Source organism: Haliotis rufescens, unplaced genomic scaffold, assembly GCF_023055435.1.
Source record: "Haliotis rufescens isolate VD_foot unplaced genomic scaffold, xgHalRufe1.0.p SCAF_5, whole genome shotgun sequence".
Classification (NCBI taxonomy): Eukaryota; Metazoa; Mollusca; class Gastropoda; order Lepetellida; family Haliotidae; genus Haliotis; species Haliotis rufescens.
Window position 1 is genome coordinate 36,240,318 of NW_025964223.1, and position 137,384 is coordinate 36,377,701.

At 40.6% G+C, this 137,384-nt stretch overlaps 5 protein-coding genes and 1 pseudogene across 7 annotated transcripts; 2 read left to right on the plus strand and 4 right to left on the minus strand.

Annotated features, from left to right (window-relative positions):
• Nucleotides 1-7,716: 7,716 nt before the first annotated feature.
• LOC124122721 lies at nucleotides 7,717-11,977 on the plus strand. Its single transcript, XM_046485834.2, has 8 exons — nucleotides 7,717-7,858; nucleotides 8,160-8,279; nucleotides 8,573-8,653; nucleotides 8,986-9,266; nucleotides 9,416-9,811; nucleotides 10,048-10,161; nucleotides 10,475-10,576; nucleotides 10,984-11,977. The coding sequence occupies exons 1-8, from the start codon at nucleotides 7,774-7,776 to the stop codon at nucleotides 11,320-11,322; spliced, it is 1,518 nt and encodes a 505-aa protein (XP_046341790.1). The 5' UTR covers nucleotides 7,717-7,773; the 3' UTR covers nucleotides 11,323-11,977.
• A 4,905-nt stretch (nucleotides 11,978-16,882) lies between these two features.
• On the plus strand, nucleotides 16,883-72,220 carry LOC124122719 (acetyl-CoA acetyltransferase, cytosolic-like). 2 transcript variants are annotated; one of them, XM_046485832.2, is made up of 10 exons: nucleotides 16,883-17,035; nucleotides 40,245-40,379; nucleotides 46,834-47,015; nucleotides 56,109-56,226; nucleotides 57,007-57,150; nucleotides 58,003-58,125; nucleotides 61,359-61,513; nucleotides 62,356-62,466; nucleotides 71,595-71,665; nucleotides 71,964-72,100. In XM_046485832.2, exons 1-9 carry the CDS (start codon nucleotides 16,996-16,998, stop codon nucleotides 71,652-71,654), a joined length of 1,068 nt encoding a protein of 355 aa, XP_046341788.1. In that variant the 5' UTR covers nucleotides 16,883-16,995; the 3' UTR covers nucleotides 71,655-71,665; nucleotides 71,964-72,100. The 2 variants fall into 2 exon arrangements, with proteins under 2 accessions (XP_046341788.1, XP_046341787.1); XM_046485831.1 differs by lacking the exon at nucleotides 71,595-71,665 and having other exon boundaries at nucleotides 16,884-17,035; nucleotides 71,964-72,220.
• Nucleotides 72,221-72,373: 153 nt separating this feature from the next.
• Nucleotides 72,374-100,846, minus strand: LOC124122711 (annotated as a pseudogene).
• A 4,078-nt stretch (nucleotides 100,847-104,924) lies between these two features.
• LOC124122723 (jerky protein homolog-like) lies at nucleotides 104,925-105,773 on the minus strand. Its single transcript, XM_046485835.2, has one exon. The coding sequence runs from the start codon at nucleotides 105,771-105,773 to the stop codon at nucleotides 104,925-104,927; it is 849 nt and encodes a 282-aa protein (XP_046341791.2).
• Nucleotides 105,774-105,820: 47 nt separating this feature from the next.
• LOC124122712 (tigger transposable element derived 5-like) lies at nucleotides 105,821-106,528 on the minus strand. The gene has a single exon (XM_046485822.1). The coding sequence runs from the start codon at nucleotides 106,526-106,528 to the stop codon at nucleotides 105,821-105,823; it is 708 nt and encodes a 235-aa protein (XP_046341778.1).
• A 2,233-nt stretch (nucleotides 106,529-108,761) lies between these two features.
• LOC124122718 lies at nucleotides 108,762-113,197 on the minus strand. Of its 2 annotated transcripts, XM_048384622.1 has the most exons (3): nucleotides 113,017-113,197; nucleotides 112,578-112,636; nucleotides 108,762-112,273 (listed from the first exon to the last, which is right to left on the minus strand). In XM_048384622.1, exon 3 carries the CDS (start codon nucleotides 110,699-110,701, stop codon nucleotides 109,298-109,300), a length of 1,404 nt encoding a protein of 467 aa, XP_048240579.1. In that variant the 5' UTR covers nucleotides 110,702-112,273; nucleotides 112,578-112,636; nucleotides 113,017-113,197; the 3' UTR covers nucleotides 108,762-109,297. The 2 variants fall into 2 exon arrangements, with proteins under 2 accessions (XP_048240579.1, XP_048240578.1); XM_048384621.1 differs by having other exon boundaries at nucleotides 112,578-113,197.
• Between the last annotated feature and the right edge of the window lie 24,187 nt (nucleotides 113,198-137,384).

The following is a 137,384-nucleotide window of genomic DNA, read 5'->3' on the forward strand; positions in this document are numbered from 1 at the left end:
ACCAGTGTTCGTCTCCTGTTTAAATGATATTGGAAAACACATAGCGATGTTTCTTCTATGTAATAATGTGTAGACGGTCCAGTAGGAGTCATACATAGTAAAAATATTAAATATATTACAACAGCTGTTGAGGTAGTGACCACTATTTACCAACACGCTATATCCAAGCAATATAAAAAGTCTGTAGTTGTCCCTTTCCGCGACCAGTGTTCGTCCCCTATTTAATTGATATTGGAAAACACACAGGGGTGTTTCTTTGATATAATAATGTGTAGACGGTCCAGTAGGAGTCATACATAGTAAAAACAATAAATATATTACAACAGCTGTGGAGGTAGTGACCACTATTTACCCACATGCTATATACAAGTAATATGAAAAGTCTGTAGTTGTCCCTTTCCGCGACCAGTGTTCGCCTCCTGTTTAATTGATAAGTGAAAACACTCAGGGATGTTTCTTTTCTATAATAATGTGTAGACTGACCAATAGCAGTCATAAATAGTAAAAATAATCATTATATTTCAACAGTTGTGGAGGTAGCGACGATTATTTACCCACGCTCTACGTACAAGCAATATGCATGAAAAGTCTGTAGTTGGCCCTTTCCGCGACCAGTGTTCGTCTCCCATTTAATTGATATTGGAAAACACACAGGGATGTTTCTTTTACATAATAATGTGTAGACGGTCCAGTAGGAGTCATACATAGTAAAAATAATAAATGCCTGACGACAGCTGTTGGGGTAGCGACGATTATTTACCCACATGCTATATCCAAGTAATATGAAAAGTCTGTATTTGTCCCTTTCCGCGACCAGCGTTCGTCTCCTGTTTAATTGATATTGGAAAAAACACAGGGATGTTTCTGTTATATAATAATGTGTAGAGTGACCAGTAAGACTCATACATAGTGAAAATAATAAATGTCTGAAGACAGCTGTGGGGGTAGCGACGATTATTTACCCACATGCTATATACAAGTAATATGAAAAGTCTGTAGTTGTCCCTTTCCGCGACCAGTGTTCGTCTCCTGTTTAATTGATATTAGAAAACACACAGGGATGTTTCTTCTATGTAATAATGTGAAGACGGTCCAGTAGGAGTCATACATAGTAAAAATAATAAATATATTACAACAGCTGTGGAGGTAGTGACCGCTATTTACCCACACACGCTATATCCAAGCAATATGAAAAGTCTGTAGTTGTCCCTTTCCGCGACCAGTGTTCGTCTCCTGTTTAAATGATATTGGAAAACACATAGCGATGTTTCTTCTATGTAATAATGTGTAGACGGTCCAGTAGGAGTCATACATAGTAAACATATTAAATATATTACAACAGCTGTTGAGGTAGTGACCACTATTTACCAACACGCTATATCCAAGCAATATAAAAAGTCTGTAGTTGTCCCTTTCCGCGACCAGTGTTCGTCCCCTATTTAATTGATATTGGAAAACACACAGGGGTGTTTCTTTGATATAATAATGTGTAGACGGTCCAGTAGGAGTCATACATAGTAAAAATATTAAATATCTTACGACAGATGTTGGGGTAGTGACCATTTTTTACCCACATACTATATCCAAGCAATATGAAAAGTCTGTAGATGTCCCTTTCCGCGACCAGTGTTCGTCTCCTGTTTAATTGATAAGTGAAAACACTCACGGATGTTTCTTTTATACAATAATGTGTAGACTGACCAGTAGGAGTCATAAATAGTAAAAATAATCATTATATTCCAAAGGTTCTTGAGGTAGCAACGATTATTCACCCACACGCTACATACAAGGAATATGAAAAGTCTGTAGTTGTCCCTTTCTGTGACCAGTGTTCGTCTCCCATTTAATTGATATTGGAAAACACACAGGGGTGTTTCTTTTATATAATAATGTGTAGAGTGACCAGTAGGAGTCATACATAGTAAAAATAATAGATATATTACGACAGATGTTGGGGTAGTGACGATTATTTACCCACATGCCATATACAAGCAATATGAAAAGTCTGTAGTTGTCCCTTTCCGCGACCAGTGTTCGTCTCCTGTTTAATTGATAAGTGAAAACACTCAGGGATGTTTATTTTATATAATAATGTGTAGACGGTCCAGTAAGAGTCATACATAGTAAAAATAATAAATGTCTGACGACACCTATGGGGGTACCGACGATTATTTACCCACATGCTATATACAAGTAATATGAAAAGTCTGTAGTTGTCCCTTTCCGCGACCAGTGTTCGACCCCCGTTTAATTGATATTGGAAAACACACAGGGATGTTTCTTTTACATAAAAATGTGTAGACGGTCCAGTAGGAGTCATACATAGTAAAAATAATAAATGCCTGACGACAGCTGTTGGGGTAGCGACGATTATTTACCCACATTCTATATCCAAGTAATATGAAAAGTCTGTAGTTGTCCCTTTCCGCGACCAGCGTTCGTCTCCTGTTTAATTGATATTGGAAAAAACACAGGGATGTTTCTGTTATATAATAATGTGTAGAGTGACCAGTAAGAGTCATACATAGTAAAAATAATACATGTCTGAAGACAGGTGTGGGGGTAGCGACGATTATTTACCCACATGCCATATACAAGTAATATGAAAAGTCTGTAGTTGTCCCTTTCCGCGACCAGTGTTCGTCTCCTGTTTAATTTATATTGGAAAACACACAGGGATGTTTCTTTCATATAGTAATGTGTAGACGGTCCAGTAAGAGTCATACATAGTAAAAATAATAAATGTCTGACGACAGCTGTGTGGGTAGCCACGATTATTTACCCACATGCTATATACAAGTAATATGAAAAATCTGTAGTTGTCCCTTTCCGCGACCAGTGTTCGTCTCCTGTTTAACTGATATTGGAAAACACACAGGGATGTTTTTTTTATATATAATAATGTGTAGACGCTCCAGTAGGAGTGATACATAGTAAAAATAATCGTTATTTTTCAACAGTTGTGGAGGTAGCGACGATTATTTACCCACGCGCTACATACAAGCAATATGAAAAGTCTGTAGATGTCCCTTTCCGCGACCAGTGTTCGTCTCTCTTTTAATTGATAAGTGAAATCACACAGGGATGTTTTTTTTATATAATAATGTGTAGACGGTCCAGTAGGAGTCATAAATGGTAAAAATAATAAATATATTACAACAGCTGTGGAGGTAGTGACCACTATTTACCCACATGCTATATCCAAGCAATATGAAAAATCTGTAGTTGTCCCTTTCCGCGACCAGTGTTCGTCTCCTGTTTAATTGATAAGTGAAAACACACAGGGATGTTTCTGTTATATAATAATGTGTAGAGTGACCAGTAAGAGTCATACATAGTAAAAATAATAAATGTCTGAAGACAGCTGTGGGGGTAGCGACGATTATTTACCCACATGCTATATACAAGTAATATGAAAAGTCTGTAGTTGTCCTTTTCCGCGACCAGTGTTCGTCTCCTGTTTAATTTATATTGGAAAACACACAGGGATGTTTCTTTGATATAATAATGTGTAGACGGTCCAGTAAGAGTCATTCATAGTAAAAATAATAAATGTCTGACGACAGCTGTGGGGGTAGCCACGATTATTTACCCACATGCTATATACAAGTAACATGAAAAATCTGTAGTTGTCCCTTTCCGCGACCAGTGTTCGTCTCCCGTTTAATTGATAAGTGAAAACACTCATGGATGTTTCTTTTCTATAATAATGTGTAGACTGACCAGTAGGAGTCATAAATAGTAAAAATAATCATTATATTCCAAGGTTCTTGAGGTAGCAACGATTATTTACCCACACGCTACACACTGTAAAAAATCTGTGTTTAGAGAGTTAATATTTTATACATTTCGTGTTTACATTTTAAACACTACACTGCATAATAACTATACGACATGCGTATAGTTAGATCGCACATAGCCGTTAATACCTGAGCGTTTAAGTTTTAAACACTGCTAACTTGCAGTGTAAGAAACTACTGAAACATATATAATGTAGAGTCTGCCACGTAACATGTGTTTGGACTCAATATTTTAACTTTTTGATGACACACCATGTTATAAAACTGATTTGTGTCGTAGTTTTGCTGTTCAGTGTAAAACTTACATGTCAAAAAGTTGTTCGCGGAGTTTTACTATCACCTGTAAGATGTCTAAAGACTTATTCCTTCATGCCTGGTATGATTTAAAGTTAAATTAAAACATGAAACTGGCCAATGTTAAACACAGGTGTTTAGATCTACCATTCGCAGTCTAAACATACTGTGTTGAAAATACAACCCGCATTCGGGTCAATACACACCGTGTCGGAATTTCCCGATATCATGTGAATGCATATGACAACACTTCGAGCATTTACCACAATGATCTCTGGGTAGGAACGTGACATATGACGTCATTATTTATGTCGTCATATTTGTACACCATTTTGCATCGGAGACACGTCTGGCAACGGTGTTTAGTAAATCTCTATTTTTGATGTAGAACAACACCACAAGTAAGACTAACAACTTCATTTTGATAGGCACAATGTTGTTCATGATATGGTCTGGTCATTTTAGACTTTTTAATCACCTAATCTAGGCCTAGTGAGAGTCTATGGGGAAGGTCACTAATTTAGGTCTCCAAACGGCTGGGCCTCCTGCTATCAGCCTGAGATTGTTTTATTTCATGTTCCCAGTTATTCTTCTCGGGTATAGTAATATCACATCATGCTCAAAGTGTCTTAATCCCGTCAACCTTTGTCTCGACATGGACTGCTCTATGTGTTATTTTCATAGTAACAACCACAGGCAATATTTGAACCACATCATACGAAACCACAAGAATGACCCACACTTTTTAGAGCCATGTACATGGAATGGTTGTTATTACACGACAAAGAGTATTACAGCATTCCGCAAACATGTTTTCAGAAAGCATTCACAGAATGAAATGCAGGATCTTGATGGCAACAACACTGGATTAGAGACCATGTTACCTGAGCCAGACACACTTTCTTCACTTCCAACTCTATCACACAAAAGTTACACAGAACTCAATTTTGTAATGTCCTTACAGGGAAAACATAGTTTGTCAAACAGAGCAGTTGATGCCATCATTGGCGAGACATGCCACCTGTTGGAAGAGAATTACAAGCTCATTATGGAGAAGGCTAAAGAATGTTTAGTTCAGCATGGCCTCAATGACAAACTCTTAGATAATATTGAAAATGACATGCATTTTGAGGCATTAGCAAATCAGCACAGAAGGGAAAAAACCTATAAAGAACATTGCAGATTGATAGACCCTGTAAAGGTCTGTTTAGGTACTACTACAGCAGTGAAACGATGCAGGGTGTTACGAGAACCAAGATATGGCTACATCATTCCTTTTGAAAAGCAACTACAATCACTGCTTGAATTACCAGAAATTTGGAAATGGCAACAACAATCACATATGTCTACTTCAGACGTGATGTTTGACATATGTGATGGCATATTCTTCAAAGAACACCCATTGCTTAGTCAAAAATTGAATGCATTGCAGATTATGTTGTACACTGATGACATTGAAATTACAAATCCTATTGGAACGCATGTGAAAAAACACAAAATTACAGTTTTCTACTTTTCACTGGGAAATATTCCACCACAATTCCGTTCAAAACTGCATACCATTTGGTTAGTTGGCATGGGGAAAACAGTGCATCTGCAAAAAATTTGGACCAGGAAAACTCCTCAGAGATTTTCTTGAGTGTGTCACCAAACTTGAAAATGGGGGTATTGAAATGAGAATAAATGGATCTGTTCACAACATTGAAGGATCATTAGTGATTATTCAAGCAGATACTCCTGCAGCAAACTGGCTAGGCGGGTTTAAAGAGGGTGTGTCTTTTGTTGAAAAGCCCTGTCGTTCATGCGAGACCACCACTAAAAATATGTCAAAATCCTTCTTGCATTCAGCTTTTGAGCCAAGAAATTTACAAAGATATTTAGAAAGGTGCCGGGATTTAGAAACTTTGCCATCTAAAGAAACAAAACGATATTGGAGCAAACATTGGGGTATCAATCAGAGAAGCTGTCTTTGTACTATTCCTAATCATCCTTTGGTACAAACCCTCGTCCATGATCCTATGCACTTGTTGTTGGAAGGTGTGGTGAAGTACGAATTGCAGCTGTTTTTGCATCATGCAATAGCTGTGAAAAAGTATTTCTCTTTGAAATGGCTAAATATGAAAATCCAATCATTTCCATACACCTATCTCGACACAGAGAAGCCAGAAACATTGTTTCACAAAGATGTGTTTATTGAAACAAAACTTAAGCAAACTGCATCAGCGGTGCTTACGTTGTGCTCAATATTACCGTTTGTCATTGGCCCACAGGTACCCACCCAAGATATGAAATGGCATTGTCTCTTGAGCCTTTTTACAATAACACACATCGTAACAAGTCCGTACACAAGCTTGAATGCAATTGCCAGATTAGAACAGCTCATATTTGAACATCATTCTATGTTCATTCAACAATTTCCCAAAGCATCTTTCCTCCCCAAATTCCACTTCTTGGTACACCTACCTTATCAGATGAAAATGTTCGGACAAGGGAGAAGTCAATGGTGTATGCGTTTTGAAGCTAAGAATGCTTTCTTTAAGAACCTAAAGCTGAGATGTTTTAAGAATGTCTTACTGACTCTTATGAAAAAACACCAGGTAATGATGTCATACATGCAACTTGGGTTTCTAGGTCACCCTACTAACAATTTCCTGTATGTGGGAGATAATGTTGGCAAAGGCGATCGGGTGCTCCTAAAGAAACAATGGCCACAGTTGGAGATGGCATGCCAACGTACGAAGGCACTCAGAGATATATTCTATGGCGAAGAGATGGTATACAAGTGTCAACAGGCTGATATACATTGTATGACTTTTCGTAGAGGATGTGTCATAGTTCATGACTACGACAACGACACCCCGGACTTTGGAACTATAGAGTACATTTTTGTGTCTCAAAATGAAAAATACTTTCTCTTGCAAAGACTCGAAATTCTGTACTACAATTCGCATGTCCTATCTTGCTGTGTTCGTTCTACAGGAAATCAAATGGTTGTTGCTTTCAAGGCACTGCAATTCCCGTGGCCCCAGTCTGTCCGCTTTATTGGTGAAAGCATGTTTATCGCAAATAAGTGTACCCACTTCTATGAAATCTCCTCTCTTTTATAGGGCTATTTGGTTTTGCTATTTTGACGTCATTAAGTTGCTGTAATGACGTCACAAGCACCGCTGCAGTTTAATGTTGCTGTCAGATTTGTATAAAATAGTTGGCTGTTAGCCAGTTTGTGTTAAATATACTCATTCATCATGCATACAATCAAGAGCTTGTTGGATTTCGATGCAAGTTTTGTCTTGTCGGGTTACCTTGTTCTTAACATGTTTCTTTGGTTCTTTTGCTACCTTCTGATGTGTGAAAGAACAGGTCTACATACATACATTCATACACAACAAACTGTCCAGTACATGCAGTAGTTTGTAAAAGATACAATTATATTGACATTTACATTAATGGGAAGCAAGTTGGGAATCACAATTGATTAGATAAGACAAAACATGTTCAGTAAACAATATGTGGATTTTGTTCATGTCTAAGGTAGATATATTCACAATTAGAGTAGTTTTGTGTAATGTACATTTTTACAAGACAGTAGACAGACCTTCCTTTTGATAAATTCAGTCTCATTGTACACAAAATATTACTTCAACTGGAATAGATATCTATAGGGCAGACACATTCCAGAATGCCAGCATATACCATATGCAACTCTTCTCGGGATATCAGCAAACTTGTGGTTGGAGGATCTCTTGAAGAGATAAAAATGGCCGGTAAGTTGCACATATTATCATCACAATTGTAATTCTACAAATATAACTGTACCCTCTCATACTGTCAGCTGCCATTAAGTAAGTGTGTAATATGTAACTCAGATATTAGTAACATGAGGATATCACACATAAATAAAGTACACTGACACATATGCCTCCGATTCTATTTCATTGATATACATGTTTTGAGGCATGCTTGTGCCAAAGTATATTCATACAGTAAAGTAGGTATATATAATTTCAATTTGTCCACTGAATCAAAATGGAATAAAGTTTATTCATCAATTTCTATTTGTATCAGGCGACAAATTAGGATGCAAAGCAAAAAAGTTGGTTCTTGAAGAAAATGGAGCTGAGATCGAGGATGAAGAGGTTCTTGCAGTGCTTTCTCTGAAGGACAAGATAATGATTCTGGGTGAAGGTAAACAAAAGGTTAATGGGGAAGTACATTCCTCAAAATCATAGGGATCCTGTTCCTTGTGTACAGGGCTTATTCCAACAGTTTAATTGTCGAATGATTCGCATAGAACCTTCCTAATGTACATTCATTTAAAAATGCAGGCTGTTATGAGTCAATAATTTGACACTTATAGCAGTAACTGGTCATTGTATAGACTACAAGTGCAGATAATGTCAGTTACAAAATATATATTTTTAGAAAATATTACATGCGTGACAATGAAACTATCTGTAACTCTGTTACTCATTATGCAGCAGAAGAGTGGCGTAAGGAAGATGTCGTGCCTTCCTGTGCAGGTTCAACAGACGATTGCGCTGAAAATCCCACACTGAAAGGTAAAGTATGTAAGGAGATATTGCAAATTTCGATTTACATTGACCAGCACAAGAATGGTGAGTTTTCAACTACAAACGTGTCTTATCACTCTTTGAAAAAATATATAATGTGTTGAAATTGGAATCATGCAATGATTACCTGACAATAGTATCATTGTCTCCCTGATTTTGGCAACTTTTAAATTTTCAAAGTTTATTCTATTCAGTCTTATCTGCGTTTGAACCCAGATGTTTACTTCGTGTTAAGGAACTGTATCCATGACAGCTGTTCTATTCACAAGTTTGAAGAAGTTATCAATATTCATGTTGTATGTAACACTTTCTAATCCTAGATTTAGATGTTCCAGTGCTTCAAGTACCGACATTGTCACCATCTTCCAATACCCGTATCACACCAAGGACACCTTTACCCAAGTTTAGCGACTACGTCCAGATGAAGCTTATCAACAAGGAGTCGCATCTTGTTTGGAGCCAGTGTATTCGTGAAGCAGCTTATTACTATTTGGTACAATATCCAAATATCGGAAAGAGTAACCAATCAGAATATCAAACTATTGGTGGAAGTATGTATGGACAATACCCTTCGATTCGCCGTGATGGACCGCGTCCATGGGTAAGTATGTTCATATACTTAAATACCCCACCCCCCAAAAAAAAGAAAAAGAGAATGATAATTTTATTTACTTTCTAAACAGACTTTTTGTTACAGGGACAACCAACACTGACAAGTGGTTTTATGCATTATACACTTTATGTTTTCAGTCAGCATTTGCAAAGGACCTTTCAAGTAGAATACGCCATGTCAGATGGTCTGAAAATAGGAAATCCCTTTTGCCAAACTCTGAAACCATTGGGGATTTTAACCCATCACCAGCAAAGTCGTTGTGTCTGGCACAGGATACTAGGTCTCTGAGCAGTAAGCTTCGAAAAATACCAGAAGAGGAACTGGAACAGCATTTACTAAAGCTTTGGAAACTCAGTGAAGACATCGAACAGAAACACCTCAAAGATGAGAGGCTTCTCAGGGTGGCAAAGGATATTAACATTCTATTAAAGGAAACTTACGTCAACAGACGAGAGTGGATAGAAGCCCAGCGGGAGAGTGGAAGTGTCAAACAAATAACTGACCGTTATCCATGTTTCACCAATCCCATCTTTGTAAGTTCGTCTATTTCAATGTTAAAAGAAATAGGCTTCATGTTTTAAAGTGAAAAAAACCCTTTGAAAGTAACACAAGAAAAGACTCTATACAGTGTGTGAAATGGCTGTACCGTTACCATCCTAAAATTTGTAAGTCTTTGATTAGTAGGTATGATTGAAAATAATACAGAAATATGTTAAGACTGTTTAGTTCACGGTATTGTTAACGGTAAAGGCAATAAAGTCTTTTTCAGGTCTTTGCTGAACTGAAGCTCATTAAAGGCAAGGATCTCTGGACCAGTGCCCAGAAGAACATTGACTGTTTGTTTGACATCACCAGGTCGCTACAGAAGGGAGATGGAAAGGAGGTATGTCAAAAGAGTGAAGTGTAATATTCAAAAAGTTAATGACCTACCATCTTCAGGGAGGAAACTGGACTTTTAAAGTCAGTTAACTCTCTTGCCTCGGGAAGATGATGACCTACATGTACCAATAAAATTCAAATCTCAGCATCTCCAAAAACAAAAACTCTATGATGTTTTCGAATCGCCACATTCTAGTTATACTTTCTTTCTGATAGTTAATGGAACAACTTAGCAGTGATTATTATCATGTGATGACGCTTGTGGTGTTGTTGTTGAAATATCTAAATGACAACACTCATATGTTCTCCTTTCACAGGGACTTGAGGCAGATATTTCATCCTTCCTGTGCATGGAAAAGAAAAGTGCCTATGACAGAGGAAAGGGTAGAAAAACCGCTTTAATATTAACAGTCCACCGCGTAAGTCACGAAGTAAGAAACTTCATCTATTGTCCAGTATGTGACCCTTCAAATCATATTTAAGTGAGTGATTTGGGTTTAATGCCACTTCGAACAGTATTCCAGTTATATAGCGGCGTGTCAGCTAAATTTGGGAGGAGGAAACCCACGAGACCCACGATGCTGATAAACGTAGAAACATAATCGGGGCGGACTGGGATTCAAACTCACAATCACAGGTTTCTGGTGTGCCAAGGGACGCACCTCTGCACGACGAATTTGAGACGACTGGGCCACCCGTGTCCGTCATATTTAACGTCATATTAATGAGAAGCATTGCTCTAGTAGTATTTTATACATTTAAAAAAAATTAATGCTATACAATTCGGTCTCACTGGGGTCTTACATTGTTTTTTTGATTATTTCAGGATTTTTCACCTGACGAAGTAGACAAGGCTGTACAGAAAGTGTCTAACGAACATTCACCAAGTCTGATGGTGTTTGTGAATGATGATGCAATTACTCATGCCATTGTCAAAGCTGATAATGTAAACCTCTCTTCTTGTCCAACATTCAGAAAGTCAGTGCTCTACCTGTTGGCAGTGTACTATATTGCTTGGATATCCTATCCAAGACAGTATTCTCAGATTCTTGGCCTCTTACAGCAATTGGTTTTGGGTGAAGTGTTCACTGAACAGAAATCCAAAAAGTATCTGCAGTTTGCTCACATTTTGACTAATTTGTGGCCTGTAGAACAGGGGTTCTAAAGCCCATTGCATTCAGTGTCATGGGACATCAGACTTAGATTTACTGACAGCGTTCAGTGTTATATTGTTTGTTTAACATAGTTTTGCTATTCAGAGTTAAAGTATAATTATGCAAAACACAATTCCTACTGTCACAATAATGGTACTATTCCAACGAATAGCATTTAGGTTCTTGGCCTCTTACAGTAATTGATTTTGGGTGAAGCGTTCACCGAACAGAAATCCAAAACGTGTGTGCAGTTTGCTTACATTTTGACTAATTTGTGGCCTGCAGAACAGAAGTTCTAAAGCCCATTGCATTCAGTGTCATGGGACATCAGACTTAGATTTACTGACAGCGTTCAGTGTTATATTGATTGTTCAACATTGTGTGTTTTAATAGTTCGGCTATTCAGAGTTAAAGTATAACCATGCAAAACACAATTTCTGTTGTCACAATAATGATACAATTATCTTTCGTTGTGAATAGAGGAGCTTGTGTCATCCAGGTATGTCATATTACAAAAGATGATATAAACATGCTGTCAAGAATAAATCTCATTACTTACTAAACATCTTCTTTGTGTTGTGAGTCTTTAGTCTGATTATATTATACAGATAGATAATGCCCACAATGTATTTAAATGTCCAAGGATCTCTCTCTCTCTCTCTCTCTCTCTCTGTGTGTGCAGTACATGGACATCAAATGTTCACACATTTACATGTTCTTGGACAGTACTTGTTTACTTGTGTTTAATCGCCAGATGTTTAATTTCTAAACACAAGTAGCAATGTAAACACGTTTTTGCGTTTAAAAGGGTGAGACATTGGTTAAACAGCGTTAGGTGATTATATTGTAAACACCAGTACCGTTTAGAAACTAAACTATTGTTTACTTCGTAAACACTTGTTTATAACTGTCAGTGTTTAGATAATAAACACAAAACAGTGTTTAAAAAGATGAGACAAATAAGCGTTTAATTTTGTGTTTAATATATAAACACTCATTTTTAGAGTGCATGCAAGCAATATGAAAAGTCTGTACTTGTCCTTTTCCGAGACCAGTGTTCGTCTCCTGTTTAATTGATAAGTGAAAACACTCAGGGATGTTTATTTTATATAATAATGTGTAGACGGTCCAGTAGGAGTCATACATAGTAAAAATATTAAATATCTTACGACAGATGTTGGGGTAGTGACCATTATTTACCCACATGCTATATACAAGTAATATGAAAAGTCTGTAGTTGTCCCTTTCCGCGAGAAGTGTTCGTCTCCTGTTTAATTTATATTGGAAAACACACAGGGATGTTTCTTTGATATAATAATGTGTAGACGGTCCAGTAAGAGTCATACATAGTAAAAATAATAAATGTCTGACGACAGCTGTGGGGGTAGCCACGATTATTTACCCACATGCTATATACAAGTAATATGAAAAGTCTGTAGTTGTCCCTTTCCGCGACCAGTGTTCGTCTCCCGTTTAATTTATATTGGAAAACACACAGGGATGTTTCTTTGATATAATAATGTGTAGACGGTCAAGTAAGAGTCATACATAGTAAAAATAATAAATGTCTGACGACAGCTGTGGGGGTAGCCACGATTATTTACCCACATGCTATATACAAGTAATATGAAAAGTCTGTAGTTGTCCCTTTCCGCGACCAGTGTTCGTCTCCCGTTTAATTTATATTGGAAAACACACAGGGATGTTTATTTTATATAATAATGTGTAGACGGTCAAGTAAGAGTCATACATAGTAAAAATAATAAATGTCTGACGACAGCTGTGGGGGTAGCCACGATTATTTACCCACATGCTATATACAAGTAATATGAAAAGTCTGTAGTTGTCCCTTTCCGCGACCAGTGTTCGTCTCCCGTTTAATTTATATTGGAAAACAAACAGGGATGTTTATTTTATATAATAATGTGTAGACGGTCCAGTAGGAGTCATACATAGTAAAAATATTAAATATCTTACGACAGATGTGGAGGTAGCGACGATTATTTACCCACGCGCTACATACAAGCAATATAAAAAGTCTGTAGTTGTCCCTTTCCGCGACCAGTGTTCGTCTCCTGTTTAATTTATATTGGAAAACACACAGGGATGTTTATTTTCTATAATAATGTGTAGACGGTCCAGTAGGAGTCATAAATGGTAAAAATAACAAATAAATTACAACAGCTGTGGAGGTAGTGACCACTATTTACCCACACGCTATATCCAAGCAATATGAAAAATCTGTAGTTGTCCCTTTCCGCGACCAGTGTTCGCCTCCTGTTTAATTGATATTGGAAAACACACAGGGATGTTTCTGTTATATAATAATGTGTAGACGGTCCAGTAAGAGTCATACATAGTTAAAATAATAAATGTCTGAAGACAGCTGTGGGGGTAGCGACGATTATTTACCCACATGCTATATACAAGCAATATGAAAAGTCTGTAGTTGTCCCTTTCCGCGACCAGTGTTCGTCTCCTGTTTAACTGATATTGGAAAACACACAGGGATGTTGTTTTTTTATATAATAATGTGTAGACGGTCCAGTAGGAGTGATACATAGTAAAAATAATCGTTATTTTTCAACAGTTGTGGAGGTAGCGACGATTATTTACCCACGCGCTACATACAAGCAATATGAAAAGTCTGTCGATGTCCCTTTCCGCGACCAGTGTTCGTCTCCTGTTTAATTGATAAGTGAAAACACACAGGGATGTTTATTTTATATAATAATGTGTAGACGGTCCAGTAGGAGTCATACATAGTAAAAATATTAAATATCTTACGACAGTTGTGGGGGTAGCGAAGATTATTTACCCACACGCTATATACAAGCAATATGAAAAGTCTGTAGTTGTCCCTTTCCGCGACCAGTGTTCGTCTCCTGTTTAATTGATATTGGAAAACACAAAGCGATGTTTCTTTGATATAATAATTTGTAGACGTTCCAGTAGGAGTCATAAAGGATGCAGTTGTACGATGATTCAAAGGATGTGTGGTAAATATTTTCATGCAGAAAACATGACAGAAATCTGCAAAGAGAATGTATTTTAAGCTTTAAGGTCAAGAGCGAGGTTGCTATTTGGCACTTTTGTACGACGTTGCATGTGTTTTGCATCACAATGAGCAATATGACATCATAACAGTTGACCCGTGAAGATCCAGGGTAGAATAGGTCTTAAGCAACCCATTCTTGCCCTAAAAGGCGACTATGCTTGTCATAAGAGGCGACTAATGGGATTGGGTGGTCAGGCTCGCTGACTTGGTTGAAGCATGTCATTGATCCCAATTGCGTGGATTGATGCTCATGATATCAATGACAAGAATAGGTTGCTGAAGACCTAATCTACCCCGGGTCTTCACGGGTCTGATAAGTTTGTGTGAAGTATTACAGTGTAAAGGAACTGCTGGACATATAGAGCACCATATTGTGTTTACAGGCTGTTGTCAGGGATTCCGTAAATTCAGATCAACAACCCACTCAAAATACTGGACTCAACCCATGCCACTTCACTCAATATATTTTTGTAATACAAAAGATTTGGCGTTTTATTTAGTCGTGGTAGAATGGAGATTTAATATTTGAAACCTCATGCTGCGCTTTTGGTTCCAAATTCAATTTAGCATGGTTAAATTTACAGGTAACCTAGCTCTACATTGAAAACACAGTATGTTTATGTCCTAAATATGATGTGCTGCCCTTTTGAAGCTTTTAGGTCAGGGGTATAAAAATATTTCTAAGTTCAAAACATGAAACAAGATACCGGTATATTTTATGAGAAATTCCACTTATCAAAAATTGCAGTGCACCTCCTCTATATTAGTATGGAAACTGTTCCCTAAAATTTCAAAAGAATGCATGCAGTGCTTAAAATGTTTAAGTTGAAAAAATATAAGTAACCCAATGAAAAACAGCTGTATTTTTTCAGAAAATCCAAAAATTGAAATCAAACCTCACACAGCACCTGTCCTATTGATACACAAAGTTTGAGAAGAATCTATGCTGTAGTTTTCAAGTTATAAGTCACACTAGAAAATGTCCTCGGAAAGATTAAATCCCCAACCTTTCATGGTTAAGAAACCATTAATTTCAAGTCGGGCTCATGAAAATAACATTAAGGTTGCCTGACTGGCTAACTTAATTTGCTTGTGAACTATAACACATTATTCAGTTGACAAATATGAAACGAGAATATCCTGTTAAAATTGTCACAAGCTAGATATATTAAATAGCTGAGTTCTGATATTAAGGATGTACTGTAATATTTGTCATGCTTGTTATGATCCATTGTTGTAGTTCTGCAAGTGACAGAAACCCAATTGATTTTGACTGTATTTCTAACAAAAGTAACATTCACTGAAACTTGAATACCAGATTTTATTCCTTGTATTTGTGTACAAGTGCATTAACACTGTCATACACGCTTTATTTGTAAATTTAAGTTTTAAAGGACAAATGAAATGAAATTAAGACTTAAAACTAAGCACCATACCACAAAAAACTTTTCAGTTTGCAGTTATTGAGGCATTTATTTTGTGATATATTTGCAGTAGGGCTGGGACGAGTTCAAATTTACTACCCGGTTACCCACTGCAAGTCTCAAGAGTAGGGAACAAAATGTCAGATTGGTAATTGTTTTACCGCAGCCCTGGCTAAAGCTATTCAGATACATGTATCAAACAATCAGATCATGCGTACACTGAAGTTGACTGAAGCTTTATCTTTACTCAAACATTTACAAGTCAAAAGGAATGAGTGCATCATCAGAAAATAATGTTAACATTAGCGACTTGTAGTGTAACCACTGACCTATAGTATGTTTTTGTCTTTAAACAATATATAACGTGACTAACCACGGGTCTGGGTAGTCCTGTGGGTACCCGGGTCCTATTCAGGGCCCACAAGACTCGAGTACCCGAGTCACCCGTCCCGGCCCTAATTTGCAGTGTTAAATGGTAGTGTTTTCTATTTTGGAAACAGAACACAAACTCAACATATGAGTGTTAGAACATAGAGACTTCCCGAGACTTTCAACACATCCTTTGGTCTAAAATTGTGCATGATACACAAAAAATAATAACGGGTGGTATAAAATGATTTCCCAAGGTTTGGTTGAAAAGTTCAATGCCGCTTATTGTTAATGGCTAAAATGACAATACATGAGCAAACTCGATTATTTACAGACCGCCGTCATTTGGTTGAAATATTGGTGAGTGCTTCGTTAAACAACAACAAACAAACAAATCTGACACAACTAACCCAAAGGATCTAAGAGGCACGCGTGGATAACATAATATGTATTTTCCGATACTAAACGATATGTCTTGAGCCATATCGATTTTAATCATACTTGGTGGCAAACAAATTTTGCATTCGCACTGTTGACACAACCACAATAAAACCGACCATAACCCACCTAAGAGACTTCCTGGAAGTTATAGTAAGCGATCTGTACGTTAATATAACAACAAGCCGACCTTCGACAGTAAAATGCGTAAACAGATCCGCCATGACAGTAGCACTGAGCGCAAGTAATTAATGAGAAGAGTCGCGTCCCTTGCAAGATGTATACCACTCGATAAACGTAGCGCTGTGGCCTGGTCTGGGAAAGGGACGTATACTGACTCGTTTTAACACTGGGATTGAATCTACGTTTCAGAACGTTCAGCGAACACAACAACGATGGACGTGGTGATTGTGTCTGCGGTCCGTACGGCTATAGGTAAATCATATTTTGATTTTTTTTATATGACAGTGATAGTTTGAACCTCTGAATTAATCTAATGGATTAAAATGTCAATGACACCTTTGTATTACAACAGAATAATCATTTATTAATCGACTATTCCCCGCTGTTTTTTAAGTATTTTGTTTTTGTTTGTTTGTTGCTTACGCCGCACTCAGCAATTAACAATGAAATACTATATAGTTTGAGAGACTCGACTATCAATCTATAAACAAACTACCTACATCACAGTCAGTGCGGCCATAATCACGTAAACAAGCACATTTCTCATGTAGTCATAATTATTTTTTTTATAAGTTCATTTTATTTATTTTTTATAATGCAATTAAAACAATCTTGTCTGTTGTTCACTAAAGCTAAGCAATGTTTTAATTTAACAGTGATTCGATAATGTAGGTTGACTGCTGGTATTTGTTGACCAGTGCATATTGTCACATGAGGTGATCGGGTGCCCTGGCACATCCTACCATGAGGTGATTGCGAGGACATATCTGATTGGTTACCGAATGTCACACTCTCTCCTGAAGTAAAACATTGTTTTTTTACCAAAATCATTGTTTAGGAGGATTTGTTTTTGGCCAACCTTCAGAATTTAGTACCACAGATGATCCCCATGAGAAGTTGTGGTACTGTGAACTGAAGGTGCACCAAAATATGTACGTTCTGGTCTGCAGAAGATGTACAGATGGATCTCAGCTGTTCAATAAACATTGTCCTCGTGTATATATCATCATATATTGTTTCACCTGATTTATGTTTGATCTTAGTCACATATATTTTCAATACTCAACTAACATATTAAGTAACTGCATTAGGAGTGCTTACACCACTAAAATATCAATTAATGTGTTGGGTGTTCGTGAATTATATGCAGCTGTGTGTTTGGGGAAATAAAAGTGTGTACTATATGCAATAAAGTATGGTAGTTACTAGCACAGGGATGCAGGTACAACAGTAAGTGTTATCATGGACCTTAGTAACCTCGATAGGAAAAACACTTCAGATTATTATTATATGATCTGAGCTATTAGTAATAATTTCAAATGAATTTTCCTTTTCATTGTATATTAATAGAAAAAAATCCAATTAGGAAGGTCCACTCAATTATTTACAGACAGCTGTTACATAGCTCGAAAATTGCTGAATGCAGCATTAAACAGCAAACAAACATTTCAATTAGGAAGGGATAGCAGTGTGATGAATAATCAATTTTATCAAGCTAAGTTTCAAACAATTATATTTTGACTATATGTTTCATGAGTAAGTTTGGCATTTACAATTTTATAAAGTTTTTCTTAAAATATAAATTATTTAGCTGTTTAAGTTATAGCACTTTCAGATGTTTACATGTTGTACACTTCATCTCATATTTTAGTTGACCTTTATGATTAATTATAATGTGACTAGCCTACTTTGGTTTATATTTTAAAAGATTTTGATTTCAGTTCTGGCTAAGTTAAAGTTACCAAACACGAGGAGGAGTCATTGGTCTAGTTACAGCACGGTTCGGTTGGCCTTTGATTGACGTGGGAAAGCGGAGCCTCGAGGTGACTTTCGCAAACCGTGCTGTAACTAGACCAATGGCGAGTCAAGTGTGTAGTAACTGACTTGTAGCACTACTAGCGAGCGGTGATGGAAATAGCGGGATAGGTGCATCATATTTGTAGTGTATATGCAATCAAGGTTTGTAATTGTATGCATATGTATGGGTCAGAGGTCAGGGTCTCGTTTTGGGATTAAACATGTGCGAGCCAATATCAATGGCGGCGCCCTGTATATTCATTACATTGACGACAAATAAAAGTCTTCGTTTCGCTCCTTCAAGGATCATATCATTTATCAACAGAGCAAGAATCATCAAGAACATTATATTGGCGACGAGGATACACAGATGAAAAAAAAAGTATCTAATCATTGTCATGGCTGTTTCATTATAAAGCGTACCCGTGTTTAACGCATTCGATGTACATGCCAACGGAAACAGTGGTCCGCAATGGAAGCAATGGTTGACCCGTTTTGAAAGACTTATGGTTGGTCTGAACATTGTTGAGCCAACTCAAAAGCGTGCATGGTTGTTACATCTAGCTGGCCCCACAGTCGAAGAAATATTCGACACTATTCCAAACACAGGGTATGACAAGGCAGTTAAAGCACTCACTGACTATTTCATTCCTATCGTTAACACGGCTTTTGAAATCTTCAACTTCCGTCACGCAAAGCAAAATGTAGGTGAAAGCATTGACGCTTACTGCACAAGATTGAGAAAATTAGCGCAAACCTGTGACTTTCACGATGTTGACAAAGAGATATTCTCGCAGATCGCCTTGACATGTACGTCTCAGAGACTCAGAAGATGAGCATTACGAGAAGATTTGACAAGATTGCTTACTGCAGGCAGATCTCTCAAAATTAGCGATTTTCAAGCTAGTATAAATGCTGTATCTCATTCACACTCACAGAACAATCATTCCGCACACAGACAATCTCGATCACAGTCTTGCCGAAATAAGAAGGATAAAATTCAATCCCACTTGCAGCAAGGAGATTCTAGGTCAAGATACGAACGATCAAGAGCCAGACAATTAAGTGGGTCTAACCAAACTTGTTATTTCTGTGGAGGTTCGTATCCCCATGTTGGAAAGTGTCCTGCCAAGGGTAAGAAGTGCAACTATTGTGGCATTTTAAATCACTTAAAAAAATTGGGGCATTCTAGAAATAGAGACAATGAGCCAAATTCTCACACAAACAAGGAAAGAATAAACATTGTACACACAAACTCTGACAATCAATACCTTCATGACTCTTGACACTGATGAAGAATATGTTTATGCCATCCAATGTAAGGATTCAGTCAACATGACAATGGACACAATGGAAACAACAAAATTCCAGTCCGGGAACTGAACATTGCTGGAAAATTAGTCCCATGTGTGATAGACTCTGGCGCAGCTGAAAACATGCTTGACCAAGCAACATATGATGCCCTCAGACAGGAAGGGCACATAATTGGAAATCTTAGAGACTCTAAGAGACATTTTTTCGCATATGGATCACAAGACCAACTGTATGTGGTTGGGAAGACCGTTCTACCTGTGCAGTATGGAAACATAAAACAGGACTGTGAATTTTATGTGGTATCAGGTAAATGTGGCAATCTTTTGACTTATCAGTCTGGTGAATCGTTGGGTATCATTAATATCGCCAGAAATGTGGAATCATCTGAGGTGGAAGACATTATTTGTGTTTTCCAGAACTGTTCAATGGAATTGGCAAAATCAGGAACAAACAGATAAAATTACATGTTGACAAATCAGTACAACCAGTCTGGCAAACACACAGGCGAATCCCATTCCACATACGGAAGGACGTGGAAGAAGAAATGAAAAGATTAGAAGATCTGGACATCATAGAGCCAGTACCGAATGAGCCCACTCCATGGGTCAGTCCCATCGTTGCAGTACCTAAGAAGTCGTCAGGCATCCGCGTATGCGTTGACATGCGCGAGGTCAACAAGTGTATTCGACCTGAAAATCACATTTCACCAACTATTGATGACCTCATCTCAGAATTAAATGGATCAGTCTTCTCCAAGCTAGACTTGAATGCAGGATTCCATCAGTTGGAGTTGAGCCCAGAAAGTCGCTATCTGACCACATTTAGCACCCATGCAGGAATCCGACGATACCATCGCCTCTCCTTTGGGATAAATTCTGCTTCAGAGATATTCCAGAATGTCATTTCAGAAGTTATTCAAGGGATTCCCGGATGTAGAAACATCCAAGATGACATAGAGGATTAGCCACTGTGTTCGGTTGTTACCGATAAATCTACACACAAGTGATTTATCTGTCATGATTAGAACGAGGCTTTGCCGAGTTCTAATTGTGGCAGATTAATCACAAGTGTGTAGATTTTTCGGTAACAACCGAACACAGTGGTTAATCATTTTCTCCCATTACAATACGCCATAAAAAGTCGAGCTCGTAGTTGAAGATTTCCCGTGTTTAGTAACCACTTGGGATTCCCCCCAGCCTCGTTTTCGAATATGCTCAGTGAGACAACTGCACCATAAACAGGTAAAAAGGATCTAGCAAAGACAACTCACACGCGTTTTCCATGACAGGCAAGCTACTTGTTAGCATTCATGTTATGTTTTTTGTTAACTATTAAAAGCTGATGGGAGTAACGTTTTGAGAATTAGTAATGTGATTTGATATTTGTCAATGGTTTTGGATTACTCGGCCCATAACTTTATTTGCATTCACCTCGGGTGACTATCATTCTCAGTGCGCAACACTAAATAGGCCCCCCTTTTTGGTGTATGTATGTAAATATGTTATTCGTTTATTTGTTCGCTAGAAACAAATGTTATTAACCCAATTGAGAGGAAATTAAATATTGTCTTAAATATTGTGAAATATTGTTAACGAAAAGCAAGGGTCCAAGGAACTGTCAGCAGGACTGATCAGGCAAGATTCTATAAATACCAACTCAAGCAACTGATCAGCTGATTAAATCTTCTCAAATCCATCAATGGATTGTAATATTTTTGGACGAATTTTCCTCTTTAAAACTAATTTTACAGTGAATAATTTAATATGTAAAATGATGATTATTTCATGTCTTTTTTGTTTTTATTTTGTTCCTGAATATGGTGAGCACATGTGTTTTTATTAAAAATATTTAAAAAAACTTGTTCAATGGACAATTTTTCTTTTGAACATAATATTTAACATCATGACACCAAAAATGTTACTAAATGAGTCATCTAATTTCCCCATATTTGTGAATGACAAGAAACAGTGTGAATTTGACAAGCACAATAATTTATTGTGTGTGAAACATAAATACATAGGATATATGTAAACAATAAATTATCATTTCAGTAGTTCTACAAATATTTGCATTTTAATACCCTTGTAATTTTACATTGTTATTTTACTGCAAGAGTTACCTCCAAACTTTATTCTTTTGTTATTTTATCAGATTAGAAGTTAAGACTTACTGATAATAGGTAATTTAAAATTAACATTTTCTTTTTATCTTCATGAAAACTAGACATAATAATAATAAATATGTATTTTAGTGACCTGTTCATATGTGATTTTTTTTTTAAAAAGTATTAAAATTAAAATTAGACATTGCTAATGTAAAGGAATGAGGTTTATGGTTAAATGTTATAAGAGGACCTCTTGTTGGTCATTTCTTCATCACCCATAAATTTGAGTTTTTCTTTACTTACCATGTTCTGAAAATTTACACATTAGAATAATTTAAGGTCTCTGATTAAAATAGCGACACAGCCTTTCACTCCCAGGCAGCCAATAAGATTATGTGAAAAAAATAAACCATTGTAAACCTTGTAATTGGAGAATAATAATAAAAATACATTTCTTATTTTGTCATATGTCCAGTTTTTCATCCCAAGAAATGCTAAATAATTATCATTAAAATTAAGCTAGCTATGCATATTAGGGATCTTTATCTGCTATGATAATATAACAATTGCATTATTAAAGAAGTGTTTTTTTCAGAAAACATGGTAAATAATAAATCTTTAATTTTGGTTTAAAGAATACACTTGAGACAACCATAATTCTACATGTCTTAATACTTCGTATTGTCTGTTAATTCTGAAAATAATTAACTGTGATATTGAGTTTCTACCTAAAACTAATGATATGAAATTAATTTTGAGATTATTTCATCCTATCTAAAATTCAAAATATATTTTAAGATGCATAAATGTACATCATTGTTGAAAAAATATATATTGTTTTTAAAAAAAATACCTAAAAAGGTTGATTTGTGCCCACCATCTTTATCTTCATCATTTTGTCTGCTCCCTATAAGAAATCAAAATAGTTAAGAAAAAATATAAATACATATATTACTTTCTTGAGTTTATATAGATTTAGGTATGACTTAATACATTCAAGTGACGGGGTAATGTTGTTTTTTCATAATGAGTTTCTTAATTGTCCTGAGATAGTATGTTTAAATAATTGAAGTCTTCACGTTTAAAAAACACCAAATAATTATAGGCCAAAATACATTAATTACATTGATCTGGATAAACTCCACCTGTTGAAAGGGAAACAACTGCTGTGGTTGCAAAACATCTTGGTCGTGAGATGTACGGTCCGTCCGGCAAATATTGATCGTTTCCTGCATTAAAATTGAGTATTGCTTTAGGTCCAAATTATCTGAGTGTTTATTTTCTTAAAATATGAATTTAAGTTTTGATTATTTTAATATAACTTTGTAATATGTTCAGCGTTAGAAACTAACAGTTTTCGTCCACTAGTCCACATAATGATAACATATAGCAAAACCCTTAAAAATGGCAATTTTCTACTAGTCCTTATGATACCTTTACCATTGGGCAGTTTGGCAAGGACTATAGGACTAGTGCCAATTTCTAACCCTGATGTTTTTGCAATTCATCATGCACTCAAACTCATACCGGAACTTCCGGAAGCAAAGGCAGTCGTCCTATCAGACTCGCTAAGTGCACTTCAAGCCATCAGTGGCAGAAACTCAAACTCAAGGCCAAACACATTCAACAATATTCTATACGAATATACAAAACTATCGGACCAAGGGCAACAGGTGGAGCTGTGTTGGATCCCCTCTCACATAGATATTCATGGAAATGAAAAAGCAGACTCACTGACGAAGCTAGCTCAAGACAAAGCGGATATACAGCCTATTTCCTTTAGTAAACTAGAGATAAAAAGCAAAATCAAAGCCTCCATAGCAGACAGATGGCAAGCCCAATGGGATGCAAGTAAGATCGGCAGATGGCTATACAAAATTCAACCCAAGGTCCAACAAAAGCCAAACTCATACTCAAATGAAATTGCTATCTCACGCCTCAGACTTGGTCACAAAAAGCACTATGACAAGGTTTGTTCATCTTGCAATCAGGCTGAAACTATTGATCACGTGTTACTAGAATGTCAAGACCATGCCCCAGCCCGGGCTAGGTTAAAACAAGAATTGCAGTTAGATCCGCTATCTGTCATAGATCTCCTAAAGCCAAGAGATGCAATAGCGAAGGCCAAACTAACTCTATTTCTGAGAGATGGACAGCTACTCGAACGTATATAAACAGAGCAGCCAAGGATAAAAAATCATATCAATATAAGAAAATAGAAATCATATCAATACAAAAACAGAAATTATGTGAACACCGAACTCACAATAGATATGTGTACCCTTCTCACAAACAGGAGTCCCAAAGAGGGACAGGTCAGCCGAAATTGCCTTGGCAGAAGGCGACCTCTTAAACACTTAATGCAACAACAACAACAATCATGGAAACCACTGCGAGTAAATCTAAGCGACAGGCGTACACTATTAAAGACAAGTTGGAGATTGTGAGGCGGGTGAGAGAGGGTGAATCACAAGCTTGCGTTAGCCGATCAGTTTGGATTCCAGCAGGGACCATATGTGAATGGCTAAAAGAAGCAAAGCAGACATGGAGGCATGCCACTATCTGGCAAGATTATGAAAATGCAAGCTCAGAAACTGTCCCTATATATTCATGGCCCTGACGACACATTCAAGGCCAGCGCAGGCTGGTTGTGGAGATTACAAAAACGACATGGTATCAAGTTGTTTACAGTGACCTGGGAGCCATCCTAAGAGAGCTAATGGAATCTGAGGGTTAGGACTAAGAACAGATTTACAACTGTGACAAGACTGGCCTGTATTACAAGCTGTTGCCAGACAAGACTCTTGGCACAAAAGATGACAAGCAGACTGGGTTCAAGTCCACCAAGCAACGGGTCACAGTTTTGCTTACATGCAACAAGCCTTGGGACTCACAAGTTGAAGCCTTTGGTGATTGGCAGTGCCCAGAATCCTGCATGCTTTCATCAGGTAAACAGAGAAACACTGCCTGCACACTACAGCGCCTCTGCAAATGCATGGATGACAGCCAAGATTTTTTAAGATTGATCATCCTATTGGATAACCGCCCCGCCCATCCCCTAGGAAGTACTTTGCAGTCGCATGATGGACTTATAAAGGCATTCCTAATGCCAAAAAACACAACTTCCACTTATCCAACTGCTCGGCCAACAAATAATAAAAGCATACCAGGCACATTATCGGCGATTCCTAGTGAGTGCGTTTGTGGAAAGAGGATTGGACCCTGTTGCGTTCCTGAACAACTGCTGAATGAAGGGACTTTGGCCAGCATTCAGGGTTGATGAAGACTTTGTGGGATTTCAAGAAGAAGATGTCACTGATACTGTACGAAATTTCCGCGAGAATGCAAAGGAAAACAGCATCGATGTATCCCAAGAGACGGTTTGGAACACGTGCAATGACAAACCTGCCGATTGCGGAGCTTCTAAACGACAAAGAGTTGGTTGCCGCAGCTGTGCCCGACGAAATCATCGATGATGAAGAGGACGACAACAGTGACTATGAGTATGACTGTTTGGGATGCCATTGATGGGGTTGAGTGCTTATTGCGGCATATAGAAAACAGTGCCAGATATGAGCAACTTCACTTGATGCAAGTTCGCTGTATACTCTCACAACTGAGAACAGAGGAACGGGACAGTCAAAAAAAAAAAAAATCAGTGACTTTCAGTAAATAAAAATGTGTTCATTACTATACATGACGGGTACATGTGCGCGTACCAGTTGCATGGTTGTAATGGCCACTTTCTAGTGTTTCAACGCAACATGTTTCCCAGTACATAATTATTACTGATAATAGAACAAAATATCTCATCCACTCAAATCTATGTTTGTGTTTGTTTGATTTTTATAAATTGCTCAAATAACCGTGTAGTTACACTCGTAATGTCCATGTACATTGTACATAAAGTGCATACAGAGTGCTGGCTGTGTCCGGGTTTTTCATAACTTTGACACGTCATCATTTATTTACCACTCACAGTCTTGGTCTCACATTAGTTTGGTGACAAGGCTTGTTCGGCTTTGTAATACACTGTCATCGATAGATAATGTGAGTAAGTCAGCGATTAGACCTTCATAGAGTGAGGACCAAACGTTGTATGAATGTCATCGTAAGCTCCGACGTTCATGCTTCAATGAACTCACACAAAGTGAAAGTCAATTCTTAAATATTAACTTAAATAATGAACACACATGACTAAGACATGTCATTAAGCAACAACACAAATAATACCTAGTTCATTTCATTCTACATCCATCCGTCATTGCATGCACTCACTGACGCACATGCGCACACACGCACACACATTTACACACATACCAATAGAATTTACTGACGTGAATTAACACCTACACAACTTTTTACAACTTGCATATTTTTTTACACTAGTACAATTGTTACATGTTTTTTGGCTTATGGCTAAACTACTTTAACAGTCTATCATAGTATAGATTCTTTACAAGTGATACATATATACACTTTGAGTAGATGAGACCACAGATAGAGCTGAAACAATTGCAGACTAACCTTGGAAGTATGAAGAAGTTTGCTAATCTGCCCAAATCCTCTAATTGCCAAGTAAAGCTATTTGACTGTTTGAGAGTGACTGATTTATCAGGTCCACCACTGAGTTTAAACTGTATAACAATTATATAATGTAAACAAAGGCCGGGGACGGGTCAGTGCTTTAGCTGTTGTAAGGTTATATTCATGCATTGATTGATGTGCTTCGCTCAAGCATGCTTCAGCTGTCCTGTAAAACAAGGTGGTTACATTTGAAGGTGTACATCAAACTAACATAAACAGATATATCTGCAGATGTATTAACACAACATACTAAACATAAACTATGACACTGCCACACAAAGTCATCATTACTGTTTATAAGGTTACTAAACTGGGGGTATTCTAACCATCTTTTTAAACCAGAAACATTTACGTTAACCAAATGCACTATTATATATATTATCACAATAAGAAGAGTTAAGGTTTGTGTGTTTTCAGGGGGAATACTACACTTCATTTCGCTGAGAATAGAAATATCATTTGTGTTAAATGAGATTTTGTCTTTATCTTCTGGCCTTTCATGAATGAGGATGTAGAGAGATACATTTGTAAATGTGGAATCAGATGGAAATCACCGGTAACAAGGAAATCATTTGAGCTAGTCAACATTCAGACTACCCAACCAATGGAACTTGTGTGCATGGACTACTTGCAATTGAAGGAATCAAAAGGAGGATTCGGTAACATTCTTGTGATCACGGATCATTTTACAAGATATGCTATTGCCATACCAACCAAGAATCAATCCGCCAAGACAACAGCAAGAGTTTTCTTTGATAATTTCCTTGTGCACTATTGATTTCCAACCGAACTTCACAGCGATCAAGGTAGAAACTTTGTGGGCATTATCATCAAGGAGTTATGTCAACTGACAGGAATTGGGAAGACTTGGACCACACAATATCATCCCCAAGGAAACGGAATGTGTAAGAGATTCAACCAGACTCTTCTGAACATGTTGGGAACCCTTGAAGAAGACAAGAAAACTGACTGAAAGACTTATGTTTCTCCACTAGTTCACGCCACAATGCATGAGAGTACAGGATACTCGCCTTTCTGCCTTGTGTTTGGTCGACATTCATGCCTGCCTGTTGATGCTTTCGTTGGAGTGAAGAAAATTTGGGATAACCACACTACCACAACTGAATACATAAAATACAGTAAATCTTGAAATTAACACGAGTGTGAATTAATTGCGAAAAATGGTCTTTGCACACATTATTAAACATCACATTTATATCAACAATAAGACATTTTGGATTGCAGAAATAACAACTTAGACATACGCTGAAAACAAACAAGACATACGCTGAAAACAAACAACAATGTATTCCACATCACTGTTTATTGAGCAGCACTTGTAACAAGTGTATAGACAATGTCATTCAAACACTAATTACATCCTATGAATTGTCACTGCTGGGGTCAAGACAAGAGTTCTACTCACTTGTCATCACTGATCACACCTGCAAGTCCAGACCAATGCCACCCACGCAACACTGTCTTTGTTCTTTGCTACTACGTCGAAAGGCCGACACGAGCCAGCGCGCATGTATTGTTTTAGCAGAAGTACTCTACTCAGCGCCGATAAGCGGTGCTATTTGGTGTGTGATTGGATTAATGTAAGGTTGGATTAAGGTGAGGATTCTCCTGTAAACCTGACAGAGGACATTCTTTAGATATAAATCCACTGATGCTTAAGAGGAGGACTAAAATTAAATGTAAAAAATGCACACAAACAGACTGCCCAGGCACATGCACACCCTGGTGCAACCATTGCAAATCCACCCAACACACTTCACTTTCAAACCAATGCCCATACAGACACACACTCACCCAGCAGGCCAACAAACACATAAACATAGACACGGCTAAAATCCAAACACGAAAATTTGCTACACCTGCATTTTAACCACTCCTCCCTACACCACACCCAAACACCATCCCACAAACAAACACCACAGCCATAACCGACAGCTCTGTCTGGGCCCCTACCGAGAAACCGCACCCACCTCACACACACAAGCAGCCACTTGACCAACCACGAACCCTCCCACATCTCACATAGCCAAAACATCAACCCCCGCATGCAAAACAAACCTCAAAATGACCACCACAACACGACCCTCATCCAAGCACCCTACAGCCCATATGGCAACAACACTCTCCCACAAGCAAACACAACAAAACACAAACACTAAGAAATCATCAGCTACACCCATCCCGCAAACACCTTCACAATCCTCCACATCACATGCCTCCCCCATGGAAACTCAATCAGCTAAACCTAATCTAACCGATGACGAAGATTTCTCCACTACTGAGAAAACAATAGACACTACTCCAACTAAAACAAACCAAACTCCCCAACCAGCCAACACCCAAAACCTAAATAACCTCACCTTACTCCTAGCATACATGCATAGTCAAAACTCACCAAAAGCTAGCATGAAATCCTTCCACAAAGTAGCTTTCAATCTAAAATTAACTGATCTTCCCTTCTTCCTCTTTAACCTCCATCTAAAAGAACTCACTGAATAAAAAAAACAACACTAAAAACTAAATCACCAATCACCGAAACCCAATAATGGAAGGACTAAATATTTTTCAGTGGAACGCCAACGGACTCACCTCCCACGGCCATGAACTAAAAACTAAATTTAAACTAAATAAAGGCCCTCACATTGCTTGTATACAGGAAACCAAATTCTCAAAAAAATCCAAATTCACACTACCTAACTACAACTCAGTTAGAACTGACAGAGCTAAACCGAAAACAAGAAGAGCCGCAGGAGGACTAATCATATTTATCAGGGAAGATATAAATTACGAAGAAATAAAAATAGACACGCCAAACCTAGAAGCCAACGGCATTAAAATCACATTAAATAACCGAAACATAAACATCATAAATATTTACCACTGGGCGGAACAAAAAGTCCAACCTGAGGATCTAAACAAACTACTCCAAATAAGCGATAAATCTACTATATTCCTAGGAGACTTTAATGCTCACCATCCTACATGGAGCATAGATGATAAAATAGATAATCATGGCAAATTAATCTCCGAATGGATAGAAACAAACGACCTAGTACTCCTTAATAGCAACCAACCCACGAGGTACGATAAGATAAACCAAAAAATGTCGGCTATCGACCTAACCATATGCACCGCAGATCTAGCCCAAAGTACTCAATTGGAAGTGCACGACGTCCTGCTAGATAGTGACCACTTCCCCATAAACATAACCATAGGAAATACAAACGTACCAATCCAAACAGAAAACCAAGAACCAAAATTCCATTACAATAAAGCTAACTGGGACCAATTCCAAGATATCTGCAACGAAGCTAACTTAAACGAAATAGAAAATAATGATCCAGAAACCTATTGTAAAAACCTAACAGACTATATAATAAACGCAGCCAAAACCTCCATCCCCTTCAAAACATCTAAGACAGGCAAACCGACGGTACCATGGTGGAATGAGGAAATAGAACAGACTAGACGAAAACGTAAATCAGCCTTCAATAAAGCAAAACGCGACTACAAATATTTAAACATAGCCCACGAACTAAACCACCAGGTTCAAAAACTAGTCCAAATAGCCAAAAGTAGAGACTGGAAAAAATTCTGCGAAGGTATAAATAACCGTACAGATGCCAGAATGGTCTGGCGCAAAATCCACGCCATCAGAGGCTTAAAACGACATAAAAAAAAACCTAACATTGACAACTCAACCAACCCCGCCCAAAAAGCAAATAATCTCGCCAACCACTTTTCGGCCGTTAGCAGTAACACCAACTTCAGTCAAAAATTCCAAGATAAACTTAAAACAGAAAACAAACCCACAAAAGAAGCAAACAATAACAATCTAGAAATAAATCAACCCTTCACAATGGAGGAGCTCCTCTACGTAATCCAAATGAGGAAAAAGGGCACGGCCCCAGGATTAGACCTAACTTCTTACCAAATAATTAAAAAACTCCCCCTAAAACTACTCCAGGCACTACTCAAACTATACAATCTCATCTACCTAAACGGACAGGTTCCTACTCCCAGGAAACAGGCCCTAGTCATACCAATCCCTAAACCTAATAAACCAGCTAATCAAGCTAACTCATATAGACCAATATCCCTAACTTCAAACTTATGTAAAGTAATGGAATCAATGGCTAAAAATAGATTACAACATTACTTAACCCAAAATAACATCATAAACCCAGATCAAAGCGGTTTCACTCCTGGCCGCTCAACCCTAGATAACCTCGCCCGACTAGAACAAGATATTAAGACAGGACAACTAAATAAACAATATACCACAGGCATCTTCTTAGACTTCTCTAAAGCTTTCGACATGGTATGGCACGATGGGCTAATACAAAAACTTTAAAAAAATAGGACTCAAAGGTCAGATAATAAACTACATCCAGGACTTCCTAAACAATCGTAAAATAACCGTGGGTATAGACAAAACTCTATCGGACCAATGTCCCCTAGAAAATGGCACTCCACAGGGCATTTTCCTCAGCCCCACACTCTTCAATATAATGATAAATGATCTATTCGAGGGCCTATCCCCTAAAGTAAACACATCAAAATTCGCGGATGATGAAGCCATCTGGATCCGCACTAAAAGCATGAAAATGGTCCAAAATTTACTAAAAAATCTCTTAATAAAATACAACAATGGGCTGACAAATGGGGCTTCTCCCCTAACTCAGAAAAAACAACAGGAATAGTATTCAAACATAAAAACATGAAACCCGCCTCCCCAATCCTCCAGCTAAACAATCAAACAATCAAATTTCAAAAACAAACCAAATTCTTAGGACTTATTTTCGATGAACATCTCACCTGGGATGCTCACATCCAAAACCTAACAACTAAATGCAGTAAAGACCTAAACACCCTAAGATGCCTAACTGGCTCTAACTGGGGAGCCTCCAAAGATACCCTCCTCTCTCTCTACATATCACTAATTAGATCAAAACTAGACTACGGCTGCGCCATATACAACACCCTAAACAACTCTCTATCTAAAAAACATGACTCAATACAATATCAGGCTCTCAAACTAATTACACGCACCCAACATGGCACCTCCTACACCTCACTTCAGGCCTTAACAGGAGAAATGCCACTAAGTCTACGCAGGGAACAGCTAAGCTTAAATTTCTGGGCCGCGTCCCAATCAAACCCTCTCATCCAAAACTTGATAAACCAAAACATCAGCCCCAAAAACCAAGCTCTAGCTCGTAAACATCCCTTACTTACCCCAATATCCCAAAGAATAACAAACTACCTAAATGAACACCAAATTAAAAATCTTAAACAAAACTGCAAACAATCAAATATCTACACCCCTAAACTTAAAATACCCAAAATAGACACAACACTAGCTAGCCAAATAAATAAACAAACCGACCGAAACATAGCTAAAACTACCACACTAGCATACATACACGAAAATTGGCCAAATTGGTGTCACATTTACACGGACAGATCCTCAGATCCGACCTCCAAACACACAGGTTTCGGAGTCCATACCACACAACCAACTAAAACCACGCAATCCTTCGGACTCCCAAACAACCAATCAATATTCATGGCAGAACTAATGGGCATGGCCTCAGCCCTCCATAATCAAGAATCCAAAAACCACAAAAAAATCCTAATACTTACCGACTCCATAAGTGGACTGCAAGCCCTCCAAAACAAAAATACCAAAAACCGACCTAAATTAATAAATCAAATACTTAAAAGCTCCAACGACCTAACTAAGGCAGGCAAACAAAAAACCTCTTGTGGATACCCGCCCACGTAGGAATATACAGTAATGAAAACGCCGATAAAGCAGCTAAACTATCCCTCAAAATCCCAGAAATAAGCTTAAACTTACCCATCTCAAAATCAGAAATTAAAAGTGTAAACAAGCACAAAATCACAAAAAAATGGCATAACCTATATCTAAACTCAAATAGCCAAATCAAAAAAGTGCTCAGCAAACCACTAACCAAACCAAAAATTCTCCATCCATCAAAAAAAATTGACATAGTAATCACTAAACTCCAAACAGGACACACCAACCTAAATAACCACCTAAAAAAAATTAAAAAACACACTACAGGTAACTGCCCACACTGCAAACAACAAGAAACCCCAGAACACGCACTCATCCACTGCACACACTACCTAACACATCGAACCGCATTACAAACCACCCTCAATCTAAACAAGGCTCTCACTCTAGAAGCAATACTAAACCCACAAAATAAACTAGAAAACTTCAAGGCCTTAGGCGTATTCTTAATAAAAACGGAACTAATAAAACGCATCTAAAAACACAATAACCTACCAAATCAAAATCACATAAACAAACAAACATCCACCATACCCAGCTCCCTTAGTTCTCCTCCCCAACCCCATCGGCATCTATTCCAAAACTCAAAATTTCCAAATTCTATATAAGCAACCCCTAAACCCCCCTCTTGGGTTGCACAGACCACTTTCGCCCCTTTCGGAAACACATTAAATGGCCTGGCCGGGCCCGTGTGCGAAATACGCATCAGTCGGAAAGCGCACGTTAAATCTCCAAAGTAAGTAAGTAATTAAGTTAGAGGAGGACCGTGCGAAATACGCTAGAGTCGGAAAGCGCACGTAAAATCTCCAATGTAAGTAAGTAAGTAAGAGGAGGAGGGTGTTGCATTCATATCGAGTCACATGTTTGGCAAGGGGCCAGCGGTCTCATTCTTTTGGAGACGCATTAATTTTACGATTTGCAGTATCATATAAGTGTTTCTTTTTAATGTTGTGATGTCACACCTAACATGTGCCGCCAAAGGCATTCATTGTTACATTCAATTTATATAAAGTAACAGCGTTCGAATATCATATTTAGTTATTCTATTCAAAGTAATTGTATTAAAATAATGTATATAAGCAATATATTACAATATCACTGTTTGTCACGCCACATCTGAGGGAATACCTTCTTGCTCCTTAGACTGAACATCAATTAATATTGATGTTTTTGGTATCTTTTTACAGAGAATAAATTGTTTTAAACCATCTTCACTGCCTCAGTCCACTTAACATGCTTAATGACATTGTCGGCCCATTCTCACTATGATCATGTATGACACGTGGTATGTGCATGCATTGTTCATTACCTTCCACTCTAACAGCACTGAAGATAGTATTTGGAGTCACGCTTTGGTCATTTGGCACATCTGGAACGCAAGGGGCACATATGGAAACAACGGTCTTTAGGTCATTATGTTCAGACAACCTTAGAAGGAAAGATTAACAAACAATGCTATTTTGTTGGATATAATGGGCAGAGTGTGGATGATGCAGGCAGGGGCGATAAGCAAGGTCCTACCGCGGACTAGAAATCGCATACAGACCCTATCGCGTGTCAAGTTGTCCATCCACCGTGCTTGGCAGACAGGACCCACAGCAAAGATACTGTCACTCCCCCCCGAATTTGGGCTCCTGCTGTAGTTAGCAGGCAGCCAGAGTATAGTACACACACCAGCATGGTGTTGAACCAAAGCCCCCGACTACACCATGCCAAACAGTGGTATAAATGTATAAATCCATTTTGCACACCGCTGAAATCCACACATTATATTATATTTGGAGTAAATTATGATGTGGAAGGGAGTTGGTGAGTAGATAAGGGACTGGGAAGGAAAAGAAACAATCTACGCCTCCCCAAAAAGTGAAGTTACATACTTCCCCTGAACTGTACCTTTACTCATAACTGAACAATGTCCTGTGTACATTTGTTTAAAAATGGGCTATGGCCAGCCGGTTTAAATGGACTCCCCAAGGAGTATAAAATGGAGCGTCATGCTTGATCAGAGGGTGGGTACATCTTAGACCCCTCTCTTCCCTGATCACTCCCGCAATCCGCCTATTAAGCGATTTTCTTTTCAGTTCAATTCTTTTAACATGGCTGGCCCCTCACCAGGTTTGTCGAGGCAACATGTCAGACCATACCAATTTATTTGGGAGGTTAAGCTGAGCGTATGTTGTGTCCAGATATATGTTGTCATAAAGTTCCTTTGTCCCCTTGGTACATAGATCATTTGATCCAATATGGATAACCAGAAACTTCGGCTTGGGATGGCGGGCGACAAGTGTATCCACTGCCTAGCGGAATTCCCCCCCACTTCATTCCGCCTCTTGCATGCCAGCGGGTACCCGTCAGTAGGGAGTCCGATGTAGTGGCCAGATGGTCGTGGAATTGGACGATATAACTGGACCCGATACATCTGAAACTTAAAACACAGTAGCAGCAACTTTGTTATAATAACATCTGCTTTATACTTACCTATTAATTTGTTTACGGTATTTATTTATTTACCTGTATGTCTATATATTGTTAGAGTTAGTGAAAAAGATTACCGTATTCGACGTAATTAGCGCCCTGCTATAATAAGCACCCACGGTGATATTTGCTAATATATTGGCTAGTGAACAATCCCAATCAGCACCCCTTCCGATTGATCAATGTACACAAGACTTATTTATTCGTGTACAATATGCACTCGTGTGTTATACCACCCTTAACTATGGGCAATTAAATTCTTGAAAAATATATCTGTCGTATGTAAACATTTCAGGCTGTTAGCATAAACCACGAAAATTACGATCTTTCAACTCAAAATAATATTCTATTAAGCGCCCCCTATTTCTAAATTTGAGAGCGCCCTGGGCGCTTATTACATTGAATACGGAAGTAAGTGTTATTCCGTTCCCCCTGTGGAAACGCAAGAGGTGGCATGGGGGGGGTGGTCGGTCTGTGTTTGTTTCTGCTAGGTATACTGTTAAGTGGTGAGTTGAGTAATGCGGATATATTTGCTGTAACAGTTTGATTTCCAACGCCCATATTCCTGAATCTGCTTGGAACTAACCCCACTAATTGCTGCTGTGGTAGCCGCTCCAATGCGAAAAGAGTGTGACGAAAACAAATGAAGATTGAGCTGTGGTAAGGAAAAAGCCAGGGCCTTTCATATAATTGACTGAAATCGCCTTCTTCATTGACGTGGCTAATGTGAGGCATCACAAGTGTTGCATAGGGGCCACCTGTGGCACATAGATCAAATAGGGCACATGGACCACTGGGTGTGTGTGTGCAAGCAATACAGTGATAAGTAGTGTCTTTACTGTTATCACCTGCAACACCGGCGCTATCGCTGATGTGAGGACTCATATCTGGGACATGAGGGGCACAGTGGGGCAATAGATCAGGGTCGTGTGTGTTAACACACTGTCCAGGAGTGTTCAATATGTCAGCTTCTGACAGCTTCTATGTGCTGAAGACTTGCCCACCTTTACATCCCTATTTACCACTCTGGGTCTGTAGCAGACATATTTTTGGGGCTCTGTACATTTGTATGGGGGAGGGGGTACATTCTGAAGTGAGTTTTCAACATTGGGGGAGGGGGTACATTCTGAAGTGAATTTTCAACATAAAGCTTGTTAATATTAATGACATTTTTCTTGTGATGTGTTTTCGCTTCTCTTAGTAGTGGCATCATTACATCTTTTCTGTAGGCATTGACCTCCTCTGGGAACTGCTCCATTATGTTGTACCTGGTTTAACTTTCAGCTTCCTGCCAGGTACGTCTGTCTCTGGTGAACACAAACTTAGCAATCATAGATTGGTGTGTAGGGTCGTCCCCAGGGTCAGCTTGTTTTCTTGGGTGTACCCTCTTAAACTTGATATTGGTACTCTCTTTTTTCAGCTCTGTTGAATTTTCTCAGGGTCTTCTCAGATCCCTTCTGATTAAACAAACTCTCTGTTTTGACTGTTAGTGAATCAATCTGCATCTCATGAGCTCTCCTCCAGCATGTACAGTCTTAAGTTGTCCTGTTGCAAACTAGTGAGTGTAAGTTCCTGGGCAGCAACTTTGTCCTTGAGAGCTTTAATGTTCTGTTCAATGGTGACGTCACATTGGCTCTTCACTCATCAAAACTAAAAATAACAAAGTTCACACACGCTTCCAAAGCTGACTGGGGGCAATTGAATTACCCTGGGTCAGTGGTTGTGGACACTGGTTCCCATATACAGATGTAGATCCATTTACAGTGTCCGGCAATGTTGACATAACACTTACACTTTTGAGACTAAAATTACGCTGATCCTCCCCAAATAACGATTTTTGACATTTTTTCATGAATTATTTACATATTCAAAATATCAGCAGAGCTAACTGCATTTACACTGATATTTCTTAGGAACCTGAAACGCCACATTGTCTTTCTGCAATGCAGTAATATTGTCACATGATGAATTTTATGAATGTGTGGAGCTTTGACCACATGTTTTGGCATGAATGCAGTGTTTCCCACGCCATTCTCTGTCAACTCACTTAAATATCAGTGGGTTTGGGGGGCTAGCCCCCACACAACTTTCACGAATTAAATGCTTTCATAAGTGATTTCTGACCTGTAATTAACAAAGTTGTTCTAAATACATGTTTGTTTGAAATGTGGCCCCGATAAACATCACTGATGAGGTTGTCGCATGCCGTTATGGAACTTCTGTTTTGAATACTTTTTCGATGTTGATGTTCTTTTTTTTAGATGTTTGGATTGATATTCAATTTCGAAGTTTATTCATATTTAACCATACAAACTCAAGCTGCTTATTTTGAGCTTTATCGCCCTCTTTTTTAATTAGTGCAGCTTGCGTGTGCAGCGACATTACTAGCATCAATGCATCTGTACCCATGCTGGTACGTATAGGCTTGACAAAAATGTTGAAACGAAACCCAGCATCATGGCATGGCACTCTTTTTCACATGAAATTATGCTTTTTTACCCAACTGTTACTGCAAAGTTTCGATTAGGGTTGGCATATCTGAATAATGCTTATAGATACATATATGTAGATATGACCATTGCTTCTAGTTTGGTTTCTTATTTACTATTATACTAATGTTATACTACACACAAAAATTATGGGAACACCCCTAAATTTCATAGCCATGTATAAAACTTAACGTGGCTTGGTCATTTATGAACTTCAGTAAATGCAACTTTTTGTGTGCACTGAGGGCACTTAAATGACGTGTTGAGTCATGCATTTTTGCAAGTGCTTTATTTTTTGAAGAATTTGGTTAAATTGATTAAATGCTAAAACAGGAAAAAACTTGGATGCAGAAAGACTCCCTCGTCATGTCAGATCAAACACCAAAACACAACGACCTAGTGCACGTGAAAGTCAGAATTCCCATGCAGTTGGTGGCAACTTTTCTTTATAAAGAAGCTTCAGACACTGTGAAGTTACACATTTCCTTAAACATGCCCCAGCGAAGACCGTTAAGCATTCACGACAGGACTAGGGCCATAGTGTGGCTACAAGATGGTGCATCCATAAGGAATATTGCCCGTCGTCTTCAAGTGTCACCGTTTGTCATTCACAGACTGAGGGAACGGTTCCAGACAACAGGGAGAGTGCAGGACAGACCGCGTTCTGGTATTCCCAGAGTAACATCTAGGGCAGATGACCGATACGTTGTGCTGCTAGCCCTTCGGAACCGGTTCTCAACAGCCAGTGCTTTGAGACTGCAACTCCGACAAGCAACACACACCAACGTGAGCGTATCGACCATCAGGAACCGCCTCAGAGCTGCTCATTTAAGGTAACGTCGTCCAGCTGTACGTCCTCATCTTCGTCCTCATCACAGAGCTGCAAGACTTGCCTGGGCCAGGGCACATTTGAGATGGGATGATCAACAATGGTCCAGAGTTCTCTTCACTAACGAGTCCCGTTTCTGTCTTGAGCATAATGATGGAAGGGTAAGGGTTATGAGACGTCCTGGAGAACGTTATGATGATGCCACTGTACGAGAAAGAAACAGGTTTGGCGGTGGCTCTGTGATGGTATGGGGAGGGTTCAGTTTGCATCACCGAACACCTCTCTATCTTGTTCAAGGCAATTTGAATGGAGTGAGGTATTGTGACGAGATTTTGCGCCCTCTTGTCCTACAAAAGTTGAACAACATTGGTCCAGGAGCAATCCTGCAAGATGACAATGCCAGACCACATCGGGCTAGAGTCGTTAGAGACTTCCTGCAACAGAACAATGTGACTGTGATGCAGTGGCCAGCATATTCACCGGGATTGGCTCCAATTGAGCATCTTTGGGATGTTCTGGGACGACGTGTCAGGGACAATCATGGAGTTGCACCAGCTCTTCAGGTTCTGGTTCAGTGGCTCCAAATGGAATGGCAGGCGATTCCACAGGCTACCCTTCGCACCCTTGCAAGATCCATGAGGCGAAGATGCACCGAATGCATCAATCAACGTGGAGGACACACTCGCTATTGACATTGTGATTTCCATTTTTGACCCCCAATTTCTTATTCGACTTGTTCGTGTGTGCTTTTCAATGACAGCTACCTGTAAATGTTTTTGTTTTGAAGCTTGATAATCTGCTAATGCACAATTGTAATGATACGATCACATGTCATTAAATGTTCCTTTTTATAACAGAATATTTTGGTGTTCCCATAATTTTTGTGTGTAGTATATTTACCTAACACTAGTAACAGACATGCAGTAGTGACCAGGGATGATCTGGGTTAGAACAGGTCTTCAGCAACCCATGCTCACCGTAAAAGGCAACTACATTGGTCGTTAGAGGCGACTAACGGGATCGGGTGGTCGACTTGCTTACTTGGTTGATGCACGTCATTGCATCACAATTGCGTGGAGCAATGCTCATGATGTCAATCACTGGATTGTCTGGTCATTATTTACAGACCGCTGTCATATAGCTGGAATATTGCTGAGTGCAGCGTTAAACAACAAACCACCAACCATGTATGTTTGCTTTCTGTTGTCTGATGGCAGGATCAGATGGTAATAAGGTCGAATTTCTTTGGACCCCAGGAGTTTGAGACAGCAGGGTTCCACTGGACTTTCTGAGATATGTCATTGACTGATAACTCTTGCTTCATTATCTCTGATCCTTAGGTGATAGCTTACAAGAGAATGTACAAATTTCTTTTCTGCCTGGCCCAGACAAGTGGTACATGTCCAGTACACGAGGGTACACCTTAAATGTTCACTCAAAGCACAAGACTAAGTCACAACAAATACTAGTCATAAGTTAATAATCAGTATACACTATTGAAATTTAACATTCTTTTCACATTTCACAAAAATGCAAAATAGAGATTTTTAATTTCTTTGTTTGTCTCATCTGATCAACCCTTCCTTTTTAAGAGATGAAATGTCAAATTTTCACTTGAATTGACTTTTTTTTACCACTGTCCCACGGTTTTGAGAGAGAGAAATCTGAGAAACCAAGTTATAAAGAAATGATGTGAAAGAAGGCCTTACTTTTAGTAAACAATTATTAATACTTTAGCTGCTATAACACTGTCTGTTGAACATAAAGTTAATGATAACCTTGATTGATAACAGCAGTATTGGTCACAGGTCATCTGCATATATGATGTTTCTTTTGAAAAAATATCTGATCTGACATAAATATTGCACTTTGTCCTGCAAAGTGGTAGTACCAAAACACTCCCCCCCCCCCTAGTTTCTTAAAAGTACATTTACGACAATATTTGATGGTGAGATATATTCTCAGTACATTTTATCCTTTCTACCTACATTTGTAAATGACATGTCTGTTATTGTTTTCAGGCTCCCTGAATGGTGTGTTGTCCACTGTGCCTGCTCATGAACTGGGTTCAGTGTGCATTAAGGAGGCATTGTCTCGCAGTCAGGTGAAAGCTGAAGATGTTTCCGAGGTTATTCTGGGGCAGGTCCTCACAACAGGTAACTAGTACCAGGGTGTGAAATAGTCTCAAAATATTGCTGGCCAGGTGGGCTAGATAAAAAAGTTACAAGCAAGCTTCAAATGTCACTAGCTTAAATATGAGACTGTTTATATTTTCAGAAATTTGATTCTGCAAAGGTATCAAAAAAGTAAACCCACATTGCAAATAATAATTCACATATATTTTAGTCCTATGACTAGATGATAGTAGTTATCTAGTCCAGTAGTTGGACTTAGGTTCTATAAGGGTGCTGTTCGTTTCCGGAGGTTAACTCAAAAACCGTTAAATAATTTCTTACAAAACTTTGCATGTCTACTAGGCACATACTGAACTGGTGCCTTTTGCTATTTAGGAGTTTTATAAATGTTTATTTTAGAATTTCCATTGCAGCTTTTTTGACATGGCCTAAGAGAAATGTTGGGACAGTTACCTGGTTTGGGACCATAACGTGTTAAAATGGCAGTGGATATAGATGACTTTGTCGACTATACGCTTGTTTCATCTGAATCTGAATTAAAACAATTCTACTATTTTTCATTGCAATAAATTTTTATATTTTACAAATATCTTTCAATATTTTTATGAAGAAAGGAAAGTATAATGGAGTTTTCTTAATGCTTGACTGGTGAATGTATTTTTTTGCAGGAAGAATTATATGGTTGAAAAGAGAGTTCTTTTTGTTGTAGCAAAATAATTTATCCTGACTGGTTATATGAATATCATATGCAGGTTTTGAGTTTAGGTACACTTCAATTTCTAACCCAAATTCCTTTACAAAAACACATTCTACATATGCAGGGTATAAGGTTTCAGATTCAGAGTGACAAAAAGAGCATATATCATCATCAATTAACTTCATTTTTCAATAATTCCTTTTTTCGTATATGGAGCTCTATTTATAAATCTGCACCAGAAATCTGTTAGTTTAACATTACTGATACACATTTTACAGTAAGAACTTTACTTTAAATCCTTTGATTAAGTTCCTTTTCCCATTTATCACACATCAGAGGAAAGTTAGTTGTAGCTATGAGTTTATCATAAAATATTCTGTAGCCTTTTGTTCTTATCAACAAGTCTCTCAAAATGGTATTTATGTATAAACAAGTTGTGATACAAAATCTGCCATTTATTACTTTTTTTCCATGATTTAGGGATATTTAGTAATACTCAGTAATCAAGTAAAGTAGTTTTAATTTGAAATTTGTCTTCCAATTCTTTAGGTGTTAAAAATCAGTTGTTGTTACATAAATCTTTTAAGTTATAAATACCCTTATTAAACCAATGTTTTAAAATGAATTTACTTTTTTAATTGGTGATTGAATCATATTGGCTTTGATAAGATCTCTTCAATACTTTGTTAACTTTGTTTTCTGTAATAATTACCCAAAATATTCAATACATCCCACCAAAAGTAATAATTCTTATCAATATTTGCACCCAAAAGGAATATATGTTTTGTTTGAAAGTTCCTTAATGTTGACAGTCATTTTTTGTAAACTTCTGCTTAAAAATGATAATTTCAATGAATCAATAAATTTGCGGGTATCAATCATTCTCAGACCACCTTCTTCATATTTCCTTACCAAAGTAGATCTTTCTATTTTGTCTGTTATTCCAAATGAATGTATAAAATAGTTTATTCAATTTTCCAATAAAATCATCGGGTGAGTTTGGAAGTGTCTTAATAATGGTGATTTTACCTGTTAATGTTATATGTCTTGTTTTCCAGCTTCCCAATAATCTGTATATATTTGTTCCAAGTCTTTTTCTTGTATTTATTACCCATAGATCATGTAATGTGGGATTAAATATTATTCCCAAGACTTCAAAGTTTCCCTCATGTCAGTCTAGTATTGTGTCCTCACAGAGTTTGATGCTACTTCCTGCCACTTAACCTATCCATATAGCTTTAGTTTTGTAATATTTACTTTAAGGCCAGACATTCTATAAAATATGTTCAAAGTGTCAATTGCAGCTCTAAGATACTCTTCAGGTCCATCTAAAAATAACTGTATCATCTGGATAATGACCTAATTTATACTCCATATCATTTATTGTTATTCCTTGTATGCCTTTATTATTCCGAATCATTATTCCTAGTTTCTCAGCTACCAGCAAAAATAGGCAGGGTGAAAGTAGGTCACCTTGTCTGCATCCTCTTTGGTTCTGACAAAAGTGGAGAAATGTCAGTTTTGTATGACACAAGATAATACATTCTTAGTTAAGATATCATTTAATTATATTTGGTCCAAAACCAAACATTTTCATAACCAGTTCAATAGATGTTTTGGAAACTGTGTCAAAATCAGTAAGTCCTGCCCTATTTTGCTCTTTCAGCTCATACATGATGTCATAATATGGTTCTAACAATATCCCTTATACATTGACCAGGTATAAAGCCTGTTTGGTCACTATGAATTAATGTATCCAGCGTTTTCTTAATTCTGTTTGCTATAAAAGAGCTCAAAATTTTGAATATAGTAAAATTGAAATTGGTCGCCAGTATTTCACAAGTTTTCTGTCTTTGTTTTGTTTCGGAATGCATGTAATTATTCTTCTATTCATAGTTAAGGTAATTTGATTATTTCAGAAAGTTCATTTATATACCTAAAAACCCATACACCTAAGTCATTCCAAAAGAATTATAAAAAATCAGCTGGGAACCCATCTAGGAAAGGGCTTTTGTTATTCTTGAATGAATTAACAACTTTTGCGAGTTCAAACATTTCAATAGGTTTTTAATCCTAGCATTGCACGGTAATTGCACGCTCTCAGCCATCATGGAAGGATGTTTCTGGCGATCTTTGCTTCCCACTACCTCCGCCAATGTTCAAAGTCTTCATCACTTTGGTCTTATTGTCTTGGCCCAACAGCTCACAGCAGCCAGACAGTGCAGATGAGGAAACCCAGCATGCTACAGTCCAATGTCTGGTATCCTGTATATACTGCAAGAAATTCTTGAAGTTATTCTCTTTGTTGCTTATGTTTCATCGGGTTTCCCAGACAAGTTCCCAGAGGGAGGGTATATATACTTGTCTGTTGGGACTTCGGTCTACGTCATAGAAGCCACCATCTGGTGCGGCCATTGCCTTAAATGGTGTCCCAATCCTCTACCTGCTCACCACTGTGTTGTGCATATGATGTCTCAGTAGTCGATTGAAGACCCATATGGATACCGTCGATCGTTTCCTCCTTGATAGTTTTGACGAGGCGAAAAAGGAGATGCCAAGCTGGTCCGCCTTACGTCCTGGGGTTTATATGTGTGAGGTCTGTCTTGTAGAAGCTACTGGCTGGGGAAGTGTTGTTTGTAACAGAACACCTCTGAGGGTGAGGTTAAAGTCATGACTGAACAGGTTTCACCTAACTCATGGTTATGCAATCCTTCTTTGGATCGGCGTCCTGTGTGAAACTATGGAAGATATGATTACCCGATGTTATGCTGTATCCCTCCTAGTTGCACAAAGAGGGTTTTTGATGCAACCCTCACATGAGTTTCCTTGTCACTAATCCTTGTCCTTTGATTTAATCATGGTTACAGGCTAGAGTGTCTGTGCCCCACCACCCAACCGCAGAATAAATGCATTGTGTGAGATAGGATACCGGTAAGTTTAATAATTTGTAAATTTTCAAATAAGTTGTAAATTTATATTCTTATCCTATCTCACACACTAAACGCCCACCCAACCATTCCCACATCACAGTTACACCAGCCTTTACGTATTGGAGAAAACATGCTCACAAGGTTTTGGTAGACAGAGCATGCCCTGGGGAGAGGGAAAAACCAAGGGGGCGAAGCCCCCACAGTTTTTCCCGACCCCCAGGGCATGCTCTGTCTGCCAAAACCGAGGGAAAGTGTTTTTCCTTGCTTATAAACCAACAAAAAGAAACTTAAAACAACATTTATCAACATTTTTATTTTTCGAACATACTTTCCATGAACCTTAGGAAACACGCGTAAAATATCTGTTGCTGGTGTACGGATCTTAAAAAGGACATTTTAAAAACCAGTGAGGCTTATCAACACCTCTGTAGCCTCGTGGTACACTCACTGGGCTACAGATATGAAGGTTGCGAGTTCGATCCTCGGGTATATGAAGAAAACATTTGTCATTTGATTTTACATTTCATTACATGTTACAATCTGAACGAAAGTTATATTAATAAAATCCCTGGGATATTACAACGTCCCTGTTTATGAGATTTAACCCGACTGGAAAGTAAAACCTCACAATAGGTTTTAATGCCTATAGAAAGAAGTCTCTTACTTAATAGCGATCCCAATGAATAGGTTTATAATCTCTAGATTGAGAATGAGGATGCTGGATATGTCAGGTGATCAGATCGCAGGGTTCCTCTCACATGGGATTGCAGTGGTGCATGACTCATGATCACAGTGGTGACTTGGTGATGTACGGGATGTGTTGGGGTGAGTTGTGTTTTTGAAGCTGGAAACTTTGTTCTGGGATGTTTTCTCACCATTATTGAAGAAATGCATAGTTTGAGATAGGATAAGTAGGATTATAAGTAGGATTATTTGAAAATTTACAAGCTTATCTAAGAGATACTTGTGAAGACTGAGTTGGAAAATTGGTCCTGTAAATATTTTTATACCCCCAACAAAATGTCGGGGTATATAGTTATACCAAGGTTCCGTCCGTCCGAAAACTTTGTCCTCGCGATTTCTCTTAAACTATTCAGGGGATTCATCTCAAACTTAGTACATATAATCTGTGTCATATGGAGGGGTGCAGTCAAAAGAAAAAAAATGTTTTTATTAATTTTCCATTTTTTTATGAATTTTTCAAACCGTAACGTCCGTCTGAAAACTTTGTTCGCATGATTTCTCTTAAAGTATTCAGTGGATTCATCTCAAACTTAGTACATATAATCTGTGTCATATGGAGGGATTCAGTCAAAAGAAAAAAATTGTTTTTATTAATTGTCCATTTTTTAAGGAATTTTTCAAACCCTAACCCTATCCTAGCTATTTTATTTGTAACTACTGACACACTAGGCGGGTCGGGGGTATTAGGGAGCCACGCTCACTTTTGCACTTGTTCTTTAAAGAGTTAAGGACCTTGATCCATGTTATTTTACTTAGTGCATAGTGTGTACAATGGCGACAGGTTTTCTCAGCAACTGCGGAAGTTGCATGCATGAAAATTTGCATGCTTTTCTGAGAGATACTTGTGAAGACTGAGTTCGAAAATTGGTCCCGTAAATAGTTTTTTTTAAAGAGTTACCACCCTTGATCCATTTAATTTTACTTGGTGTATAGTGTCTGCATTGGGGACAAGTTTTCTCAGAAACTACCTAAGTTAACTTATCTAAGTGATACTCAAGACTGAGTTATCTTTTCCAGAGAAGGGGCCTTTTGTGTGTATTAATTTCACTTTTATTCATTTTTTTCTGATAACATAAAGCGGCCCAAGTGCCTATCTCTTCTTAAGGCTTGATGGGACTCTTTTTATTGTTTTTGTTCACTACTATATGAACAAACAAAATATTAATGTGCCCCATGGTGGGGGATAGTGATAAAGCTGTTTTCTTTTCAACCATTCTGACAAACAACACCAATAAGATTCAGTGTCTGAAATTCAGCAGAGTAAACTGAGAGCCTTAAGGGCCAGCACATTTCAAAAACTGTAGGCCCCGTGGAAAAACTGTAGGCCAAAACATTTTAGCTGAAGCAGGTAGACATTCTCAGTCAGCCAGAAGCATTTACTGCTATCACACCACGTTCCCAGAGACTCCGTTGTGACAGATGAAGCCTTCAGTTATCAAGGAATTATCTGCTTGTAATACATCTTTGCTACTACATGTCATACACCATTTGAAAAGTCTAATCCTACTGTTTATAAATATGAAAGTTATGTTTATCACATCCAGGATAGAAAAGGTCGTCAGCAACCAATGCTTGCCGTAAAAGGCGACTGTGCTTGTCGTCAGATCCGACTAATGAAATTGGGTGGTCAGGCTCGCTGACTTGGTTGATGCATGTCATTGTATCCCACTTGCATAGATCCATGCTCATGATGTCAGTCACTGGATTATCTGGTCCAGACTCGATTATTTACAGACTGCCGTCATATAGCTGGAATATTGCTGAGTGCAGCGTTAAACAACACACAAACAAACAAAACAATGAAATAAGTTTATAGTCTTCATACAGCTGATATATATTACTAGAGGACTTTGTTTTACATATATTTTGCTGAGAAGGAAGGTCAGGGTCACAGCTTATATGTTCACTGTCACATGAGACTTTATGATAGGCTATACACTTGGCACACATTACATCTTGGGTGCAGAGACTCACAATTGATAACACTTTGGTTGACGGCTGTTGGAGGTAAAGGCCTCATCAGTGTGTGAATAATGTATTATTTTGGATGTAAATTCATATCAAGTTTACCCTGACAGACAACATTGTTTCCTTTATCTTGAAGGTCAGGGACAGAATCCTGCACGTCAAGCTAGTATAAAGGCCGGCATCCCTGTGTCAGTGCCAGCTTGTGTTGTCAACATGTTGTGCGGGTCAGGCCTTCGAGCTGTAGTACTTGCATCCCAGGCAATTAAGACAGGCGATGCCACAGTGGTGGTGGCGGGAGGACAGGAGAGTATGAGCAAGGTGGGTGGTCATGATAGCACAGACCAACTAACAGGACAGGAGTGTATGAGCAAGGTCATAGGTCACAACAGCACAGACTTCCCAACTAACAGGACAGGAGTGTATGAGCAAGGTGGGTGGTCATGATAGCACAGACTTCCCAACTAACAGGACAGGAGTGTATGAGCAAGGTGGGTGGTCATGATAGCACAGACTTCCCAACTAACAGGACAGGAGTGTATGAGCAAGGTCGTAGGTCACAACAGCACAGACTTCCCAACTAACAGGACAGGAGTGTATGAGCAAGGTCGGTGGTCACAACAGCACAGACTTCCCAACTAACAGGACAGGAGTGTATGAGCAAGGTGGGTGGTCATGACAGCAAGATCTTCCCAACTAACAGGACAGGAGTGTATGAGCAAGGTGGGTGGTCATGACAGCAAGATCTTCCCAACTAACAGGACAGGAGAGTTTGGGCATGGGACTTCGTTTTTGTATGATATACGACCACCCTTACGGGGCCTCACTCTCCACGGCACGTCACGCCAGGGGGAGCAACTCTCACCCAAATCACTTTCCATATGTCTAATGCTGACAGAATGTGGGGAGGTGGGTGATTTCATCAGAGAATTCATAACCTCTACAGGTTTGTAAAATTCTCTTTCAGATTAAATCCTCTTTTGGGCACTTATTGCATCAAGATAGACTCCTAAAGATAATATAGGAAGTGGCATCCGTCAGCAACAAGCGTAAATAAATACATCGTATTTTGATTATTTCAATGAATAAAAAAGAGTTCAATAAATGGAACCAACCTTATTGTGAGGCACCACCGTCGAAAGGCGGGGGCTAGAGACAGGGCGTGGTCGACCATATACAATGAAAGAGCCATTATTTGTGGCTTATCATATTCGGGAACTCGTAACACACACACACACACACACACACTTTTTGGAACAAGTGATATAGGGGCGTAGATCATGAGAGACTATAACCCGTGCTGAGCTAGGCCAGAGGGTCCCCGTGGATCGAAGGAGTGCGTGTGCAAATACGAGTATTATCGAGTAGTAAAGACTGATATTTTATCGACTGCAGAAGATAAAAACCGGACCATTACTGAGCAGTATAACCGGAGGACAGTCTAAAACTCGAAGGCTCAATCTGCTAGAAATGTAGAACTTTGCCCAGTTCGGAGAACTGACTGACCAAACCGAGCACGCTCGCTTGAGTGTTTGTCGAGTTGGTAATGTTTAATGAACGTGCTCGGCTGGCTCCAAAAAGCCGCGGAGCAGATCTCCTCAATGGGCAGAGCTGCGGCGTACGCTTGTGACGTAGCCACTGCTCTAACTGAATGAGCCTTCAACCTGGTAGGAGGGTCCCTGCCTTGAAGCGTGTACGCAGTACAAATAGTTGACACTATCCACCTCGAGATAGTTTGTTTGCTCGCAGATGAGCCAGCCTTCCTACCGCCATAACAGCAAAATAGTTGCTTATCCCTACGGATACCCTTAGTTCTGCTGATATAGAACTTGAGGGTCCTGCGGACATCCAAGACAAAAGCAATGTCAGATTGAGAATAGGCCTGAACCCTCCGTCTTTTTTGGTGACTAGGAAATATGTCGAGTAGAAGCCCTCGCTTTCCTGTCCCACGGGAACCGGTTCGATCGCAGCTTTCATAAGAAGTGCATCGACCTCGGCACGAATTCCGCCTTCTCTCAGGTAGCAGGCACCGGAGTGTGCTTTATCCCGGAGAAGGGGGGCGGATGATGTTTCCACTGAGGCAAATGGCCATCCCTTAGAGTGGACAGGGTCCAGGGATTGGATGTAACTGTCTTCCATTCCTTCAGGAATAGAGCCAGTCGGCCGCCTACAGGGACATCCAGCTTGAGGCAGTGGACCCCGGCTTGAGGCAGTTCGTGAACTTGCGACTGTGGGTCCACCCGGGGCTCTTCGGGCACTAATGGGTTCCCGGCCCCGCGAAAAGGCTGCTGGCCTCGACCAGCTGCCTTGCCCCGGCCCCTGCCTCTCTTGCTCTTCCCTGCGCCCTTACCTGAAGGAAGCGGCTGCTTCCAAGCAGGTGTGGACTTCTGACCCGGCGCGTCAGCATAGGAGGAGTCAAGTGGAGAGGTCCGCTTACGTGGTTAAACGCTGGGTACCTCCAACAAGGTCCTAGAGTCCTTGATGGAAGCATACAATTGAGCGGCCTCTCGGACCACCTGCTAAGGCCCAAGGGAAGAGGGTGGCACCTATCTTATATGGCAAAGCAAGGAGGTCTTGGCGTGTGGAAGTCGAGTGTTTAGATACCGACATCCACAGCCTGCGCATCCCTATAACAGCGCACATCATCTGCGAGGCACAGCTACGAATAGCGTCCCGCGCAAGATGACTGTGAACATCCGTAAGTTGAACAGCCAACTCCGAAGAGTCAGCAGGCCCCTCCCCCGCTAACGCCCTCTGTACAGCCGACAGATACGTGGAGTGTACGGACACACGGAGCTGTTGGCATGCATTACGATATTGCTCCTCGAAAGCATATGTAAGCAGCCTTCAACTCCGCACCGCACACGTGAAAGGGGGGCAACCGCCGGCCCTGCTTGACCTTAGTCAAGTTGGGGGTCGAAGACCCCCCCCCAGGGTAACGGAAGTCCAAACGCATTCATCCACCACAGGTACCTCAAAGTCACCATCCTCTGCAAGCGGGTACCGCTTAATAGGTTCGGGCAGGTCAAACTTCCTGTGGGCACCAGACAATAGAGGGTTGATGACTTCATGCACCAGGGAGGATAGAACACGGAGCCGCACCTGGGGCTCCTTGCTAGGAGCAAAAGCGTCCACCAGAAGGCGGAACTCAGTCAGATCCGACTCTGGCATTGGCGCAGCCACCTGAGGCACTACCTGGACAATCCTGTCCCGCACTTGCCTCAACGAGGAAGTGAAGGAAAACGTCCCCAAGGTCTCCAAGTCCTCTCCCCCCTCCTCCATCCATTCCTCCTCTCTCGATTCCAAGCCAAAGTGAATCGACTCTTCCCCGAGAGATGAAGCAGACGAAGTCGGAAGGGGACGCCCGAAGGCCTGGGCCCTTGCATCCCCGTGCTGCACCCGGCCTGAAGCCAAGTCCCGGTCCCGAGGTGCCGGGGGTTCAAGGGAACCCACCTGGCTCTGGGCTAGGTATCCACTGGAGGAAGCCTCGGCCTCGGAAGAGGCTTCTGGCTCCGCTAGGGAAAACTGTCCATCGGTAGCCGAAGCCCGGTCTCGGATCGTCCCCGAGACCAAGTGGCCTACCTCGGCCGACGCCGAGCCTATCACGAGGTCTCGAAGCCGCGTCCGGCGCCGACAACGGGGAAGGCTCAGCCTGCAGCTCCTGCCGAAGCTGAGACTTCACCTCCTCCATCATCAACGCCATCTGCCATCAGTAAGGCAGAAATGTCTGCCAAAGACGGTGCAGGAGAGGGTGCAGTGCATACTACGGGGACCCTCGAGCCTTCTCCCCCGGCCCCCGGAGAGGGAGCGGAGGAGACAGTCTCGGCAGCTTTTTTACCCTTTTTACCCTTTTAAGATGGGGGGGGGGGGTGGTCTTAGCAGATCTGATATCCACCCCCGCCTTTAAGAGACCTTTTAAGTGCATTAAGTCTACTTGTCTTTTCTTTTGGGCCCCGGGGGCTAAAAGGCAATGCATATCGGGCATGACCCATCATCATGCCAGTCCTCCGCCAGACATTTCAGGCAGCATTCGTGCCGGTCTTGGGGGGAATGTATGCAGAACAACCCGTACACAGTTTGAAGGTCTGTAAAAAAGACCGTAATTTCTGAGGTGGGTGGGAAGGGTATTAAAGTGTATCAGTGCGATATAAAAATCGGAAAGATACATGCATAAATTGTGAAACTAGAAGCAAAGGCGTAATGTAGAATGCGATTTGTAACGCGATACTAATAGCCAATGTCGTAGTATAATTATAACACCAAAGGGGCGTGTTACGCGCGAAGTTGTAAAAACCCGTAAAAAAGGTAAGTGTAGTGATAAATTAACGCACCACCTTGGATTTATGAAAAGGAAAAAAGGTAGTCCAATGCAGTATGATATAACAAAACCCCAAGCCGTTTCTAATGGCCTTGGTGTTACATGTATCAGACCGTGGAACTACAATATGGACGCCATTACGACCATTTGAATTCAAAGGTACCGTACACGTGGCGTATAATTACAACTCTATAACTTTACAATGCGAGGTATTACGCTTTTGCAATGAAAGAAATGTACCATACATACAGTTTGGTGAGCCGTGGTTCTTGTCGAACGATAGTTTCTTATACTCTTTTTGTCTCTTGAAAAAAACAGCATGTCTGTCTTATACAGATAACATAAGTAAAATGATTTGGGTGAGTGTTGCTCCCCCTGGCGTGACGCGCCGTGGAGGGTGAGGCCCCGTAAGGGTGGTCGTATATCATACAAAGCGAAGTTTTTTGTGTAGTAACATTTTTATTAAGGAAAATGGTTACAACTATGTCATGTAGATTTTCTTGAGCAAGGAAAATGCAAAAGTGCCCCAAGGAGGATTTAATCTGAAAGAGAATTTTCAAACATGTCACAATACCCTATGACGTAATTTGTAGTATTTTGTTGCCAGTCATACCGGCGAAACAATGCCCTGTGACATCAGGGTCATCGAGTGTGCATAAGTTCCTCCCAGTGATCTGTCATCTCTATACACAATGTCGTTGAAAAAGCCCAGCTATGATGAGAGTTTTGAATATTTGTTTACTAAATATAGCCTTATAGCAAGGGCTAGTTTATGAAAGCACTTTTATTTTCAATATATACTTTATTTCGGTTACTTTTCGTAATTCAAGTGGTTAAATGATTATAAATGGGAACTAATATACATATATATTATTTTTAGATTCATTCATTTTTATTATTGTGCACAGGAATGCAGTTTATTAGGTATATTATATTGGAGCTGAACACATCCAAAGGGTAGGTTACCCCGAACTCTATCCTTGGTTCCCCATTACAATTTATCAACGCCAGCTTTACGATCAATAGGGTTGAAGGCTCATTCAGTTAGAGCAGTGGCTACGTCACAAGCGTACGCCGCAGCTCTGCCCATTGAGGAGATCTGCTCCGCGGCTATTTGGAGCCAGCCGAGCACGTTCATCAAACATTACCAACTCGACAAACACTCAAGCGATCGTGCTCGGTTTGGTCAGTCAGGTCTCCGAACTGGGCAAAGTTCTACATCTCTAGCAGATTGAGCCTTCGAGATTTTAGACTGTCCTCCGGTTATACTGCTCAGTAATGGTCCGGTTTTTATCTTCTGTGGTCGATAAAATATCAGTCTTTACTACTCGATAATACTCGTATTTGCACACGCACTCCTTCGATCCACGGGGACCCTCTGGCCTAGCTTAGCACGGGTTATAGTCTCTCGTGATCTACGCCCCTGTATCACTTGTTCCAAAAAGTGTGTGTTTGTGTGTGTTACGAGTTCTCGAATATGATAAGCCACAAATAATGGCTCTTTCATTGTATATGGTCGACCACGCCCTGTCTCTAGCCCCCGCCTTTCGACGGTGGTGCCTCACAATAAGGTTGGTTCCATTTATTGAACTCTTTTTTATTCATTGAAATAATCAAAATACGATGTATTTATTTACGCTTGTTGCTGACGGATGCCACTTCCTATATTATCTTTAGGAGTCTATCTTGATGCAATAAGTGCCCAAAAGAGGATTTAATCTGAAAGAGAATTTTACAAACCTGTAGAGGTTATGAATTCTCTGATGAAATCACCCACCTCCCCACATTCTGTCAGCATTAGACATATGGAAAGTGATTTGGGTGAGAGTTGCTCCCCCTGGCATGACGCGCCGTGGAGAGTGAGGCCCCGTAAGGGTGGTCGTATATCATACAAAAACGAAGTTTTTTTGTGTGGTAACATTTTTATTAAAGAAAATGGTTACAACTTTGTCATGTAGATTTTCTTGAGCAAGGAAAATGCAAAAGTGCCCCAAGGAGGATTTAATCTGAAAGAGAATTTTCAAACATGTCACAATACCCTATGACGTAATTTGTAGTATTTTGTTGCCAGTCATACCGGCGAAACAATGCCCTGTGACATCAGGGTCATCGAGTGTGCATAAGTTCCTCCCAGTGATCTGTCATCTCTATACACAATGTCGTTGAAAAAGCCCAGCTATGATGAGAGTTTTGAATATTTGTTTACTAAATATAGCCTTATAGCAAGGGCTAGTTTATGAAAGCACTTTTATTTTCAATATATACTTTATTTCGGTTACTTTTCGTAATTCAAGTGGCTAAAATGATTATAAATGGGAACTAATATAGATATAGTATTTTTAGATTCATTCATTTTTATTATTGTGCACAGGAATGCAGTTTATTAGGTATATTATATTGGAGCTGAACACATCCAAAGGGTAGGTTACCCCGAACTCTATCCTTGGTTCCCCATCACAATTTATCAACGCCAGCTTTACGATCAATAGGGTTAGGTACTTGTTTAGTAGCTATTATAGATTTTGTAGTGGCTCTTAATATTCTTCACACAAAATGACGAGAAAGCATGGTGAAATGGTTTAGTGACAAATATTTTGGAAAATGTCCTGGAACATTCACACAAACCACTTTCACCCGCTACATTTATTATCCCCCGCCACGAAGTGGAAGGGGGATGTAGGAATTGGTGCCATCCGTCCGTCACATTTAGTTTCTGGAGCAGAACACAAAAACCATGATATTTTGGGATTTAAAAAACAAACAAACTATTTGTGTTTCCATGGCAACGACTTTGACTTAGACTGAAAATGGCCATAGTCCTCGTTTCTGGTGCTTTTGATAGTTCAATATTTCTTCACCAAACTTGGCACATAAATAGGGCTGGAGGTAAACTGATGCCTTTTGATAGTTTCGGATTTTTTTACAAAAGAAATTCGAGTTTCCCTGGCAATGACTTTGACATGGACTGAAAATCACCAAACTAGGCACAGATCTTGAAAACCATACAATATTTCTTCCAAACTAGGCATATAAATAGGTCTAGTGGTAAACTGGTGCCTTTTGATAGTTTTGGAGTTTTTACAAATGTTTCCTTAGCAAGATCATAACTCGGAAACCGTTTACATATTCTACAACAAAATCTACGCAAGGATGTCTGAGAACCGTTACTATACTTACCTAATTGAGATGTATACCACTTGACAAAGGAACTTTGATAAGGTATATAGTGAATTATTGTAAAACACAATTTACAAGACAACCTAAACCTACTTCATGGTGCATGGTGGTAACGTGAACAGTGGCGACCGAACTACCCAGGCTAGATTTGGGGGACTTCCCAGAATCTACCCACCAGGGGATATAATCTGGGAGTTCCCAGAATCTACCCCAGTGTAGATAATAATATATTGTTATCGAATCCAAAAATTCTAAATGTTGTTTTATACATGCAAAGAAAGAAATATTCTTTAAACTAATCAAAAATATCTTACAAATCACATTGCAGTCATTTTAGTCATCATCAATTTGTAAGTTCAAAAGTTGGTGTTAAGAATTGTGTGAAGAAATGTCTTACACTTATGTTATTATCCCCCGCCATGAAGTGGAAGGGGGATATAGGAATGGGTGCCGTCCATCCTTCCGTCTGTCCGTCCGTCCGTCATGTTTTATTTCCGGAGCAGAACTCAAAAACTATGAGAGATATCTTAACCAAACTTGGCACATTGATAGGTCTAGTGGAAAACTGGTGCCTTTTGATAGTTTGGGAGTTTTTTAATAATGTTTCCTTGGCAAGAACATAACTCTGAAACCGTTAACACATTCTACGAAAACATATACGCAGAGTTGTCCGAGAACCATTACCATAATTACCTACTTGAGATGTATACCACTTGACAAAGTAACTTGGACAAGGTTTATGGTGTATTATTGTGAAAACACAACTTACAAGTGCACCTGAACCAGCATACTAAAGCGCAGTGCATGGTGGTAACATGAAATAAAACTGAAACTTGAAGATTTCTTTAATGTGCCTAAAATGACTCTATTCATTCACTCTCCAACTCACTGTCTTGGAGCTACACTGTTGTTTACTGATCATGCCAGTGCTGTAGCATTCCAGACTCCAGTCTACTACTCAGATCATCAGATGATTGGTGCTGTACTTCTCAGTACACCACATGGTGACCCCTGCTCTCAATTATCTCTAAGTAAAGTAAGAACTCCCTTACTTCTCTGATTATTGTTTAAGTAATAACACAACTCATTACAAATACAGTTACGTATTCTATCATAAACTGCAGAAGGCAAAACAACACCAGTTATAACATTTTTAGTGCTGCAATTAGGCCATTTACAAAAAGGTCCAGTGAACATAGTTCACAGGAGGTAATGCCTTGCACACAACCGGACATGTCATATTGGCAGGGGAGATGAGTTCTTCATGGTTGTTCAATACTGATTCATTAGCAAACACACCCTTGTGTCGTGACAAGCCATGCTTATGCCTCCCTCGTTCCTTACTATTATCCACATTATCCTTACAGTGTTCCCTACCACACTTTTCGGTCACAAAAATCATTTATGCATACCTGTGAGTTTGACGTCTGAATTCAGTTCACGCCATATCGGCCCACTCGGTATCTTGTAGATTATGGAATGGGACGAGTGTGCCAAATGGCATCGGGATCACTCGTAAGTGTCCCTAGACTAAAGTCACGAGACACCATGCCTACCTGTAACCTTCGTAAGTGTCCATCACCTTTTCGTCCCTTTTCATTCAGTTCTGTAACAGCGTAGGCATGACTAGGTAAATTTGCACTTAGTTTCACAGTGTGGACATAGCTCAGTCGGTAAGCTGTTGGGCTAACAATCTGAAGGTTACGAGTTCATGTCCGACAGATTCTCGAAAGACTGGTTGCTTATCTTTGAGATGCGTGACCTACGGCAGAGATCGTCCTCACGAGAAGTTGTGGTAATGTATTTTAAAGGTACTCCAAACAGGAGGACAGGAGAGTATGAGCAAGGTTGGTAGTCATGACAACACAGTATGAAGGACACAGTTCTCTTCAGTTAGTGACATCTTTTTTTCATTACAGTCCCCCCATTGTATTCACATGAGAAATGGCACAAAGTTTGGTGATTCCTCACTGACAGATACAATGATGAAGGATGGCCTGATGGATGCCTTCAACAACTACCACATGGGTATTACAGGTACACCTCAGATGTTCTTCTCATTCACGGTACCCATTACCGGTAACTATACCTCACATGTCATACCTCTCAACACTTCAGATATTTGATCACTGGAAGGCAGAGTAAACAGGAGCTAGTAGAACAAGGACAAATTCTGATTATATAACTACTCTCCACTTACTGTTTTTTTAATGTTTAAGGATATCAGTGGTAAGACATGACAGAGTAAACACATTTGATGATGCTTGACAAATGTAGTCATCTCCAAAGTCTGTGCAGATATGGAGGACAAGTTAAAGGTTGTACACTATGGCAGCAGACACGGAGGACGAAGGATAGGCTGTACAGTCATATCAGTGTACACTAGACTACAAGTAAATAAGACTGAGATTTTCATATAGAATGCATGACCATGCATGCTCTTAAGCTGAGGGCTAAATAATTAATAGATTGTCACCCTCAGGATTGCTAAAAATTCCCCACCCAGTACCCATTTGTTTTCAGACACCTTACATGCAAAATTGATACCAAGTTAATTAAATATTATTTTGGATCAATATTTTTCAGAACAACTTAAGTTTAGTTGGGAGGTTTTGTGTGTGCATATTTTGCTTACTAGATGAGTTCAGTTATCACTGAAGCATGTGCCATCCATTGCATCAAGACATTGCATGACACCATGGCATTTTTCAAATGATAAAATGTCCAGGCATCAATTAGTCAGTATAACCCGGAAATGTGAAAAAAGCGTCAGGTTTATCTCCTGGATACGATATGAGGAGAGTGTGTTGGTTTCAGCGGAGAATGTAGCAAAGCAGTGGGCGATATCGCGTGAGGTGCAGGACAGCTTTGCCCTGGAGTCCCAGATCAAGTGTGAAGCAGCCCAGAGGGCAGGACACTTTGACGCAGAGATTGTCACAGTTCCTGTGAAAACAAGAAAAGGTAAATACCAAATGCGACAGACCAATACCAATAGACTGTCTCACAAGAATGCGAATGAGCCCACTTTTATTGTCAAATGTCTGCTTGCTCAAAACACTAATGTCTAACATTCTCAATAAGTTTAAACAGTGGTTCCTGATCTCGGGTTGTTCTGTAAACAAATATTGCTACAAATCATTTGGCACTATATGATCCTTGGTGTAGTCCATTCATATGCTTTAGAAGTGAAACTTTAAGAATGACATGATATGATGAAGAGATCATTACCCTTCTGTGTTTTCCTATTGTACATACAGTGTTCCCTAGCTGTTGCGCGGTTATAGCGAGGTAAAACATGCCTCCCAAAATTTACTAATGTAAACAGTTTTCCAATGACACGATGTTGTCCCCCATCTCAGAAAACATTATCAGCTGATCGCCGCGATCACGTAACACCAGAAATACCAGTCAACAAATCCGAACAGAAGTACACAATTTAATCCTATTATTATAATATCTGGTTATAAACAAATCATTCATTATTTATCTGGACTAATGTTCGCAATATATTTTATTAAATATATTCAAAATTTCATTCAGTAATTATAATAATGCTTACAATAATTTTGGCGAAATCGTATGCGAAGTGATCGGTAGATCGCACAACTCACCGTTATTTACAGCAACCACAGTCAGATTACCGCTATTGACGCCTTGAAATGAACTTTAGTTGCAAGAGAATGGATACACATATCATATTTAATACTTTTATTGACCAAGTTTGTTATACCTGTTTATTCACCTGAATTCGCTGAAGGGATACGATGTGTGCCCAGAAATGGGCAAGTCTAGTTTAGCTCCATCTGTTTGCAGGTGTGGAGGAGGTGAGGACAGATGAGTTCCCTCGTGCCGGCTGTACACTTGAAGGCTTTAACAAACTCCGACCGTGTTTTGTGAAGGATGATACAGGCACTGTAACTGCTGGAAATGCTTCAGGTAGTTTATTAACCTTTTCTAACCTGAAACCATTTGTTGGATGAGGCATGCATGTTCATATCTGCCAACCTGCCATTGCTACATCTTGTTCACACGATTCAGCTGTCATTGTCCCCCGCCGCGCGAAAGCGCGAAGCGGGGGATATAGTATTCACGACCGTCCGTATGTCCGTCCGTACGTCCCACCTGTTTGTTGCCGCGATATCTCAAGAACTAAACACTGGATTGTCTTCATATTTGGAACTATGGTGTATATACAAATTCCGCAGACACCAGTCGGTTTTGGTGACCTTGACCCCATTTTCAAGGTCACAGCAGGCAAATCTGCTTTTGGAGTTGGAAAACGGTGTTGCCGCGATATCTCAAGAACTAATCGCTGGATTGTCTTCATATTTGGAACTATGGTGTATATACAGACTCCGCAGACACCAGTCGGTTTTGGTGACCTTGATCCCATTTTCAAGGTCACAGCAGGCAAATGTGCTTTTGGAGTTGGAAAACGGTGTTGCCGCAATATCTCAAGAACTAAACGCTGGATTGTCTTCATATTTGGAACTATGGTGTATATACAGACTCCGCAGACACCAGTCGGTTTTGGTGACCTTGACCCCATTTTCAAGGTCACAGCAGGCAAATCTGCTTTTGGAGTTGGAAAACGGTGTTGCAGCGATATCTCAAGAACTAAACACTGGATTGTTTTCATATTTGGAACTATGGTGTATATACAGACTCCGCAGACACCAGTCGGTTTTGGTGACCTTGACCCCATTTTCAAGGTCACAGCAGGCAAATCTGTTTTTGGAGTTGGAAAACGGTGTTGCCGCAATATCTCAAGAACTAATCGCTGGATTGTCTTCATATTTGGTACTATGGTGTATATACGGGCGGGGGACATTTCGTCACTTTGTGACAAATACTTGTTATTAATGTAAATTAATTTTGTATATGTTAAATTTTGTATACAGTTACAACACGGGAACAAATTTGTTGGCAATAAGTGAAACAATTTGCACATGTTCCATTAATCATAGTTATACAAGTGTTATCTGTAGGATCATTGATGAAATGTGTGATGTATTACTCCTGGGTTTGAGATTAGCTTATCAGTACATTGCAGGCATCAATGATGGAGCTCAGTGTTGCAGGTATTACTCCTGGCTATGAGACGTGCTTACATTGCAGGCATCAATGATGGAGCTCAGTGCTGCAGGTATTACTCCTGGCTATGAGACCTGCTTACATTGCAGGCATCAATGATGGAGCTCAGTGCTGCAGGTATTACTCCTGGCTATGAGACTAGCTTATCAGTACATTGCAGGCATCAATGATGGAGTTCAGTGCTGCAGGTATTACTCCTGGCTATGAGACTAGCTTATCAGTACATTGCAGGCATCAATGATGGAGCTCAGTGCTGCAGGTATTACTCCTGGCTATGAGACCAGATTATCAGTACATTGCAGGCATCAATGATGGAGCTCAGTGCTGCAGGTATTACTCCTGGCTATGAGACCTGCTTACATTGCAGGCATCAATGATTGAGCTCAGTGCTGCAGGTATTACTCCTGGCTATGAGACCTGCTTACATTGCAGGCATCAATGATGTAGCTCAGTGTTGCAGGTTTTACTCCTGGCTATGAGACCTGCTTACATTGCAGGCATCAATGATGGAGCTCAGTGTTGCAGGTATTACTCCTGGCTATGAGACGTGCTTACATTTCAGGCATCAATGATGGAGCTCAGTGCTGCAGGTATTACTCCTGGCTATGAGACCTGCTTACATTGCAGGCATCAATGATGGAGCTCAGTGCTGCAGGTATTACTCCTGGCTATGAGACCTGCTTACATTGCAGGCATCAATGATGGAGCTCAGTGCTGCAGGTATTACTCCTGGCTATGAGACCTGCTTACATTGCAGGCATCAATGATGGAGCTCAGTGTTGCAGGTATTACTCCTGGCTATGAGACCTGCTTACATAGCAGGCATCAATGATGGAGCTCAGTGCTGCAGGTATTACTCCTGGCTATGAGACCTGCTTACATTGCAGGCATCAATGATGGAGCTCAGTCCTGCAGGTTTTACTCCAGGCTATGAGACCTGCTTACATTGCAGGCATCAATGATGGAGCTCAGTACTGCAGGTATTACCCCTGGCTATGAGACCTGCTTACATTGCAGGCATCAATTATGGAGCTCAGTGTTGCAGGTATTACTCGTGGCTATGAGACCTGCTTACATTGCAGGCATCAATGATGGAGCTCAGTGTTGCAGGTATTACTCCTGGCTATGAGACCAGATTATCAGTACATTGCAGGCATCAATGATGGAGCTCAGTGCTACAGGTATTACTTCTTGCTATGAGACCTGCTTACATTGCAGGCATCAATAATTGAGCTCAGTGTTGCAGGTATTACTCCTGGCTATGAGACCTGTTTACATAGCAGGCATCAATGATGGAGCTCAGTGCTGCAGGTATTACTCCTGGCTATGAGACCTGCTTACATTTCAGGCATCAATGATGGAGCTCAGTGTTGCAGGTATTACTCCTGGCTATGAGACCAGATTATCAGTACATTGCAGGCATCAATGATGGAGCTCAGTGCTGCAGGTATTACTCCTGGCTATGAGACCTGCTTACATAGCAGGCATCAATGATGGAGCTCAGTGCTGCAGGTATTACTCCTGGCTATGAGACCTGCTTACATTGCAGGCATCAATGATGGAGCTCAGTGCTGCAGGTATTAGTCCTGGCTATGAGACCTGCTTACATTGCAGGCATCAATGATGGAGCTCAGTGCTGCAGGTATTACTCCTGGCTATGAGACCTGCTTACATTTCAGGCATCAATGATGGAGCTCAGTGCTGCAGGTATTACTCCTGGCTATGAGACCTGCTTACATTGCAGGCATCAATGATGGAGCTCAGTGTTGCAGGTATTACTCCTGGCTATGAGACGTGCTTACATTTCAGGCATCAATGATGGAGCTCAGTGCTGCAGGTATTACTCCTGGCTATGAGACGTGCTTACATTTCAGGCATCAATGATGGAGCTCAGTGCTGCAGGTATTACTCCTGGCTATGAGACCTGCTTACATTTCAGGCATCAATGATGGAGCTCAGTGCTGCAGGTATTACTCCTGGCTATGAGACTAGCTTATCAGTACATTGCAGGCATCAATGATGGAGCTCAGTGCTACAGGTATTACCCCTGGCTATGAGAACTGTTTACATTGCAGGCATCAATGATGGAGCTGCAGCACTTGTCCTTATGAGTGCTGCGGAGGCCCAGGCTAGACATGCACCTGTGCTGGCAAAGATCGTGTCTTGGGCACAAGCTGGTGTGGACCCTGCTGTCATGGGGACAGGACCAATTCCAGCTACACGGAAAGCAGTAAGTGCATCTGATGTTTAAGTGAACTCTTACCTTAAGATATATGGAACAATTATGCTAAATCCTGATGTCTTGATAAGCAAACCCTGAAATTAGTCTTCTTAAACATATAATAATAACAGATCTTAGACTTCATAACTGACATACCTTATATACACCCCTAGGGAATGTTGACATATGTTAGGAGGACATTGAAAGACAAGGTTACTTAGTGTCAACTGGGCATCACTGAAGCTTGTGTACAGATGACTTGACTACATGTGAATGGAACCTGGTGAAACTTAGGATACATGATCAGAAAGTATTAACAGTATGATATTGAGACTTCATATTTGTAACATTACCTAAGTTTGTAACAAGTCTACATGTGACAGGGTGACATTGAAGGTCAAGGACAGTTTGTGTGATGTGGGCATTAAAATATCGCTAAGGCAGGGTTGCGATCGTATCAACTTTAAGGTGACCTCCGTAATAGGCCAAGGTCACTAGAGGTCATTTTGAAACATGGTTCAACGGTCTCTAAAATTCAATGAGGTGAATGGGTTTTAACGTCACGTTCAAGATTATTGAAGTTATTTTGCAGCGTGTGAGTGTCAAATCCCTTATCGTCGACTCTGAAGGAACTAACTCAACATCTATCATGTCATGATTGTGTTAAATATCAAAGTCACTTTAAAGGTCACTCATTCATGAAATGACTTGTAAATAGTTGCATTCAGTACGTATTGTTAACATGGTATGGCAGACTTCATATTTATAACTCTAGCTATATTTGCAACAAGTAATCAGGGCATCAGGCTACTTACAGAGCCTCACATCTAAGTTTCTGTGTGCTATTACAGTTGGAGAAGGCTGGGTGGAGCATCAACGATGTAGACTTGATAGAGCTGAATGAAGCATTTGCTGCCCAGTCTGCAGCAGTCATCAAAGATCTGGGCTGTGATCCATCAAAGGTGAGATCAGCACAGGAACATGGTATTATGACAAATGTAACTTTTGTCTTCATACCTGTTGCCGTCGTGGCTGAATGTCCAGGTTAGTTGATTTGATGGCCCGTGGTTTGTCGTGTGGTGTGGCTTTGCATTGTTTGTCGACATCTTCTCCCCTGCAGCTAATGAAACTGAACTAATGATGATACCATCCGTCCTTCAAATGGTAAGATCCATTTGTTTCGTTTTGTTATCATACTCCATATACCAAGGTATTCTGTCTGTCCATCCTTCAGAGGACATTTCTTAGTGTGACCTATAACTTGAAAACTACTACATAGATTCTTTTCAAATTTGGTGAACACTTTTTATACATATAGGAGAGGAGCAGTGCGAAGTTTGATTTCTATATTTGGATTTTCTGAAAAAATACAGCTTTTCTTTTCATTTTTGGACTGAAGATGTTTTTACATTTATATGACATACAACTTAAAAACTACAGCATGGATTCTTTTCAAATTTAGGGAACAGATTCCATACGGATAGTAGAGGTGCAGTGCAAAGTTTGATTTTGATATGTGGATTTTCTGAAAAAATATTATGGTTTTTTTATGTTGTGAACTCAGAGACTGCTAAACCAATGAAGCCTTATAGAAAACCTATTTTAATTTCTATAGCTATACTATGACCTTAATCCTTCACATCCAACCGCCTCCATGGCCTAGTGGACAGAGCGTCTGCCCAGGGAGCGTAAGGTCGAAGGTTCAATGCCCAGCTGTGTCATACCATAAGTTGCTAAAAAATGGGAATGGAGCACAGCACTGAGGGGATAACTTATGTCAGTATGCTGTGTCTGTGTTAGACTGCGACATGGTATCTCAATGGGACTGGAGCACAGCACTGAGGGGATAACTTATTTCAGTATGCTGTGTCTGTGTTAGACTGCGACATGGTATCTCAATGGGACTGGAGCACAGCACTGAGGGGATAATTTATGTCAGTATGCTGTGTCTGTGTTAGACTCCGACATGGTATCTCAATGGGACTGGAGCACAGCACTGAGGGGATAACTTATTTCAGTATGCTGTGTCTGTGTTAGACTCCGACATGGTATCTCAATGGGACTGGAGCACAGCACTGAGGGGATAACTTATTTCAGTATGCTGTGTCTGTGTTAGACTGCGACATGGTATCTCAATGGGACTGGAGCACAGCTCTGAGGGGATAACTTATGTCAGTATGCTGTGTCTGTGTTAGACTGCGACATGGTATCTCAATGGGACTGGAGCACAGCTCTGAGGGGATAACTTATGTCAGTATGCTGTGTCTGTGTAAGACTGCGACATGGTATCTCAATGGGACTGGAGCACAGCACTGAGGGGATAACTTATGTCAGTATGCTGTGTCTGTGTTAGACTGCGACATGGTATCTCAATGGGACTGGAGCACAGCACTGAGGGGATAACTTATGTCAGTATGCTGTGTCTGTGTTAGACTCCGACATGGTATCTCAATGGGACTGGAGCACAGCTCTGAGGGGATAACTTATGTCAGTATGCTGTGTCTGTGTTAGACTGCGACATGGTATCTCAATGGGACTGGAGCACAGCACTGAGGGGATAACTTATGTCAGTATGCTGTGTCTGTGTTAGACTGCGACATGGTATCTCAATGGGACTGGAGCACAGCTCTGAGGGGATAACTTATTTCAGTATGCTGTGTCTGTGTTAGACTGCGACATGGTATCTCAATGGGCAAGCACTATTTAACTGACATAGATTTGTACTAGTATAAGCAACCACACACACAGGTGCATACATGTGGCTATATTAGCAAAATAATCTTGAATACGACATTAAACCCCATTTCACCTCACCTAAAAATAGAACCCATAGTAGATAGTACCCATAAATCTGATGACAGAACCACTAGATTTGAGGCTGAATGTTTAATTTAACAAATGTTATATTTGAGATAATACGTTCTTTGTAAAGTACTTGTACTATTTTTTAATCCTGCATTACTCCCTATTGCATTTACTGCTGTCTTTGACAGAGAGACGAACTGTGTGAGATCCAGCTGCTGAAGAAAGTTGTTTCCATTGTACAGGAAGCAGTGCCCCCTCCCACACAGTCGGCACATGACCGGGAACTCATGACGTCACGTCAAAACACATAACTGCTTTGTCAGCCACACGGAACGGACGTATCTGTATCCCTCGTGGAAATATTAAAAGCTTTATATGACCCTTACTTTGTGTTGTTTACAACGACAAAAGTCTGCTGTGTTGTTTATTATCCCCCGCCCAACAAAGTTGGCGGGGGATATAGAAACGGGCTCCGTCCGTCCGTCACGTTTTGTTTCCGGAGCATAACTCAGAAACCGTTCCATATGTTTTCATGAAACTTTGCAGGTCTGTCAAGTACATGCTGAACTGGTGCATTTTCCTATTTAGAAATGTTAGAAACTTTTATTTTTTCGTTTCCATGGCAACAAGATGGACTTAGGTTCTGTGAGGGTAGGGTTCGTTTCCGGAGCATACCTCATAAACCGATCAATATTTTTTCATGAAACTTTGCAGGTTTGTCAGGTACATGCTGCACTGGTGCCTTTTGCTATTTAGAAATTTTAGAAATTTGAATTTTTTACTTTTCCATGGCAACAAGATGGACTTAGGTTCCAAACTCTTCTTTTTTTTTACAATTTCCATGACAAGTTCCACCTCGGTTAAAAAAGGTTAGGGTTTGTTTTGATTTAATTATGTCATAAATTCTGCAACAGGGGTGGGGGATATAGCCAGGTTAGTGGCAAACTCTTGTTGTATATGGTTTGTTACCTTTGGCTTCATTCTATTGTTAATTGGCAACATTTCTCGCTCGTTTTGTGGCTCTCATCACGGTATTTACGAGCGTATTGTTGTTTCCCACCATTTTCTCCCTGCCCTTTTGCGATTCACCACGTGTCCATGTATTTTCATGTTTTGCGTTTTGAATTCGCTCTTTTACATTAAATTAAAATGTTTGTATTTGGCGTGTTTTAAGCGTAATTGTTTGCTCTTATAAACTTTGTAAACAGAAAAAGTTATCTTGAGTTACATTATGCTTCATTGTGTGTTTGCACATCGTTATGCTTTTGCTTAAATTCCAGTATGCCTCGCTTCTCCAACTGCCGCAGGAATAAATCTGGACGGGCCCCCCCACCCCGGCTGCCTGGACTGTACAACCCCGTGTACCCTTACAGAGAAGTGCAGATACTGTAGTCCCCTGTCGCCAGTTTCCTTCAGCGCCTACCTACGAGTGTCTCAAAAACGCTTCATTCAACGTGTGCGTCGACACCCCAACATGCCTTACAACGTAGAGTCTGCCTCCCATGGCACGACAAACAACCGTTCACGGTCTCCTACACCACCATTACCGTCGCCTGCTTCGATCTCATCGTCTTCGGCATCGCCCTTAACGGGTTTACTGTCACCTCTGCCATCTACGTCGACAACCTTCAGCCATCTACGTTGACAACCTTGACTACTCCGGCGCCTTTGACTTGTGTGGCGCCTCCAGGGCCTTGGACTTGTGCGGCGCCTCCAAAGTATGTACAAGCCCTCCTGTAATCGTTTATGGATCCATCTTGGATGCAGTCATTGTTTGCGCAAGCTACTCCCGCCTCGACGGTGCCTCCTGCGACGATGGCGCCACTGATGGCCCCGACTACAGACACTCCGATTCCTGCGTCCCCATCTACTTCGGGTGCTCATCGGTCTCGATCGTCGTATACCTCGTCGCCTCCGACTGCCTCTCGACACTCGTCCAAGTCCTCTCGATCTCGTCGTCGTTCTCGTAGTCATTCACCCATACATAGACGTCGACATCATTCATCTCGTTCAGCCTCATTGGAAGGATCATTTCGACCTGATTATGACCCTCAATCACCCGTGATTGATACCTGCTTGGGCCCATCACAGGTTGCTGATTGGCTAGCGGAACCGTTTGACCTCCGCCGCTCCCTCCCGAGGCCCCGATGTCGACGAAAATCTACGATTTTGTCTAACCTGACTTCGCTACCACCCGACCCAATGCTGACAGACCTTGTTACAGCGCTGGACGAGGACTTCCCTAGGTTGTCCCTCACGCCGCCGTTCATGGCTCCTCGTTTCCGGCATGATGATTTCCCTGTCCACTCCTTTGATGTGGCTGACGGTGCGCACATCCTGGACGAGGACTTACATCGAATGACCGGGTCATCCCAGTCCGCCACCATACGTATGCCAGACTTCCGACTCGCTTTCGTTGAAACGGAACTGAGGCGTTCGTTAAAACCACTGTCTGCACTCGCCTCCTCTGCCAGAGCAATTGAGCAAGATCTCTTGGGAGTCCAATCCTAACAGGATCGACCACCTACGCACTGTTATGAACTTCGCCAGGTCAACCATTTGCAAAATCATCTGAGAGCTGCTATTGCGGAGATCACCGCTACACGACGGTTGGGTTCCTTACTATGACAACCTTGGTTGGGTCCTACTCTTTTTAATGGTGCCATTTCCGCTACACATGGCAGGGTCATCAGCTTCGCGAGGGATGAAACGGCTCTTAGAGCCTTGGAGCATGTCAAGCACCAATCAGCGGCCAAGTCCTTCAAAGGGAACTACAAACCTCGCCGCTCCTCTCTCAAGGACGTCTCCAAACATCTCAGGATCTCAACGACTGGGTGGTGGCACGGGTGGCCAAGTCGTCTGAGGCGCGGCAATTCGCTGTGCAGAGTTGCGTCCCTTGGGTACGCCAGAAATCTATGATTGTTGGTTCAATTCTCGGTTCGCCCCAATTATGTTTCTAGGTTTGTCAGCACCATACCCGTGCTCGTGGGTTTCACCGAAGTGGTAAATGTCTGAGACCTGCATCACTTCGGGCTTTCCTCCCACATTAAACTGACACACCGTGATATAACTGGAATACTGTTAAAAGCGGCGTTAAACACAACTCACTCACTCACTCACTCAACGACTGGGACCTCCCACCCTCAGCCGTTCCGGGCACTGACACACCTGTGGGTGGGAGACTAGGCCGGTTTTGGAGAAACTGGTCTATACTGGAGGACCCGTTAGTCACAAACATACTCCGTCAGGGGTACCAGCTCCCATTGGCAGTACTTCCTCCTCTGACCCCATCGTTCCGTCTGCAGTTCATCAGGGGCCTGTTTCTCAAGGATCAAGACCTCCTTCAAGTCCCCAGGAACAGGTAGTTGAAAATCCTCGCTCACCTCTACCCTGCCCTCCAGCAGGCTCGAACTCTCCGCCATTGGCAGGTTCTCTTGGGCACATCGGCTCAAGACCTGACTGCCAGAGGTCGCCTCCAACTCCGTCCAATTCAACGGTTTCTCGCTCCCTTCACTCAGCAGCAGGATCCGGTGTCCCTCATCGTCCTCCCGGTTCCCTTCCACCCCTTCCCCCAATGGTGGACAGTGGAATCGAACGTCTGCGGCGGCGTCTTCTTGACCGCGCTACAGCCCACCCTCAACCTGTTCGTCGACGCATCTAAACAGGGTTGGATGCTCATCTGGGGACTCAAACAGCAACAACCTCGAACTCGAAGCTCTCATCCTGGCGGTCTCCCACTGGCAGAGCATTCTCCGTCACGCCAAGTTGACCATCTCCACGGACAACATCACCATGGTGTGGTGTCTGAGGAATCAGGGTATTCTCCACTCTCAGTCCCTGCTCAACCAGACCTTCCGATTCTTCGACCTAGTGGACTGATTAGACCTGCAATTCCTTGTTCAGCACATTCCAGGTTGCAAGAATGTTCTGGCAGACGCTCTGTCCAGGCAGGACAAGGTGGCTCCCACCGAATGGCAAGTCCACCCAGAGATCTTCACCGTTCTTTGTCTAATGATCGACACCCAAAACATAGATCTGTTCGCCAAATCTCAGAATTGCCAGCTGTCAACTAATATCTCGCCAGTTTCGCCGGTTTCATCTGCACGCCTGGCACATCTGCAGAAAGCCCTAGGAGCCAAGGGCCATTCGACTAGAGCGGCCAAGGCTATTGCTATAGCCTATCGTCCATCATCATATATGATGATAAATGGTCCTCGTTCCAGGCATTCTGCTCTGACAAGCACCAGGATCCGATGACAGCGTCACCGCAGTTCCTGGCTGAGTTTCTTCTGTACTTGAGCACCACAAGTTGATTAAAAGGCTCTACCATCTCCACGTACTTGGTCGCAATCAACTCCATTCTTGCCATCCCGGACGACTAGAGAATGATGAAAATTCCCGAACTTCAGGCCTTGCTGCGCTCAATCCGTCTTGAAGACCAGAAAGCCAAGTTCAGACCGCCTGCGTGGGATCTGAATGTGGGCTTAAAGGTTCTTAGGGAGGCACCCTTCGAACCACTCAACTCGTCTTCCTTTTACAACTTAATGTGGAGGAGCTTTTATTATGCCCTGTTAGGGCCCTGAAGGTTTTCCTACGACGGTCTAAAGCCTGCCGCAAGTCTAGGAAACGTCTTTTCCTGTCGGTCTCCCCTTCGTCGCAGTCGGAGGTCAGCCGGAATACTATCTCCCTGTGGCTCCGGGCGGTCATCCTCCAAGCTTATAAAGTGGCCGGATTGGACCCCCCGAAGGCTAACAACCCACACGAGATTCGGGCGGTCACATCTACCATGGCTCTTCACAGTAACTGTTCCCTCAAATCAATCATTGAAGGCTGTTTGGGGCAATCTGACACCGTTTTCGCCAGCCACTACCTTCGTGATGTAACCTTGGAAGAGCTTTAGTCCCCTGCTGGTAGCTCAACAGGTCACCAACCCCTGACGCCACTGATTCTCCCTTAGCCTGAGTGGGGCCCGTTGACCTCTCTGGTGTTCATCACCCCAGATTAGAGGGCTCTACTGCGTTCCACATTTGCTCTTAGGTCAGTTCTAGTTTGGGCTTTCCCGCCTCATACTAATTCTGTCACCTATTTCGGGTTCCCTCTTTTGCATCGACTCTCCTTTCCTTCGACAGGAATGGTCGCTGGTGTTCCGGTCCTCTCTTGTACATGCGGTGCGGTTTCATCGGACCTTGTCGAGGGTTTCTTATGGCTCACATCTGAAGGTATGCCCACCGGCCATGCCGTCTGATAAAGATGCAATACGGAGTAATGCAGGATAAGTTAAAAAAAATTGTAAAATCTAAATATTTTTTACATTTGTATACTTATACTGCATTACGAAGTCTAAGTGCCCCCCCTTCACTCCGCTGCCTCCCCACAAAGTTTCCGATGTTATGTTTAAAGCAGTTATGTGTTTTGACGTGACGTCATGACTTCCGGGTCATGTGCCGACTGTGTGGAAGGGGGCGCTGCTTCCTGTACAATGGAAACAACTTTCTTCAGCAGCTGGATCTCACACAGTTCGTCTCTCTGTCAAAGACAGCAGTAAATGCAATAGGGAGTAATGCAGGATGAGTATACAAATGTAAAAAATATTTAGATTTTACTAATTTTTAGGTTGAGTCCCATCCGGGACCTTGTGTGCTGGCAAATAGGTGCCTCACTCTTGCAGTATGGGTTCGAACCACTTCATGGCTGAAAGTTTGTTTATAACATCTTTGCAATAAAATCTCAAAAAAATGTTCGAGGAACTCCAGTATGATTTTTAACATTACTGCATGTATCATTGTGAAATTTCCTATCTAGTAAATGTGTGGTATGTATATTGACATATGTGTTAGGATGTTTATCTCATTTCCGAACTGTGTGAATGATATCTATAGGTAATATTCTCTCAGTAACTGTGTTTGGTAAATATGGAATGCAGAGTAATAATATTAACAAATATCCACACAACTAAACTTGAGAATGTGCTCCAGTATTATATTTTGGGGAAATCTCTATATGGCTTTTCATTTCACATATTGATATACAGTACACAACCTCAAACAGAAGTTTCAAAGTATGTGTTTGTTGTTATTTTAACCATAAGTCACGAGTGACAGTTCTGGTGATAATTGTGAAGAATTAGTTCTGCAAGTTCACTGCATTCAGACCTGTGTATGTCACTATTTTCATGAACTTTTGTTTCCTGGATTCTAAAAGAATTGTAGCCAGTTCTACAAGTATTCAGTTTTCCACACATTTATCAAATATAACTCCTGCTGTGCGCCTGTGGTGAGAAATGTTACCTGCACTGGGTGCAACCTGGCAATAAAAGTTACCTGCTACATATCTCTCAATATTTAGGGCTGAAACCACTCACATGCAAATAGGAAAACTTTGTAAATATTCTTTCAAATTTACTTACCAGCATTCTCTGGTAGCATGCTGCACCTGTACAAAATTCAGGTTGGTCTCATATACTCACTACCAAAAGAAATGTGAATACCATGCATGTTGGTGAATATGTGAAGAATGACTCATATTCAACAGATATTTGATTGGTTAGATGCACAAATGAACATACTGGTATGTTGTATGAACCGACGCTCATGAACACATCACATGTGATGTCATAGCTCAATGACCCGAGATGCACCATTTGTGTCGTGCATGATATAGACGTAAAATTTGGAAATCACGTGCAGCATATCGTGTTAGGAAAAAAGACACTCTGTGGTAACACTTGACCAATTGTTAGTTTTGTCGATAATTGATATGCATTCTGAACTTACATACTTCTCCATGTTTCTGTGGTTTGCGTTACTTTTGGTGGTGAGTTTTGTTTGTTTGTTTATTGTTTAATGCCGCACTCAGCAATATTCCAGCTATATGACGGTGGTCTGTAAATAATCGAGTCTGGGCCAGACAATCCAGTGATTGACATCATGAGCATCGATCTACACAAATGGGATACGATGACATGCATCAACCAAGTCAGTGAGTCTGACCACCAGATCCCATTAGTCGCCTCTTACGGCAAGCATGGGTTGCTGAAGACCTATTCTATCTCGGGTCTGGTGGTGAGTATATATCAAACTTGATTATCTTCACTTTTTCAGTAATAATTGAGACTGTTACTGGATAATACAGCCAGTCCAATTGAAGTGATGATGTCAGACTGATAGATTCATGGGGGATTCCAGGCACAATATGTCCTATGTATCCAGTGCTTGTAGTAGGAACCAGCTAACCAGGATCACGTGGTTACAGTGAATCGTTGCTCATGCTGGTTTTCCTGTTACAGATTCAGTTACTGGCAGTCCACTGTAATATAGATGGAACATTGCTGACTGTGGTTAAATAGCATTCACTCAGGTACAGGATAGATTGCCAAAATACAGTTGTTGAAAGTGTTGAAGCAAGTACTGTATTGCCTAGCATCCATAGTTTTGGAGAAGTCGTAGAACCAGAACTGGAACTGAATGTTCATGCAAACTAATGTAAATGGTGCATTGTCCATCTTAGTTCGATATGTTTCACATCTCAAATGGAGCTTCCCAGAAGTGGTGTCTTTTAAAAGTGGTCATTTAGTTCCATTCCATAAGGAAAAATGGTCACCATGGCAACAATGGTGTTTTGAAAATAGTTTATTGACAACAAATGTTTGTTTCAGGTAAATGTGAGTGGTGGAGCCATTGCTCTAGGACATCCCATTGGAGCATCTGGAGCTCGTATTCTGGTAACACTTCTCCATGGCCTGGAACGCACAGCAGGGCGGCGCGGTGTGGCAGCACTCTGTGTAGGAGGGGGAATGGGCATCGCTTTGTGTGTGGAGAGATCATGAGATCGAGATAGCCTTTCTGCTTATGCATCATATTCTTGCTTTCACAAACTGAGTGTATATATCAAGTGAATAAACGGTTTATGGGAGGAGAATCATGTTTATTTTGTGGAACGAGAAACACGTTTTCATAATGGGACGCGGAATACGTTTACATTATGGGACGTGGAACACACACATACACACAGACAAATGTCCCATTTCACCTCACCATTACCATGATTACATATGCAAAACCAGATTTGTTATGACCCCTCATGTTGCATTGATCTGATGGTGAAGTACTTTGATGTTTCATAGGGAAATCTGCAGTCTCAAATTATATTTTTTGACATTTCAGAAGTAAAAGTTCAGGTAGCATTGTTTTGCATTGGATACACACCAATCTACCAGTCTTATACACTATGGCAGCCTTGTTATGACAATTGTATGGAAATTGGTAGACTTGTCAAAGTTTTGTTACAGCTGCCAAATATAGAAAAGTTAGTTTATGACAGAAATATGAAGAGGTCCATCAACATATTTTCTTATTAAATTTGTAATGTGCACCTAGTAAACCCTTGACATCTCTCCGAGTTTGCTGGTCACTCCCTTGTTTGTGAAGATCAATGCTTTTTGCTGATGTAACCAGTCACCAGATAGTCCAATTGTCTGTTGTTATCAATATGCTGTTATTATAGTTGTGACTTAGGAATACAGTGTCTGTGAGAACCGTGTGTTGGCAATGAAGATTGTTAACAGTATATTTCTGAAAGTGGTTTCAGATACTTTAGGTAGATGCCTTGGCGTTGATAAAGATGTTAGATAATCTCTGTCCTCAACGATGAAGAGTCGAAACGTCAAAGATTTACGGAATAGATCACTGAATGTTATAGAACCCAAACTATTAATGTACATGTATATAGCAATATCTATGTGCAACTGGTGCAATAGATTTGCAATGTCTTCTTCAGAGGAGTAGACGTTAAATGTTTCCACTGCTTTGACTGTTGTTTTGTCTTTGGCTGATACTGGTGACCCCAAGGTGCAACTATAGTTACCAATCTCTCATTAAAGTCAGCCGGGTCTGAAATGTGCCTGTAGCTTTGCTGATGTCAGAAGCCTTGGAACCCAGCATGCTGAAACCTTTGTCAGGCCCAGTTCATTCCTCAAAATGTTCTCAACTCTCTCATGATAGATGTCCACTGTATTGGCTATGTGACGCGTGGTGAGTCATGGATCATCAAGAAATATATCATATATTTTATCAACATTCTCCTTAGTGATGGCAGTAATAGGTCTTGCCGAGTTTGACCTGGATTCAATTCCCCACATGAGTACACTGTGTGATGCCCATTTCTGGTGTCCCCTGCCATGATATTGCTAAAAGCGGCATAAAACCATACTCACTCACTCACTCACTCTGAGTTTTCACAACACCTATCATAATAGATATATAGTTTTTAAATCGGGTTGCAGTTCAATTTATAGAACCACATTTGTGGAAAGTGTTTTAATATCTGTATCATGGGTAATGGTATCCTATCTTCACAAGAATCGGAGGATGGATGAGCTCGGACTGCTCCCAGTACACAGCACATTGCTTGAAGGGGCAGGGCGACTCCCTCCAGGCGTAGCGGATTGCCTGCAGTTTGGGGCACTGCTCTGTCCATGTCACTGTCACACTGGTGGTGGTGTTACTCTTTATAGGAGTGGCAATCCATGTATGGCCCGGAACGAGGCATGTGTTGTGCGATGTGGTCATATTAGTACAACAAATCTGAAAAAGATTTTTGTCCAACTTCTTAACAGATACCTTTAGGTTATAAACCCTGACCTAATGCGTGTTGGCGCCCCTTCCTGAAGCATCCACACATTCGGAAAAGGTTACAAATGATCGGGCACAAAACTATAAGTTAACATGTAAGTGACGTGTCTTGTCACACACACCCGTCCAGTTACACCTACCCGTCCAGTCTCACATACCCGTCCAGTCACAGTCACACACACCAGGCTAGTCACACACCGTCCAGTCACACATACCTATCCAGTCACACACAACCGTCAAGTCACACACAGCCGTCAAGTCACACGCCTGTCAGCCATGCACACCGGTCCAGTCATGCATACCCTTCCAGTCACGCCACAACCGTCCAGTCACACATACCGTCCAATCACACACACAACCGTCCAGTCACACAAAAAAACATCCAGTCACACACAACCATCCAGTCAGTCACACACACCCGGCTAGTCACACATACCTATCCAGTCACACATACCTATCCAGTCACACATACCCGTCCAGTCACACATACTGTCCAGTCACACACAACTGTCCAGTCACACACACAACCGTCTAGTCACACACACATACCGTCCAGTCACACACACAACCATCCAGTCACAACCACCCGTCCAGTCACACATACCGTCCAGTCACACATACCGTCCAGTCACACACACGCAACCGTCCAGTCACACACACACAACTGTCCAGTCACACATACCGTCCAGTCACACATTCCCGTCCAGTCACACACACCCGTCCAGTCAGTCACACACACCCGGCTAGTCACACATACCTATCCAGTCACACATACCTATCCAGTCACACATACCCGTCCAGTCACACATACTGTCCAGTCACACACAACTGTCCAGTCACACACACAACCGTCTAGTCACACACACATACCGTCCAGTCACACACACAACCATCCAGTCACAACCACCCGTCCAGTCACACATACCGTCCAGTCACACATACCGTCCAGTCACACACACACACCCGTCCAATCACACACACCGTCCAGTCACACACACAACCGTCCAGTCACACACACAACCGTCCAGTCACAGTCACACACACACCCGGCTAGTCACACACTGTCTAGTCACACACACCTATCCAGTCACACACACAACCGTCCAGTCACACACACCCGTCCAGTCACACACACACACAACCGTCCAGTCACACACCCAACCACCGCCTCCGTGGTCTAGTGGGAGAGCGGAAGGTCACGGGTTCGATCCCGGCCACGTCATACCAAAAGACGTTAAAAGATGGTACTTGTTGGTACCCTGTCTGGCGCTCGGCATTAAGGGGCTAAAACAAGGACGGGTCGGCTCGGAGTCAGTATACTGTGTCTGAGTGGGGTATTCGTGTTAAAACTGCGGCATGGTATCTCAGTGAGCTAGCACTATAAATCGGCATCAGTCCGTAGACTAGTACAAGCAGCCACACACACACACGTGCATGCACGTCGCTATATAAGTGCAATAATCTTGGACGCGACATTAAACCCAATTTCACCTCATACACCCAACCGTCCAGTTACACATACTGTCCAATCACACACACAACCGTCCAGTCACAGACACATACCGTCCAGTCACACACACATACCGTCCAGTCACACACACATACCGTCCAGTCACACACACCATGTTTACCTCGAAGCCATGTGAAGAACAGACATCAATGGTGAGTCCGGAAAAGACATAATCTACGTTGATGAACTTCATCTGTGTGTTGAATGAGAACATATCGGGTAGCGGGCCTTGGTACTGTATGCTGGACTTGTTGTAGGCCACGGATAAGCCTGATCGTACAAGGCGCTCACACACGTCCTGCTTATCTCGGGGGTGAACACTGGCAACACATCGGTCATCTCCAATTGTAGAAATAGGATTGTCTATAATAATTTGTAAGAAACTGCTATAATTCTGAACTACTTGCATACAAATTCAAACAGGTCACCTTCCATATGGCGATGAGAAGTCGGGCAGGTCCATGGCAACAGCCATGAAGACGTTGTCCATCCTGTCGTTTGGGACGTAGCCGAATCCGGCTGTCTGCGACCAGCGGATTCCAGGAAAACCAGTCTGGATTGAGGAGTCATTCCTGTTTCCTGCAAGCTGTACAGAATAATTATCACCACAATTACATCATTATGTCTAGCGTGCATGACTACAATTACGAGAAAAGAAAATATAGTTCTTTATTATCCAGATTAAATTTATGTTCACATCCTCAACAGCAAACCGCTTGATAAAGAAGCTAAATAATATTCCATGAACGTGTTGCTGTGCTGTAACTGAGTTACCTTTTGAATATTGACGATACGTAATTATCTCAAAGTGGACTAGTCTTACAACATACATTATATACACCGGGTCAAAGGCGTTGTCCTGGAGATGGTCATTCGCAGCTCGGTGGGGTCGCGCATTGTCGTCATTGAAGACAGGACATGTGGCGAGTTCATGGTTATGAAGATGAGGCACAACAAAACCGTTCAATGTGGTATCATGGTACCTTTGTCAATTTAGTGTCTGCTGAACTGTGACCAAATCAACTTTACGATCAAAGGATCCACATCCCCATACCCTCACTGAGCCACCACCACATGCCACTGTTTCCTGGATGTTGTGCTGATGATAATATGTTCCGTTTTGCCTCCATCGTACCATCAGTGTGGTGCAATAAAAAAAAAGAAGAAAACAATGAATCCTCCCTGACCTCAAGTTCCATTGTGCTCGAGCCTGACACCTGGCTAAACGGTCCCAAATGTGTTGGGGTGAGAGGAGTGGACGTCTTATTGATCTTTTGGCCCTAAATCCTACTGGATTCAGTCGACACATGAAGGTGTTGAGGAAAACTCTGTTGTGGGTATGCCAGTGATGACGAAGATCAGTGCAAGTTGAAGTTGGCAGCTGTTTTGCCTGGCGTACAAGGACCCTGTCCTCTCTGGCACTGGTGTTCCGTGGACGTCCTGAGCTCGGCAAGTTCCTGACATGTCAAGTCAATATGTGTTTTCTAATGAGTCGACTGATTACAGTATGGTTAATGTTCAACACGACAATATCCCGACATGTCATGCCAGTTTGGTGCATGCCAATGATTTGCCATTTTTGATTATCTGGGATAGCACGCTTAGGCATTTCAGTTTAAAATCAATAGCAGTAAAGACGCATGGACATTCTGTCATCTGACATGAATTTCTCTACAGATACCCTTTTGGTGTGCATACGGCTTGCAGAAACGGACCCACAAGGTTGGGCAGTTAGTGGCTACCATTCTATAGGCAGATGATGTGTCAACACAGTGTACCTTTGAAAATCTTTTCATTGAAAATGAACTCGCGGATACACTTCAAATTTGGTAGTGCGATACTTTTGACGAGATATATGAACTTGTTTGAACAAACCAATTTCTGGTTGACATGAGGGCACCCTTCTCACCTCATCACTCACAGCTTGCTGTTTTAATAACTGGATAAGTTGATCTGTGACCTAACAATTAACCACGTATGACTTTGTATGAGATCCACCCACTGGCGAGTATCACCGTGAAGAAAGGGATAAGCGGGTGGTCCGCGACAAGCAGTACGATGAATTTGTGCGTGTCGTGCCTCGGCTAACAACGCGTTCTAGTGACGAGTTCAATACCACAGAATCGTACTGCTGATATTAAATACCCGATGACTGTGAAAACGGTGACAACTAATTTGCACAGATAACAACAATTGAGAAGTATCTGACAATATTAATAAGGGAAGAATTTGCTGGAAACATGGAATACTTTTTTTACCCCAGAGAGCAATAATGAATAGTGTCATGTCATTCTGAAGGTTAAGAACTTAATGTAGTGATAGTTGATTCATTGACACACTTCTTTATTAAACTCAGTAGTATAGGTAATGGGGGTTCTGCCGCAACCCCACTGGAGCCAGATTTATATACCTATACTGCTACTACAGATGGACTTTTTTATGCAAAAATGACGATGTGATTCAATGATCGTCATGAGATTAAACTAAATTGTAATGAAAATATGTTCTATTATTTTAACTCATACGCATACCATTATTTTGAACAAAGTGATATTCAACATTTTTACTAAGTTCTTCGTTCATTTTACTAGAAGACCAGATTATATACTCTTCTTGGTAATTGGAAAGAAACAATTGATGACCGTATTTGGTTGGTTTGACATCACTGATATAATATATACCCTGTGGTAATTCTCGCCATTTGATTGGCTCCATTATTATATACTTATGTAAGTATTCGTCTAAATTATTGTGGTGTGATCCAAAGTGATCAAGCAATCTATAGTTATTCTCCAAATGGTTCTTTGGTTTTGGCACGGAATAATTGACGCGCTTGTTGTCTCCCCTGTTCTATGAACTTTTTTTCTCGTCTTCGCTAATACCACTGGTCTTACGAGAATTGGATCGAATCTCCTGCTTCATTACGTTGTATTTGGTGAGTTCTGACAGCACTAAACGAAACTCCTCCTCGGATATCTTACAATAAGGCAGTGCTGTTGAAATATGATCCTCAATGCTGTTCAACTTTGCTTCGGCGAGTATCCGAAGTAGTATAGGTAATAGGGGTTCTGGCTCACTTCCACTGGAGCCGGATTTATATACCTATACTGCTACTACAGATGGAATTTTTTATGCCAAAATGATTATGCGATTCAACAATAGTCATGAGATTGACTCTAGCTCACCAATACCTGGGGCCAATCATTGCTTCTATTAGTATAAAAATGATGATGTGATTCAACGAAAGTCGTTTTAAAAGAAATATCAATATTAATTAATAATGAATAAAATTTACTATAGCCCACGAGGATATTGGAAAGGTGTAGGAGCAATAAAAAAATTAGCCACCGCGGCTAAGGTATCTAAAGATGTGGCCAAGGATTGGTTAAAGAAACAAGCGATGTGGCTAATATATTTACCGGCACCGCGTTATATACCGAGGAAGAAGTTTGATATTTTTACAACGAATGAAGTTCATCAGGCTGACCTCTTGTTTCTTCCCCACGATAAGGTAAAACGCAAAACGTATAAATACGCTTTAACGGTAGTGGATGTGGCTAGTCGATACAAAGAGGCTGAGCCATTAACATCGAAAGAATCAACAGAGGTAGCTAATGCACTGAGTCGCATATATAAACGCGGACCGCTAAAATGGCCTAAGCTATTTCAAGTAGATCCCGGTCGCGAGTTTATGGGATCGGTAACTAAACTGTTAACAAAGCATGATGTCGAAATCGTCCGTGGTGAAAGAGAGGCCCACCGCAGTCAAGCTATCGTCGAAAGATTTAACCGGACATTAGCGGAACGTTTGTTTGGCTATCAGTATGGGATCGAAATGAAATCCGAGCGATTGAGATCAACCGAATGGGTGACACGTTTATCAGCCGTTGTATCAGCGTTGAATAATGAAGTAACGAGATTAATAGGGAAGAAACCATCCGATGCGATTAAAATGAAATCCGTGACTTCCGAATCTTCAGCACCGAGGAGAGGCAAAGAACGAAAAGTTCCGGATAGAGTAAGGGTAAGATATTTATACCAGGCCGGTGAAGTCGAAGGAGGCCTACGTCGCGCAACCGATCCCATATGGTCCCTTAAGACGTATAACATTAGTCGATTGGTTACGAAAGAAGGAGAGCCTATTCTTTATTATCTTCAAGATGGACCGGGTAGGGCATTTGTACGAGAAGAGTTGTTCATAGTTCCCGACGGTACGGTATTACCACCATAACCATAAGCATAGGTATTTACACCATCATTATCAATCCATCTCTTTGTATCTAAGGGGGATAATGATGTCTTGTTCATTCTTAATCCATATATCCTATGATTGTAACTTCTTAAAGAGTTCATCTCGTGTTTGAACGTTCTACCGTTAAATAATGATTCTTTATACTGTTCGTGTTTGATATGCTTTTTGACAACATACTTCTTAACGCCCTTAGCTTTTCTTATCTCTCCATTATCGGACTTCTTTATAGAATACATCTTAGGTCTTAATCCCACATACTCCGCTATAGGGGTCCCAGCACATTCATCCTTCATCTTACCTAACACCTTTTTATTTACAACGCTGTGCAGTGGATTATCTTTTGGGTAATCGCTCGTGTCGTACATATCTATTTTTTCTGCCATATCTTTATACACATCCTCGGTTTGTATTTCCATCAACAAAGAATCTGTGTCGGTTTATAACACCTCGCATCTATCGCCGTATTGCTTCTTAAGTTCGTTGTAATAAAAGTCATACATTAAATGTTTTGACAAGTCGAGAATACTCATACCGACGTACACCGGTCTGTTGAATTTTATATTACTCTTCTGCATATGCAACGCGGCTAAGTCGTTATCAAATATCTTGCTTCTGTTAAAAGCCGGACTGGCTATAAGTTTCCTGAGTCTTTCTTCCTCATTAGATCTGACTAATTTAACATCAACACGCTTCCTTAGATTCTCCATAGTTTTACCAAATACCGAGTTATTCATGAGCTTATACAGATTCTTTTCGAAATCGCTGGTAGCTATCTTTCTTAAATCTGTGTTCAGCCTTATATAGGGCTCCATCCAAGGGCTTTGATCAAACTTTAGAACTCTGTGTATTTTCTTAAGTTTCATACCTAACGATAGATACAACTGGAGATTTCTGAAGTGAACTATATATTTTGTTTTATCCATCAAATTTGGTACGAGTTTTTCTACGTTAGCTAACCTACTATTACCCATCAAGGAGCGTTGATATTCCGACATCCAATCTTTATTAACCATTAATCTTTCGGGAGCTAGCGGATAACTGTTATGATCTTTATGTAACGAACTTGGATATTCCAAGTCAACTTCTAGTATGTACCCTTTATTCACTTCGATATTATGGATATTATTCACATTAATATCATCGACCCATTCAAAACCACCCGTGGGTAAAGGTTGACTCATAGCCCATCCGTACAAATTGTTAGCATCGAGATATAATATGTGGGTGTCGGGTTTACTGGGATCGTATCCTTCCACTAATTTATTATTAGCCTTAGAATACCTTTTAGCTGCCATCGATATACCACCTCTTAATCCTTTCTCAATAAACAAGTGCATATCGTAATCTGTGAGTAGTTTTAGTTCTACGCCGGTCTTCTTCAACAATGCATCCCACGATAGTCCGGGACTGGAATAGTACCATGCCGGGTCCAAGCCATATTGTTTGAAACACGTCTTTCTAAATATCTCGAATATATCGGCGAGTAACAGTACATCGGTTTTTAAGTACAGATCGTGATAATCGCCTAAATTCTTACAACCTAATTTATCCCAGACCGTCAGAGCGTGTTCATAATCGACATCTGTTATTCTAGATTCTGTTAAGTTACTATAGAATGATTCGAGGCGTGGTAATTCAGTTTCTTCGAATCTAGACCAATCATCCATATATTCGTAAGGATATACACCTTTTCTCAGCAACAAATGACGTGTTATCTTATCGGTATATTTATTTGTTATCGCAAAGTCATCGGGATTGTTCGCATTAGCTAAATTGTCCAGGGAAGATAACAGAAACTGTACGGAGTCTATGAATCTAAGCCCATTACTTTGCTTTGTTCTAGATTTCCCATCCTTGTCCCTATAATGTATAGGTTTAGTCAACGAGAACAATATGTATTTTTCCATATTGTTAGGAATGCACGTTAAACCACCGTCGGTCTTCGAGATAGCTTGCATAATGAGATGTGAATCGTATCCCCTAAGGTTATGAAACACAACAGGGATGGGTATTGTTTGAGAGTTCATTTTTAGTTTCAAGTTACACTCGTTATGAGCGGCTCCCCGATAATTACCCGTGACGTGGCAATGATCTCTTACGGAATCCCCATCCAGGGGTTTATTACAAACGTGACAACTCGTTGACTTCTTATGGGCCCTCCAATCATCCCTCGTCATACGCATGGGTTTCTTACACGATAATTTTTCCCTGATTATTCTCTCTTCATTTTGTAGATATTCTAGGAACTTTCCCGCTGCATCGGGACCTCTGTAAATCACGGGCGGGTTTGTTTTCCCATCATACCTTACAACTATATATCCAAACCCACAAGGAATATGTTCTTGAGTTTTGTACGTAAAACTATTATCAGTATTGCTATGGTTGGTATTTTCTATGGGTTTGATAAGCGCTTCGAAGTCGGGGTAAATTACGTACGGTACTGGCATTTGATTACAATAATGTTCAAATTTTAATATATTTTTTCCCTCTTTAGGCATATCGATCCTGATAGCATTCTGTCCAACACCTCTACAGTCTTCTTTATGCGCTTCTAATAGATCTTGTCTGCTGTACCCATGCAGGCATCTTTCGCAGAAATATTTCTTTCCCTTATATTTAGTTTGATCGTATAATAGCCTGTTTAAACTCTTTATCCACGTATAATGATATTTACCATCTTTTTCGATCAGAAATGAATTGATTCTGGGGATATTTTCCGGAGCGGAGCTTATCCTGTGTACAACAATTCCTTTAGAATGTCCGAAAACATTTATAGCTAAATTATTTTGCTTTTCCACCTTATCAATTTGTGATATTGGTGTAGGTTCGTCTATACCATCGAAGTTGAGTCCATCGTTTTGGGGATAGCTAGAAGGTCTATCCGGATTTTTGTCTACGGGGAACAATGCAGATCTTATCATCATTCTTAAACAGTCATCGGATTTATTTTTTACGTTAATTATGGCTTTTTTCTTCTTATAATACGGAGGTAAATCTATATAAGATCCACCTTTGAAAGGCATATAATTTGCTATATCTAAATATAAACTATCGATTTTATCAACACCCCAACCCGAACCTCTATTAGTCCAGCGTTCTAAAGTTTCCTGTATCCTCTGAATTGATGTATCTAATGATGAGTTTATAGTATCGGATTCGGTTATAACTTCTTGATTGCTACGGAAATATGGTTCGGTATATTCGGTGCTATCGTCTGTGTTACTTTTACTCAATGTCATTTTAATCGTCAGCTGGTATTTTATACTATGTAAATCATCTAATTCCTCGTTAATTTTACTCGATATGATGGGCTTAATATCGTTAACATCCATGTTGGAATTAATATCCATCTTCCAACCTCTTAGATATTTACCAACGCCGGCGGATGTGGGTACAAATATTAATTCTTGATGTTGATTATCATTATCATTATTATGTTGATTATCATCATTATTAGGTTGAATATCATTATCAATAGGTTGATTATTATCTAGTAAAGTGATCAATTCAGCTCTTCTCATTCGAGAATAACCTCTCAGCCCACTGTTTCTCGCTCGAACTTTGAGTTCTCTAACAGTCTGGGGTCTGTTGTATTCCAAACCGAGTAAATCCATCAATTCAGCTTTTCTCATACGAGAATATCCACGCAGTCCACTTTGCTTTGCCATAGCTTTTAATTCTCTGACAAAAACCATTGTGGTTGAATGGTATATGCAAAATGAGACAAATGTCTAATTGGTTGTTTTCATATATCTAAATACATATTCTCCCCAACCTATTCCTCTCATTGATGTAATCTCTCTTCCTAGCATAAATAATCTGGTTCCTGACCCTATCAGCACCATGTTCCTTACATAAACAATAACGACCTTTGACCCCTATCCCGCATACAGAACACGTATAGTTAATGTTTCCGCGCCTGATGTAATAATTGTGTATGCCGCAGTAAAAAAAATCAACACAGCGTCGGTTACAAAGGGTAGTCTTTCCCATGAGTGTAAACTTGCAGTTATTCATGGTATATACATCTATCATATCATTTGTCTAAATGCAAATCACAGCTACACTGTGAGATATTGATTATGCTATTTATAGATCGCTCTAAACTAGGTCATGGTTTATGCATTGCCACAGCTGTCCCTCTGACTTATGCATGGTATAGTTGAAAATCAATAGAGAAGTCAATCCAATAATAATAAATGTGACCTCTCGGTTCTTTTGTTCCTCTGACGGTGTATAAAACTGACTCATTGTTGGTCTTGGTATTGGGTCTAGTTTTTTCCCATAAACGAGGAAGTATTCGTGCATGGCAGATTCGACATCCTTAAACGTTTGAATTGAATGTCCTTCCTTAATCAGTTGTTCATGAATAAAGTCTAATCTCTTCATTCTCTGCTGTGTATATTGTAACTGGGCTGCTTGGTATTGTTCTAAAGCTTCGTTATGTCGTTTACGCTCCTCTTCAACTTCTTTAGCGTTTGATTCCCTCATACTGGAAAATAAATAATTACTCCCCGAAAAAGCTAGAGCATTAACAACAGCTCCACCGACCATCATCGCAATTGTTGCCATGTTTATATGAATATAATATATTCAAATCTTTATATGAATATAAATATTCAAATGTTTAATTACTTCATTTTGTCTTCCGGGATAAGTCCTTGTTTGATGAGCATATCCTTCGTTGCCATAGCTAATCCAATATCCAGAACCATCATTGGTATGTCATATCCATTAAAATCTAGCTTGGGAGGTGTGGCTTTAGTAATCATTTTAGCCATACGGGCATAGCCAATGGCCAAGCCGGTGACCACCGCTGAATGATACGTCGCATTTACCAACATTTTACCGTCTGTAGCTGGAGTAGTCATGCTTCTTATAGCATTATATGAGGACTAACCTCTAATTGAACTTGTTGTTGCGGCGGGGGTGACGTTTTCTCTTCTCCGGTCTTATAAAAGAACCATACAACCGCTATACCAGCAACTCCTACTAGTGCCCATGTTTTAATCGGATTAATATTTGAATTATTTATTAATTTCGCTTTGCGCGCCAGCCCTCCCTTTCTTCCTGCGGCTATTTTTTGGGGGTTCTTAGTAACTCTAGCTTTCAGTATTTTCTCATTCACAGGTGGTTCCTCATTCACTTGTTGTTGTGTGTTCACTTGTTGTTCCTCATTCACAATCTGTGGTGTTACCTGTTGTGATTGTGTTTCCGCAATCTGTTGTGTCTCCATTTATATTATTAAGTGGGCACGTATGTTTAAATTGACAATACCTAGCCGTTATTAAAGTTGTGGTGAACGGAGCTAAGAACATTCCGAATCTATGATAAAACTCACAGCTCACTGCGCTTATAGCGTGTTCGATGAATGCGTCTTTCTCGAGAGATTCGCATAAATACAGGCGATGTTCTGCCGGGATGGGGAGAAACGTACTAGCTACGGCTGTGTATAGTTGTAATATAGAAGACCCTATCGTTTTAGTCATGGTAGCTCCCAGTCTAGGCTCGTAACGAGGGTACAGTTTTTTAATCTCTTCGTCGGTCATGTTATCAATTTTTTCGATGGTATAATTTTCCCCCAAATATTGGGAACATTTTCCACCGGCTACCAAAGCGGCGAGTCTTTCTCTATGTTTATCTAAAGATTTATCTGTAACATTTTGATCTGCATCAGATTCTTTGAGCATTTGTTCGATGAGTTCGTCGCACTCCATAATGTAATACCTAAGGAGATATTTAAGTCTAACATAATATAATATGACATATCCAATACATCCCGTAATAATGAACTGTTGCGAAAGAATGAGGATTTCGAACCACATTTTATGTAATATTAACCGCTAATGTTCAATTTGCTACATTTTGCTATAATTTTTGCTTGATTTGCTACATTTTGCTATAATTTTGCTAAGCAGTTGCTACAATTTGCTACATTTTGCTAAGCAATTGCATAAGCAGCTGGTTGATCGGTTTTTAATACGAGTTTACAGTGCTTCGTTGCCGCTAACACTTTTCTGACTTTGTCTCTTTCGCCCTTGGTATAAATGACATCATTTTCGCGTAAACATTCCTCGAATGAATCTCGATCTTTGCAATGAAAAAGCGCTACCCATTTGGTCTGCTCTCTGAGATCTTTCAGGACAGAGTTGTATTTTTGAGTAAGTACCCAAACGCTATGTTGAGTAAGCCGACCGGAGAATGCTAAATACGAAAGCATATCTTTCTTTTTTGTTAGTTCTTTACTCGCGCTGCAGTCGTCTATTGCGAAAAGGGTTGATTCTCCTTTGTATTTCTCGTGACATACTCGGAGGCAGTCTTGTAAACGATCGCCCGGATCGACTCTGTGTACCCCGTCGTCATTCATTACCCAATCTCTCGATAAGTAGGTTTTATTAACGCTTATAGTTGGGCACAGAATAATGATATGATCGAAAACGTCCCGATAATGACTTTCTAAAATATCTAGAATAAAGGCTGTTTTTCCGCAGCCCGTTTGCCCGCATATGATAGCGCAGTGCGGATCTTGAGGTAAAAGATTATCAATAGATTGCTTGCACGAATCGCCCATTCTGTATATTAAGTTGCGCATCCATAATCACGTACAAATATATGTTTAATTTACCAGCCGCTTCCTGAAGCTTCGTTATCTGTATGGTGACACCCTCGCTAGCATTTTCTATTCTCCTCCCACTGCCGTGTAATTGGTCGTCGTCCGTTGTTCGCATGTCGAGCCATAGCGCGTACTTCGTTGTGAGGTATTCACCCATCGATACACTCCTGAGAGACAGATCTTTCACGACCACGTTAACTTCCGGAGAACGTTTTATAGAAGGAAGTTTTTTAATCTCATCCCACTGGTGATACGCTAGCATTCCTTGGCTATATAGTTGATTAGGAACGCCCTCGATAGTCAATTCTACTTTTGTAATCTTGGGATTGTAGAACTTCTCGGTATTTCTTTTAAACGCATCGGAGGGGTCCTCGAACAACATTAAAATACCCTTTAACGACCTCGTGGGAACGTTTAGATTGATATTCCACATCGTATCTTTTTTGTCCCTCGTGATCTTTCGGTGTCGCAGCACGGGATCGTACAAAATGGCTAAACTTCCGGTATACTGGTTACGAATTTGTCTGGCTAATTCGGGATCCGTTATCATATCGTACTCCAGCGATATATTGTCAATGGAATAGCTAGCATCTTCATTAGCAGATCTGATTACTCTACCGTAGTCATTAAAAGTGAGTTCGTATTCTAACCTATCACCTAGGGATGCTTGATAAAAGGGCATGTGGGAATCTAGTAATTCAAAGTCTAGGGGAACATAGAATCTGTTACCTAATGCGTCGGCAACAGCCTTATCTTTTTCGTTGGTATCAACACCATTTTCAGCACCCACGCGCAGTCTCAATGTGTTCTTATTACAAATACCTTGGTACTGTAAGTTTTCCCGCTCTTTATCCGTTCTCCAGAGATCCATGTAGCAATAGTATACATCGCTATCGTCGATACTCAAAACCTCATTACCGCTAATTTTAATCGCAATTTTCTTAACGATAGCACGACCTATGTTCTGAACGGGCTCCCTGTTAACGTCTGTAGAAGTCAAACTAATCGTAAATGCTAGTCGGACAGTTCCTGGAACTAACACATCGTGTGCGCCGAGATTAGGAAAGCGAACCAGAAGCGTTTGATTCTGATCTATGGTACTCGGGTTATTAGTTATAGTTACAGACTGACGAATTGCTTTGACCCCTAATGGATCTCGAAGTCTACGTTGTGGGTTTAACTTGCGTCCGTATTGCGAAGACATTGTTTATATTGAAATTATGTACCCTATGTTTAATATAAAAATGACTGATTTTGATATTAATGACTTTGATCTAAGTACCTTTGATGACCCGAATCGAACTGAAGAGGGTACTGATGAAACCAACTTTGGTGGCACGAATCTTAACGATGAACTTTTACAATCGTCCGTCAATGATTATTACGATGCCTTAAAAGATGATACCCTAATAGGTTGTGACTATTCAAAGTTTACGATAGATAGTAAAGGAATATTGCGACTGCGTGGCGCTCCGGATATTGATCTTATGCATTCTCGTACTCGTAAGCCCCTAGCCTTGTCTACGATAGCCGCTAAACACGGCATCAGCACCATTCGAGATAAATTAGGTTTTGTGGACTACCGACTTTCCGCGAAGACTACTAAGGTTATTCGAACCGTGCGTGATGAACTCGTTAATACAGATGATTTGGAAGCTTCCTCGAAGGTGGCCTCGGACGGACTCGGAGAAATCTTAGATACCTATTACGATAATTCCACGGTCAGTGTATCACCATATTCAGAGTTCAGTATTAGGGAATTACGAGGTCTTGACAAGGCAATGCGAACAATGCGGGGAGAACTCATCAATAATATAGCCAAGATATCCGAAATCGAAAAGCATATAGATTACGAGAAAACAAAACTCGAACAGGCGGGCGATGAGTTCAGTAGACGCCGCGTAGCGGAAAGATTGCGTAACTTAGAAGACGAAAGATCGGCCAGCCTCGAAGCTGCTTCCAGTTATAGAAAGGCACTTCGTTCGAAAATCAGTCGTATTTGAGAAACTATCGATCAAGTCCTCAACGATGATACTACACTGGCCGATAAAATTAAAACATTGTTCAGAGAACAGGGAATAACCATTGTCAGTATTTTAACCGCGTTGGGATTTATTATATCGACTTTGACTCTCTCGTTAACAGGTGGCGGTACAGGTGGAGGTTCACCGCCCAGCGATAAAAACGGTATAAAAGAGTAGATAAAAAAGCATTTAAAAGCATTAGGTTCAGCACTGGGAAAGCTCGCTGAGAAAGCCGCGGCTGCACTTCCCGGTATAATAGGGAGTGTTGTTTCCTGGCTATTGAATTTATTAGCTAAGACCACCACTTGGCTTAGTCAAAACTTGTGGGGGCTGATCGTAGCAATTGCAGGGCTGTTGTACGTATTCGCTAAGAACTATTTAACCACCAAATCAGTTCGCTAACCAAATCATGAGTAAACCAACCGAGACTCCACCCACTACAAGCGCTGTTTTTTCATTGATATGTTGTTGATTTTTAGCCTCAATATGTGGTGGTACTTGTGCGTGTGCATTAGTAGATGGTTGTGAAACAGGTGGTGTTTGCGGCTTGACTATTCCCTTTTCACCCGTGATCGTTTGCGTTATTAATTCGACGTTAATATCTGAATTTATACCTGGTTTTTGTTGATCGGTAGCGATAACAATTTTATTATTATAGCCTATCACTTGACCGATCTTAAGTTCCATATTACTCGGAGACATGTATAGTCCCGGCGCATAAACGAAGTCCACTTTGGATTGAGCGTACTGTAATGCATCTTGAAAACGCTTTATAGACGATGGTATGTCAACTGGTGAATTAATGGCGTCCTCCACGTTTGAGACAAACTGTTTTTGCGCATCGAGCGCCGTCCCAGAACCGATAATGGATGTTCGTGTTTGCGATTGTGCTCCAAGAATTGCCCATACATAAGTTCTTATCGATTCATTAAATCTTACAAATCCTGGGTTAGTAAAATTATTTTCCGTTTTATCATTAAGAAATTCATTCCAAGCATTTGCGGTATCGTTCATTTGTATAAATTTTTTAACAATATAAATTAAACCACTCTTAAAACTCATAATATCCCCTCTCCAATCGTTACTCGAAAGTTACCAGTCTTTATACCAATGATGAGTTTTTAGAAAATAATCATACATTCTTATGTAAAGTTTGCTGGTATGCAACAACTTAAACGCATTAAATGGACCTTTGTTAACTTCTTTAAATAAATCATCGCTTTCTTCTTTGACAGTTATTTCCCCTGTGTAAGGAACACCTAGACCATGGTTTGCTCCTTTAATGCGCCAATCTTTACTCGTAGAAACATTAAATTCATTACAAATACGCTCATACGCGGACCTATCATAATTATTATTCGTGGAATTCCACGCTCGATCCTGCGGTAATGGAGTACTAATTTCTTTAAGTATACGTCTTATCTGATAATACACGTGAAATAATAAAACAGACTTATTTAGCATAAATCCTGGGGCATTAACAGATACGCCACATCCCGTTGTGGCACACCATATGGCAAAGTTTAACTGATTCTGCCAAAATTGCATAGGATTGTGAAACCAATCGTGCACCATTTTATCGCTAGTTGCCGTGACCCTGTACTTTTCAAAGATATCGGGGAATTTAACGAAAAATTCAGCACCAGAGGCAGTAACTATAATCGATTGATTAGTAATGTATCTTGATTTCATATTTAAGTTATGATATAGTATCATTGTATATTTAATATGTATGTTACACTCCCGGGAATAACAAATGGTCAGTCTATTGAACTGCTTCATACTATCGATAACTCGGATGGACAACTCGAAGTAGCTCTATGCGATGTAACGTATTACCCACGGTGGACCAATATAAGTGCTGCGAGAAAAAATAATGAGTTATTTGTAATAGATGACCAAAATAGAATTAATAGAATTACTACTATACCTGATGGGTATTACAGCATAAGCTCACTCAATGATGAATATTTTAATTCTAATCAGGAATTTTGTAATACTATTAAATTTAGTATCACACAAAATGAGTCGAATGGGATGCTGAAAATCATCAATGGAAACGAAAAAATACTTATTGGTGAGAACTTAGCACACACACTTGGATTGAGAGAAGAAACAACATTATCACCCCGCGTAACAATGTTTGCAAATGATGAATTACCCGATTTAGTTCCCTATAAAGAGTTGTTCATTCATCTTGATCAAATAAGCACGACGGATAATATTCAACAAGAAAGTCCTTCAACTCTTCTCAGAAGTGTTCCAGTGAAAAATGAAAAATATAATAGTGGTAGAACGGAATCTTTCTCGTTATTACAATATAAAAAATTGAAGCGGGGTATTATGTCAGACCTTAAAATTTCTGTATTAGATGTAAAACACCAACCTGTACATATAGGATACTTAAGTGTAACACTCCATATTAAAAATAATGGTTAATTCCATATTTAAGTTATGATATAGTATCATTGTATATTTGATATGTATATTACACTCCTGGGAATAACAAATGGTCAGTCTATTCAACTGCTTCGTACTATCGATAACTCGGATGGACAACTCGAAGTCGCTCTATGCGATGTAACGTATTACCCACTGTGGACCAATATAAGTGCTACGAGGGGTTATAATAATGAGACAGAAATAAATGGTAAAAAATACATTATACCTGATGGGTATTACAGCGTATGCTCACTCAATGACGAATTTTTTAAGCCTAATGGAATTAGTCTAACACAAAATGAGTCAAATGGGTTACTGATTTTAAACGCTGGAACAAAGGATGTAAAGCTTTACGTGAACTTAGCATACACACTTGGATGGGGAGGAGAAATAACAGTAATCAAGACATCAGATCAGGGACTCTATTTACCCGATTTAGTTCCCTATAAAGAGTTGTGCATCCATCTTGATCAAATCAGTACGACAGATAATATTCAACAAGAAAGTCCTTCAACTCTGCTAAGAAGTGTTCCAGTGAAAAATGAAAAATATAATAGCGGTAGAACGGAATCTTTCTCAACATTACAATATAAAAAATTAAAGCGGGGTATTATTTCAGACGTTAAAATTTCTGTATTAGATGTAAAACACCAACCTGTACATATAGGATACTTAAGTGTAACACTCCATATTAAAAATAATGGTTGATGCATCAGGCCCTGGAACAGTAAGACAATGTAATACAATTGCGCTTTCCGATCTCGGAGACACGGAAGGATTTGATAAACCCGGTACCAATGGTAAGTAATACGCTTTACACTTACACGATAATGTATACAATCGGAAAGAAGTTACATTCACAGGTAATCTAGGAGATTTAAGCGATGTTGATGTTAGTAGACTCCTTAAAAACACTTCATACAATATTACTCGCTACGACGATAATAAATGGACTATGATCGAAGCAAACATCGAGTGGCTACTGAATATCGTCATTACCCCACCTTATGTGATGATGGGTAAGGGACATAATTTAACTAAGATAATAAATAGTGGCATCGTACTCGCGGCTTATATCCCGTCAAAACGAAAAAGTGTGTTGGTCACTCCCCTGCCAGAAAACCCAGGTCATATGTTATATAGTCGTCCGGCCTTAAAAAATGTTACTTTAAATTTGGTTACTGAATTCGAAGAAATTAAAGTTAACCTGAGTGCAATACCTAATCTTTCTACACTTATTATTGAAGTCTTGTTCGGAGATGCACCGGAAGATGCCTTCGATATATTACCAGGTCTATCGATTAAATGGCTCAAGAAACACGAGCGTCAACGTTGCAGTATTATTCATATCGGAGCATCGCCCGTTGCAACCCTCGAGGGGGTCCAAATTATTAAAAGTGACAGTATTTCTCTTTCTAAGATATTCTTGCCGTATAATATACATTTGATAAGATTGATGTATAGTCTCAAAACATTTAAGCAAGACCAATTGAAGACTATTATATGATCGTAATATACACTATGAGTTTATATCCGACGCTCGGTGAAGCATTTGAAAAGATGGAAACTGTTGATGGATTTCGATTACATCAAATAAGCGACATAAAACATCAAATAGGGAAGGATAGGGAGTTGAGACTTGGATTGTATAAAAAGTATCGCAGAGCCGTGAATGCTCTGGACGGAGTTGACACCGTGCTTTTAGTATCTGGCATGGGACTCGGTGTAGCGGGTATCGGTTTACTATCAACTATTATCGCTGCGCCTATCGTGCTCGGCATGGAAATAACCGCTGGAGTCTCGGGACTGGCAGGAATAGCGATAAAATTCATTTCTCGTAGGTTACAAAAGAAAGCATTAAAACACGATAGTATTCCGATACTCGCCGAAGCAAAGTTGAACAGCATCGAGGATCATATTTCGACAGCAATGGCCGATTGTAAGATATCCGAGGATGAGTTTCGTTTAGTGCTGTCGGAACTCACCAAATACAACGAAATGAAGCAGGAGATTCGATCAAAATCTCGTAAGACCAGTGGTATTAGCGAAGACGAGAAAAAAAAGTTCATAGAACAGGGGAGGCAACAAGCGCGTCAATTATTCCGTGCCAAAACCAAAGAACTGGTTGGAGATTAAAAATAGATTGTTTACTATCGTGTGATTACATTTAGACAAATGCTAACATAAATATATAATAATGGAGAAAGCTATTCAATGGAAAGAATTACCACAAGGTTTTTATTATATCAGTGATGTCAAAACAATTGTTTCTTATCAATTTACAAAAAGAGTGTAGTTATATAGTCTGGTCTCCTAGTAAAATGAACGAAGAACTTAATAAAAATGTTGAATATCGCTTTATCGATAAAAATAATGAAGAATATTTTTATTACCATTTAGGCTCATCTAAAGCAATGATTGGCCCCAGGTATTGGTGAGCTGGAGCCAGTGGAATTGCGGCAGAACCCCTATTACCTATAAAAATTTATATCATAGACTCCAGGTGGTGGTGAGCTGGAGTCAATTTAGCTGAATCTCATGACTATCGTTGAATCGCATAATCATTTTGGCATAAAAAATTCCATCTGTAGTAGCAGTATAGGTATATAAATCCGGCTCCAGTGGAAGTGAGCCAGAACCCCTATTACCTATACTACTATCCGAATATTATCATGTTTTAATGCTTTCTTTTGCAACCTACGAGAAATAAATTTTATCGCTATTCCGGCCAGTCCTGAGACTCCGGCGGCTATTTCCATACCAAGTACGATAGGCGTGGTGATTATAGTTGATAATAAACCAACACGGGTTACACAGAGTCCCATGCCAGCTGTTACAAGCGCGGTGTCAACTCCGTCGAGAGCATTCACAGCTCTGCGATACTTTTTATACAATCCAAGTCGCAACTCCCTCTCCTTCTCTATTCGATGTTTTATGTCGCTTATTTGATGTAGCGTATCTTCAAGTTCTTTCAGGTTCTGTACTTGCGGACGACGTGAGAGGCGTTGACCCAGGTAATCCCATAGATGTTCAATTGGCGATAGATCGGGTGACAGGGCTGGCCATGGAAGCAGAGGCACATTATTGTTCGCTAGGTACTGTGTTGAAACACGTGCTGTGTGCGCTCTTGCATTATCTTGCTGGAAGGTGTGCATATCCTGGTGCTGATGAAAGAATGGAATGACGTGATTTGCCAATATGTTATTCCTGTAGTAAAGCCCCCCCAACCACCACCACAACACGTGTGTCCACAGCAGCATAGTCAATTTCAACTTCATGACCTACACGTGCACAACATGCCTACACACACTACTTGTAACAAACCAAATAGGTTTGCCCAAATTCTGTGTCCGGAAAAGCCATAATCTACGTTGATGAACTTCATCTGTGTGTTGAATGAGAACATATCGGGTAGCGGGCCTTGGTACTGTATGCTGGACTTGTTGTAGGCCACGGATAAGCCTGATCGTACAAGGCGCTCACACACGTCCTGCTTATCTCGGGGGTGAACACTGGCAACACATCGGTCATCTCCAATTGTAGAAATAGGATTGTCTATAATAATTTGTAAGAAACTGCTATAATTCTGAACTACTTGCATACAAATTCAAACAGGTCACCTTCCATATGGCGATGAGAAGTCGGGCAGGTCCATGGCAACAGCCATGAAGACGTTGTCCATCCTGTCGTTTGGGACGTAGCCGAATCCGGCTGTCTGCGACCAGCGGATTCCAGGAAAACCAGTCTGGATTGAGGAGTCATTCCTGTTTCCTGCAAGCTGTACAGAATAATTATCACCACAATTACATCATTATGTCTAGCGTGCATGACTACAATTACGAGAAAAGAAAATATAGTTCTTTATTATCCAGATTAAATTTATGTTCACATCCTCAACAGCAAACCGCTTGATAAAGAAGCTAAATAATATTCCATGAACGTGTTGCTGTGCTGTAACTGAGTTACCTTTTGAATATTGACGATACGTAATTATCTCAAAGTGGACTAGTCTTACAACATACAATATATACACCGGGTCAAAGGCGTTGTCCTGGAGATGGTCATTCGCAGCTCGGTGGGGTCGCGCATTGTCGTCATTGAAGACAGGACATGTGGCGAGTTCATGGTTATGAAGATGAGGCACAACAAAACCGTTCAATGTGGTATCATGGTACCTTTGTCAATTTAGTGTCTGCTGAACTGTGACCAAATCAACTTTACGATCAAAGGATCCACATCCCCATACCCTCACTGAGCCACCACCACATGCCACTGTTTCCTGGATGTTGTGCTGATGATAATATGTTCCGTTTTGCCTCCATCGTACCATCAGTGTGGTGCAATAAAAAAAAAGAAGAAAACAATGAATCCTCCCTGACCTCAAGTTCCATTGTGCTCGAGCCTGACACCTGGCTAAACGGTCCCAAATGTGTTGGGGTGAGAGGAGTGGACGTCTTATTGATCTTTTGGCCCTAAATCCTACTGGATTCAGTCGACACATGAAGGTGTTGAGGAAAACTCTGTTGTGGGTATGCCAGTGATGACGAAGATCAGTGCAAGTTGAAGTTGGCAGCTGTTTTGCCTGGCGTACAAGGACCCTGTCCTCTCTGGCACTGGTGTTCCGTGGACGTCCTGAGCTCGGCAAGTTCCTGACATGTCAAGTCAATATGTGTTTTCTAATGAGTCGACTGATTACAGTATGGTTAATGTTCAACACGACAATATCCCGACATGTCATGCCAGTTTGGTGCATGCCAATGATTTGCCATTTTTGATTATCTGGGATAGCACGCTTAGGCATTTCAGTTTAAAATCAATAGCAGTAAAGACGCATGGACATTCTGTCATCTGACATGAATTTCTCTACAGATACCCTTTTGGTGTGCATACGGCTTGCAGAAACGGACCCACAAGGTTGGGCAGTTAGTGGCTACCATTCTATAGGCAGATGATGTGTCAACACAGTGTACCTTTGAAAATCTCTTCATTGAAAATGAACTCGCGGATACACTTCAAATTTGGTAGTGCGATACTTTTGACGAGATATATGAACTTGTTTGAACAAACCAATTTCTGGTTGACATGAGGGCACCCTTCTCACCTCATCACTCACAGCTTGCTGTTTTAATAACTGGATAAGTTGATCTGTGACCTAACAATTAACCACGTATGACTTTGTATGAGATCCACCCACTGGCGAGTATCACCGTGAAGAAAGGGATAAGCGGGTGGTCCGCGACAAGCAGTACGATGAATTTGTGCGTGTCGTGCCTCGGCTAACAACGCGTTCTAGTGACGAGTTCAATACCACAGAATCGTACTGCTGATATTAGATACCCGATGACTGTGAAAACGGTGACAACTAATTTGCACAGATAACAACAATTGAGAAGTATCTGACAATATTAATAAGGGAAGTATTTGCTGGAAACATGGAATACTTTTTTTACCCCAGAGAGCAATAATGAATAGTGTCATGTCATTCTGAAGGTTAAGAACTTAATGTAGTGATAGTTGATTCATTGACACACTTCTTTATTAAACTCAGTAGTATAGGTAATGGGGGTTCTGCCGCAACCCCACTGGAGCCAGATTTATATACCTATACTGCTACTACAGATGGACTTTTTTATGCAAAAATGACGATGTGATTCAATGATCGTCATGAGATTAAACTAAATTGTAATGAAAATATGTTCTATTATTTTAACTCATACGCATACCATTATTTTGAACAAAGTGATATTCAACATTTTTACTAAGTTCTTCGTTCATTCTACTAGGAGACCAGATTATATACTCTTCTTGGTAATTGGAAAGAAACAATTGATGACCGTATTTGGTTGGTTTGACATCACTGATATAATATATACCCTGTGGTAATTCTCGCCATTTGATTGGCTCCATTATTATATACTTATGTAAGTATTCGTCTAAATTATTGTGGTGTGATCCAAAGTGATCAAGCAATCTATAGTTATTCTCCAAATGGTTCTTTGGTTTTGGCACGGAATAATTGACGCGCTTGTTGTCTCCCCTGTTCTATGAACTTTTTTTCTCGTCTTCGCTCATACCACTGGTCTTACGAGAATTGGATCGAATCTCATGCTTCATTACGTTGTATTTGGTGAGTTCTGACAGCACTAAACGAAACTCCTCCTCGGATATCTTACAATAAGGCAGTGCTGTTGAAATATGATCCTCAATGCTGTTCAACTTTGCTTCGGCGAGTATCCAAATATTATCATGTTTTAATGCTTTCTTTTGCAACCTACGAGAAATAAATTTTATCGCTATTCCGGCCAGTCCTGAGACTCCGGCGGCTATTTCCATACCAAGTACGATAGGCGTGGTGATTATAGTTGATAATAAACCAACACGGGTTACACAGAGTCCCATGCCAGCTGTTACAAGCGCGGTGTCAACTCCGTCGAGAGCATTCACAGCTCTGCGATACTTTTTATACAATCCAAGTCGCAACTCACTCTCCTTCTCTATTCGATGTTTTATGTCGCTTATTTGATGTAGCGTATCTTCAAGTTCTTTCAGGTTCTGTACTTGCGGACGACGTGAGAGGCGTTGACCCAGGTAATCCCATAGATGTTCAATTGGCGACAGATCGGGTGACAGGGCTGGCCATGGAAGCAGAGGCACATTATTGTTCACTAGGTACTGTGTTGAAACACGTGCTGTGTGCGCTCTTGCATTATCTTGCTGGAAGGTGTGCATATCCTGGTGCTGATGAAAGAATGGGATGACGTGATTTGCCAATATGTTATTCCTGTAGTAAAGCCCCCCCAACCACCACCACAACACGTGTGTCCACAGCAGCGTAGTCAATTTCAACTTCATGACCTACACGTGCACAACATGCCTACACACACTACTTGTAACAAACCAAATAGGTTTGCCCAAATTCTGTGCTCTGCCTACTTGTCTCAAACACATTTTTTGAGTTGGTTCAACATATCTTGGTTTACCAGTTTGGTTTGGTTTGTTGGGACACACACTCCATAATGTAGCGCGTGGGTTATTCTTTAAATGTTATCATTGTTTACATGAAAATGCAGTACAAGATATGATTAATTACAGGCATCTCTTTACCTGCATTTCGAGAGTGAGTCTTGTGTGGACCAGGTCTCTATACGGGTCCCTCCCCAGGACGAGGCCACCAGTCCTATAGGCTTGTTGAGAGTGTTGTACAAGTACTTGCCATACAGCCAACATACGGCAGAGAAATGAGTCCATGGGCCGTGACCAACTGTATCTAGAACACCAGCATTTCTTTCAACACAAGGCAGGATGCAAAACTATATGCAATATAGTGGTTGTGGTCGTGGTGTGTTTCCTACGATCGAGGAGTAATGAGGGTGTCGTGTATATTCTCATTGCCTAAATACTTCGCAGGTAGTGGGCTTCTGTAATACTGTGAAATGTGTTTAACCGGGTAAATAGCATTCAGTTAATTGTTCATGTTCAATTATATCATCGCAACAGGATCTCAGATCACCTCTAGAGGTTCTATTGCGTGTTTAAAACGCTCAGATCCATCGCTAGAGGTTTTGTTGTGTGTTTGTAACACTCACCCGGATTTGGGGCCGACCAAGGTTCTTCTACGTCTATAAGGTCGTACAAGGGAGTAGACGATTGATTCAGCTGAACAGTGAACACCCGTATGTAAGGGTAGCTCCGAGAATCTTGTAGTTCTGCAGATGCATTGTTGGCCTACAACATGTGACAGTTAGGACAATGGAGAAAACAAACGAGAACACAACGATAGACACTTAAGAAGATGAAATGAAACAACAGTATACCCAAGATAACTCTTCAGATAGAGTAAACCCGCATACATGATCGTTTAATACAAGAAACTATTACCGTTGAAAATGACCTTGATAAAGGTACACCTTGTATGGAAATGCAAAATGGTATTTCCAGTATGCACTCGGACAAAGCGCTTGGATGAACAGGACTACCTATAGAGTTTTTTTATATTAAAATGCCCCTCTGCATGTATTGCTTTGCTCAAAGACTTGTTCACTGTTATCCTGACCAGTGCGACCTTGGAGTAATTATACCTATTCATGAAACAGGAAGTTTTAAATGAACCTTCTAAATATAGGCCATTGACATTACTGTGGCCGGTAAACTATCTTCTAATATGATGATGTGCATTTGGTAAAATAAATGGGCAGAAGAAAATGTTATTGTAGGTGAAAAGGCTGGGTTCCGGAGAGATTTACAAACATCCGACAATGATACTGACACTATTATTAGCAAATGTGTGTCACTACATCAAGGAACACGTCATTGTGCTTTCATCCATCTGAAAGCTGCCTTGGACTCTTTTGTATGTGTTTTGGATTGGTGGCGTGAAAGCCTCCAAGACGACTGGGTAAATTAACTTCTTATTGTGATAAGTGACAGTTAAAATGAATCTTGATTATAGTATAGTAATCGAATTTAGAAAAGCTGGTAGGCTGAAAAGATATGAGAAGTTTTTGCTGGATCAATCACATTGAAACCACATCGTAGTTCTATCTACCGATAATAATAAAGGTAGCGAGAACCTAGATATGATTTTAATGAGATTATTGCTGGATGTCTAAATGTGGAAATTGTTTCTAGCTATAAATACTTGGGTGTACAGCCTTCGAGTTGTGGTTCTTGCTGTTGGACTCAGAAGGCATTACCTCAACAGACGAGGAAAGTTGTGTTGATGTTACAGCCTAGAATTAGAAACTCTTATTATAACGTTTTGTTGCACATATGTGATTTCTTATGTATGGGACAGAAATATGGGGTTTTCATCCTTTTACCAAAGTATTAAATATACATGACAAATTATGTAAGCTTATACTTCTTAGAAAAGCCACTCCAAATATGTGGCTAGAGGTGAAATGGGACTTTTGGGTTAAGGTTAATCAACATATCAGAATAATATAACACTGGATAAGATTATGTTCTCAGCACGGAAATATTATTCTTCAACTCATGTGTGCTGACCAATATGGGCGTGCTGAAAAGGGATCAGTGTGTGGCACTTGAAGTTAAACAATTAGTTTTCAGCTGTGGATTAACCAGGTCGTTTTCTGAACAAAACAAGTGATGTTGAAGTTGTATTGATAATCATTTGTTTTCAGAAAGTCTTAAGACATATTCTAGTTCCAGTCAATGCTGAATCATAAAAGTTAATAACATGTTTGAAAAAAATTCTATATCAGTTTTTTTTATATTTAACTGTATAGAATTGCCCTTTCGCAATTCAGATGCTCAGATTATGGTCTCATGATTTCCGAAAGCAGAAAGTTTAACAATTCCACATGTGAGAGATTTTGCCTACTTTGTAATCCCTGCATTAGAAAATGTTCGTAACATCCAATGTTTAGCTAAGTTTATTTTCCATGCCATTAAAATGCGCAACAAGTTCCTTGTATTAAGTGACGCCATCCATCCATCCATCCATCCATTACCATATCGAGCGTGAACTGCATGTTGCTCTGTCCAGAACAGATCCACACATCACCAAACAGAACATCGGCGAGCTGTATGCTTCCGAGGGAGGATGTGGCCGTAACTCTGTGGGGGGTGTCTCCAGCAGGCACTACAGGCAACCTAACAAACCACATTCCCTTGCCCCCAACGGATCTAACAGTGGTGGACACGGGCGCTGTCCGTCCACCTCCACCTTCACGCTGTCCCCAATCTGACTGGAGTAGCCCCACACTGTGGCAGGGTAAGGGCTAGCCTGCAGTACCATGTGGTCATTGTAGTAGGAAGCAAAGCTAAACTCGCCCTGGCTTTGTGATTCCGCTCCACCTGTCACACAAACATCCTTAGCATTCTGAATCTAACATAGTTCTGTAACATAACATTCATTGTTGCAATTTAAGTAGGAAATATAAAATACATTTATCATATTGTCTATTTTCTTTCAAAATAAATTTAACATCCGGTTGACCAACGAAACACTGGCGATCATGATGATAGTAAACTGTTAGTCCATATAAGGAGATGCTGTACAGGCAAAATAATCTGCTCACAATACCTTCTGAAACAATCGCCATTATAACAGCTGTAAGAAATAGTACCATGTTCAGGCAGTTTCAACACCAGCAATAGATTATAGCCCGCTACAGTAACTCAAAACGGTAAGCTAAACCCGAAGTTGCTCACATACGTACTAAGATCATATTGTAGATATATATTCTTAATAAAAAGTAGGGGATAACCGGAAATGACTTTCAATAACTGTAAGAGACATTAGTTTTAAGTGATAGTGTAGCAGGGCAGTGAATGAGCGATAGGCAAACACACGCTACGGGTGAGAGACGTTTATTCGGCCAATGGATTGTCATATTTATATATATCTAGGATATACACCCTGAAACATATTAAAAGGAATGATAAGTAATATTAACAATATACAAAATGCAATCATCGACATCACAGTATTACAAACCATTTTACATTACAAACACATCTTCTTCATATATTAGTTGTTACACTGTACAATGATCTGTTAACTGATGTAAGAACCAAATAGAATAATTATTTATATATTAACTAGGTGTAAAGAGATTATAAATCTCTTTCAAAAATACATACATATACATGTCTTTACGGGTGTGATACACTTATGTGTTTCACAAATATAGAAACTGACTATACATTTATTATGTGCCTACCCTGTGGGTGAGACTGGGGTGTCTTCCTGACTACCGCCGCAACTTATAATTCCAGATATCTGAATAAAACATATACTTTTATAACAATGACTAATACAACTATTTACATACACGTTAAAATATTTCTCCGGATCCCGTATAGTACAGACTGTATATTATATATAACTGATCACAAAAGCATTTAAAACATAGCCTATTCCATAAAACAACACATACATTCTTCCTCATACATACAAGAATAAAGAGACAGAAAAGTGATATATTAGTAATTACCAAAGCTTACATTTATAAGTCTTGTTTACCACATTTATTTAAATAGATTGTAACTGAGAATATGATAATATTAAACACGTTTAGGTAAGTTTAATATTATAGGTTTAATATACTGCAACATTTAACTGCAATAACATACAAGTATACACATATATATTATACTAACCTGATTTTAGGTGATTTCACCTGTCAACTTGTCTGTGCAGGAAATGTGTGCAGACTGAGAACATGCAGTGAGACAAAGGGTCAACTTTGAGGGTTAGCTTGGCCAATCAGTTGAGCACGTCATGGCTTGGGTTTGTTAAGGCTTACAACATGAAGGACATATTAACTACATTTAATCTATCTTAACTAATGATTTATGTTTAAAGTTGAACACTTAAAAGCAGATACTGAAGGTGAATAAAATAAATATGTACAATGTTGTATCTGTCACACACTTCCCCCCTCGGTGAAATGACGTCCTCGTCATGTATTCTTCCCTGTGACCAGATCCAGTAGAGCATCAGAGAGACGTTTTGGCTGGCCCTCAAGCAATCCTTTCTCTATGAGAGAACTGAGATAGTTTGCTCGAGATAACCAGTCTGGTTGAGTAACTGCTGAAAGAGCAAACTCACCACCGCTCATCCATTTTGGGGGTCTCCGCTCTCGAACAGACCTCCTTGGTTGAGGATTCGGTGGTACCGTTGGAATCGGTGCAGCAGCAGCAAGTTCTCTGTCTGGTGGGACATCCACAGGTGGAACTGGAGGTTCTTCTGAAGGCTGTTCCTGTTGTTCAACATCTGCAGTCTCATCCCTTCCATCAACTTCAGTGTTCTGGTCCTCACTCTCAACATCTTCGTTCGGCTTGTCTTCAGGTGGCCTGTCAGCTGGATAAAGAGCTGACCCTGCAGAGTCCGAATGATGAGTGGTGACTAACACCATATCTTCTCCATCTTCCAGTTCATCATCTTCATCATGTGAGATGCCTGTGGTGTCTTCTCTGGGTGTCTGGTTTACACACGTCCTTGGTCGAACTTTAGGTGGTGGTTGTGGAGACTTGATTCGTCTTGGTTTAGGCACTGGCGCTGTTTGGGGAAGAGAGCCGATGGGAAGCAGTAAATTCCTGTGCAAGGTTCTTGTCCGTCCGTGTCCATTCTCCTTACCAATGACAAATACTGGTATGGATGGATTTGGTTGGTCTAAGATGACATAAATATCTTCTTCCCATCTGTCTGCTAACTTGTGCCGGCCTTCAAAGGCAACCACCTTCACAAGTACTCTGTCTCCCTTCTCAATGACAGCTGCTCTTGCTTTATGGTCGTAGAAACTCTTGTTCCGGGACTGGGCTTTCTTAGCTGCAGACGATGCTATGTCATAAGCTTGGGTGAGACGATCTTTCAAGTCTTTGATGTAACAGGTCATTGATGTTGACTTGGCTGAATCCATGTCAAGTCCAAAAGCTATATCCACCGGGAGACGTGGATGACATCCATACATCAAGAAGAATGGTGCAAAGCCGGTTGATTCATGGCGAGTACTGTTATATGCGTGTACTAATGGTCCAACAAAGGCTTTCCAGTTCTTCTTGCTATCTGGATCAAGAGTACCAAGCATGTTGCAGAGAGTCCTGTTAAAACGTTCACACATTCCATTCCCCATTGGATGATATGGTGTGGTCCGGGATTTGTTGATTTTCAGAAGCTGACATAACTCTCGCATGAGATTCCCAGTGAAGTTTGCTCCTTGATCCGAGTGAATACGCTTAGGTATCCCATAATGTATAATGAAATTGTTGAAGAAGACTTCAGCTGTTGTCTTGGCCGTCATGTTCTTGGTAGTATAGGCCTGGGCATAGCGGGTGAAGTGGTCAGTCACAACTAGAACATGTTGCTGTCCTCCCTTTGATGGCTCCAGGGTGAGAAAGTCCATGCAGACCAGTTCTAGAGGCTGTGAGGTTTCTATACTGACCAATGGAGCTCTTCCTGTTGGTGTTTTACGACGCAGACATGGCACACATCGTTGAACATGAGTCTCTACATCCTTGGTCATCCCAGGCCAATAAAATCTGTCCTTGATGAGAGACAAGGTCCTGTCTCTCCCTGGATGCCCGACGTTGTCGTGGAGATTTCGCAATACGGCCGATCTACATCTTGTTGGAAGGACTAACTGTTCTTGATCTTCTCCCTCTGTCTTGATGACTCTATACAAAACACCTCGCTTTAGCTGAAAGTGCTGAAAACTTTTCAACAGTGTAGTCATCTCTTGATTCCCAATAAAATGTGTCCTGTCTGGTTTAGTCCTGTTTCTGAGATGATCAATGATGATACCAATCTCTGGATCCTTTGATTGAGTTCGTCTCCAATCCCTGGCATTAAACTCACATCTGTCTTCAGTTATCTCTTCTTGCTCATCTATGTCAGGGGTGGATAGAATCAAACTTTCAACAAGACTTGACACTTGTAAAACTTCACAGATTGCTCTTATTGAGTCCTTGTTGACCTCTTCCATTTGTACTTGATGTTCTCTTTGAGGCAATCTGGACAGGGCATCAGCATCTACAGTGATCGCTCGCTATTGCGCTACCAATGGGGTCCAAATAATTGGTGGGCGCTATAGACGGTGAGCCGTTTAACCGAAGCCGAGGCGGGGGAGCGCGCTCGACCAATCTCACGATCTTCGCCTTGTATCGCACATTGCAATGATACAGGTTGTTCATAGTGTAAAAATAAAGATATTCCCATTGTGTTTTCGTCGTTTGTTATTATTTACAAGCCTTAACTGTCACATTCAACGTGATACATGTATTAGCCTACTTACATGTAAATATCGATCGATAATGGTAGTAACAGACGCTATGGGTGAAGGGCCAATCACAATTCATTATACAAGCACGGAGTGTTTCAGTGGTGTTGATTGGTCAGGTTGCTTAAAATATGGAAAACGAGAGTTTTGACCAGCACTAGAATTTATTACATGTGCGCATTCACACAAATATATTAAATACAATGTACGTTTAAACAGAAATATATATATTATCAAAACAAAAATTAGATACCCATTTATACAGAAATAGATACATTTATATACATTTATATTGCATTTGATATACATGTACATTCATACAACAACATTAAATAGATAAGATGATAACATGTCAGGTTTCTACATTGACATTGTACATAATAACATATTGTCCGATCTCTCATTTAAAATAATTTGTTATGCATTGCTGTTTCTTTGACTTAACAACATCCCTCTTCATCATATCCCTGAGGAGTTTTGCGTGGAGCAAGGTCGTAGAATTGAACGTGCTATTGGGGTTCTGTTGGATGTATTGTATCGAAACCTCCAAACAGGCTAACGCTTCTTCCGCTGTACGTCGGGGGACACCGGGAGGCGGCTGTAACGGTTCAGCATCTTCATCTTCTTCATCATCATCATCATCATCGCTACTTGTTTGGGCGTCCTCGATCAGCTGGTCATCGGATTTGCTTTCTGAGGTCGGGAGGTCATTGTCGCATGCGACCCAGAGTTCAACCGAAGTCGGATCGACATCGAGTGCTTCTTCACCGGCATAGTCTTTGTACTTCGCAACAGCCTCGGTTATGTCTGTTTCTGTGAAGCCGAGAAAATCTTCATCAAAGGCGCTGCCCAGTCCCTTTCTCCAGCAATTGTCAATGGTGCTTGTCGTAATCTGACTCCATGCGTAATGTGTTGTGAATATTACGTCCTTCATGGTGACTGTCTTTATGTAGTCTGTTGGGGGCATGGCGGAATCCAGCAAATTGGTGATGAGTTTCCTCTTGCAGTGGGATTTTAAGGCCTTTATAATACCTTGATCCAAGGGCTGTATTAGTGACGTTGTGTTTTTCGGCAGGAGAACGACCTTGATTTTGCCGTCGTGTGAAGACAACGTTGAGGCAGGGGGGTGGGCTGGGCAGTTATCCAAAAGCAGGATTGCTTTTTCTGCGAGTTTTTGTTGTCTCAGGTAATGACGTACGGCGGGGATGAAATTCTTAAAAAACCAGTCTTTGAAGATGAATGCCGTCATCCACGCATTCTTTGAACTTTGGTAGAGCACTGGCAACGTAGAGCGGTTCACGTGGTGGAGGGCGCGGGGGTTCTTCGGTTTCCTATAACAAGTGGCTTCAACTTATGGCGTCCGGTCTTGTTACAAGCAAGCAGCACTGTAACACGTTGCTTGGCCTTCTTGAACCCTGTCTTCTGCCTGGGGTCATTTTTCTCAGCGAGAGTCTTGTCTGGGAGCATCCGATAGTATAGGCCAGTCTCATCTGCGTTGTAAATCTGCTCATCTTGCTGGCCTTCCGCGTCAATAATGTCTCGTAGTATCGTTGGATATGCCGCAGCAGATTCAACATCGGCAGATTTAGATTCCCCGCTGACGGTGATGGACTTGATACCGTGACGTCGCTGGAACCTCCACAACCAGCCATCACTTGCCTTGAAGGTGTCGTCGTCCCCGTTTATCTGCCTCGACAACTTCTGGGCCTTGACCTTAAGTATTTCACCCGAAAGGGGAATACCATCGTGTCTGGATTGTGTGAACCACTCGAACAAGGCCTTGTCCAGAGTGGTGTCGTCGGCTCCACGGATCTTCTTCGTCTGCGGTCCTTTGCTGTCGTGGCATTCGGCGGCGGCTGTCTGAAGTTTTTCTTCATTCTTTATCCACCCCCTGATGGTCCCCGCTGGAACGCCGGACTGGCGGCTCACACTGGCCTGTGAAGCGCCATCTTTAACTTTCTTCACAACGTCTAGCTTTTCTTGCACTGTGTACGCTTTCCTCATGTTGAAATTGGAATGCCCCTGATCTGATAAATTCACTTTATATATAGTAACGTATGTCAAGCCAGTTTAATTGGTTTGATACGGTTACTTGATCCGAATCAAAAGGAATGACCGTTGTGTTGTGACAGTAACTAATGTGAGTTGACAGTGTCGCCTCAAATTGGATTGCCCACTAATTAACTTGTGATTTTTGTGAACTTCGCTTGTGGTTCTCTTTTATTGCATGCATGCGCTTCTAAGATCAAAGGATGTATAGTGTGAAAAGTTAACTAGTAGAACAATCGTATTTCCGGGACCTGCCGCGGATGTTTTCAAACAGATTATTAGAACTCCATTCAGCGATAAACCGTTGATTATGCAATGAGAAGCGTTATGTGCAAATAAACAACGAACAACAATACAATCATGTCTGTGTAAAACTCTCAGTATTAAAAGTGTACATAAATTTTGGGAGCCATGCGTTACCGCGCGTAACAACCGAAGTAGCGCTTTATCGAAGAGCGCAATAGGGAGCGATCACTGTATGTTGGATTTTCCTGATCTGTACTGGATGGTAAAGTTGTAGTTGGCTAGAGAAGCCAACCAACGGTGTCCAGTAGCATCCAATCGAGCTGTGGTCAGAACGTACGTCAAGGGATTGTTGTCAGTCATCACCACAAAGTCATGACCATACAAATAGTCATGAAACTTTTCTGAAATTGACCACTTTAAACGCAGAAACTCCAGTTTATGTGCAGAGTAGTTTCTTTCAGAAGGTTTCAATCCCCTACTTGCATATGCTATGACTCGTGGGTGGCCATCTTGATGCTGATACAGTACTGCTCCCAAACCCTGAGTGCTGGCATCTGTGTGGAGCTCGAAGGGCTTTGTGTAGTCAGCATACCCTAAAACGGGAGGGGATGAAAGGCATGTCTTGATCTCCTCAAAGGCTCTTTCTTGGTCCTGACCCCACTTCCATATCATAGTCTTTGTGGCTTGTTTCCTGGATTTCTTGGCACACTTTGGCATCAGTTCAGACAGAGGTCTTGCAATGCTAGAAAAGTCTTTCACGAATTTCCGGTAATAACCAGCAAATCCAAGAAACTTCCTAACTTCTTCAGGAGTTGATGGTGTAGGCCAGTTCTTTATCTTGTCAACCTTTTCTGGGTCTGCCTCGATGCCATTAGCAGAAACTATATAGCCAACATATCTCACCCGGCGCTTGAAGAATTTACACTTCTTTGGCGCGAGCTTCAGTCCACATTCCTGGAGTCTTCTGAAAACCATCTCTAGACGTTGAACATGTTCCTCATAAGTCTTGGAAAAGATTATAAGGTCATCGAGGTAGATGAGGCAGATCTTCAGATGGAGTCCCTCGAGACACTGTTCCATAAGTCGCTGGTAAGTCGCTGGGGCATTGGAAAGACCAAATGGCATCCTGTTATATTCAAAGAAACCCAATGGTCCAACAGTAAAGGCAGTTCTTTCCTTATGGCTCTCCTCTATCTCAACCTGATGGTACACGCTCTTCATATCCAAAACAGAGAAATAGGTCATGCCTCCTAAACAGTCTAACAGCTCCTCGATACGTGGTAAAGCATAAGAATCTTTGATGGTGCGGTTGTTAAGCTGTCTAAAATCTATACACATCCTTAAAGCTCCATTCTTCTTCCTAGCTAAGACAACATTGGATGCCCAAGGGCTGTGTGAACTTCGGATGACTCCTGCAGACAAAAGTTGTTGTAAGTGACTTCGGACCTCATCAAACATGGCTGAGGGTATTCGACGATGTCTTTGCTTAAAAGGATGGTCATCTGTCAGATCAATCCGGTGTTGAACAGCTGATGAGTGCCCAAGATCCTCTTCATTCTTGGAAAAGATGTCCTTGAACTTCAAGATAACATCAAGGCCTTGTTCTATCTCCTGAGAAGTCAAACTCTCTTTCTCTATTTCCACTTGTTCCAATAGAGTCTTCTCATCAATAGGTCGACCACATGGTGCATCCTGCAGAGTCACTGGTTGAAGTTCACAGAGTAAGGATCTGGGAGGTATAACTATGGTACGGGTGGTGATGTTGAAAACATGCACTTCGATGTCACCTGGGCTGTCCTTGTCATAAGTGATGACTGTTGGAGCTATGTCGACATCAGAAGGAATGGATGCCTGTGGGGTTGGTTGTAGAAGAGCACAAAGTCTAGATGTCCTCAATCCCTTGGTTACTTGACCCTTCACTACAACTCTACCATTTGCTGGGATCATGACATTCCTGTCTTCAGCGCTTCTCACAAGTCCAAGTCGCCACTTGTTTCGTTCCAGTTCCTTCTCTCCAAGCACAATAGTCCTGTAGGTTAAATACCACGGGGTGTGCAATGGGGCCTTCTGTAGAAACCTAGTTCCATGCTGGTTCCGGCAATTGTCCAATAAGCAGTTCAAGATGTTAGTTCCTAGAAGTACCGGTACACGGGCACTGTATCTGGTACTTGGTACTATAAGGAATAAACATGGAACAGCATCAACATCAACACCTCCTCCAGTGATGGATACATCCACTTTAATAAACCCCTTATATGGTAAAGTCTCGCCACCTGCACACTCAATGTCCAAAATATTACCGAGTGGCTCCAGTTCAATGTGCTGTAACTGTTCCTCATAAAAGGACTCAGATATGATGGACACTGTGGCTCCTGTGTCAAGTAAAGCTCGAACTGGCTTACCATCAAGCATGATGTTATCTTCATTTGCTTGACCAACTAATCCTTCAGGTACTCTGTTTGGGGTTCTGAAGTAAGTCTAGTGGTGACCCCTGCCCATAGACCCTTGCCAGTTTAAAGGGCGACGAAGATGGTCCAGACGAACTCGACATCCAATGGCAATGTGTCCTGGGTAACCACATCTGAAGCATGTAACTTCCTGAGACCTAGTAGAATAAGGATAATCCTTCTCAGGTGGTGGTGTATACGGGTTCCTCTGTGCACCTATCTGAACACCAGATGTAGGAAGTGTAGGTCCCTGTCCTCTGTGGTTTACTCTTGTACCTCTGTAGTAAGGGTTTGCGGTAGCTCCAATACCTTGTGGTGCGTAGACTCTATCATCTGGTCCTTGATCCAAGCCGTGGGGTGAGAAGGATCCATATGGGGTAGCTCCTTGGGGTGGTGCAATCACTTCCTGAGAGGTAAATGGCAGATTGCCTCGGCGTCTGCCCCTCTGTTGACTTGGGGTGATAGCCTGGTGCTGATAGGCATAGGCTGTCCCCTGTTGCTTGGTCGTCAGATCTGTAACCTGACTTTGCAAATGTTGGATAGCAGAAGTCAGACTATCAATATCTTTCCTCGTCACTGTATCTGAATCGGAGGCCATCTTGGCAGTAGCAGTCCTATTCCTAGGTGATGGTGTTGGATCTCTTCCTTGCTTCATGTCATACTCGATCTCCCTCAGGGATATCCTGAGTCCATCAAAAGAGGAGACAGAATCAAACTTATGGCCGGACACATTCTTCAATGATGGCCTAAGACCACTCCACAACATATTCCTCAACATGTCATCCTGTTCTTGAAAAGGAATAGCGTGGTGATCCGTGACTTTGGAAAGCAAGTGTTCCAAACGGCATCCCCATGTAGCAACATCTTCAACTTCACCCTGGGAAGCGCTATAAAACTGAGCCAAGAGAGCTTCTCTGCGCTGAACAGTTCCATAAATACTGTAGAGTTTGTTCAGTAAATCCTGTATTGAAGCCTTGGATCCTAACCTCATTGCTACTCTGGCTGCCTCTCCCTTCAAGGAATGCCTGATGGCCTGATCCATGACATCTGGTGTATAGATTGTTGACTTCAAGAGACAATCCACTTCGTAAGTCCAAAGGTCAAATGAGACATCCTTGCCCTGAAAATCTCCACTAAACAATGGCAGCTTAGGGAACTGATGGTACGCTACAGCTACGGGCTTAACATCCTGTGTCTGTGGTTGAGTAGGATGTCCAGATGTCTCTTCATATTCCCCGGTAAGAGGGCCTTGGTGAGAATACATGTCCTTGATCCAGGCTTTAAAATCCTCAGGCGTGTCAGCCTTCGGTTGCATACCCAACTTCTTAAAAAGTGTGGCCATGCCTTCCAGCTCCTCATCCTTGAACTCCATGGTCAAGGAATGCAGCAGAAGTAGACAGAGAAAACAAACACAACTGCTCAAAAAGCAGACCATGTGCCAACGAGGTAAAGAGGGAATATCGAAGGGTACCAGGAAGTCAAATGAGTGAAACACTAATCGCGTGGTGAGTGTGTAGGAAGTACCAAGTGATATAGAGGGTCACACTGGCATGTAACTATATGAGTATGACTAAGGACACATGCACCGAAGCCTGAAATAAGCAACGTGACACATGTTGCAATCCTGCAGAAATACAGCTTTGAGAACGCAAAATAGAAAATATCTACTATACACGTGTGTAGTGGAGTGGATAATGCGAGTTCAAGTAAATGACAGAGTACCTGTACCAACTACTAGGGCAAACAAAGACAAACAAGTGGAATGTCTAGTTCAGACAACTAATACACAAACTAAGCTGAAAGGCAATCCCTCCCAAATAGCACGTGTGACGGCAAAGTGTAATAATATACTCACACAAAAAAAAGAGTGAGTGAGTTTAGTGTAAGGCAGGTTTAAGGCCGGTTTAAACAGTATTCCCGTTATATCATGGCGTTCAAAAGAAAGAAACGCAGCACAAGTGCACACACGACAGGGTGTACATATACTTGAATATAATGCTAGGCATACGACAAATCCCAAGTTGAAAATACAATACTTACAAAGTGTATTTACAAACCAAGGAAGTGACTAAATACTAAATCTACATACAACACAGAGGGAGTGGAAGGGGATGTTAGTATCAAAATGTGAAATGTTCAAAGAAAGTGCAAAAGTCTGTCGTCATACAGTCAGTAAATTAAGACATGTTTAGCTTACATGTTGTTTATACCATTAAATTTTATTTGCTAACCTTTTATTTGATTAAACAAGAAGAGAAAGTAGAAATGAAATCAAGCCATTTTCATACACACATACACACTGAATACCGTTATATAAGTAAACTAACTAAAAGCTGATGGTAAACTAAATCAAAACTATACAAAAATAAACTAAGCTAAGCTAAACTTAACAATACCAAACAGAACTAAACTAAACTAAACTAAACTAAACTAAACACATGATATAATAAAGAACCTGTAGCTACGTAGATAATGTTGGTACCAACAGAATAATGAGAAGTAGCTGACAAAGAAGTCTACTGTAATACAAAGCTTTGTACATGAACAAAATACAAAATATGTGACGTAAACAAAGTCACAGTTTACACAACTTAATTGAACTGGCGCCAGGTACAAAGTAAATTTAAAATAAATGCTAGCTAGCAAAGGATGTAACCTTTATACAATGCATTAATACATGATGGGGACTCACATGATCAGAATGTCCATGAATTGAATGGAATGTCCAAGCTGAAGTAGCAATTATCCAATACTGGAAAAGTCACAATAAACACACAAATGTCACGTGACAGTGTCCAAGGTCACACAAAGGTCACTTCAAAGAAATCATCAAAAGTGGATGTTGCTGGCGATCTATGTCGTTCCTTCCATGGCGACTATAGTCCTCACTGGGGGCTCCATTTGTAGCAGGGCAGTGAATGAGCGATAGGCAAACACACGCTACGGGTGAGAGACGTTTATTCGGCCAATGGATTTGTCATATTTATATATATCTAGGATATACACCCTGAAACATATTAAAAGGAATGATAAGTAATATTAACAATATACATAATGCAATCATCGACATCACAGTATTACAAACCATTTTACATTACAAACACATCTTCTTCATATATTAGTTGTTACACTGTACAATGATCTGTTAACTGATGTAAGAACCAAATAGAATAATTATTTATATATTAACTAGGTGTAAAGAGATTATAAATCTCTTTCAAAAATACATACATATACATGTCTTTACGGGTGTGATACACTTATGTGTTTCACAAATATAGAAACTGACTATACATTTATTATGTGCCTACCCTGTGGGTGAGACTGGGGTGTCTTCCTGACTACCGCCGCAACTTATAATTCCGGATATCTGAATAAAACATATACTTTTATAACAATGACTAATACAACTATTTACATACACGTTAAAATATTTCTCCGGATCCCGTATAGTACAGACTGTATATTATACATAACTGATCACAAAAGCATTTAAAACATAGCCTATTCCATAAAACAACACATACATTCTTCCTCATACATACAAGAATAAAGAGACAGAAAAGTGATATATTAGTAATTACCAAAGCTTACATTTATAAGTCTTGTTTACCACATTTATTTAAATAGATTGTAACTGAGAATATGATAATATTAAACACGTTTAGGTAAGTTTAATATTATAGGTTTAATATACTGCAACATTTAACTGCAATAACATACAAGTATACACATATATATTATACTAACCTGATTTTAGGTGATTTCACCTGTCAACTTGTCTGTGCAGGAAATGTGTGCAGACTGAGAACATGCAGTGAGACAAAGGGTCAACTTTGAGGGTTAGCTTGGCCAATCAGTTGAGCACGTCATGGCTTGGGTTTGTTAAGGCTTACAACATGAAGGACATATTAACTACATTTAATCTATCTTAACTATATGATTTATGTTTAAAGTTGAACACTTAAAAGCAGATACTGAAGGTGAATAAAATAAATATGTACAATGTTGTATCTGTCACAATAGCTGTATGATAATAATGAACGAATTGGGAACACATTACAACCGGTAGTGAAGTATGACGGTAGATGTTATGACCGCCAACCACATTGAGGGGTGAGATGGAAACTTTCAAAGTTGACATTTTTGGATCAGTAAAGCGTAATACTGCCACGACTTACTAGACGAGCCATACTGCCTATGAGTCTCCCAATGACGATTGGAAGAAGTCTGTCCCACTCCTCCTACATGGCCTGTCCCAATTCAGCCAACGTGGTCGGCGGCCTATGGCACTGACGCACGCGTCTGCCTATCATGTCCAAGACGTGTTCAAAGGGCAAAAGATCTGAGCTCATTGCTGGCCATGACATTCTATGGATGTTGTGCTGCTGCGGGAGACCATTGAACATCAAGGAAGTGCATAGTGAATCGGAACTCATGTTTAAACATGACCATCCACGACTACCCAAGTTTCGACGTTGTACACCATTGACGTCCGTTGGCAATATAAAGATTTGGACGGCACAACACGTGGCCGACGAGCTTGGAGAAGAGGTGCATGTAGACAATTTCTAATCGTCTGACCTGTACTCCAGTAGCCTGATGAAAGTTTGCAGCCATTTGATTCGCCGTTTGATTTCGTAGAGCCAGGTTTCGGATCAATCGATCCTGTACTTTTGTTGTTGACCTGGGACGCCCTGAGCGGGGTCTATCACCAACAATTTGGGTTTGTTGGTACATGTTGCATAGTCTGCTAATCACGTATTGGCCACTGCACGCTAACTTCTGCCAGTTTCCCGCATGCCAATTGTTCGTAGACGTTCCGCGCGTTGCAGACGCCGCATCGCTATTTCATTCACAAACAATGAATGAAATCAAGAAAATCACAACTGTATGATAAGCAGAATCAATAAGATTGACAATAATGAGGGTCCTCAGAGATTAATCGACCTTTCTTGAAAGTGTCAAAGTGGGGAATGACACCATAGGCACGTGAGTGGCGTTACTGCGTGCAGCACGTGCAAACTATAGGATGTGTTTTGGTGTTATGCTTTACAGGCATAAAACGTTTAGTTTTTGCATATAGGATGTTTGTTGTCAACACTTATCGTTGTTCTAATACTTGGTCTTAACGTTTTTACTTTATTATCCCCTACTTTTTCTTAAGAGTACATACAGTGACCTGAATACTATACTTCTGTATGTTGTATATATGTGTCACGGGAAAGACAAAACCATTAGCAGGTGTAGCCTCTTATCTATGGCTATCTAGTGTGTCACATGCTTCAGAACCAGTCCTGGCATGATAATCAATCGAATGTGCTTAATTATAGCATTGTTCATCTGAGCGATTTCTCTATATTTCAACTTGCATTTCTGTACGTGGGGGATTAGCGTTTGCAGTTGTAACATGATCTCTTTTATCTGGCTGTACCATCAACTTAACTGCCCTCAGCTCCCTGCAGTTCTCCAACCATCTGTGCCAAGCCTGTCCCCATGTGTACCATGTGGTTACGGTTAACTGGTGAGCGAAGGGAAGGTCCCCTCTGTCCAGTTGTAGTACCCGTGACGACAACGACCCTCTCAGCTCTACTCCCCCTGCGGTTGATCTACATTACATATTCTATACAAATACTGTAAAGCATGAATTTTGTGTAGAGGGCTGGCCTAAAAAGTGTCATTAATGGGATAAGCTCTGCTTTTGAATAATAAAAGTTAATCAGCAAACGAAAACACCAAGACGGTAGACTTAGAATTCGATGATGTAGTATTAGTATTGGCTGAGCGAAGTTCGATTGAAAACTATCATTTGCTCTCTTATAAAACTTAACTTCAACTGTTGATCTAACTTCTATACAAACAAAAGTAGGAAGGTTTACCCTCATCTTTCAAGCAATAGAACATGAAGGAGCACCATGTACATGGTTGAATGGAAATTTTTGCCTATGTGACAATATTACTTGTCATTTAGCTGAAACTCTTCTCTTGTAGTGACAAGTGTTCTTGGTGTAGTCGTGTATAGTGTCCCAAGACGATATTATTGTCATGTACTTGATGGACTTCACTGTGTCCCGAATTGGTTGCACAATATTGACAATGCTATTTTAGTATGTTAGGGGTGAGCAATATTCCAGCAATATCACGGCGGGGGACACAAGAAATGGGCTTCACACATTGTACCCATGTCGTAATTCGAACCCGGGTCTTCGGCGTTACGAGCGAACGCTTTAACCACTAGACTACCCGACCGCCCCTTAACATGGAGAGAGGTATGGAGTTTATGGAGCTTATTTCTAACATTGGCATTGTTATACAATTCTTAAATCTGTAGGATAGTGCAACATAAACAAATTTAAACTTTAGTTGGTATTATTAAATTTTCTATCAGCAACCTCAATCAAAATCAAGGGGACTGGCCAACCCAACGCTGAGGCTGGTTTGTAACTCACATTCTGATTGGTACGTTAGACCTAGTAGTGTAGCCAATAACACAGACAAATGGAAATCAAGGGCAGGAACTACGTGAGTGCATCCAGGGGTTAGTGTAGGCTTATCAAAATACTTGCCCTGGAGATATAGAGGATGTGACATCACAGGTACACGCTGCTATCCTATGTTCATGTCATACCCCCGTTCACATGCCAGCTGATACTCATGTGAGTATCTTTACATATGTGAGTAAATTTACTCCTGGTGTGCAAATGGGTCATGTGAACGCATTTACTTACATACGTAACATTGCTCCTGGATGTATATTTACATGACCTAAAGAGGTCATGCAAAAGTATATATACTTATAAGTATATTTACAAATGGTATGTATACTGAACAACAAAAGTTCCTACGACATTGAATATGTTTTAATGCAAAGTTATGTTTTTTACCAAATCTGAAACAATTTCGGTTTGCAACAGATAAAAGACTCCTGTAAGTGTTCAAATGGTTTAACTTGCCACACTGGCTTCAGAAAACGCGTGATTTCATAAAAAAAAACATGAACATGCCAAAATGTCACTTTACAAATCAATAGCATGTGTGTCCACCTCTGGTTGCGATGCAAGCAACACATCTTCGTCTCATTGAATGGACCAGGCGTCTCACAAAGTCCTGTGGGATATCTGTCCATATCTGCTGGAGCATGTTTCGAAGTTCCTGGAGTGTCTGTGGAACACGTGGTTGACGTCGAAGGCGCCGATCCATCTCATCCCACATGTGCTCGATTGATGAGAGATCAGGGGAGCGAGCAGGCCAGGGGATGACATTAACGTTGTTTTGTTGAAGGGAATCCTGAACAAGTCGAGCAATATGAGGCCGGGCGTTGTCATGTTGAAAGGTAAAGCCTGGGCCATGACGACGCTAAAACGGTAGAACAATAGGGCCGATGATCTCGTCGCGGTAGCGCTGTCCATTGAGATTTCGCTCTACCACTATCAAACGGGTCCTCTGTACACCCCATACCATAACACTGCCACCCCCGAACCGATCTTCTTCCATGACACAATGATTGACGTTACGTTCACCTCAACGTCGGTACACGTCCCCGGACGCTGTCTGCACCACTGTAGACGTGCTTGACGGTGGTTTCCTGTCAAAATGGGACGTCTGGCGGGTCTTCTGGCGACAATCCCTGCACATCTGAGGCGACGACGTACGGTTTGTGAAGATATTCGTCGAAGGCCAGGGATGCTTCTTGCAGTCACTGTTGCTGGCTGGAATCGATTTCGTAGGTGTTTTGTTCGAATCCAGTTGTCTTGTCGATTATTGTTTACGCGTGGCCTGCCACTCCGAGGATGGTCTCTGACTGCATTCGTCTGTTGCCAGCGTGGCCATAAAACCAAATGGTGTTTCTGTGGACGTTAAATTGTCTCGACATTGACTCGATCTTGCTTCAAGCATACCAATGGCTGGCAGACACTCATTTTCGGACAGGCGTGGCATTTCGTAATGTTGAATAATTGCGTTATTTTGTTGTTTTTCTGAGTGGTTGTTGTCAGCACGATGCTAAACAATGCATATGGAATCCCGTTAAAGCACACGTTTATATACCCATTCTTGGGTAGTGAAATGCATGGGGCTTGCATTAAAGTCAACTTTTGCATGGAATGCATGCTTTTCTGTAGCAGTTGCGTTTTTGTGACTTGATTCCATACATGTACTACTATATTGAAAACCAAACTTTACTTGTTTGAAAAATACACTTAAATATTGCTGTCACAGGAACTTTTGTTGTTGAGTATATTTTGTGCCATGTGAACGCAAAATACTTTTGCTTAAGTACGCAAAACTGTTTTATCGTGCCTAAAAATAGCAATATATGACAGGATCTCTGTTAATAGCTCAGATCAGGCAATCATTCAAAACATGTATACAGGCCAAGTCGCTTACAGGCTGAACAGAGGTAAAATGGGAACCAGAAAATATAAGAAGTTGTTCTTGGACTGATGAAGAAACCGAGGCTCTTCTCGGCGTTTGGAGTGATGAAAACATAGAAGACTAGTTGGACGATCAAAAACGGAACAAAGGTGCAATATATGAACATTTGTCATCAGAATTGCAGAATCGGGGCTTTAGCGCACAATGCAAGATCCGCAAGCATACTTTAAAGAGATCCTTTAGAGAGTGCAACAAGCAGCTAAAAAAACAGTGGCAAAGGCCGAAAACTATGCAAGTTTCACAACAGACTGAATGAAATCCTGGGAAATCGGGCAGCCACCTCACCTGTGAAAGCATGACAAGAAAGCGGAGATTGATCGAGTCTGATACAGATAAGTCTGATATTGGTAATGATGATGACCTGACAGAAACAGTAGATACTGAAGCAAGAGAGACCGGCACAGATTTAGTAATTGAGTCCAGAGAAGACGAACAGAATGGTCGTGGAGAAAATACTACAGAGGATGGAGAAATGAAGGCAAAGGAAACTGAAAAAGAACCTAAAAAGAAGTCTATAGAGAAAAGATAAAAGAAAACACGATTGGAAGTGGCCCTAGGTTCAGTCATGAAAGGCTTTGGAGAAAGTAATGAGAAGTTTGAGAAGATGTTGAAACTAAAAAGTTTGATGCAGAGTTAAAGCGAATTGATCTAGAGCAACAGAGGATCAAATCTGAGGAACGCCAAAAAACGTGAAGAACAGGATCACCAGTTGAGAATGATGCAGATGATTTTAGGAAGAATGACGCCTCAGTCGCATCGGCACCAGTCAGCTTCCCCGCCTGGCCCTGGATTTCAGCACCCAACACTGACCGGCAGTTCCATCGCCAGGCCTCCACAAGGTCCAACTGCAACGTATCATATGATGACTCAGGAGATTCCTTCTATAACTTGTAACTGATTTCATTAAGGATAACATTTTGTTTTTATTATGAAAGTTGTTGAGAAAGCAACTACATTGTTTAAAGGAGCAATAGACACGGTATGCAGTCTGAAGAGGAACGACTAGTTTTGTTTTCGAAACAAACTTGAAGAAGAGGTTTGTCTCTGATACTGCAATGATTTGTGCGTTACTTTTTGTCTGATGTTCACACAATTTCCTTTTTTGTGTTGATGATGTTGTCGCTATCAACTTTCAAGGTATTGCGGATCTGAGGTCAACTTTCCCACGATACCATGAATGATTGTGGCTGCTAACCAATGTACTGCTATGTCATCCCTCTTTTTAGCCGACCATTTAGTAACCGTCCGTGTGTGCAATATGGATGATTTGAATGGTAGACTAAATATAGTGATGACATAGCTCTACATTGAATAACAGGCGCAAGTATTTATAGCATCTGTGGAGTGTCGCCTTAAACCTGTAATACCATGAGGGTTGATTATTCCTGTTGTTCGAAAGTGACATGAAAATATCAAACTGGTAAGGAAACCACTTCCCTTTCATTACACTACTCTGTTGTGATATCCACATGTTTGAATCGAAAACATTAAACAATATGTTGAACAGTGATTTATTGAACATTTTCTGTTGAAATTGTGAAATAAAATTGACTTCAGTTTGTCATTCTCTGGTTGATCTTCCACAGTCACATTCAAATGATATTGCTATACACAAAAGAGTTTAAATTACAGAGACTTTTCACACTGAAACAAAATATGATGCAAGGTCAGAGCATTGTCCTCCCACTCCACAATCTCCTCCTGCTGCTCTTTCATATCAGCCAGCTGTTCCTCAAACTCCTCACGTCACATCTCACACAGGTTATGCAACACTACATGGGTCATCACGACTGTGCTTGCAAATTCCACTGACACATCTAGTCTTTTCTGGAGACACCACCATCTACCTTTTAGCCGACCAAATGCATTTTCAACAGTCATCCTGGCTCGACTGGGTCTATAGTTAAATTGCCTCTGAGTAGAAGTGAGGTTTGCCTGATTGGTGTAAGGTTTTAAAAGCCAGGTTTTAAAGGGATACGCAGCATCAGCAACCAAGGTAATTGGCATAATAATTTCCTTGTCTGGGGTAGTAAGTTTTCTTGGCCATTTGGGAAACAAGTAATTGTTTTCGCCTTTATGAAACAGTTCTGAATTTCCAAAGACATGGGTGTCATGTACTCTCCCTGGCCAGCCAATGTTGATGTCAGTGAAGATGTACTTGTGGTCACATACCACTTGTAGGATGATTGAATAGAACCCTTTCTCATTAAGATAATCTCCGTGGACATGAACTGGGCCTATTATGGGAATGTGTGTCCCGTCAAGGGCTCGACCACAGTTCAGAAACCCCCAAGCCGATTCCAAGTCATTAATCACTGCTTTCAGATCCTCCTCTTTTGGTCATTTGACATAGTTCAACATCACTGTGTCAATAGGTGCTTCACAGACATCTCGCAGGCACTTCCAAACAGTTGATTTCCCAACTCCAAAGAGATTTGCAACTATCCTGAACTCTGCAGAGGATGCAAGCCAGTAGACTGCTACAGCTACTTTATGGTCAATGTCCAAACGTTCCCTAACTGGCACAGGCTCATTGGACAGGGATTCCTGCAGTTCCTGACAAAGGAAGTAAAATGTTTCCTTTGTCATCCGAAAATTTTCAACCCAATCTTTGTTTGTAAACTTTCCTTTTACGATTTAATTCCACCAGGCTCGGGACCTCTGTTTTACCCACACTTTTCTATCATGAGTAAGATCCAGTGCTAAACCAGTGCATAGAAATATAGGAAAATCTCGTCTTCTCTTCACAATGAGTAGCCTGTTCATCTTGGTTTTAAGAGGGAGTGAGTGAATGAGTTGTAGAGACTGAACTACTCTGAAACTTACATCAGCAAATATATACTGAGTCAAATTAAAAACTTCACATTTTTTAAAGTAATCCCATATATGATATACAACGGACAAATGTTTCAGAGAAGGTAATTTGTAATCATTAATGTCCAAAGAAGGATTTTAATTAACGGTGGTAACCATAATTTGTTCCAAGCACCTACAGTATTCGGTAATAACATCAACAGTTTAAATCATAAGTCCCAAGCACGAGATGGCACACAAGTTCAGTAGCGTGTATGGCCACCATGTGCGTTGACAACTGCCACACAACACCTCCGCATGGACCTTGTGATGCTTGTGAACACAAGATTGGGAAGACGACGCCATTGTTGCTGCAAAATGGTGCCAAGATCTTGCAAATTCTGTGGTTGGTTCTGGAGAGTGTGCAGACTTCTGCCAAGAGCATCCCAGACGTGTTCGATGGGATTGAGGTCGGAAGACCTTGACGGCCAGTCCATGATGTTGACTCCTGCATTCTGAAGGAAATTCCTTTTCAAAATTGATGTGTGGGGTCTGGCATTGTCGTGTTGGAAGATCAAACCGGGTCCATGTGCTGCCATAAAAGGCAGAAGTTCTGGTGCCAGTACCTGGTCGCGGTAAGCAGCAGCGTTGAGGTTGCCACGGATGACAAGAAGCCTGGAACGTGCATTGCCACAGAAAGCACCCCACACCATGACACTTCCGCCTCGAAATCTGTCAACTTCCTGTACACAACACTGGGCGTAACGTTCATGACGGCTCCTCCACACCCTTGACCTACCATCAGCAAATCGAAGATTAAATCGGAATTCATCACTGAAGACGACTTGATTCCAATTCCTCTGAGTCCATCGTAAGTGTCACTGTGCCCACAATTGACGTTGAAGTCTGTGTAATTGAGTCAGAATCGGCCCACAGTATGGCCGTCGTGCTTGAAGGTGAGCAGTTCTCAGACGGTTTCGAACAGTTTGCAAACTCAGTCTACCCCTAAACAGTTCATTTCTGGTTGATGTAGCCATCAAAAATCGGTTACGGAGGTGACGTAAGACAATCTGACGATCCTCTGCATGTGACGTCACACGTTGTTGACCTGGCCGAGGGCGATCAGCGGTGGTACCCGTTTGCTGTAGACGCGTCTGTAAATTATAAACAGTCCGCCGACTACAACCCATCGTCCTTGCGACTTCAGCTACGGACGTTCCCGTCTGCAACATGCCGATGGCACGTTCACGTTGCACATTTGAAAGGTGTGGCATGACAAATGGCAGTAAAGAATTTTGTTTTCTTGTGTTTTTCTTTTTTTGTTAATGACTGCTAACAAGTATGGCTGAAAACACGTGCGGTATTATGGCCACGTGACCAGTTGCACGTGAAAAAACACTTTTGCCACTATAGTGCTGTGCACATGATGTTGATCGATTCACGTGCACAAAAACGGGTGTTATCTGAAGACAATACGTGGCCATTTCTGTTTAAATACACAATAAGGGCCCACAGTGATAACTGGTCAAAATGTTAAAATTTTAGGATTGAAGTTTTTAATTTGGTTCAGTATATTTTGCATATGGCGCATTTTCTTCATGTGAACGCAAAGTATTTTTACTTTTGCTTATATGTGCAAATTTACTCTGTATGTAAAGATACTCAAGTGTGTATATTTTGAATATGTAAACAGGGTATTAGTTACAGTCATACCTTGTGCCTTGGTTGGGGATGTCAGCTGGTGGGAATGTATGTCTACTGCACACCACCACCTGGGAATTAATCGACTCCAACAATCTATCACCAACCACACGCAGCTGAGATCCGGGAAGATCAGGAGTAGAATAGGTCTTCAGCAACCCATGCTTGCCGTTAAAGGCGACTGACTATGCCGGAATCCGGTGGTTAGGCTCGCTTACTTGGTTGATGCATGACATTGTATCCCAATTGCGTGGATCGATGCTCATGTTGTCAATCACTGGTTTGTCTGGTCCAGACCTCGAGTATTTACAGACCGCCGTCATATAGCTGGAATATTGCTGAGTGCAGCGTTAAACAACAAACAAATAAACAAGCAGCCGAGGACCATGGGCTTGGGGTCCAAGATGTACAGTTTCATTGGCAACAATAGACAACTTGATACCATATTTACAACACATGGATTATTAATTAAACAAAAAAATGTGTTGCAACATATCCCGCTGAACCCTCTGATGCAACATCGCTGCTCGATTACAATCCTTGATATTACATTCAAGGTTGATTACATTCTGTTGTTTTCAGAAGTTCTGTTGTTTTCAGAAGTCATTAACACCAGAAGAAATTGTGAAACCTTGAAGTGGGGTTCCACTGGGATACTGTAGACCTATGTTACTAAACAAAGATCAAAACCAGACTCACTCACGCACTCCAACTAATACATGAGGAAAGTATATTGTCAGTATCATGTGGTCTCACATTGTTAATTGAGTTGCTACACCAACCCTCTTGAAGGACATCCTCTTGAAGGCATATTGGATATCAAACACCAGATTCTCCCATGGTATCCTTAACCATTCTTCTTGTAGGGCATGCCCAAGCTGTTGCAAATTCTGGGAATGCTGAGGTCAGTTGTGGATCCTTCTGCCCAGAATATCCCAAAGGTGTTTAAATGGTGACATGTCCGGAGATGCCACACGAGCTGTGACGATGTACATTGTCATCCTGGAAATCAAAGTTGTGACCTCCACGCTGAGCAAATGGGATGACCACTGGACATAAATTGTGTAGCACAATCATCAACTCCATCCTGTTGTTGTATGTGATGCCAGCCGATCCATGATGCAGCCACCTCCATAACCGTCCTGCTCTTGGACTACTGCCAGATAGTCGCTCTCTCCACACTGTCTCCAAACACATTTCATCATCTGTAAAGCTCAAACAGAATCTCGATCTAATGCTGCTGTTGACAACCTCCAAACAGCTGTGCTCACTGTTGTCAGACCTTGTGCAGAAATAAATGTTCCTGAGCACAATGGTCCATACCTTTTGATCCTGCCTGTCCTGGAGTTGTCTTTCAAGGCCTTCCTCTGCCCATCCTAATGTTAACCCCACCCGTTTGCTGATATCATTATAACATTATAACATGTTTAGATTTACCATAGTGTCCCACGACTGAATCCTGTGATTGGTCAGCTTCAGGCATGCCTGTTGTGCACAATGTATCATTTTGTCATGTACGCTTTTGGAGGCATTTTCCTTTGTTGTACCCAATCAATTAGTAATGTGGTTGTGACATTTATTGGCACTGCCTATCACTTCCTGTCAAGGATGAAATGTGAGTTTGAATCATGATCGGGGACGTTACCCCACTCAATATCAAAACAACACCTTTGACAGGCTCTGAGATACTACAGCAGTAGTATAGGTAATAGGGGTTCTGGACCACTTCCACTGGAGCTGGATTTATATACCTATACCGCAACTACAGGTGGCATTTTTTATGCGTAAATGATTATGCGATTCACCGATAGTCATGAGTTGTATTAAACGAAACATCAATATTAATTAATAATGGATAAAATTTACTATAGCCCACGAGGATATTGGAAAGGTATAGGAGCAATAAAAAAATTAGCCACCGCGGCTAAGGTATCTAAAGATGTGGCCAAGGATTGGTTAAAGAAACAAGCGATGTGGCAAATATATTTACCGGCACCGCGTAATATACCGAGAAAGAAGTTTGATATTTTTACAACGAATGAAGTTCATCAGGCTGACCTCTTGTTTCTTCCCCACGATAAGGTAAAACGCAAAACGTATAAATACGCTTTAACCGTATTTGATGTGGCTAGTCGATACAAAGAGGCTGAGCCATTAACCTCGAAAGATTCAACAGAGGTAGCTAATGCACTGAGCCGCATATATAAACGCGGACCGCTAAAATGGCCTAAGCAATTTCAAGTAGATCCTGGTCGCGAGTTTATGGGATCGATAACAAGACTGAGCACGATGTCGAAATCAGGCGTGGTGAAAGAGAGGCCCACCGCAGTCAAGCTATCGTCGAAAGGTTTAACAGGACATTAGCGGAACGTTTGTTTGGCTATCAGTATGGGATCGAAATGAAATCGGAACGATTGAGATCAACCGAATGGGTGACACGATTATCAGCCATTGTATCAGCGCTGAATAATGAAGTAACAAGATTAATAGGGAAGAAACCATCCGATGCTATTAAAATGAAATCCGTGACTTCCGAATCTTCAGCACCGAGGAGAGGCAAAGAACGAAAACTTCCGGATAGAGTAAGGGTAAGATATTTATACCAGGCCGGTGAACTCGAAGGAGGCCTACGTCGCGCAACCGATCCCATATGGTCCCTTAAGACGTATAACATTAGTCGATTGGTTATGAAAGAAGGAGAGCCTATTCTTTATTATCTTCAAGATGGACCGGGTAGGGCATTTGTACGAGAAGAGTTGTTCATAGTTCCGGACGGTACGGTATTACCACCATAACCATAAGCATAGGTAGTTACACCATCATTATCAATCCATCTCTTTGTATCTAAGGGGGATAATGATGTCTTGTTCATTCTTAATCCATATATCCTATGATTGTAACTTCTTAAAGAGTTCATCTCATGTTTGAACGTTCTACCGTTGAATAATGATTCTTTATACTGTTCGTGTTTGATATGCTTTTTTACAACATACTTCTTAACGCCCTTAGCTTTTCTTATCTCCCCATTATCGGACTTCTTTATAGAATACATCTTAGGTCTTAATCCCACATACTCCGCTATAGGGGTCCCAGCACATTCATCCTTCATCTTACCTAACACCTTTTTATTTACTACGCTGTGCAGTGGATTATCTTTAGGGTAATCGCTCGTGTCGTACATATCTTTTTTTTCTGCCATATCTTTATACACATCCTCGGTTTGTATTTCCATCAACAAAGAATCTGTGTCGGTATATAACACCTCGCATCTATCGCCGTATTGCTTCTTAAGTTCGTTGTAATAAAAGTCTTACATTAAGTGTTTTGACAAGTCGAGAATACTCATACCGACGTACACCGGTCTGTTGAATTTTATATTACTCTTCTGCATATGCAACGCGGCTAGGTCGTTATCGAATATCTTGCTTCTGTTAAAAGCCGGACTGGCTATAAGTTTCCTGAGTCTTTCTTCCTCATTAGATCTGACTAATTTAACATCAACATGCTTCCTTAGATTCTCCATAGTTTTACCAAATACTGAGTTATTCATGAACTTATACAGATTCTTTTCGAAAATCGCTGGTAGCTATCTTTCTTAAATCTGTGTTCAACCTTATATAGGGCTCCATCCAAGGGCTTTGATCAAACTTTAGAACTCTGTGTATTTTCTTAAGTTTCATACCTAACGATAGATACAACTGGAGATTTCTGTAGTGAACTATATATTTTGTCTTATCCATCAAATTTGGTACGAGTTTTTCTACGTTAGCTAACCTAGTATTACCCATCAAGGAGCGTTGATATTCCGACATCCAATCTTTATTAACCATTAATCTTTCGGGAGCTAGCGGATAACTGTTATGGTCTTTATGTAACAAACTTGGATATTCCAAGTCAACTTCTAGTATGTACCCTTTATTCGCATCATTATTATGGATATTATTGATATCATCGACCCACTCAAAACCACCCGTGGGTAAAGGTTGACTCATAGCCCATCCGTACAAATTGTTAGCGTCGAGATATAATATGTGCGTGTCGGGTTTACTCGGATCGTATCCTTCCACTAATTTATTATTAGCCTTAGAATACCTTTTCGCTGCCATCGATATACCACCTCTTAATCCTTTCTCAATAAACAAGTGCATATCGTAATCTGTGAGTAGTTTTAGATCTACGCAGGTCTTCTTCAACAATGCATCCCACGATAGTCCGGGACTGGAATAGTACCATGCCGGGTGCAAGCCGTATTGTTTTAAACATGTCTTTCTAAATATCTCGAATATATCGGCGAGTAACAGTACATCGGTTTTTAAGTACAGATCGTGATAATCACCTAAATTCTTACAACCTAATTTATCCCAGACCGTCAGAGCGTGTTCATAATCGGCATCTGTTATTTTAGATTCTGTTAAGTTACTATAGAATGATTCGAGGGGTGGTAATTCAGTTTCTTCGAATCTAGACCAATCATCCATATATTCGTAAGGATATACACCTTTTCTCAGCAACAAATGACGAGTTATCTTATCGGTATATTGAGTGAGTGAGTATGGTTTTACGCCGCTTTTAGCAATATTCCAGCAATATCACGGCGGGGGACACCAGGAATGGGCTTCACACATTGTACCCATGTCGGGAATCGAACCCGGGTCTTCGGCGTGACAAGCGAACGCTTTAACCACTAGGCTACCCGACCGCCCCTATCGGTATATTGATTTGTTATCGCAAAGTCATCGGGATTGTTCGCATTAGCTCAATTGTCCAGGGAAGATAACAGAAACTGTACGGAGTCTATGAATCTAAGCCCATTACTTTGCTTTATTCTAGATTTCCCATCCTTGTCCTTATAATGTATAGGTTTAGTCAACGAGAACGATATGTATTTTTCCATATTGTTAGGAATGCACGTTAAAACGCCGTCGGTCTTTGAGATAGCTTGCATAATGAGATGTGAATCGTATCCCCTAAGGTTATGAAACACAACGGGGATGGGTATTGTTTGAGAATTTATTTTTAGTTTCAAGTTACACTCGTTATGCGCGGCTCCCCGATAATTACCCATGACGTGACAATGATCTCTTACGGAATCCCCATTCAGGGGTTTATTACAAACATGACAACTCGTTGACTTCTTATGGGCCCTCCAATCATCCCTCCTCATACACATTGGTTTCTTACACGATAATTTTTCCCTGATTATTCTCTCTTCATTTCGGGACCTCTGTAAATCACGGGAGTGTTTGTTTTCCCATCATACCTTACAACTATATATCCAAACCCACAAGGAATATGTTCTTGAGTTTTGTACGTAAAACTACTATCTTGATTATTATGGTTGGTATTTTCTATGGGTTTGATTTGATTACAATAATGTTCAAATTTTAATATATATTTTTCCTTCTTTTGGCATATCGATCCTGATAGCATTCTGTCCAACACCTCTACAGTCTTCTTTATGCGCTTCTAATAGATCTTGTCTGCTGTACCCATGTAGGCATCTTTCGCAGAAATATTTCTTTCCATTATATTTAGTTTGATCGTATAATAGCCTGTTTAAACTCTTTATCCACGTATAATGATATTTACCATCTTTTTCGACCAGAAATGAATTGATTCTGGGGATATGTTCCGGAGCGGAGCTTATCCTGTGTACAACAATTCCTTTAGAATGTCCGAAAACATTTATAGCTAAATTATTTTGCTTTTCCACCTTATCAATTTGTGATATTGGTGTAGGTTCGTCTATACCATCGAAGTTGAGTCCATCGTTTTGGGGATAGCTAGAAGGTCTATCCGGATGCTTGTCTACGGGGAACAATGCAGATCTTATCATCATTCTTAAACAGTCATCGGATTTATTTTTTACGTTAATTATGGCTTTTTTCTTCTTATAATACGGGGGTAAATCTATATAAGATCCACCTTTGAAGGGCATATAATTTGCTATATCTAAATATTAACTATCGATTTTATCCACACCCCAACCCGAACCTCTATTAGTCCAGCGTTCTAAAGTTTCCTGTATCCTCTGAATTGATGTATCTAATGATGCGTTTATAGTATCGGATTCGGTTATAACTTCTTGATTGCTACGGAAATATGGTTCGGTATATTCGGTGCTATCGTCTGTGTTACTTTTACTCAATAACATTTTAATTGTCAGCTGGTATTTTATACTGTGTAAATCATTTAACTCCTCGTTAATTTTACTCCATATGATGGGCTTAATATCGTTAACATCCATGTTGGAATTAATATCCATCTTCCAACCTCTTAGATATTTACCAACGTCGGAGGATGTGGGTACAAATATTAATTCTTGTTGTTGTTGATTATTATCAACATCATCATTATCATCATCATTATGTTGAATATCATTATTATCTAGTAAAGCGATCAATTCAGCTCTTCTCATTCGAGAATAACCTCTCAGCCCACTGTTTCTCGCTCGAGCTTTGAGTTCCCTAACAGTCTGGGGTTTGTTGTATTCCAAACCTAGTAAGGTAATCAATTCAGCTTTTCTCATTCGAGAATATCCACGTAGGCCACTTTGCTTTGCCATAGCCTTCAACTCTCTGACAAAAAACATTGTGGTTGAATGGTATATGCAAAATGAGACAAATGTCTTATTGGCTGTTTTCATATATCTAAATACGTATTCTCCCCAACCTATTCCTCTCATTGATGTAATCTCTCTTCCTAGCTTAAATAATCTGGTTCCTGACCCTATCAGCACCGTGTTCCTTACATAAACAATAACGACCTTTGACCCCTAACCCGCATACAGAACACGTATAGTTTATGTTTCCGCGCCTGATGTAATAATTGTGTATGCCGCAGTAAATTTCAACACAGCGTCGGTTACATAGAGTTGTCTTACCCATGAGTGTAAATATGCAATTATTCATGGTTATACATCTATCATATCATTTGTCTAAATGCAAATCACATCTACACTATTGATTAGGAAGTCAGCCAGTCAATGCTATTTATAGATCGCTCTAAACTAGGTCATGGGTTTATGTGTAGCCACAGCTGTCACTCTGACTTATGCGTAATTGTATAGCTGAAAATCAATACAGAAGTCAATCCCATAATCACAAATGCGACCTCGCGGTTCTTTTGTTCCTCTGACGGTGTATAAAACTGACTCATTGTTGGTCTCGGTATTGGGTCGAGTTTTTTCCCATAAACGAGGTAGTATTTGTGCATGGCAGATTCGACATCCTTAAACGTTTGAATTGAATGTCCTTCCTTAAGCAGTTTTTCATGAATAAAGTCTAATCTCTTCATTCTATGCCACGTATATTGTGACTGGGCTGCTTGGAGTTGTTCCATTGCTTCGTTATGTCGTTTACGTTCCTCTTCAACTTCTTTAGCGTTTGATTCCCTCATACTAGAAAATAAAAAATTACTCCCCGAAAAGCTAGAGCATTAACAATAGCTCCACCGACCATCATCGCAATTGTTGCCATAGTTTATATGAATATAATATATTCAAATGTTTAATTAATTACTTCATTATGTCTTCCGGGATAAGCCCTTGTTGGATAGCCAATGGCCAAGCCGGTGACCACCGCTGAATGATACGTCGCGTTTACCAACATTTTACCGTCTATAACTGGAGTAGTCATGCTTCTTATAGCATTATATGAGGGCTAACCTCTAATTGAACTTGTTGTTGCATTGGGGGTGACGTTTTCTCTTCTCCGGTCTTATAAAAGAACCATACAGCCACTATACCAGCAACTCCTACTAGTGCCCATGTTTTAATCGGATCAATATTTGAATTATTTATTAATTTCGCTTTGCGTGCCAGTCCTCCCTTTCTTCCTGCAGCTATTTTTGGGGGGTTCTTAGTAACTCTGGGTTTTAGTATTTTCTCATTCACTGGTGGTGGTTCCTCATTCACTCGTTGTTCCGCAATCTGTTGTGGTTGTGCAGTTATTTCCTCGTTCACAATCTGTTGTGGTGTCACCTGTTGAGTCTCCATTATTATTAAGTGGGGACGTATGTTTAAATTGACAATACCTAGCCGTTATTAAAGCTGTGGTGAACGGAGCTAAGAACATTCCGTATCTATGATAAAACTCACAGCTCACTGAGCTTATAGCGTGTTCGATGAATGGGTCTTTCTCTAGAGATTCGCATAAATACATGCGATGTTCTGCCGGGATGGGGAGAAACATACTAGCTACGACTGTGTATAGTTGTAACATAGCCGACCCTATCGTTTTAGTCATGGTAGCTCCCAGTCTAGACTGTTTTTTAATCTCTTCGTCGGTCATGTTATCAATTTTTTTGATGGTATAATTTTGCCCCAAATATTGAGAACATTTTCCACCGGCTACCAAAGCCGCGAGTCTTTCTCTATGTTTATCTAAAGATTTATCTAAAGAGTAGTATAGGTCCCGGAGAATGCTAAATACGAAAGCATATCTTTCTTTTTGGTGAGTTCTTTACTAGCACTGCAATCGTCTATTACGAAAAGGGTTGATTCTCCTTTGTATCTTTCGTGACATACTCGGAGGCAGTCTTGTAAACGATCGCCCGGATCGACTCTGTGTACCCCCTCGTCATTCATTACCCAATCTCTCGATAGGTAGGTTTTATTAACGCTTATAGTCGGGCACAGAATAATAATATGATCGAAAACGTCCCGATAATGACTTTCTAAAATATCTAGAATAAAAGCTGTTTTTCCGCAACCGTCTGCCCGCTTATGATAGCGCAGTGCGGATCTTTAGGTAAAAGATTATTAATAGATTGCTTGCACGAATCGCCCATTCTGTATATTAAGTTGCGCATCCATAATCACGTACAAATATATGTTTAATTTACCAGCCGATTCCTGGAGCTTCGTTATCTGTATGGTGACACCCTAACTAGCATTTTCTATTCTCCTCCCACTGCCGTGTAGTTGGTCATCGTCCGTGGTATGCATGTCGAGCCATAGCGCGTACTTCGTGGTGAGGTATTCTTCCATCGATACACCCCCGAGAGACAGATCTTTCACGACCGCATTAACTTCCGGGGAACGTTTTATAGAAGGGAGTTTTTTAATCTCATCCCACTGGTGATACGCTAGCATTCCTTGGCTATAGAGTTGATTAGGAACGCCCTCGATAGTCAATTCTACTTTTGTAATCTTGGGATTGTAGAACTCCTTGGTATTTCTTTTAAATGCACCGGAGGGGTCCTCGAGCAACATTAAAATACCCTTCAACGACCTCGTGGGGACGTTTAGATTGATATTCCACATTGTATCTTTTTTGTTCCTCGTGATCTTTCGATGTCGCAGCACGCGATCGTACAAAATGGCTAAACTTCCGGTATAATGGTTAGGAATTTGTCTGGCTAATTCAGGATCCGTTATCATATCGTACTCCAGCGAGATATTGTCAATGGAATAGCTAGCATCTTCACCACCGGTTCTGATTACTCTACCGTAGTCATTAAAAGTGAGTTCGTATTCTAACCTATCGCCTAGGGATGCTTGATAAAAGGGCATGTGGGAATCTAGTAATTCAAAGTCTAGGGGAACATAGAATTGGTTACCTAATGCGTCGGCAATGGCCTTATCTTTTTCGTTGGTATCAACACCATTTTCAGCACCCACGCGCAGTTTCAATGTGTTCCGGTTACAAATACCTTGGTACTGTAAGTTTTCCCGCTCTTTATCCGTTCTCCAGAGATCCATGTAACAGTAGTATACATCGCTATCGTCGATACTCAAAACCTCATTACCGCTAATTTTAATCGCGATTTTCTTAACGATAGCACGACCTATGTTCTGAACGGGCTCCCTGTTAACGTCGGTAGAAGTCAAAATAATCGTAAATGCTAGTCGGACAGTTCCCGGAACTAACACATCGTGTGCGCCGAGATTAGGAAAGCGAAACCAGAAGCGTTTGATTCTGATCGATGGTACTAGGGTTATTAGTTATAGTTACAGACTGACAAATTGCTTTGACCCCTAATGGATCTCGAAGTCTACGTTGTGGGTTTAACTTGCGTCCGTATTGCGAAGACATTGTTATATTGAAAACATGTACCCTATGTTTAATATAAAAATGGATGATTATGACCTAGATACCTTTGATGACTTTGATAACCAGAATCCAATCGAAGATACTGATGAAACCAGCTTTATGAATCTTAACCATGAACTTTTGAACCCAACCGTAAATGATGAACTTTTGAAACCAGCCGTTGATGATTATTACGATACCTTTAAAGATACCCCTATTGGTCGTGACTATTCAAAGTTTGAGATAGATAGTAAAGGAATATTGAGACTGCGTGGCGCTCCGGATATTGATCTTATGCATTCTCGTACTTGTAAGCCCCTAGCCTTGTCTACGATAGCCGGTAAACACGGTATCAGCACTGTTCATGATAAATTAGGTTTTGTGGACTACTCACGACTTTCCGCGAAGACTACTAAGGTTCTTAGGACTGTGCCGGAAGAACTCAGTAACACAGATAATTTGGAAGCAGCCTCGATGGTGGCCTCGAACGGACTCGGAGAAATCTTAGATACCTATTACGATAATTCCACGTTACAGGTACCATCCTCGGAGTTTAGTATTAGGGAATTACGAGGTCTTGACAAGGCAATGCGAACAATGCGGGGAGAACCCATGAATAATATGGCCAAGATATCCGAAATCGACAAGCATATAGATTACGAGAAAACAAAACTTGAACAGGCGGGCGATGAGTTCAGTAGACGCCGCGTAGCGGAAAGATTATGTAACTTAGAAGACGAAAGATCGGCCCGCCTCGAAGCAAGCTTCCAGTAATAGAAAGGCACTTCGTTCGAAAATCAGTCGAATTCGAGAAACTATCGATCAAGTCCTCAACGATGACACTACACTGGCCGATAAAATTAAAACATTGTTCAGAGAACAGGGAATAACAATTGCCAGTATTTTAACTGTGTTGGGATTTATTATATCGACTTTGACTCTCGCGTTAACCGGTGGCACAGGTGGTGGCGGATCACCCCCTACGTCGGATGGTATAAAAGAGTGGATAAAAAAGCATTTAAAAGCATTAGGTTCAGCACTGGGAAAGCTCGCTGAAAAAGCCGCGGCCGCACTTCCCGGTATAATAGGGAGTGTTGTTTCCTGGCTCTTGAATTTATTAGCTAAAACCACCACTTGGCTTTGTCAAAACTTGTGGGCACTGATTGTAGCAATTGCAGGGCTGTTGTACGTATCCGCTAAGAACTATTTAACCAAATCAGTTCGCTAAGAACTATTTAACCAAATCAGTTCGCTAAGAACTATTTATCCAAATCAGTTCGCTAACCAAATCATGAGTTAACCAACTGCGACTCCACCTAATACAAGCGCTGTTTTCTCATCCATATGTTTTTGATTTTTAGCCTCAATATGTGGTGGAACTTGTGTTTGTGCTTTAGTAGATGGTTGAGCGATAGTTGGTGTTTGCGGCTTGACTATTCCCTTTTCGCCCGTGATTGTTTGCGTTATTAATTCGACGTTAATATCTGAATTTATACCTGTTTTTTGTTGATCGGTAGCGATAACAATTTTATTATTATAGCCTATCACTTGACCGATCTTAAGTTCCATATTACTCGGAGACATGTATAGTCCCGGCGCATAAACGTAGTCCACTTTGGATTGAGCGTACTGTAAAACATCTTGAAAACGCTTTATAGACGATGGTATGTCAACTGGTGAATTAATGGCGTCCTCCATGTTTGCGACAAACTGTTTTTGCGCATCGAACGCCGTCCCAGTACCGATAATGGACGTTCGTGTTTGCGATTGTGCACCGAGAATTGCCCATACATAAGTTCTTATCGATTCATTAAATCTTACAAATCCTGGGTTAGTAAAATTATTTTCCGTTTTATCATTAAGAAATTCATTCCAAGCGTTATCGTTCAGTTGTACAAATTTTTTAACAATATAAATAGACAAACTCTTAAAACTCATAATATCCCCTCTCCAATCGTTACTATAAAGTTCCCAGCCTTTATACCAATGACTGGTTTTATGCCAATGATCATATATTCTTGAGTAAAGTTTGCTGGCCTGCCGCAACTTATAAAAAATAAGACCAGGTTTATGAAGTTCTCTATATACATAATCGCTTTCTTCTTTGAGGGTTGTTATTTCATCTGCGTACGGCACACCTAGACCATGGTTTGCTCCTTTAATACGCCAATCTTTACTCGTAGAAACATTAAATTCCTGACAAATACGCTCATACGCAGACCTATCATAATTATTATTTGTGGAATTCCACGCTCGATCCTGCGGTAATGGAGCACTAATTTCTTTAAGTATACGTCTAATCTGATAGTACACGTGAAATCATATAACAGACTTATTTAGCATAAATCCTGGGGAATTAACAGATACGCCACATCCCGTTGTGGCACACCATACGGCAAAGATAACTTATTCTGCCAAAATTGCATAGGATTATGAAACCAATCGTGCACCATTTTATCGCTAGTTGCCATGACCCTGTACTTTTCAAAGATATCAGGGAATTTAACGAAAAAATCAGTACCATAGGAATTTACCATAATCGATAGATTAGTAATGTGTCTCGATTTCATATTTAAGTTATGATAAAGTATCATTGTATATTTAATATGTATGTTACACTCCCTGGAATAACAAATGGTCAGTCTATTCAACTGCTTCATACTATCGATAACTCGGATGGACAACTCGAAGTTGCTATCTGCGACGTAACGTATTACCCGCTGTGGACCAATATAAGTGCTGCGAAAAGAAATAATGAGATATGGATATTAGGTGATAATGGTATTATTGAAAAAATCATTATTATACCTGATGGGTATTACAGCGTATGCTCACTCAATGATGAAATTTTTAAGCCTAATGGAATTAGTCTAACACAAAATGAGTCGAATGGAATGTTGAAATTCGACACTGGACAAAAAGGTGTACGGATTGTAGGGAAATTATCAGTTACACTTGGATTTACTACAGAAGCAATTTTAGTAATGACCAGGTCAACATTTGATGGAAAGACATTGTCCGATTTAGTTCCCTATAAAGAGTTGTTCATCCATCTTGATCAAATAAGCACGACGGATAATATTCTACTAGAAAGTCCTTCAACTCTGCTCAGATCTATTCCAGTGAAAAATGAAAAATACAATAGCGGTAGAACGGAATCTTTCTCGTTATTACAATATAAAAAATTAAAGCGTGGTATTATTTCAGACCTTAAAATTTCTGTATTAGATGTAAAACACCAACCTGTACATATAGGATACTTAAGTGTAACACACCATATTATAAATAATGGTTGATGCATCAGGCCCTGGAACACTCAGAAAATGTAATACAATTGCGCTTTCCGATCTCGGAGACACAGAAGGATTCGGTAAACCCGGTACCAATGGTAAGTTATACGCTTTACACTTACACGATAATGTATACAAGCGGAAAGAAGTTACATTCACAGGTAATCTAGAAGATTTAAGCGATGTCGACGTTAGTAGACTCCTTAAAAACACTTCGTACAATATTATTTGCAACGACGATAATAAATGGACTATGGTCGACGCAAACATCGAGTGGCTACTGAATATCGTCATTACCCCACCTTATGCGATGTTGGGTAAGGACCATAATTTAACTAAGATAATAAATAGTGGCATCGTACTCACGGCTTATATCCCATCAAAACGAAAAAGTGTGTTAGTTACCCCCCTGCCAGAAAACCCAGGTCATATGTTATATAGTCGTCCGGCCTTAAAAAATGTTACTTTAAATTTGGTTACTGAATTCGAAGATATTAAACAGAACTTGAGTGCAATACCTAATATTTCTACTCTTATTATTGAAGTCTTGTTCGGAGATGTACCGGAAGATACCTTCGAAATATTACCAGGTCTATCGATTAAATGGCTCAAGAAACACGAGCGTCAACGTTGCAGTATTATTCATATCGGAGCATCGCCCGTTGCAACCCTCGAGGGGGTCCAAATTATTAAAAGTGGTAGTATTTCTCTTACTAAGATATTCTTGCCGTATAATATACATTTGATAAGGTTGATGTATAGTCTCAAAACATTTAAGCAAGACCAATTAAAGACTATTATATGATTGTAATATACACTATGGGTTTATATCCAGCGCTCGATGAAGCAATTGAAAAGATGGAAACTGTTGATGGATTTCGATTACATCAAATAAGCGACATAAAACATCGAATAGAGAAGGATAGTGAGTTGAGACTTGGATTATATAAAAAGTATCGCAGAGCCGTGAATGCTCTCGACGGAGTTGACACCGCGCTTGTAGCAGCTGGCATGGGACTCGGTGTAGCAGGTGTTGGTTTACTATCAACTATAATCGCCGCGCCTATCGTGCTCGGCATGGAAATAGCCGCTGGAGTCTCGGGACTTGCAGGAATAGCGATAAAATTCATTTCTCGTAGGTTACAAAAGAAAGCATTAAAACACGATAATATTCGGATACTCGCCGAAGCAAAGTTGAACAGCATTGAGGATCATATTTCGACAGCAATGGTCGATTGTAAGATATCCGAGGATGAGTTTCGTTTAGTGCTGTCGGAACTCACCAAATACAATGAAATGAAGCAGGAGATTCGATCAAAATCTCATAAGACCAGTGGTATTAGCGAAGACGAGAAAAAAAAGTTCATAGAACAGGGGAGGCAACAAGCGCGTCAATTATTCCGTGCCAAAACCAAAGAACTGGTTGGAGATTAAAAATAGATTGCTTACTATCGTTTGATCACATTTAGACAAATGCTTACATACATATATATAATAATGGAGATCGAAAAAGCTATTAAATGGAGAGAATTACCACAAGGTTTTTATTATATCAGTGATGTCAAACCAACCAAATACGGTTATCAATTGTTTCTTATCAATTTACAAGAAGAGTGTAGTTATTTAGTCTGGTCTCCTAGTAAAATGAATGAAGAACTTAATAAAAATGTTGAATATCGCTTTATCGATAAAAATAATGAAGAATATTTTTATTACCATTTAGGCTCATCTAAAGCAATGATTGGCCCCAGGTATTGGTGAGCTAGACCCAATTTAACTTAATCTCATGACTATCATTGAATCGCATAATCATTTTGGCATAAAAAATGCCACCTGTAGTAGCGGTATAGGTATATAAATCCAGCTC

Coding starts and splice junctions, on each gene's coding strand:
- LOC124122721 (XM_046485834.2), top strand. CDS start 7,774: ATGCCAGCATATACCATATGCAACTCTTCTCGGGATATCAGCAAACTT. Junction 8,280..8,572: donor GATAATGATTCTGGGTGAAG/GTAAACAAAAGG, acceptor CTCATTATGCAG/CAGAAGAGTGGCGTAAGGAA. Junction 10,577..10,983: donor TAATATTAACAGTCCACCGC/GTAAGTCACGAA, acceptor TGATTATTTCAG/GATTTTTCACCTGACGAAGT.
- LOC124122719 (XM_046485831.1), top strand. CDS start 16,996: ATGGACGTGGTGATTGTGTCTGCGGTCCGTACGGCTATAG. Junction 17,036..40,244: donor TGCGGTCCGTACGGCTATAG/GTAAATCATATT, acceptor TATTGTTTTCAG/GCTCCCTGAATGGTGTGTTG. Junction 62,467..71,963: donor TGGGCTGTGATCCATCAAAG/GTGAGATCAGCA, acceptor TGTTTGTTTCAG/GTAAATGTGAGTGGTGGAGC.
- LOC124122723 (XM_046485835.2), bottom strand. CDS start 105,773: ATGACGGCATTCATCTTCAAAGACTGGTTTTTTAAGAATTTCATCCCC.
- LOC124122712 (XM_046485822.1), bottom strand. CDS start 106,528: ATGAGGAAAGCGTACACAGTGCAAGAAAAGCTAGACGTTGTGAAGAAA.
- LOC124122718 (XM_048384622.1), bottom strand. CDS start 110,701: ATGGTCTGCTTTTTGAGCAGTTGTGTTTGTTTTCTCTGTCTACTTCTG.